At 34.7% G+C, this 144,179-nt stretch overlaps 11 protein-coding genes, 2 non-coding genes and 1 pseudogene across 16 annotated transcripts; 11 read left to right on the top strand and 3 right to left on the bottom strand.

Moving 5' to 3' along the window:
• Window positions 1-31,390: 31,390 nt before the first annotated feature.
• LOC132608897 (uncharacterized) lies at window positions 31,391-32,494 on the bottom strand. Its single transcript, XM_060322683.1, has 2 exons — window positions 32,192-32,494; window positions 31,391-31,966 (listed from the first exon to the last, which is right to left on the bottom strand). The coding sequence occupies exons 1-2, from the start codon at window positions 32,492-32,494 to the stop codon at window positions 31,391-31,393; spliced, it is 879 nt and encodes a 292-aa protein (XP_060178666.1).
• Window positions 32,495-38,909: 6,415 nt separating this feature from the next.
• LOC132621222 (GPI-anchored protein LLG2-like) lies at window positions 38,910-41,491 on the top strand. The gene is made up of 3 exons (XM_060335775.1): window positions 38,910-39,171; window positions 39,291-39,347; window positions 40,846-41,491. Exons 1-3 carry the CDS (start codon window positions 39,087-39,089, stop codon window positions 41,214-41,216), a joined length of 513 nt encoding a protein of 170 aa, XP_060191758.1. The 5' UTR covers window positions 38,910-39,086; the 3' UTR covers window positions 41,217-41,491.
• Window positions 41,492-49,308: 7,817 nt separating this feature from the next.
• On the bottom strand, window positions 49,309-50,903 carry LOC132630345 (uncharacterized). The gene is made up of 2 exons (XM_060345929.1): window positions 50,727-50,903; window positions 49,309-49,673 (listed from the first exon to the last, which is right to left on the bottom strand). Exons 1-2 carry the CDS (start codon window positions 50,814-50,816, stop codon window positions 49,539-49,541), a joined length of 225 nt encoding a protein of 74 aa, XP_060201912.1. The 5' UTR covers window positions 50,817-50,903; the 3' UTR covers window positions 49,309-49,538.
• Window positions 50,904-62,763: 11,860 nt separating this feature from the next.
• Window positions 62,764-64,736, top strand: LOC132620157 (CASP-like protein 1C1). The gene is made up of 3 exons (XM_060335077.1): window positions 62,764-63,051; window positions 63,413-63,515; window positions 64,369-64,736. The coding sequence occupies exons 1-3, from the start codon at window positions 62,870-62,872 to the stop codon at window positions 64,582-64,584; spliced, it is 501 nt and encodes a 166-aa protein (XP_060191060.1). The 5' UTR covers window positions 62,764-62,869; the 3' UTR covers window positions 64,585-64,736.
• A 433-nt stretch (window positions 64,737-65,169) lies between these two features.
• Window positions 65,170-65,250, top strand: TRNAL-AAG (transfer RNA leucine (anticodon AAG)). The gene has a single exon. It is a non-coding gene; the product is annotated as a tRNA-Leu (tRNA).
• A 12,407-nt stretch (window positions 65,251-77,657) lies between these two features.
• On the top strand, window positions 77,658-82,895 carry LOC132630336 (uncharacterized). The gene is made up of 3 exons (XM_060345922.1): window positions 77,658-78,017; window positions 80,162-80,455; window positions 81,402-82,895. Exons 1-3 carry the CDS (start codon window positions 77,865-77,867, stop codon window positions 82,626-82,628), a joined length of 1,674 nt encoding a protein of 557 aa, XP_060201905.1. The 5' UTR covers window positions 77,658-77,864; the 3' UTR covers window positions 82,629-82,895.
• Window positions 82,896-85,112: 2,217 nt separating this feature from the next.
• Window positions 85,113-87,264, top strand: LOC132619478 (major strawberry allergen Fra a 1-B-like). The gene is made up of 2 exons (XM_060334544.1): window positions 85,113-85,731; window positions 86,700-87,264. The coding sequence occupies exons 1-2, from the start codon at window positions 85,560-85,562 to the stop codon at window positions 86,981-86,983; spliced, it is 456 nt and encodes a 151-aa protein (XP_060190527.1). The 5' UTR covers window positions 85,113-85,559; the 3' UTR covers window positions 86,984-87,264.
• A 2,938-nt stretch (window positions 87,265-90,202) lies between these two features.
• On the top strand, window positions 90,203-90,984 carry LOC132630331 (uncharacterized). Its single transcript, XM_060345916.1, has one exon. The coding sequence runs from the start codon at window positions 90,311-90,313 to the stop codon at window positions 90,845-90,847; it is 537 nt and encodes a 178-aa protein (XP_060201899.1). The 5' UTR covers window positions 90,203-90,310; the 3' UTR covers window positions 90,848-90,984.
• Window positions 90,985-96,599: 5,615 nt separating this feature from the next.
• Window positions 96,600-98,274, top strand: LOC132630324 (uncharacterized; annotated as a pseudogene).
• Window positions 98,275-98,644: 370 nt separating this feature from the next.
• Window positions 98,645-99,872, top strand: LOC132618590 (uncharacterized). Its single transcript, XM_060333900.1, has one exon. It carries the CDS (start codon window positions 98,831-98,833, stop codon window positions 99,368-99,370), a length of 540 nt encoding a protein of 179 aa, XP_060189883.1. The 5' UTR covers window positions 98,645-98,830; the 3' UTR covers window positions 99,371-99,872.
• Window positions 99,873-103,860: 3,988 nt separating this feature from the next.
• LOC132630317 (uncharacterized) lies at window positions 103,861-105,122 on the top strand. The gene has a single exon (XM_060345906.1). It carries the CDS (start codon window positions 104,058-104,060, stop codon window positions 104,553-104,555), a length of 498 nt encoding a protein of 165 aa, XP_060201889.1. The 5' UTR covers window positions 103,861-104,057; the 3' UTR covers window positions 104,556-105,122.
• Window positions 105,123-116,329: 11,207 nt separating this feature from the next.
• Window positions 116,330-122,142, top strand: LOC132630309 (mannan endo-1,4-beta-mannosidase 2-like). The gene is made up of 6 exons (XM_060345902.1): window positions 116,330-116,504; window positions 117,247-117,710; window positions 118,976-119,173; window positions 120,199-120,321; window positions 120,969-121,180; window positions 121,519-122,142. The coding sequence occupies exons 2-6, from the start codon at window positions 117,318-117,320 to the stop codon at window positions 121,928-121,930; spliced, it is 1,338 nt and encodes a 445-aa protein (XP_060201885.1). The 5' UTR covers window positions 116,330-116,504; window positions 117,247-117,317; the 3' UTR covers window positions 121,931-122,142.
• Window positions 122,143-123,846: 1,704 nt separating this feature from the next.
• On the bottom strand, window positions 123,847-128,910 carry LOC132630287 (pentatricopeptide repeat-containing protein At1g11710, mitochondrial). 4 transcript variants are annotated; one of them, XM_060345881.1, is made up of 4 exons: window positions 126,054-128,910; window positions 125,841-125,936; window positions 124,212-124,289; window positions 123,847-124,110 (listed from the first exon to the last, which is right to left on the bottom strand). In XM_060345881.1, exon 1 carries the CDS (start codon window positions 128,126-128,128, stop codon window positions 126,152-126,154), a length of 1,977 nt encoding a protein of 658 aa, XP_060201864.1. In that variant the 5' UTR covers window positions 128,129-128,910; the 3' UTR covers window positions 123,847-124,110; window positions 124,212-124,289; window positions 125,841-125,936; window positions 126,054-126,151. The 4 variants fall into 4 exon arrangements, with proteins under 4 accessions (XP_060201864.1, XP_060201857.1, XP_060201871.1 ...); XM_060345874.1 differs by having other exon boundaries at window positions 124,223-124,289; XM_060345888.1 differs by lacking the exon at window positions 124,212-124,289.
• Window positions 128,911-129,531: 621 nt separating this feature from the next.
• Window positions 129,532-129,641, top strand: LOC132619481 (small nucleolar RNA snoR135). The gene has a single exon (XR_009574727.1). It is a non-coding gene; the product is annotated as a small nucleolar RNA snoR135 (small nucleolar RNA).
• The last annotated feature ends 14,538 nt before the right edge of the window (window positions 129,642-144,179 follow it).

The following is a 144,179-nucleotide window of genomic DNA, read 5'->3' as shown; positions in this document are numbered from 1 at the left end:
ATGTTCTTGTTGCCTCATAAACGGTACGCACGTTTCCACCCTTACCGTTGTAATAACCCGTTCTAACTTCATACACATGTTGAATTGGGTCATACTCGGTCATTTGGTGATGCTCACATTTTTTTCTATAATGCTCCATATTTTTTAAGGGCTTTGGCATCCATGTCCCGTCGTCGGCTAATATCGCTCTGGCCTGCCTTGTCCTAACAACAAATCGCTCCACAACCTGCTTGAAAGTCATTCTCACCATTGCTGTGACAGGTAGTCCTCGAGCATATTTCAGCAAGCCATTGAAAGACTCTGAGTTGTTTGTTGTGAGCATGCCCCATCTTTTGCCTCCATCAGCATGAAGCGTCCATTTTTCAACTTCGAGCTTCATCAACCAAACGTATGCGGGTTCACTCACTGCCCTGATCAGATCCATTTTTGCAGCCCATTTTCGTTGTTGATGCTCCATCGCAGCCCCCCACATCAATTTGTTTAGAGTGCCATTGTGAAACTTTGATTGCAAATTTGCCTTCAAGTGCCTTAAACAATAGCGATGGTAAACAAAGGGAGGCTGCCACCCCGATAAATTATCCATATTGTGCAATATGCCTTTATGACGATCAGACAGCACGCATATGCCGGTACGATCCTTAATAATATGAGTTTTCAAATGGGTCAAAAAGATCCCCCATGTGTCGTTGCTTTCGTTAGCGGCAATTGCGAAAGCAAGAGGAAATATTGACCCATTGGCATCCATTCCTATTGCAATTAGGAGCTTGATGTCGTAGGCACCATATATATGCGTACCATCTATGGATATCACTGTTCAGCAGTGAGCAAAACCATCAATGCATGGTTTGAATGTCCAAAATACGAAGTTGAAGATTTTACCCTCTATAAGCCGCCACTCTACAACAGTACCATGGTTAAAATGTTGTAGAGCTGCCATATACCTTGGCAACGATCGAAAAAAACTATGCCAATTTCCAAAGACCATCTCAAAAGCGCATCTACGCCCAAGAAATCCCTTTCTGTTGCTAATAGTTTTACTATATACGGTTTGAACGTTTCGAATACAATCTTTGATGGGGATCCTGCACAAGTTTAAACAAACAACATTTAGTAATGATCTTTTAATTGATATAAGACATATAATGTATTAGGTAGGATAAGTTACCTTGGCGTTTCGGCAACGTCTTTAAGTAACACTTGAGCAATCATGTTTGTATCTAAATTATAATGATCTGCTCGATTTTCTTCCATATCACAAGTGTGTCTTTTGCGGAATTTTGTGATATCCCACATACCATCAGGATTAACAATTCCCCGAAGCAACCACTCACAGCCTTGATACCGCCGTCTACAAACTAGCCTCCATATCTTTGTGTTTGACTGATCAACCTTAAACTCCCTCATTTCCTTAAAACAATAAATTTTGACAGCCCGTTGCAACGCCTTTTTGGATGCAAACAACATTCCCTTTGCAAGGTAGCATCGATCTTTGTTGAGATCCTTTGGTTCAATCCAGGTTTTTAGGCGACTATCATCATCTTCTCTTGTGAAGACAAATGCATCATCACGACCCTGCAGGCTGTCAAGATAAGGGATATTGTTAGAATGTCACTGAATTGGGCTTTCAGAAGTTGTGTCTTCAGCCATCGGTGGTGGTACGTGGTGATGCATTGGTTCTTGTTGGTTTTGGCTTTGAGGAATATTGTTGGTCATACCAACTTGAACATCATCATCATCGGTTACCTCTGCATTGTTAGCTATTTCATCGTCATCACTTGATGATGCCTCATAATAATTAGGAAAATCTTCATTATCAAGTGCATTCATCCTCCTACACGAAAAGTAACATATTTTAAATACCAATATCATATATATACAGATAATTTAATATCAAGGTGATGAACTTACTGTTGTTCATAAGCACTGTCATGGTGTGGAGAATGATCAACTCCACCGAACTGATAGGATTGACCAACATCCATATTTGGTACCACTGGCGAGTTTTGAGAATAGTTCCTATAAAGATTTGAAAACTGGTTATTTACCAATTCATACAACAAACACGTGCTACTACACATAATAATAATATGAAAAATTCATATTTACCAATTTTCATTGTAAGCTTGATTAAATTGCTGGCTTAGATTTTCCAGCGGCACTTGACCACTCAAAATGTCTCCATAAGAACTAAAGTCCCCATAAGTGTTACCATGAATAGGCTGGACTTGATGGACTTCTTCTCGAGGTATCTTTTCAACATACATCTCAAGAACATTAATGAATACTAAATCACGATATTCTTCCGGCGATCCCAAATAATCACTCAAAGATTCATCATCGTTGATATTGTGCATGCCATAACGCACTACACTGTTTGATATTGTTTGTGGATATCTGCCAGTTAGTGAGATTCCAAACTCAGTGGGTGTAGTTTTCATTCTTTTGTGCATGTAACTGACTAGTGTTTCATAATTTAAAGTTGTTGGAAATTTCACATGGGCTTTTGGTTTGATACTATAACGAATGGAGTAATTGTCCTCGACGATATCTCTATCCCAAAATAGTGAAACCTTAACAGTTGAAGCATTTTGAGACATTTCTTCTATGAAGTTTGATTTTTTTTTTGAATGACTTGTAAGACTTAGACTTATGAAGTTGATGAGTTTTTCACTCGTCAAGCCTTCAAGTTAAATAGACCACTCAAAATTGTAATGCGTGGTGAATTGTCAAATCAATACTTACATTGTGCATTAAAATGGTGCGCAATACAAGTCGTGTTAAAACGGTCAAATAATGCAGCAACGTATTGTCAAATCAAGCCTTTATGTGTTATAGATTCCTGAAATTATCATGCATGGGGTGTTGTCAAATCAACACTTACATTGTGCATTAAAATGGTGCGCAATACAAGTCGTGTTAAAAAGGTTAAATAATGCAGCAACGTATTGTCAAATCAAACCTTTATGTGTCATAGATTCCTGAAATTGTCATGCGTGGGGTGTTGTCAAATCAACACTTACATTGCGCATTAAAATGGTGCGCAATACAAGTCGTGTTAAAAAGGTCAAATAATGCAGCAACGTATTGTCAAATCAAGCCTTTATGTGTCATAGATTCCTGAAATTATCATGCGTGGGGTGTTGTCAAATCAATACTTACATTGCGCATTAAAATGGTGCGCAATACAAGTCGTGTTAAAAAGGTCAAATAATGCAGCAACGTATTGTCAAATCAAGTCTTTATGTGTCATAGATTTCTGAAATTATCATGCGTGGGGTGTTGTCAAATCAATACTTACATTGCGCATTAAAATGGTGCGCAATACTGATGAGTCGTGAAACTACGCGATATTCGACGCTAATTCCTTAAGCTTTTGTGACTCCTTAAGCACTTTTGTTGTTACTTTTTGTGTTTTTATGTTATTTTGTAGGAAAAGATGCCCGGAGAGCATAACGGAGCAAAACGGACCAAAATAGAGCAAAAATAGAACAAAGCAACGTTTCTGGCACCACATGCTAATAGCATGTGGTGCAGCATGTTGAACATGCTAGCAGCATCTGCTGCCAGTGAAAATGGCACCATATGCTACTCGCAGAGTGTAGCATATGGCGCAGCATGTGGTGCAGCATGTGGTGACAGAGAAAATTGTCACCACATGCTATGGTTTTGGCACCACATGCTATTAGCATGTTGAACATGCGAATAGCATGTGGTGCAGCATGTGGTGCAAGAGGGTATTTTGGTCTAGATTTTGTTCCCGTTTTTTGGAATGATATAAATACTCTTTTAGGGTTTGTAATATTTATCTTTGACAGTTTTTCATCAAGTTTGGAGACTAGTTTTTACACCACACTTTGGGGTTAAATATTTAAAGATTTGGTTGAGTATCTCTTAAACCTTTAATTCATTTCTTCAATTCCTTACTTTGTATTGTATATCTAAGTGTGTAGCTTTCTATTCCATAACTTGAATCTCGTTTATGAAAGTATTCTTGATTAAAGTTTGGTTTGAAACTCTTGTTATGCTTATGTATTGAATGATTCTTATTGCTATTGAAGTGGGTCTTTGTTGATTTAATTAATCTCGTTCTTGAATATTTCCAAAGGGATTAGCTAACCCTAGGACTCACCCATTTACTTAGATTGAGCTTGGAAAAGGAAATCTAGGTTGGGAAAGATTAATTAACAAGAATTTGGGTCATTAAACTCATCTAATAACTTGAGCTCGGAAGAGGATAGTTACTTGAGGTTAAATTGATTGTACCTAATATCACACTCTAAGGCTTGGAAAAGCTTAGAGTGAAATTCATTGATTTTGTTGGAAGACTTTCAATGATATTTTAGATATCATTATCTATCAACACAAATCCGCTCTTAGTTGTAAAATCATAAAATACGTTGGATCGTTACTTGAGTGTAATCTCCTATTATTCATGCTTGTGGCCATTGATCATTTTACTTGCTTTGTAGGTTAGTTTACATTTCCGCATTAGTTATAATCTTTCTCAAAAACCCAAAATATCATTTATCGTTTGGCTTTAGCTTAGTTGGTGAAAGTTTCGTACTTTCTTAATCGCCTAGCACATTGTTCCCTGTGGGATCGACCCCGACTCATAGTTGGGTAAATATATTGCATACGACCGTGTACACTTTCTCTTTGAGGAGTGTATTTGGACGTTATCAAATACAAGTCGTGTTAAAAAGGTCAAATAATGCGGCAATGTATTGTCAAATCAAGCCTTTGAATGATATGCACTGCGTTGGAGGTTAGAAGTCAACTGAGTCATTTCATGAATATGCACTGTGTTGGAGGTCAGAAGTAGCCGGGGTTCAACCCCCGATGAATGACAGAGAAATGACTGCCACCTTCATTGAATGCCAAGCTGGCATATTTTATGAGAAAATGATAGGCATGATGGGGCAGAAATTCACAGAAGTTGTCAGAATGGGAGAAGCCCTGGAAGAAGGAATCAAATCAGGGAAAATTCAGGATCTTACTGCTTTGCAAGCAGTAAATAAAGCTATTCAATCTGGTTCTATCAGTGGGGCCAAAAAGAAGAAAGAAGACGTCGCTTCAGTCATGAATGTCCAAGGACATAAACCAAGCCAAGCCGTCACATACTTTAACCATCCACAACAATCTTTCTACCTTTACCACTACACTGAACCCTACCAAGCTCCACTATCTCCTTACCCTTTCTACAACGCTCAAGCAAACTGCTACCAACCCCGAGCACCTCTACATCAAAACCCACGTCCATATCAATCCGTTCGAGCTCCCACTTACCAAAATCGACCACATACCGCACCTAAAGCCCGTCCAAACCCTGGCATCAAAAATACCCGTGATTACACTCGGTTCTCTGAACCTTTGGCTCAGTTGTTCGAAAGATTGAAAGCAGCAGGTGTGATACAACCGATTGAAAGAAAAATTCCTGATCTTATTCCAAGATGGTTTGATGGTTCCAAGAGTTGTGCATACCATTCTGGAGTGGCTGGGCACGACACTGAAGATTTCTATGGGCTTAAAAACAAAATTGAAGCTTTGATTAAGAAAGGAGCGATCCAGCTCACTGGAGCTAGGCCCAATGTGGACAACAACCCTTCACCTACTCACGAGAATGCTAACGTGAACATGATACTGTTGAGGAAGATAAGGATTTGAAAGGAGCCATGAAAAAGGGCATGACATCAACTTTTGTTGCTCCTGTGGAAACAATCCAAAGTCAAACACCAATGGAGATTACTACTACAACTACTCACAACACCGAGACACCGACCATCTGGGGTGCCGAACCAGGAGAAACTTTGGAGAATTGGACTTGTACTCCGTCCCTGGTTCGCCGGGAGTCTTGGTAGTTTGAACATGTAGTAAACTTTTGATAGCACGATTTTAAAATTTGAGGCTTAAATCGTGCCCTAAAACTTTTGTTGCTTTGCCTCATCTTTTGGAAGCTCAAATTGCAAAATCTATGAATGCATTTCTCATTTTCCTTAATCATCTATTGTTGTTATTTTCTACTTTATTTATCAAATCTGCCAACTCTATGATTATGACATAAAATGAACGAACGAATAACATATATCTCGAGAGATTAACAAAGAACTTAGAGGACAAGACAAGATTTCCCTTGGAAGAATTGAAATAGCTGATAGGTGATGACATAAGCCTGAAAGCTAGCAATTCAAGAAGAAATCAAAGGACGATGTTAGGTTAGACAGCCTAGTTTTCAACCTTTCCTTTAATACATTACGAACTACGCTGACCTGATTCCCGTGGTGGGATACGTAGGCAGCCCACATAGGGTTCGGTTGCATTATAACAGAAAATCCAAAAATCCTTATGTAAGGAGAACAACTTATGGCCTGATTCCCTCGGTGGGATTCATAGACTATCAACATACGGGTCGGTCATATTTAGGTAGAAATCCAACAAACCTTTTACCATTTACATAACAGAACTACGCTGACCTGATTCCCTTGGTGGGATACGTAGGCAATCCATGTCGGGTTCGGTCCCTTTATTAGAAAATTTTCAAACCATTTCTATGTACCCGCCGAATTACGCTCTGACCTGATTCCCTTAGAGGGATACGTAGGCAACCTATATAAGGTTCGGTCACACCACAACATAAGTTTAGTATACTCTCACGAGGTCAAAACTGGGCATATTTTGAAAGATTAGACAAGAGAAGAGTTGGGCATTGATAATATTAAGACTACCAGACAGGAAGTATTTTAGACAAATGACCTTTCAATTGTTTCAGAAGTGTCACAATTTGGAGTTGGCAGAAATATTTTACAACTTACATACATATATTTACATATATATCTTTCCTTACATACATACATTTACATATATATATTTCACAACTTATATACATATATTTACATTTCCTTATACATATACTTACATACCTACTTTTCAAATGAAATACTTTCTTTCAATTGTTTCAATACTGTTCATCTACCGAGACTTGAACGGATATCACAAGGTCCCAACAAACAAGACGAATGGAGCGCCAACAATATCAAGCTGCGAGTCAACACGAATCAACTTTCCCCTCCCAAACTAAGAATTCTTCTTTGAGTGCAGGCACCTAAAACCGCGAGATCAACGGTCAAGTCTATCGATCACGGCCAAAAGCATCATCTGGCTCATTATGGCCTCGCCTTAAAAGCCAAACAGCTTTATTCCCAACTTTATCTTTAATCTTATTTTATCACAATAACTTTATGACTTTATTAACAAATATACCTATTTTTGTAGGTTGTCGAGATTGAAGGCGAATTAAATCAAGATTACGTGTCATTAAGTTGGCCTGTCACGATACCTTCAACATCATCAGCCAAACGGCTATTCTATCACTTTATTCCATACTTTATCATATACTTTACCTACTTTAACGACTTTATCCTGAACTTTACAGGAATCAACATTAAGTCTCCGAAGACAACTGGAGGCATCATTTGTCTATTCAGCCTCTTCCGCATTAGCCAAACGGCAACACCATCACTTTACTTTACCAATTACTTTATCATTTATTTTACCAACTTTAACGACTTTATCCTGAACTTTACAGGGATTATCATTAAGTCTCTGAAGACAACCGGGGGCATCATTCGGCTATACAGCCTCATATACATAAGCCAGACGACTACACTATGACTTTACTCTCTACTTTATCATTCACTTTACCAACTTTAACGACTTTACCCTGAACTTTACAGGAATGATCATTAAGCCTCCGAAGACAACCGGAGACATCATCCACTTTACGACTTTACCCCGGACTTTACGGGAATCTTCATCAAGTCTCCGAAGACAACCGGAGATATCATATGGCTATACAGCCTCATTTTCATAAGCCAGACGGCTGCACTCTTACTTCACTTTCTACTTCATCAATTACCTTATCATTCGCTTTAATAGCTTTACCTTAATTTCACAGATATCATCGAGCCCCCGAAATAACCGGAGACACCGCTAGGCCGTACGACTCATCGGCAGATCATTTACCATCAAGTCCTCGAAGACAACCGAAGACATCACATGGCTACACGGCCTCATCTACATAAGCCAAACGGCTACACTTTTACTTTACTATCTACTTTATAACTTTACTTTATCATCCACTTTACCTACTTTAGCGACTTTACCTTAAAATTTCACAGACATCGCTTATCATCGAGTCCCGGAAGACAGCCGGAGGCTTTATTAATATCATTGAAGTCTCCAAATACAACTAGCGATATTATTACATCTTCAGCGTAAACATCACGCATTCATTCAAGTCCCTGAAGACAACCAGAGACAACAGTTGGCCACACGACCTCATTATAAGCCACACGACTTCATCTTCATTCTCACACTCATATTTACTTTGCATTTTCAACTTTACCTTGGATTTTATTACTGATTTTGACATGAATTTCAGTTTTGGCAGAAAGTACAATCTACAGAGACACAGCACAACGTAGAACTTTATCTTACGCAGTGAACTGGGGCAAATTTGCTGAAGAGGAATACCAAACTCACAAGCAAAGGTCACGGATCTACTCTCGAACTCGACTCCGCCTACGTCCACAAACACGTGATACGTAGGTTAATTTTTCTTTCATATCCATTGATAAAACTCTACTCAATCAACTCTTTTCACAATCTTGTATCCTTTTCTATATCCCAGTCTCACCATAATTCAGCACTAGGGCAAAAAGTGTAGCGTCGGTATCGATCCGTTTCTTTCGAACTACATACAGTTTGATTCTCATAAAACCCGAGATATGTAGGCAACTCGAGACTGGGTTCGGCCATAATTCTTTCCATCCTATAATATTTTCCACCAATTCTCCTAACCCATATTTTCTCAAGTTCTTCCAAGTCATATTTATTGGTCGGAACAAAATTGGTTACTACGTCAACTTCTTCGCCCGAAAACTCTTACATTGTCTCCGGTCGAAGAGGGGCATCTGTTGACACCCAATTTTGCCCCTCCTTTATTCCAATTAATAAGTCAATATCTTATTTTTACCCTTACTTTATTATAATTCCTACTACTATATTAATATTGTTAAGTACATCGTTACTTACTTATTATGTATAACTTAGGTAATATTTTTACTCTATTATTACCTTGCCCATATTTATATTAACGCTAATTATGAAATTTATTATTATTATTATTATTATTATTATTATTATTATTATTATTATTATTATTCTTGTTGTTGTTGTTGTTGTTGTTGTTACACAATATATTTGATCTAATTTAGAACCCCAAAATATTAATTCAGCCCAAATAATTACCCTTTATACCCGGCCAGCCCAACAACTCAAATAATTTAGCCCATACCCGCAATGACCCGACCCAAAAACCTTCACTCGGTTGAAGCCAAAAGCAAAAGAACCCAAATCCTAAACAGACGCCGCCCCCTTCATCTCGTCCTCTCTCTCTTCACTCTCTTCTCCCCCCTCCATTTGAAGAAAAACCCTACTTCCCTTTTAGCTATGACAGTTGTGTCTATGCCATTTCCATACCAAAATTGTCGCGACGCCTAAGCCTTCTGTCGTTGACAGGGAAGGCATTCCCTTTTCTCACTCCAAGACGCAACAACCTTGAAAGAACAGAGAAAAATTGGTTCGTTTTGGGCACAAATCTGCAACCAAGTCACGTGAAGATCTGTTTAGATCTCAGCGGATCTTTTTCTTTGACTGGTGTTTGAAAACCCTTGTTCAACAACCCACCCAATTTCGAATCAAGAAAACCCTATCTTGATACTATAAATACAAACATGCAAGACCAGTTTAGGAGGATTACGGAGCATTTTTTAGAGACACCCAACTATTTTCAAATCTTGTTTTCCTTTCCGGTGAACTTTAGCCGCGACAAAAGGGATTCGACTCACAACTCTAGTTTCGAATCCGTTCTCGAGTTCAAAGGGTTCGACGTTTGAGCTTTAGATCGGTGACCTAAAAGCCTCAGTTTGCTGCACTCAAGAAAGGTAACATTTCATCCTTTAGTTTTCTTTTTTTAGCCTTAATCTGTTTTGGTTGATATAGAGTATTAGCTTAACTTTGTTTTGTTGGGCCTGTTGTTGAAATCCTCTATTAATTGTGATTAACATATAAGAATGCTTAATTAATAATTAAGCAGTAATTTAGTTATGTCGCTTATGTTTGCTATTAATGATTAGCTGGTAAACATGTTTAGTCAAGTTTCTGCTTTGTCTCAGAAATAAATAATAGCTTACATATCATACGTTGGGTTGGATAAGATCACATTAATTATAACCTTCTTGCTTGAATCAGGATGTATGCTAAGTTTTGTTTCTGAGTTGAACCTCAACTAGTATGCTTAAGTTGTGTCTAATTAGTATGGTTAATTGATATACATGATTTATGGAACCTATTGGGATAGCACCTTTTCCTCCTATTAGTAGGTCTTCTTGCCCGTTATAACTCAAGTGATTGCTCGAGCCTCGGCGGGGCTGATTTCAACTGAAAACAAGTAACCTTTGTATGGGGAATTTTCTATAGTTCATAACTTAAGCTTAACATAGAAATGAGGTTATTTGCAATATCAGTGTGTAGAAAATAATAACAACCTTCCAATCCTTTCCCTTTATTTATTCTTTGTCTTGCTTCAGTCTTTGTTTGATTCCTCGATTAGGCATTGGTTTTCAATTGATCAGTTCAGAATATGTGGTTTAACATGATGGCTGTCTGAATTCTTTCTATTTGCAAATCATGAATCTGCTCCTAATTTGAAATGTAGCTAAGTGTGTTCTCCCAAACCAAATTTGGTCTAGCGATTTAGAATCTAATGTTGTTTGATGTTCATCACCCCTTTAATGGCTACTCTATTTATAGTTGCTTCCTTTTCCAGAATCTTTCTTCTTCCTTGTTCGAAAACCCAAAAATAATACCTAGTTCACTTTATGATTTTTTTTATCATTCTTTAAGCAAAATTCGTGATGATTCTGTGCTAAAGAGTTCTTCACATTCGCCTTGTTCCGCTTCCGTGAGGTTTTGATCGTGTTTATTTTTGTATGGTGTTGTATACGGTCTGGTTGTTACAGTACATGTGGTACACGACCTATATTTGGATGTTCCTGTTTACATGTCCATTAAATAGCAATGCCGGCCTTTGGTTGATCGATGACCATAAGTCTGCTGTTGAGTATTCTTAGACTATTTGATTTCTTATTGCTTAACTTTCATCTGGATGATATACGTGTAAAGCATAGAATCAATCCCTTTCTTTCTCAATTCTGTGTTCATTTTAATTGTCACATGAATCCATTCTTATTAGTCGACTGCCTATGTCTTTCCTTCGCTAATCCTTATCTCTTCTCTTTACATGTACACTCTGGAGCAAAATGGGATCTTCATAAAGACCCCACGGCCCGAGCAGTCTCATTTGGAGACTATGCCATCGCTAGATTACGGAATCCACATATCATCCCCATTTATCCCCCTTTACTCCCTCTGAAATGCATCTGGGCGAAAAGGGAAGAGGGACAGGGCGAAATCTTGAATTTCGGCGCAAGCGTGCAGCTATAACGTCTTTTTTTTCTTCCATGCTCAGTTTATACAGAGGGCATTGAAATTCTGATGAATATTACATTAACTTGCTTCGTTATGTTGGTTTAGTTGCCTTTATTTGCTTGTGTGTTACTTGATAAATAATAAGCCTAACAATCGTCTATTTAGTCATGCTAAATTCCATCTATAACTAGTAATTCAGGGAGCTTAAGTGTAATGGGGATATAGGTAAAGAAGATGAAGAAGTGTCAAAATAATGCTGTCAAGTTTTAAAATAAAGAAGAGAGTTTAGAAAAGAAACTGGGAGTTAAAATTCGGTTAGGACACATTGAAGAAGCAACTTTATGTTTAGCTACCATTTATGAAGAATTAGAAGGATTATTAGGTCCAAGGAAGAAAGAGGTCCTGTTAACAAGGGATTAAATTCCGTAACACATTTTTTAGTTTAAATCACCCATCTTATAAATTAATTTTTACAACTTACACTTAACCTAATTAAATTTTAGTCCGGTCGGATTTAACCATTATTAATGGAATTTAGAGGATGCCTAATACCTTCCATCCAGGTTAGTTGAACCTGTACCTAGAATCATTTGGTTTCGTAGACTTTACAATAATATCAACTTTAGATTATTACTTTAATTAACCTTAGGTGCCCTATTTCACCGTAAATAATTAGGTGGAGACTCCCAACTTTAATTAACCCCGGAATTATCGGGATGTTATAAACTATTTTGACTTAGGTTAAAATAGGGTATAATAGGAGTCGTCAAAGTGCAGATGTAGGCCACCCTCTAGATCACGAACCTGCCGCTCACCCTGTGGATCACGAACTGGTGGATGTGGAAATGAAGGCCAGGGCACATAATCTGAAAAAGGGTCCGGCGAATACAGAGGTGTCTGTGAAGTCGACGGTCGGGAATAGGAAGTCGATGGGATATCTGTAGTCCCGGCCGGTAAGAACTTGGCGGGATCTCTGAAGTCGACGGAGCCTCATCACCTCTGCCAGCCCTACCACCTCTATGACGGCCACCAGCTCCTCGGCCACCACGACCATCTGCTGCCCCAGGTGGGGCACCGGGAACATGGTCATGGAGACGCTCAAAGTCATGTGCCTGTCTCATACCAGTCTCGACAAGCTCAATCATCCGTGCTGCATACTCTACCGTCTCGGGGGCCTCCGTACGGGCAGTGCTCTCATAGCGCATCGTCCGAACGGTCCGTACTTGCATATGTTTGCAAATATTAACAATTGACTAAATTTGTAAAGTAGTACATAACACGATGGTTTAAGTTTAAGACTAATAAAACTTACCAGCACCTCGTACGCTCCTGCGAGAGCTACATACCCCAGGCCATCCAGACGACGCCTAGAGGGATTGCCAATAATGATGCGAGTGATCCGCATGTACCACTCCATGTACACATGGATCGGAGTGTCATATCCGACCACCACTAGGCTCGTCATCCTCACATCCCAACTCTGGACCTGCTGCTGCATATGGAGTCGCCATAACGCTCGTCCCTCGCATAGTGGTCATACTCCCAAACCGTAGCCGCAGGTATATTCTGTACATACCCAAACTGTCGTAACACGCGGTCGGGCGCGTGATACTCAACGATATCCATATGTATCAATAGACACCGCGACATCCACATATGCTGACCAGCCCTACAAAACGCCAGCAGCTCATCCAAAATATGATCATACGACGTCCATATAAAAGCCTGTAAAAAGAATTGGACTGGTTAACAGTAAAAGACTAAAATAGTAGCTATGTGGTCTAGCGTGTGGATCCAAAATATGAACATACCATCTGCGCCGTCATGCGGTCTAGCTAATCCATAAACGGGATAAGGTTGTGGTGCGTCTCCGCACGTCGGCGTACGACTCGCGACCATCTCCGCGCATATGGCATTGGCACAGTAAGATAGTCAGCGGGAGGGTGAGCTGGTATGGGCTGAAAAGGTCTCAACCTAGTCCACACCCATATCTGATATAGTCATTTAAAAACATTTTATCAGTCGTCGTTTTAAAAAAATATATTTTGTGTTTAATTACACACACTTAAATATATTACCTGAAGGAGCGAGCAAAATGCAGGGACCTCTACCCTCGTGCCCATAGAACATCGGCAGAATCCTCGATACATGTAGCCCAGCACAGCAGCGCCCCAACTATAACATCCTATCTCGGCGAGATCGTCGATATACCGAAGATACCTCAAGCTCAAATGTGAACCCGAAGTGTTCAGGAATAACATGGCCCCGAATATGATGAGTAGGTATAGACGCGTGCGTTGGTCAACATCAGCCTGAGGCGTGTCCTCTCCAATCGGATGCTGCATGTTTGTGAGGCGCAAGTGAGCGTAAAGGGCCGACAATAAAAGCCGACTCTGGCCGGAAATATGACCATCCAGAGCCGCGAAACCGGTGAGCCTAGTCAACTCATCCCGGTAAGGTGGCAGCACAGGAGGCTCCTCAATATACAATGGGCGTCCATCAACCCGTAGCCCATAAATGACCTCCACATCCGGAAGGGTAATGGTAGCCTCACCGGTGCGGAGATGAAATGTGTGCGTCTCCGGTCGCCACCTCTCAATCAATGCCGTCACTAGCGACCTATCGTGCTGTACCCGACCAACTTCGACGCACCGGTAGATACCGCCCCAGCGTAGTATATCCAGGACACGAGGATGTGGGGGGCGATTAGCTAAGATCTCCCATGCTGAGTCCCCTAACCGGGTACGGACCTGAGACTCAGGTTGCAGGCCGGATGTCCATATATGTTGCAACCTATGCTCGGGCTGAAGATACAGTAACTCTCGGTCGAAGGGCCCCGGATCAAGAGGGTGGTGATCCATCTGTTTTACGCATTTTAAATCAATCATTAACAAGTAGTATTAATTATGTAATCTTTTATCAAAAATTTTATTAAGGATTGTGGTGACCTATCTGTTTTACGTATTTTAAATCAATCATTAACAAGTAATATTAGTTATGTAATCTTGTATGGAAAATTATATTAAGGGTTTTCAATCCTAAGCTACGGGTTATGAATCCTAAACTAAGGGTTTTCAATCCTAAAATATAAAGATTAAAAATAATAAGTCAAATAATTAACAATTAGTTAGCATACAATTAGTATAAATAATTAATATAAACAATTAACTAAACTAATCAAATAATTAACAAGTTATTATCATATATTTAATAAATAAACAATTAAGTAACTAATCAAAAAAATAATAAATTATTATCATATATTTAACAAATAAACAATTAATTAACTAATGAAACAATTAACAAATTATTAACAAATAAACGATTGCCTTAGCAAAAACTAAATAAATAATTAGCCAATCTAACAATTGAAATAGCTAGTCTAACAATTAATAAATACTTAAGTCGCTAATCGAACAATTAACAAATACCAAATAAACAAGCAATAAATAATTAACTAATTAATAATGGATAAATAAATTTTTTAAAAAAATAAAGGGGGCAATCCGCACCCACTGCCCAACAACGAGCAAAAAAAATGCGCAATCCACCACAGATCCCTCCCACCATACCTAAGGTAATAATATATTTATCAATGTAATAAAAAATTTGTAGTAAAATACCTAGAATGAAGGTGTTTTTGAGTTTTTAAAATGAGCTCCGCACCACTCTATTGCAAAATTTAACCTTAGAAACTTGTTCCTACACTTCAATATACCAAGAATATTGAGTTTTGGATTGAAAAACAACAACAAAATAGCGTTTTGAGGGTTGGGGACCACCTGAAATCGTCGTTGATGGCGGGGGTGTGGTGGGGGGTGAAACGGTCGGGATCTGTGGTGGGGAAGGAGGGGTCGGTTTTATGTTGACCTCCTTCACGCACGAATTTCGTGCGTGAAAGGCCCAAGTTGCATTTTTGCAGTTTGGTCCTTTTACGAACGAAATTCGTGCGTGAAACCTACTAATGTGTTTGTTTTTGTGCTATTGGTTCAACTTTTTTTTTTTGTGCTACAAAAGTCGCGGACTCCATATATGTGGAGTTTATTTTGGGGAAACAACGCGCGCCTCCTCACACAAAAATAATTATCCGCTCATACCCCCCCATTACTTTCGTACCTCCAGAAAAATCAAAATTATTTACCCGAGATGCCCTCAAATTATGATACCAACATGGTATATAAATATACTGAGATGGTATCATGAAAGACTGCTTCAGTCCTTCTTTTTAGTCCTCCATGATACCATCATGATATATAAATATACTGAGATGATATTATGGATGATTATGTTCATTTATTCAAAAGACACACTTTTCTCGGAAAAAAAAAACTTCTATGATATCATCATCTTATGTACATATATTGTGATGTTATCATGGAAAATTCTTCAATCCTTTAATGAGACACTCTTCAGGACCATGGGTACCATCATGGTATATACATATACTTAGATGGTATCATGAGGACTAAGAGAAGCACTTATTAGTCCTTCATGATACAATCACGACATATAAATATACGGTGTTAATGTCATGGAGGAAGGATTTCGAGCGAGAGGACACGTCAGGTAAATCGTTTTGGGCGAGGGGGTACGACGGGTAATAGTTTAGGAGGGGCATGGGGCGGTTAATTATTTTGTATTTTAGGGGTATTTGGGTTAGTTTTCCCTTTAGTTTTCCCTTTATTTTTGCCCTTGCCACTACTTAATGAAAATTTCCAAACCTGTTTCGCAGGGCATAATTTCTGTAACATTTTTATCTTCGAAAACTGAACTTTTGTCTCGCTCGGCAAAAATTATGTAGGAATTAAGCTATGCGGCATAAGTTTTGTAGTATTTTTCAGATGATGTTGAATGTCGAAAGTTTTGCGTTGTCCAACATAATTTGTGTGGATGTTATGATACATATGCCGAAGTTAAACGCAAACTATACCGATCAAAATTCAAAAATATGTCGTTTTTCATATTATGTTGAGTGTTAAAAGTTTTGCCTTGTCCGGCATAATTTGTGTGTTTGTTATGATACATATGTTGAAATTAAAAGTAAATGAAATCTAAATTATGCTGTGCCAAAAATATTGAATGACAAAATTAAAGACCACCCCGAAATAGGGGCATTTGTGCGAATGACCTGTTGGGAGATGAGGACTAGGGGTAATTTTTTTTAAGAATTTTTTTTTTGTAAATTGAGGTGTATTTTAAGTATTTTTCAGTTATGACATGTGTCGCACATTAAATGAACCTGCGTAGTGTAATTTCTAAGAAGAGGCCAAGCACAAAAATAATCTTGACACAGTTTTTTGAAAAAGAATGTGTAAAGGAAAATATCGGTACAACCTCAAGGAAAATATTAAAAGTAGCTATCATTTGTATCAGAGATGTACAACACCTGATCCATTTTCTAGTAAGAACATTATATGCATGAATACAATTGATTACACCAACGGATGACGTTTAAATCTATCTCAAAATAGAAAGTGTGCATTGTCGTCGCTATATAATTTATCTAACTATGAGTTTAGGCGAATCTCACAGGAAATAATATTAGAGCAATCAAGCTAGTGAGGAATTCTCACCAAACACTTTTCAATATTTGATTTTTGATTAAATAAAGATAAAAACTAACTAGAAAGCGGACAAAGTGATCAATAACATTCACAAACTAGGAAATCAAGGGATATGGACAATAGAGAATTATTTAATGTCAAGAACGATCCATTGCATATAATTAACTACCGCTAATTAATCATAGGTTAATTAGCTTTGAAACTCAATTCCCATTAGTGTCTTTTGACTACTTATTGAGCTTAGTTAGTTCTCTTGAATCAAACTAGAGGCATTAAGAACAATTAGGTTGTTTTTTTCCCTCCCCTTAGGAGCTCTGCCCCCCTCCCCTCCCCCCACGCCTCCCTATTTTTTTTTTTGCTCCCTTGATAACTCGAATGTATAACCTTCAGGTTGAAGAGTGCTTACCATCTAAGCAACCCCTCTTGTCATTCAATTTTAGGTCACACTTAGAATTATCCTATCACTAGGTCAAACCCATTAGATGGGGTTTAAAGTCTCAAATTGTGCTAATGAATTTAGCCCAATCTCTAATATCCTCTCTCGAGTTTAATTAAGAAAAATAGGGGATGTCCTGGGGTTGATCCCTCCCTTTGGAAAGCAATAAAAGCACAAGATTAATAAGATAAATATAGACTTATTCATTAACTAGCAAGTATTTAATTAATACAAAAGCAAAAAAACCCTAATGTTGTTTCTAAATACAATACTCAAATCTAAAATTTAAAACTACACCACTAAATATTCAATACAAAATAAGAAATTGAAGAAAGGTGTAAAAAGTGCTTATTAAAGGGTTTTCTATCTTCTCTTCTAATGGTGTAATTGATGAATCCTTGCTCACAAAACTTGAAAAATAAGCCAAAGATTACAATAATTCCGTCCATGTCTTTTTTTTATAGTTCCACAATTTTTCAACCAAAATATGATAAAAACAACATCAAATTTTAAGATTTATGTTTCCGACCACTTTTTGTGCCTCAATTCAGGTTTCTCATTTTCTTCAATTTTGTGTCTTTTCTTGTTTTTTCAAATTCAAAACTCTTCTTCAAATAAAACTTAAAATATACACAATAAGTTCGATATTTCTATCCTTTAACATAACAAAAACTCAAGTAAATAGCATGTTGAAAATGATTAAATACCAACTTAATTATAACCAGTCAACCCTAAAATCAGATTGATACCTACTTAATCTAAGTGTCAGTCCGAGAAACAACAAAGTATCAATCTTTAGACAAAGGGACAACTGATCACAAAGCAATATGATAAAAGAAAAGAATTGTGTATGCGATGGGCACCCCCATTGCCACCTTCGATAGCAACAACGCCACCAAAAAAGGATGAAACGTGGACCACGAATCTAACAAAAGTGAGAGTATGACCAAAACATAGACCAGGGGTGTCTTTATTTGTATCCTAGAACATCTCTACAGTATGATATGTCGTAACCGGATATAGCCTCGGCTTCGAAGGTATCACCAAAAAGTTACCTATTATACTACAAACTTATTTGCAATCTTCTAATGAATTATAATGTCAATGCCTGGAAATTATGTCAAAAACGACCATTGGACTTCTAAACTCGAGGTATTATTCTCGTGATAATGAGATAACTATTAAGCCTTTTTTCTCACTGAGTAAAGTTTCATATCATAATATGCTTGTCACAATTGAGTAGGCAGGTTAATGTTTCTTAGAAAATTTTGGAGAAAAGACATAAAATCACCCCTAAACTTGCATCGAAAAACTCCCTTCTTATTCCTTCTTTCCCTATATTTTCTTCTTTCTCATAGCAATGGCAGCTTACAGAGTGCCGCATATTTATGACAGATTTCTTTTCTAGTTATCAAATGTCCAACACATATACTCACCCTCCTGGGAAAAAATGGTGCTACTAACTAAACCCACATCTAACTAAAACCCACCGATCAATTTGATCTTTCTTTGTTCAAGTGTAAGATCTAAGACATCAAAGAAAGAAAAGGAGAATGGCATGAAAAAAGAAAATATACGCTTTGTACTTTTGTGTTTCTGGAATTGCAGAATTTTTGGGCAGATTGAGAAAAGAAATGAGTTGAGTTGATATGCAAAAATGGCTAATTTTGTTATTGGTTTTGGTGGGGGAGATTAACGAAGAGTTTTGAATTTTTTTAGGTTTTAGAGATGGCTTCAATGGCGGCAAGGGCGAGAATGGTGTTGAAGAGTTCTGCAAATTTAACCCAATATCAATAAAAACACACATGTTCTTCAAATATGTGCAAATTTCTTTCAATTTTTAAAGATTTCCCCATAGTGTTCCTATTTATCTATGCTTTGTGAATATGTGTATTTGGATTCTTTGAGTAATCAGGTGTGATTTTATGTGGTCTATATCTAATTAATCAATTTATTTCTCTCCAACATTTAGTCCAACAATGGTGATCATGACAATGGAGTGTAAATTGAATGGAATGAGGTTGTGGCAATGGAGAAGAAGGTACTATTGGAGAAGACAATAAATAAATAGAAGAAAAATTTAAAAGTTAAAGAAACAGTAGGACCCACAAATTTCTTTTTTTGGTGAATAACTAATTGTATATTACCAAGTAAGAAACTGTACAGCTCATATCAAAAACAGGCAGCTTGGACATCAAGCCCCAAACTTGCCTCATCTGCAACTACACTATCACCTATACTATTTGTTGTCTACTTGCTAAGGATAGAAATTAAGGTTCAGCATACAACCAGCCAACTTTGGCATCCTAGCAGCTCTATAATTGTCACGACCCAGCTAGGGGCCGCGACGGGTACCCGGGGCTAACCACCGAGCACCGCTCGTTCTATTACTCGTCTTACTTATTTAGTGCTCTTCTATCAATTTCATATTTAAATCATAAGAAAATCATCTTACATTTAAAAACGTAAATACTTTCATATACATATGCCTCTCGGCCATCAAAATAATATATATATATATATATATATATACATATACATAATGGCAACCTCGTGAGACCACATAACCCACACCGTGTATCTACGATCCTCTACTGGAGTACAAGACACATAGGGACAGGACCCCGTTAGGCCCAACATATACAAATGTACACAAAAGAGTCATCATAAGCACCTCCGGAACAAAGGAGTGCTCTCAATCAGCTAACAGCTCCTACGAGTCTGGCTTAAGCTCGCCTCCCTGTCTACCTGTGGGCATGAACACAGCGTCCAAAGAAAACTGACGTCAGTACGAACATTGTACTGAGTATGTAAGACAGGAATGAAATAAAAAATAATAGAAGAATCATGAGCCATAAGAGAAGGACATGACCTGCATGTGTGTCATAGGCAAATACATTCCTTACATATATCATATTTTACATATTCATGATACATATGACGTCACATCACACATGTCATCACATATATCATGTCACGACCCAACCCCGTGGGCCGCGACCAGTGCCCTAGCTGGGCACCTATACGCACCCGATACCCGAATTAGCATATTATCAGAATAATAATATAGTAATAACATTAGTGGATGCTACAGAATTTAACAGAAGAGCAGACTTGGCACACAGAAGCCGATAAGGCTATCATAAAACAAAACATCTGAAACATATGTACAGAACCCACACAGATGTATCCACAGACCTCTACGGAACATATCATAATCATAAGACGGGACAGGGCCCCGTCATACCCTGAACAAAGTACATATCCAGATAGCGGTGACAGACTGTACCAAAAGATGGGCTCTGTAGAAGAGAGCGCCCCAAAACAGCAGAAATGGGATCCTAAACGTGCGGATCAGCAAACCTGTCGTCTGTACCTGCGCGGCATGAAAACGCAGCCCCCGAAGAAAGGGGGTCAGTACGAAATATGTACTGAATATGTAAAGCGGAATCACAGAAGTCAAATCATAATGGTTACAGAAAATGAGTACAGAATCCAGAGTGTCAAATGCATATTTCCAAAACAGACAGAATGCGTACAGAAACATATGTCATATCATATCATATCCGGTCCCTGCCACGGGACTCGGCAGACAGAATGTGGCCACCCTCCCGACGCTGGTGCCACTATACAGAAGGATCAGAAAAAGGGGCGTGGCCCCGTATCATAAAATGTCATATCAAAATGGCCATAACAGATCAGATCAGAATAGGCGGACATGGCACATCATACTCCACAGACCCATGTACGCGTATACCTGCCCCCTCACATCGGGACGTAGCAAACAATGCAGAGAATTACGCTTGACAACATATCCTGGCCCGGGCTCAGTGTGGGAAACATTGGGACATCCACGAATGGAGTAGTGAGAGACTAATGCAATTTAAAAATATCATAAGTGTTTTCAAAGACTCGATGAAGCGTAGCAAAGACAAACAAATCAAATGGAGTCGGACGAAATCATATTAAATGTATTCGGGATATCATAATAAATTACAGAAGTATAACTTTCCCGAAGTCATTCCGAGTGTCAAAATAATTTATAATATTTAACAGAATATTTAAAATAATATTCGTTAAGTGATTAGTAGGGTAATTAAAACATTTCTTTCAAAAATCGCTTAAAAAGGAAGCTTTAGCATATTAGGGGCAAAACCGTAAATAGCGGGCCCGCCTTGGGACAAACAAGACGGCGGGCTCAAATTGTGCCCTCTAAGCATATAGTATCACCTAAAAAGGTTATACAGACATTCTATGACTTTCTGAATCATTTAGAGCAAAATTGCATAATTTCAGAAAAAACGTATCAAAATGGTTCAATTCTACTGAAGGAAAAACTGAAATTTTGTCTTGCGGATTCCGAGGGCCAAGAGGTCCTTCGAGGCCCGGATCCGACCCTAACACACTAGGGGCATGCCAAGGGAAGAATTGGGTTTGCTTTACATACCTTTCACGCTCCTTAATCCTTTCCAAACTCACTTCCCGTTTCGTCGAAAAACTGCAATTGGTCAAGTTTACCAATTGCAAGCTATGAATACCAAAGTTCCAACTTAATGCATATTTGGCTACCGAAATTTCGGCAGCACTTCCCCTATACATATAGCACCCCGAGAATTCAACTCGGCTATAATTCATCAACAACAACCCAAACGACAACATCAATAGCAACAATAAACATTAAAAATACAAATATCCTTCAACTAGTCATTTTTCTCACAAGTTGACATAATCTTCAATTCAACCCAAACTTTCGAACTAACATCATGATTTCACATCCATTATCACTCAAGATCATCACAATATAGATTTAGAGACATTTCATATCATTTTCCTTAAGATATACACTCGATATACATAATATACAACTTTCCGCCAAAATCATAACTTATGCAAAACACCAAATCTTTGGCATACAACTTCATAACAAATTTCCAACTTCCAAATTCATCAATGATCATCTTAATTCACAACCAAACAACTTCGTTTCCTTAATGTCGGAAAATCATACTAAAACGACATAAGTGTTTACATTCCAATTCAATACAAACTTATATCATTCTAACTTCATTTCCATGCCAAGCATTACAACAACACTCCAATACACTAAACAAACTTAATCCATTTCATTCCCAAGCCAAATATACCACACGGCCATATGCTTATTTTTCCATATCAACTAAATTCATCCAACTTTCAATTCCCATATGCATTTCATCACAATTACAACTAGAATATAACATAAATTCAACACAACTTAGCTATACAACATATATATACACACGGCTACAAGCCATATACCAAACCCACATTGCAAACTTTCATTTTTCCATACAATCAACACATTTTTATATACTACAACACAATCAAAACTTCATAACACAATAAAAAGGTAGAAATTCTTACCTTTTCTTCAAGTTTTCTTCACTTGGAGATGTAGTCACTTTGATGATTCTAATGCTCCCCACTCCAATCCAACTATACCAAGTTACAAAGGAACCTTCACTTAGGAGGAAATCAACAAGAATTGAATTTTTAAGACAAGATTTTTGCTAGCCAATTTTTCATGGCAAACCCGAAACCCTCTATCTTCTTGCTCTATTTTTTTTTTGTTCTTGTTTATCATCTTTGTTGACTTGTCTTGATATTATCCTAACATATACTAGTTGATCACATGACTAGCACATGATCAACTAGGTGGGTTTGGGCCAAATTAAATGGCTTGGCCGGCCACCCCTACTCTCTTTGGGCCTCAATTTGTTTCACATTTTACAAGCCCAATAACTTGTGAATCATATTTTGTAATTCCCGAAACTAATTTCCAAAATTCCAAAATTACCCTTAGCCTTGTCCCACACTTTCATGACTCTATTTTTTCATGCATAACTCTTATGTTCAACAAAATATCAAATTTGACCCCATATCTCAAGAATCCATTATTTATCAATTTTTTTCCAAACGTGTGAAAACACGGGATATAACATATCATCACATCGTAATCCGCATCGTTAACCCGCGTCCGGGTAACCATCATATGCCGCCCACTAGTGGTGATCATGCCCGGCCCTCTAGGCTCGGTGTAAACATAGCAGTCTGCCTTAGCGGTGACATGCCCGGCCATCTAGGCACGGTGGAATCATATGCAGCCCGCCTTAGCGGTGACATGCCCGGCCATCTACGCACGGTGGAATCATATGCAGCCCGCCTTAGCGGTGACATGCCCGACCATCTAGGCACGGTGAAATCATATGCAGCCCATCTTAGCGGTGACATGCCCGGCCATATTGGCACGGTGGAATCACATCGTCATATAGTCAATCATAACCCATCATTATTACACACCTCATGAACATATTATAATCTTATCATAGCTTGACATTTTCATACATAACATAGGCATATTATAAGCTAGCATTATTGATCATCTTGTAGACATACCATGACTTTGCATCATTTCACATTTAGCATTAGGAGCATACGTTAGACTTTAAAGACAACCATGGCTATGTCGGGGTGACGTAAGGTCGTAAACCCCCGATTATATTATGAACATTTATGAGTACTTTGCCTCACCTTGAAGGAAATAGTGCATAAGGTGAGTGTTAACAATAATGACATCATCAGCGTTATGGGATCATCATATCCTGAACTATCAAATCTCTATACTTTAATTCATCATCATCATTAGCATGCTCGTATGTAGTTTAGTATATTTAAGGACTCATAAACTCCATCATATAAGAGGATCATGGAAAGCTTGAAAGATTCATGCCTTTGAAAGAAGGGATAAGCCTTACATACCTTTGTCGTTTACTAATCTATCGCTTGCTTGTTCTCCTTTAGTGCATACGTTCTACCTTCAAGAGAATTCGTATCGACATTAGCTAACAATTATAAGAACGACTTACTAACGCTAGAGAAAATTGGATAGCATTTCCTTCGTTTATACAACTCTTCCCATATTCTATATCAACTCTCAAACGTTCATAACAACATTCTCAATATGATAGACAACACTCATCATTCGTTTACAATATCCGTATTTCACAATTTGTCTTCAATTTCTCCATAATCATGGCCATGGTTCATTGTTGCATTTTTCTCACATAGGATACTTATTCCATGTTCTAAATGTCATTCATAACATTTTTATAATCACAAATTATCAATGATCATGGCTCAATTCAAACCTTTACTCAACAATGCTACTACTCACACTTTCATGACCCATTTCTTACATCTTTCTATAATTCAAGTGTTTCAACTCTTCCATACCCTAAATAACATGTAAATGTCATAAAACTTACCTTAGATGTTGTAGGAACAAGCCTTGAGTGGTATTACTCTTCTTGCACCAAAACACTAGTTTACTTCTCTTGAAATTTCTTAACTTGGATGAACTTTGATGAGTTTCCCACACTTAGTTTTGTTGATTTGATGAATTTGATCATCCATTTCTCATGAGTTCTTGCATATGAAATGTGTGGAAGTTTCTATAGAAGTCTTGAGTTGTGGAGAATGAAAAATGAAATAAATGAACTTGGGTCTCTTATTTAAAACTTGAAATCTGATTCTAAATGAACAGTAGTTGAAAGAGCACAGTGGTCGTAAACTCGGTTTACGGTCCGTATTCTAGAATACGGGCCGTATTGCATGGGCTTATTTAAGCATAACAGAACCAGAAAGGTAGGCTGAGGACATGGTGATTTAGGAACTCAGTTTACGGGCCGTATTTCAGTTTACGATCCGTATTATAAGTCGTATTTAACCATTCAAGTCTTTGGCAGAAAGTTGAAGTTTTGGAATGTTGAAAGACAACAAGGTAGTTTACGGGCCGTATACCACTTTACGGTCCGTCTTTCATCGACGAGACCAAAGTGCAAATCTGCAACTTTTCACATTTTCAAAACCTATAAATAGTCGTTGGGCTCATAACCTACCTCTTATTCCCATTGCCTTTGAAATCTTACTTAGGGTCATCAAACGTCATTCCCTTCTGATTAAAACATCGTATACTCATATTCTTCGTTAGTCTATTCACTGTACGAGATTGGAAGTTTCCGAGGTGTAACATTCTTCCCCCTTTTTGAAACATTCGTCCTCGAATGTTAAACACTCGGGATTCTATGAAAATTTTGCCAGATTTGCCTCACAGGGCCACGATATTTTAGCAATATATCTATGGCCACATACGACCAAAAGCATAAAAATAAAGTGTCCATACCTTATATTGTTGACGTTTCATCTTAGACCTCTCCTGGGGGTTGAAATAAATGTGGGTACTTGGATTTCATACTCTCTTCTGCCTCCCAAGTCATTTCTTCCCGGTTATTATTTCGCCACAAGACTTTAACTGAAGCTACCTCTTTATTTCGAAGTCTTCGCACTTGCCTGTCTAGAATAGCAATAGGCACTTCTTCATAGGTTAGCTTTTCTGTCACTTGCACATCATCTATCGGGACAATTTTTGTGGGATCTCCAATACACTTGCGGAGCGTCGAAACACGGAAGACTGGATGGACTGATTCAAGCTCCGAAGGCAAGTCCAATTCATAGGCGACATAACCCACCTTGCGGATAATTTTATAGGGTCCAATGTATCTAGGACTTAACTTCCCATTCTTGCCAAACCTCATCACCTCTTTCATTGGTGACACTTTCAAAAATACCCAATCGTCAACCTGAAATTCCAAGTCTCGTCGGCAGTTGTCCGCATAAGACTTTTGGCGACTTTGTGCTGTCAACAATCGATCTCGGATCACCTTAACTTTTTCTACCGCTTGCTGAATCAATTCAGGGTCTATTAGTTGTACTTCACCTACTTCAAACCATACAATTGGAGATCTACACTTCCTTCCATAAAATACTTCATACGGAGCCATTTGAATACTTGAATGATAGCTATTGTTGTATGCAAATTCAATAAGGGGTAAGTGATCATCCCAACTACCACCGAAATCCAGCACACATGCTCGTAGCATATCTTCCACGGTTTGAATAGTATGTTCGGCTTGTCCATCAATCTGTGGATGAAATGTCGTGCTAAGCTTCACTTGGGTACCTAGACATTCTTGAAAGGACTTCCAGAACTTGGTTGTAAACTGTGCTCCTCTATCTGTGATAATAGATAATGGGATACCATGAAGTCGCACAATTTCCTTGAGATACAACATCACATAATCTTCTGCTGTGTATGTAGTTCTGACTGGAAGAAAATGAGCTGCCTTTGTGAGTCTGTCCACGATCACCCATATAGAATCATACCTGCCTCGAGAACGGGGTAATCCCACGATAAAATCTATATTGATCACCTCCCATTTCCAAGTAGGAATCTCCATTGCTTGCAATAAGCCTCCTGGATTTTGATGTTCGATCTTTACCTGTTGGCAATTTGGACATTGGGCTACAAATTCTGCTATATCTCTCTTCATGCCGTCCCACCAATATATCAATTTAAGATCATGATACATCTTGTTTGCACCAGGGTGAACAGAATACCGAGAGTAATGGGCTTCTTCTAGAATTCGTTGACGCAATTCTGCCACATTTGGCACACATAGCCTGCCTCGGTACCTAAGAATCCCATCCATGGAAACTTCAAATGGAGACTTCTCTTTGTCATGAAACGTGTCTCTGGAATGGCACAATTTAGGATCTTCAGACTGACGCTCCTTCACTTTCATATTCAGGGATGAAACTGTAGGATCATTAATGCCAATCCCTGCACTACCCGAATCAATTACACGCACTCCAAGATTTGCCAATTGGTGGAGCTCGTGAACTATCTCTTTCTTTTCCGGTGGAACTTCACATAGACTGCCCATTGATCGGCGGCTAAGCGCATCGGCTACTACATTCGCCTTTCCGAGGTGGTACAAAATATTCACATCATAGTCTTTCAATAATTCTAACCACCGCCTCTGTCGCAGATTTAACTCCTTCTGTTTGAAAATATATTGAAGACTCTTGTGATCTGTGTAAATGTCAACGTACACACCATACAAGTAATGTCTCGACATTTTCAAGGCATGAATGACCACAGCCAATTCGAGATCATGAGTTGGATAGTTCTTTTCATGTTTCCGCAGTTGTCTCGAAGCATAAGCAATAACTCTACCATGCTGCATCAATACGCATCCCAACCCAACACCAGAAGCATCACAATACACGACATAACCATCTAACCCTTCCGAAAGTGTTAAGACCGGGGCTGAGGTGAATCTATCATTCAACTCTTGGAAATTTCGCTCATACGCATCATTCCATTGGAATTTAGCTGACTTCTGGGTTAGCTTCGTCAATGGGACGGAAATAGATGAGAAGCCCTCTACGAATCTTCTATAATAACCTGCCAATCCCAGAAAACTACGAACTTCTGTAGGCGTTGTAGGCCTTGGCCAAGTCTTCACAGCTTCAATCTTCTGAGTGTCAACTCGAATGCCATCGTCTGAAATAACATGGCCCAGAAATGTTACAGAATTTAGCCAAAACTCGCACTTTGAAAATTTTGCATATAATTCTCGAGCTCGAAGAATTCCAAGTACAATACGCAAGTGATCTGCATGTTCTGATTCTGTGCGAGAATACACCAGAATATCATCAATGAATATTATCACGAATAAATCCAAGAGTGGCCTGAATACATTATTCATCAAATTCATAAACAAGGCCGGAGCGTTAGTCAACCCAAACGACATCACCCGGAATTCATAGTGGCCATATCTCGTTTTGAAAGCTGTTTTGGGAATATCTTCCTCTCTAACTCTCACTTGATGATAACCCGACCTCAAGTCTATTTTAGAAAACCACTTGGCGCCCTGTATTTGATCAAATAAATCATCAATCCTTGGGAGAGGATATTTGTTCTTTATCGTCACTTTGTTCAATTGCCTGTAATCGATACACATCCGTAGAGATCCGTCTTTCTTTCTCACGAACAAGACTGGTGCTCCCCAAAGTGATGAACTGGGTCTAATAAACCCCTTCCCAAGAAAATCTTTCAACTGTGCTTATAGCTCTTTCAGTTCTGCCGGAGCTATTCGATAAGGAGGAATAGAAATAGGCTTGGTGTCCGACAACACATCAATAGCAAAATCTTGGTGTCCGACAACACATCAATAGCAAAATCAATCTCTCTTTCTGGAGGAAGACCTGGAAGTTCTTCCGGGAACACATCCGAAAATTCATTCACTATCGGAACTGATTGGAAAGTTGGCGACTTTGCCTCGGTGTCATGAACTCGGACTAGATGATAAATATAGCCCTTATCTATCATCTTCATTACCTTAAGGTAGGAAATAAACCTACCTCTTAGAGTTGCCGTATTACCTTTCCATTCAAGTACGGGCTCTCCCGGAAATTGGAATCGAACTACTTTCAATCGACAGTCAACATTAGCATAACACGAGGCCAACCAATCCATACCCATAATTACATTGAAATCTAACATTTCCAACTCAACCAAATCAGCCTTGGTCTGGCGATCACATATCACAATTACATAGTTTTTATACACCTGTCTAGCTATCATGGGATCACTAACCGGAGTGGATACCTCAAAAGGTTTGATTGGCTCAGGTTTCACCCCAATACAACTAGCAACATATGGAGTAATATAAGAGAATGTAGAACCCGGATCTATCAATGCATACACATCATGGGAAAATATAGACAATGTACCTATAACTACATCCGGGGAGGACTCAAGATCTTGCCGTCCGGCTAAAGCATATACACGGGGCTGAGTAGCACCTGAAGTAGATTCTGCCCTTCTACCTCTACCTCGACCTGCTGACATCTGAGGAGTCTGCCCTACCGGGCGCACTGAGGAAGAACCAGCTGCTGAACCCCAACTCTACCACTCATCGCGGGCAATCCCTCATCATGTGCCCAACCTGGCCACAAGTATAGCAAGCATCCGAACCCTAGCGACACTGTCCGAATGTAATTTACCGTACTGGCTGCATCGCGGTACTGCGGGTCTCCTCTGACTATAATCTTCCCTGAACTGGGAATCTGATGCCCTCGAACTCTGGCCCTGTCCTGAACGGAATGAGCAATCAAATCTCCTACCTGCGAATCGAGGAGGTGCACTCGTCACCGACTGGCCTGAGTACCTAGAATATGTCTGTCTTGATCCCCCTCTATAATCACTGCCTGCTCCCATAGATCTGGCCCTCTTGCTTTGCCTTCTGTCACTATCACGATCACTTCTTTGTGGTTGTTGTCGCCTCTCTAGATTCTAGGCATGGGCTTGTATACGGGAAATGTCCATCCCATCTTGCAATGAAGCTGTCAAACAATCTTTGAACAAATGTGGCCCCAATCCACTCACAAATCTATGTACACGATCTCCCATGTCGGCCACCATAGTCGGGGCATATCTAGCCAAAGAATTAAATTGCATGTTATACTCCCGGGCACTCATATTTCCTTGCCTCAAATTTAAAAATCTATCCGCTCTAGCTCGGCGGACCTCGGGTGGCAAATAGTGACGGATAAAAGCATCTACAAATTCTTGCCATACAGGTGGAGGCGCATTCTCTTGTCTCGATGCTATCCAATTATTATACGACAATACCGCCACATCTCAAAGTCTATAAGAGGCCAACTCCACGGATTCAGTCTCAGAGGCATGAATAATCTTTAGGGTCCTCAACATCTCATCAATAAAGCCTTGCGGATCTTCATCCAGCTTCGACTTGAAGAACTCCGGAGGATTTAAAGTCATGAAATCACGGGCTCTAGTACTGGCTCACCGATCACTTGGGCCCGCATTTTGCCACTGTGCGTGGGCGGCAACCAACTGTGTCAATAACTAAATGGCCTCGGTCACTTGTTGACCCGAAGCACCCGGTGGAGGAATTGGAGCTGGAGCTCCTCCTTGTTCCTCCACATTAGGCGGGGTAGAGGAAGTATTAGATGGAGCCTTATTATGCGATTCACCCTCTTCAATATTCATCGGAGGCTCTCTTTCTACCCGCCTCTTTGTCGTAGTCTTGCCCTTCTGGGCGGCTGTAGCTTTTCCCTTTAGCGGCATTTCTGGAATCACAACACACTATTAGGGAGGATAAAATCTTATACATGGCTCTATCGCACGATCTCATAAGAAGAAAGATGGTCATTTTTTCTAAATGCCCTGTAACTTCTTGTTTATTGATGTGGCGCGCAACACACCATAAACAAGACTCTACTAGACACGGCTCGTAGGCACTTCCTAGGACTGAACCGCTCTGATACCACTTTTGTCACGACCCAGCTAGGGGCCGCGACGGGTACCCGGGGCTAACCACCGAGCACCCCTCGTTCTATTTCTCATCATGTCTATTTCGTGCTCTTTTATCACATTTATACTCAAATCGTAAGAAAATCATATTTCATATGTATATAAAAGTATTTATGCTTCCATATGAAATATGATTTTCCTACGATTCGAGCACATATGTGATAAAAGAGCACTAAATGGGCATGATGAGAAATAGAACGAGGGGTGCTTGGTGGTTAGCCCCGGGTACCCGTCGCGGCCCCTAGCTGGGTCGTGACAATAATGCACCTCTTGAATAATGTTTCTAGTAACCTGCTCAGGTGTTCTATGTTCTTCCTTGAAAACTCTAGCATTCATCTCCTTCCACACATAGTAGACAACCCCAGCCAGTGCCATCCTGTAGACTTCTTGAGTTGGAGCCTTTCCCTTTGCATACTGAATGGCCTAGTGCACTTCATATTTCCAGCCCATAACAGGTCTTGTAATGCTTTGCCATACCAGCAACTTCTCCTAGATCTCTATGGCATATGCACACTTGAATAGCATATGGTCTATATCTTCAGTTTTCACAATGCACAAAGGTCACATAGGATCATCCAAGTTTGCCCAACAAGCAATCCTATCTTTTGTCTGGAGTCTCCTATTCAAAGCAAGATACAGTATGAATAGCCATTTAGGGAGTCCAGAGTTATTGCATAATAATCTCCTCCAAACCACTTTAGGATAGTCCCCTCTCAGAGCTTTGTAGAACCATTTGATAGAGTAGGATTCCATTCCAGCCATCATATTCTCAGAACATCCAGTTTGGTCAAACAACCATGTTGCTTTGAGTATCTTTTTGACCATCCAAGATACTTTTGCAACCTTTGTGTTCCAAATTTCTCCAGTTTTTACATAGTAGGTGTGAATCCATTTTACCCATAATGTGTCTTTTTTCCTGCAAATGTTCCAAAGCATCTTTCTAATAGCAGCCTGATTCCATGTATATATGTCTAGAATGTTCAGTCCTCCAGCTACTCTAAGCAAGCATAATCTCTCCCAAGCTATAAGTGTTTTATTGGACCCAGATACATCTCCTGTCCACAAAAAGGTTCTGCATGTAGACTTAACCAATTCAATCATTATTTTAGGTAATACAAAAGCTTGGGACCAAAACTCCTGGATAGAAAACAGGACAGATTTCACCAGTTATGCCCTTCCACAATAGGACAGAGATTTTGTAATCCAGAATTGAATTCTGGTCAGCATCTTATCAGTAAGTGGTTTACATTGAAGAATAGACAACCTCTTTGCACTAAGAGAGATGCCCAAATACCTGAAGGGTAGGTCCCCTTGGGTGAAACCCAAGCATTATAAAATAGACTGGTGCAACTCTAGTTTTACCCCTCCAAAATAAATGGAGCTTTTATCAATGTTTGCCACCAGCCCAGATGAACTAGAGAACCTCTGGAAACTTTGAAATAATAGTTGCACTGATTGCAGCTCTCCTTTGCAAAATAGTAGCAAGTCATCAGCAAAGCCTAGTTGTATAACTTGAAGCTTCTTACACCTGGGGTGGAATAGAAACTGTGGCTGATGGATCAGGTCTTTGAGAATTCTAGTCAAATATTCCATTGCAAGAACAAACAAGAAAGGAGACAAGGGATCACCCTGTCTAAGCCCTTTCTTGGCATGGAAAGGAGGCATTGGATTCCCATTTATGATGACTGAGTAAGTTATTGTGCTCATACATATCATGATCCACTTAATAAAGCATCTAGGGAACTGCAAGCACTCCAGAACTGCTCAATATAACACCATTCCACAGAATCATAGGCCTTCCGCATATCTATCTTTAGCATACATTTAGGACTAATACTCTCCCTACCATACCCCTTTACTAACTCATGACTAAGGATAATATTGTCTGTTATCAATCTCCCAGGGACAAAAGCAGATTGGCACTGATCTACTAAGCTATCCATGACTGGCTGCATTCTCATTGTCAAAATTTTAGATATCAATTTGTAAAGTAATGTGCAACAGGAAATGGGTCTAAACTCAGTGACTCTGGAAAGGTTAGCAACTTTAGGGATAAGAGTAATGGTAGTACAGTTTGTTGGTGCATACAGCTCACCTTGTTCAAAGAAGTGCAGTACTGCGCTGGTGACATCTTGACCAATTATAGGCCATGATTTCTTCAAGAAATGGGCATTAAACCCATCACAACCAGGAGCCTTTTGGTCATCAATACTCATAAGGGCCTGGTACACTTCCTCCTTTATGACAGGAACAATCAGTTGTAATTGTTGCTCTTTAGTAAGACAGTTTCCATTTTGCATTATTCATAGATCAATGGCAGGCAGCTGATCAACTGAGGTACCTAGAAGTTCTTTGTAAAAGTTCATGATCTCCTCCTCAATTTGATCTGGATGCTGCAACGGCTGGCCTTGGCTGTTAATGAGGCATTTGATAGTGTTCTGGCTTGTCTATTCTTTAATGATACAAAGAAATAAGTAGAATTCTCATCACCAAGCTGGAGCCATTTAACTCTAGATTTCTGCTTCAATATGCTCTCCTCCACTAGACTCCATTTTTCAAGATCCAGTTTGAGGGACTTTTCTGTCTGGAATAGTTCAGTTGGATGGTTATGGTCCCTCATCTATATTTAAAAATCAACAAGCAATTGCCTACATTCTTGAACTTTTTCATCCATTTTCCCCAGCTCAGTATGATTAAGCTTTTTCAGACTCTGTTTCACCATCTTCAGTTTCCACCATATAGCACCCATATACTTGTATCTTGTAAGGATGTCCCAGGTAGTTTTAACAGTAGGAAGAAACTCATCAAGAGATGCCAAGCAATTTAAGAATCTAAATGGTTTAGGCCCATGTTTGCTTCTTGTATCAAAATTGATGCTAAGGGGTGTATGATCTGAGCAGCCTGGATCCATCACCACAACCTTATTTTGGGAAAGTTGAAGCAACCATTCAGCATTCACCAATGCTATATCAATTCTACTGTAGACCTGCCTATTTGTTCATGTATACCACCTGCCCACAACCTTTAGATCAGTCATATTTGTATCCTACAAAAAATTGTTAAAATCTCTTACTTCATTTTCTTGGACAGCACTGCCAAACTGCCTATCCTCCAGGTCAGTAATAGTATTGAAATCTCCTATAGCAAGCCAGGGTCCTTGGACAGAGTTGTTATACTTGTTAGTTCATTCCACAGTGCCCTTCTATCCTCTATTATGTGCAGGCCATAGATAGCAATCATATAGAACTTAATATTGAGATTTGTCATAGTAACCAGTCCATGGACTATTTGAATGCTCATACTTACTAGATCAAGATCAAGCTTATTTGCATCCCAAATCACCCATATTTTACCTTTTGGATTAAAACTGTAGTTTGCACACTATTTCCAATTTGGAGCTAACTTGCTGATAACCAGGCTGGCTTTTTGCTCCTTCACTCTATTCTCCAGTATTGCTATGATTCCTACCTCATTATTGTTTATGAACTTCTTTACTTATTTTAGCTTATAGACTTTATTTACACCCCTAACATTCTATGATATGATCTTCATTGATTCTTAGTATTTTTTGTTGTACCCCCATCCACCTCCACCTGGTTCTCAAGGAGTAGACTAAACACATTTGCCATGTCTACACCTGCTCTCTTCTTTGGGCTAGTCAGTCCACTCTTTGCTGCTGTTCTGGCTTTGACAGTTTCCCATTATGCAGCTGGGGCAGTGGTTCCTGGTTTTGATGCTACTTTAGGATTAGGCTGAGTAACTTGTCTGGTAGTACTACCATTGGTTTTGTGCCCTTCTCTTGTTTCTTCTTTGCAGGAGGGGCACTTGGGCCTGGGTCCCATTTTTTTCCTTTTTGCTGTTTTAGTTGTTTGGAGGTGCTGGGTTCACTAACATTAATAGCAGAAGCAACATTTTGCTGGTTCCCAGGGATAGAAGCCTGAATCACACCCCCCTGCTCCCCTTGTTTTTGGTGCTACTCCTTCTTTTGTTTCCCTTGTATTTGATGACGTGTCACTGGTGGAGGATCAGGTTTCACCTCCTGCACCACAGGTCTGCATATATGCCGGACTTGAAGACAGACTTGGCAATATTCTGGCACCCAATCGTACTTTATCTTCTGCACAAAAATCTTTCCAGTATGATCTCTCACTTTGATAGTTTAGGGAAGTGTTTTGGTGACATCCATTTCCACTAGGAGCCCTGCATAGGATATCCTATCAATATTTGTAGTGCATTCATCCGCATACATTGGAACATCAAGACCACTTCCTATACGACTTAAAATTTCTTCAGTCCAGCAACTCAAGGAGAAATGATGCAATTGAACCCAAATAGGGATGGTTTGTAAAACTTCAGTATCAAAATCAAAATTTGGGGTCCATGGTTTGACAATAATAGGTTTACTTCGCAGGGTATATGGACCCGAGAACAATACCTCATCTCTATCCTCAGAAAAAGTAAACTTAATAACAAAGTAACCATCATTGTGGTAGTAGATTCGGGGCTTGGATGCAAAATTCCACTAGCTTGAAATAAATCGATCTAAAGCCCCAGTGGTAGGAGAATCACCCACTACATAGAGAATGATTGCATTTGTCTACTGGGCTACACCTTTTTCCACTTCCTCTTTATCGAGTTGGATGATTTTCTCACTGTCACAGATCATCGGAGAAACATATTTTAGAGTCATACCTCAAGCAGCAAGGTTTTGTCCGGTGAATAGCTTGGCCCATTCCTTTCTTGGTTGGTCGTGCCCTACCTCTGGTGATTCCTGATTGTCAGGAGTTGGAATATCCTTCCCATCCTCCGACGTTGATTCCACCATTAGTTGAGTTTCGATTTGTGCTGTTACTTCTGTCCATGCACTCCCCATGGTTTTGCTCTAATTTGATCCCTAAGTGGTCTCCTTTCCCACCACACTCGTGGCGGCGCTGCTACCAGAGTGACTTCCCTTCCCCACCGTCTTTCCATTTGAGTTCCTCAATGGGGGGCAATTCTCAGGTAGCTGCCCTATTAGAGTGTTAGGGTTTACATCCACTCGTTGATTGGTGTCCCCTTTCTTCCCAATAGTCTCTGGAATTTGTTGCGCGTCCTTTGTAGGTCTTCCCCTAGCCATTTTCCAGTAAAGGCGCACGTTAGCGCTACAATGCGCTGAGAGAGAAACTCAATAGATGGGTTAAAAATACTCGAATGACATTAGTAGTCTCCCCACAAATTTCATTTGTCTCAAAATAAAAAAAAATGGTATAATTAAAAAATATATATTAATATATCAAGAAAATAATATTAAGAGTATTAATTATATTGTGCCCTATAAAAAAATGACATGTGTATGATTTTTGTCATTTTAAAACCTTTTTTCTCCTCTCACTCCCTTCTTGGAAGGTGAGTGAACTCTCTCTGCCACGTCACCTCATAGGGGGATATTTAATACACTATCGACAACTATAGGAAGGTATTTAAACGCTCATAAAGTTAGGCCCCATTTTTCCATAGATACCAAAAAAAATTCACTTTTTTTTTTGGAAGTTTGGAGTTGGAGTTGTATTTGGCCATAGTTTTTGAAATTGTAGTTTTTGGTGAAATGTAGTTGTAAAAAGGTGAAAAAAGTGATTTTTTTAAAAAAAACAAGTTTTTTGAATTTTTGCTATTCCGGAATACAACTTCAAGTTGTATTCGGATTTTTCATGGCCAAACGCTGATTCCGGAAAAAAGTGGAAAAAAAAATTCGGAAAAAAGTGAATAATTTTTATGGCCAAACGGCTACTTAAATTGTTAATGTGAGTTTTCGAGACAAGTTAAGGGGTAATTTTATGTTTTCTCTAAATTTTGGGCTATTTTTCTTTGTTAGAAATTGTCTAACTTGAAGCATTAGTTAGGAAGTAATTATGGGGATCCACGCAGTAACTTGGTTGCACGTACACTTATTCAGTGAAGAAAAGTGGCCTAAAACGAAAACCTTAATGACATAACTTAAACTTATTTAATCACAGACATAGTGCCTCTCGCTTCATAACAAACAAATCTATTAACAATATTTATTTATACTGACGGTGGTTATTTTAAGTGAATGAGATTTTAGCTTTGTGTTTACAATACACTATCTTGGATCTTATGTTAAAATTTTATTTGCTAATATAAAAATTTGAATAGTTTAATATAAACTCCTAAAATATTACGCAAAGTTCGATAGAAAATTGAAAGAGTTTAAGTTTGGCGCAATGTCAATGTACTAATCTTTTTACACTATCAGATAATTTTAGAGATAAAGTTAATTATTTTAAGTTTTAAAAATTGTCATTATAATTAAAAAACATTAAAGACAATAATAATCTTAATTGTACTATAATCATATTTATTTTCTACTTTTAAATGTATTTCATTTCTCAGTCGATCTTCTTCTCTTCTTCTCTCTTTGATGTTGGCAACGTCATAGCCACGGCAAAAAAGGGCTCTGTGCTTTTTATTTCATAGATTCCTTTTAGAAACTTCAATTCATGTCGTTTTCTTGTTTCATGAAAACCTAATTCATATAGGTTGAAAGAGATCAAGATGAAGGCATAGTCCCTTATAAAATGGAGAAACTAGGGCACCCTTTTTCACCATATATATGTTCTCTCCTTTGCTATGGACAGTTCAAAAAATATTTTATATTCATGGAAAAATACCAATAGATCCTGGAAGCAAGCCCAAAAGAAATATTTTATATATATATATAAGAAAGTTAGATTTGATTAAAGATATGGAAATAGAATTGACAAAAGCAAAGTTATGATTGTTATGGACTGAAGAAGAATAGCAAAAGATGCATTAGAGTGACAGAGAACTTTGAGGGAAAACTCAGACATAAAAATGATGGATTCATTCACCATACAACTACGGTGTAAATTATTATTTTTTTTAAAAAAAAAAACCAACTTAGTCGGTCGATCGAACCGATTATTAGGTTACTTTTAATAAAATTGTGAATTTCTTTAAAAATTTATAACTTTACCAAATAATTAAGAAGGATTTTAATTTTCTAAAAATAACTCGTGCAATCTTAATTGCTTCATAACCCAAACTCGAACATGTGTCCATTAAAGAAGTAAATTTGAATACATTCATGCTTTTCGTTTATATGTTGTAACATAAGTAATGAAAACTCTTAAAAGGATGGGTATAACGTATCCAACTTAATTTATAAAGAAAGAGAAAAATGGATGTATCCCGTATGAAATAAACTATCTTGAAATTAGTAGTAATATTAACGATGAATTAACACCTCTACATTTTCGAGGAAAGAGATTGTACCATTAAACTGTCGAAGCAGCTATCTGACCCTCTTAGAGAATTTAATCTCATATATATCTATCTACTTATAATTTGATTAAAAGAAAAAATGATTTTATCTGTGCAAACAATTTACTCCTTTTTAATAGAAAAGAATAGCTAAACTAAGCTAGTTGGCTTGTCAATCTAAGGGATCATATCGACAGGCAAATCGAAGACAAACGACTATGGTCCCGACATCTTATTGATATTGATTGAGAGCCTGTTTGGCCTAGCGGTTTTGAGGCCAAAAACAATTTTTTTATAAAACAAAAATCACGTTTTTAGATATTTGAGGTGTTTGACCAATTAGTAAAACTGCTTTTAAGTAGAAACAGAAGTAGTTTTTCAATTTCTGCTTCTTGTAAAAAGCAAAATCAGAAGCAGAAAATTATTTTTTTCCAAGACAAAAATATCTCTACCATTAATACATATTTACCAAGTATATCCCTCATTAATCAATTTATTTCTAATTAAGAATTCTTTGCTTTATTTTACCTAGTATAAAGTTAGCTTTCACATTTTATATTCTACTTATTATGAGAAATTAGTCGTAATTATCTTTTTAGGTGACTGGTGAAAATTCTTTTGGATGAAAAAAATAGATCATATGGCCCTACAACGCTAATGAATAACGATACATTAAAGTCATTTTTGTCACAGAAAAAGAAGTCGTATAACTTAAATAGCATTTAATTCATTTTCATCTAATAGACCTTTGGAAGTAGAGAAATTAAAGCACATTTAAAGCCTTTACTTTCTCCGAGTCTCTCTCTTTTCTCTTAATTAGTTTCTGTTCCTTATTGATGTAACATTTTTCTCTCTAAACAAAAACAAATTTGTGAAAATGTTCAAACGTTAATTTCCTTTGTATTTGAAACAAAATTCTGGCAAAAAAATAAATAAATTAAGGATTCATAATATTTGCCAAAGAAGAAGAGAAGCCATGATGGGCTTCGAAAAATGCTTCTTCTTGTTTCTCTTCTTCCTTCTTGTTGGCTTAACTTCTTCTTCTCCATTGTACATCAAACGTAACTCCTCGATATTTTTTTTATGTTCTTGTTTTTTTAATATTCATATTACAATATTTATTAATAAAAAGAATTGATCTTTTTTTTTTAATGTTTTATTTCTTTTTGTATATGAATAGATGATGTGCTTGAGGCTCGTGTTCAAACGGGACGTGCCCTTCTTCAACAACAAGGAAGTTAGTATCAATTTAATCTCTCCTAATTATCTTATTTTTCTTCTTTTGTGGACTTTTAATTGTTATGTTAATGCAATTAATTTTATGACATGATGTATTTTCTCCTTCTTTGGTTGCTTTTTCTTTAAAACAAACATGCTCTTTATGTTCTTGATAGCTCAAAAAATTGTAACATCTAGACAAATTGAACTATAATTGGGCATGTTAAAATGGTTAGTTACCGGAAAAAATGGTTTGAATCAATAAATGGTTTGAGCCATAACGTGTCTATTGTTTGTTTAGGTCAAAATGGTTGATTAATAACCCAAATTGACCCATGAATATATGTAGGAATGGCCCTGGTAGTCAATTTTACATGTGCTATTCAAGTTATATCAGCTTTTTAAAGTGTTTAACTTGTAATCAAGTTGGCAAACTTCGAATAACGCTGTCTGCTCCACCTCCACTTCTTTTTCATGAATAATAAATAGCATAATCAAATATTAATCATACTTGCAGATGAAAAAGGGAATGAAAATTGATGTTATGGACTTTCTAGCTTTGTTCATGTGATTGACACTTTTTACTTTTCCTTTCACTACAATTTAATTTTTCGTTACTCTAATGAAGATTAATGTACACAGTACATAGTTTTGGACTTTGTATTGATTGATGTTGCTTACTTTACCTCTCAATACAATCAGTTTCTGTTTTGATCTCTATAGATGAACAAAGAAGAAACGTTTTATTAAAAGGAATAAGTCCAAAAGGAAAGCAGTTATGGTAAATAATATTGTGACGAAGATTAATGTAATTGCTAACTTCAAACCTTAATGTATGTCTAAAGTTGAATTTCATGCGAATTGATGTTCAAAACCAGACATACGGGTATGGAGTTAGGCTTGATAGTTCAAACTTCTGACATACTATTTTGAAGTTGGAACTGCCAAGCCTAACTTTAGATCTAATTGTCTGAAGTTTGAATTGCACAAGCAATGTGAAGTTTGGCTTGACAGTCCAAACTTCAGACTCGTATATTTGAAGTTGGAAAAGTCATACCTGAATTTTCAACTTCAGTCTCGTAGATCTGAAGTTGATCCTAAAGTCGCCAAATATTAATATTTGGTATTTCGAATATGCCTCCAGTCGGCTATTAGTACACTTGCCCTTGATTACATATATATTCAGCCAACTGTTTCAAGTTTGAACAAGTTGAATGAGTTATTTTCATGGACTAAATTTGACACTCCTGCTTGAAGTATCATTTGCCTCTAATCGTGTGTGTTGGCTTCTCTGTTATATAGTGTCCTGACTCATGCATGAAGCCAGGGGTGCAACAGTTCTCCTTTACCCAAAAATTTAATGTATATATAGAATTAATATTACTTTTTATGTATATATAGTAGATGTTGAATCTATTTGAATTCTTCCTTCGTTTATTTGATTATATCTTGAATCTCTTTAGTGAAAATCTTAGCTCCGCCACTTCCTGACTTCTTCTGTTTTTATTTTCTCAAAGATTGTCCCATTGATTTTGAGAGGGAAAACTACACTGTCATAACAAGCCAATGCAAAGGACCTCACTACAATTCAACAATATGTTGCAATGCATTCAAGCAATTAGCCTGCAAACATTCAACAGAGATAAATAATGTGCAAAATGGATGTGCTACAACAATGTTTAATTACATAAATCTCTATGGCAAATATCCACCTGGCCTTTTTGCAAATATGTGCAAAGAGGACAAAGAAGGCCTAAATTGCAGTAATATTGTTCAGCCTGAAGGCAAATCTGAGGAACAAAAGAGTCATTCTTCAGAAGGTGCTAACTTTTCAATGGTGCTTATGCTGATAGCCAGTGGCTTTCTAATCATAATGTTAAATATATGAATGATGAATGTTTTTTTTAATTTTTATTTTTTTGGTTCTTTTTTATGTAATACTTTCATTTACTTAAATATAACATTATAATTGGGACCTGTAATTATTTTATTAAGGTTGGTTTACAAAAATAGCCTTAGAGGTGGGTGATCTTGACCTTTTGACCTCATTTGCCCTACGGATAAAATTTTAAGTATAACAAGTTTTGTCCTTTGACCTTGCCATTATTAATGTCCTTGCGTGTAGTTTCTTGTTTATTAACACATCCTATTGTATACTATTTCTTCTTCTCCATACTGAAACTTTTCTTTTTATACATTCTTTCAATTATTTATTTCTTGGCAAGAAAAAACAAAAAGAAGAAATCAGGTCCATTTTTAGACGAGCGTATCTTATATATACTATAGTGTTAAAAGTCTCTTATCGGAGAATAAATGGTGACAATCACAACGAAAATAGCAAGAAATGAGGAAGTTGACTTTGAGAACATGTTTGTACTTGACTGTGAGACGAAAATAGCAAGAAATGAGGAAGTTGACTTTGAGAACATGTTTGTACTTGACTGTGAGACGAAAAATTGAAGAGAAATTTAAAATCCGGAAAGATTTCGAAATGGAGGAGAACGACAGAGGAAGTATATGATCTAAAAGTTCTGAATTTGGGTCTAAAAAATATGGATATTGTAGTTCGCTACAGTTTGCAAACTTAAAATTGTTAAATTAGGCTAAAGCTTGCAAATAATAAGAAGTTGTATTATTATTATTATTATTATTATTATTATTATTATTATTATTATTATTTCCATTTAATGGGCCGAGTGGCCACAGGGTGCCAATTTCTCATAATCTCTATACTAAATGGGAGTTTTTTTTTTTTTGTTCATTTAACATACACTGAAAGTGAATTTGTTTTACATTATCTATATATTTTGTTTTCTTGAGCTGAGGCCTTTCGGAAATAGCCTATCTTCCTCCCAAGGTAGATGTAAGGTCTGCGTACACTCTATTCTCCCAGACCCCATTTGTGGAATTACACCGGGTATGTTGTTGTATTATCTATATATTTTAACTTGTTAATCCTAATTTTTTTTATAGACAGGTTATATAGAAGTTAAGCTCTTTATAAATTTAACAAGAGTATGACATACGAGAAAAACAAAATCTTGCCTATCAGGTTATATTTTGACTTTGATCCAACTATTCCACCCCTGATCGATCACATAGGCAAATGGACTCTAGCTCTATAAAATTATATGAATTCAATTTAAATATGATAAAAGCCATTATTGTACGGATAATTATCAATTAAAGTAAATAAATGGAGAGATTGCTTATCCCTCTCAACCATGAATCAATGTCGACTAGGATGGGGTTGACTCGATATCCATATATATATGCAATTGTAACTTTTAAACTAAAACACCAATTCTATATCATTTTTTTGTGGTGTAGTGTACTCTACCGTCAGAAATTACTTTAGAATTACTAATTTATCATTTAAGATATATGAACAATCCAAAAGAAATTCTCTTTTTAATGACGATGATGTGGGATTAAGCTTACACACACTTTACTGGTACCTCATATCTCTCACTTTGGACAACTTCGTCCGTAAAGTTAGGAAGATAAGAAGAAATTACCATCATTTTATTTAATTACAAAAATAAAGAATATGATAATGAGGGAATAAACGTGGCAGCGCAAGGCAAGGCAGGGTAAAATTATTACAAGGGAAGCCTTGACCCGCCTCGTCCTATCCCGTTTTATTCTACTCCCATCCCTAATCACCTAATATATTTTTTTTGTCTCTATTAAAATTCAAACTCTGAAATTTCACAATTTTCGTCCTATTAATTGGCTGGACCTTGGTTGGTAGTGGTGAATCGAATGTGTTATTTATAGGTTTGCGGGAATTCAGTGACTTCTACTTATATCTTATCTATATATTAAAATATCTATTAAATATTTATAAATATTTAATGATTATTATATATTAACTCGAGATCGTTATACGACTCCATAAATTATAAATACTGAATCTGTCATTATCAGACGACGAACTTAAAAGAATATTCCCATTACAAACCAAAAAGAAGAGTAGAAAAATGTTCATTCCCCACCCAGCTCCCCTCCTCTCCCCCGGTAGAGAAAAGAAAAAGTAATTGGAAAACAGATCAGACAAGCATTCAGGACAAGTGCATGTGGGATTTTTTCTATCTTGACAATTGTGTAGAAGGACAAGTTGTCAAAAGTCAAAACGTTATACTTTTAAACAGAGGTGAAGCAATGTCGTGATTTTAGCCTTTTTGGATTACTGAGTTTTGAATTGATAGCTTGTGTAAATATTAAATGAATTTCTTAAGATAAATATAATAATTTGAACTAAAATTATTAAGTTTTGTCGGATCTATTTTCTACAAAACTACTGAGTTCTGTCATATCAGTTTCCTATACTCCACCTTTGCTCTTGCTTTTTAGGTGCATTTGATAATTCACTACTTTTTTATAGTATTTTCACCGGAGCTTTTACATTTACTTTTATTTTGAAAACATTTTTTTTGAGCCGGAGATATATCAGAAGCGACTTTTCTACCCTACAAGATAGGAATAAGGTCTGTATACACCCCGTCCTCTCCAGATTTCATCATGTGGGTGAGCGTTCAGTTTTTCGATTCGGTTTGGCTATTTCGGGTTCGAATTTTTGAAGGTGGACACCGAACACCGAACCAAACTAGTTCGGTTCGGTTCTTTCGGTTTCGGTTTTTTAAAATTCGGTTCGATTCTTTCGGTTTCGATTTTTTAAAATTCGGTTCGGTTCGGTTCGGTTTAGATTTTTTCAATTCAGTTTTTTTGATATGATATTAGAAGCGATTCCCTTGACACTAATTCATATTCTCAAAAGCAATAAAACATAAAACATAAAACTGATAAATTGAGATCAAAATCAAACAAACAGGATATACAAGAATAGAAAATTATAACCATGATATAGGATTACTAGGTGTTATATACATACCGTAAGAATAATTAAGAAAACACATAAAGGACATACATTAATCCTAAAGACACATCCTAGTTGTCTTCCTTAACATATTTGATTTTCTCAACTGAAGTAGAAAATTAGGAGTGCTTGTTACAATTGGGTTTTTTTTTGCTTTAAACTTAATGGGCCTGGACTATTTTAATTTTTTTGGGTAATGTATTAAATTTCGGTTTTGATTTTTTGAAGGTGAACACCAAACACCGAACCAAACTAGTTCGGTTCGATTTTTCGATTTTCGGTATTTATGCCCAGTCCTAGAGTCCGGAACCAAAATGGCATATTTTTGCACCTAATAACCCAAAATAGACTGCCTTTTTTTTTAATACCACAATGGATATTTCGTTGGATAACCAAAGAAATACCCACAATTAGCACTGTTCATAGCCGGAATTTTCAGTTGCATTTCGCTACACTTGTAGCGAAATGTAATAATTTTTATTTTTTTTGCATTTCGTGAATATATCAACGAAATAGAATTTTTTTGGTTTTTTTTTATTTCGTGAATAATGAACGAAAACTAATTTGTTTTGATTTTTTTTTTTGTTTGCATTTCGTGAATATATCAACGAAATATGAAAAATATTTTTTTTTATTTCATCTAAAAACGAAATTGGAAAATATATACATACATATTTTTTTTTTTGCATTTCGTTGGTAGATCAACGAAATAGGATAATATATATTTTTTTATTTCGTTGATATACCAACGAAATAGGAAATTATAATTTTTTTTTTGCATTTCGTGTATTAGAAAACGAAATAGGAATACATACATATATATATATATATATATATATATATATATATATATATATATATATTTTGTATTTCATTTATATAAAAACCAAATAGGAAAATAATTTTTTTTTTCGTTTATATACCAACGAAATGTTTTGTTCCATTTCGCAGGTATATAACGAAATCCCCCCCCCCCCCCCCCCCCTTTTTACCATTTTTCTGTTCTCCATATCGCTATAGTTTTAATTTTATTTAGAACCTGATATTTTTTTCTACGTACAATAATGTAGGCCCAATACATCAAGGATACGTAGACGTTCGGATCGTCATTTTAGGGGTTGAAAAGGTGCCCGAAGTAAGTGTCGAGAAAATTAGTCAGCTTTATTTTCAAAAATTGAAACCGTAGAAGTGAAATTGACATTCACAGCTACATTACCCCGGAATTTTTACATTGAAATTTATTGCGTATCATCATCTTATAAGTAAATAAAACTGAAAATTTCACGCCAATTTGGGGGGAAATCGAAATTGGATGGGATAAAAGGTGTTTTTTTAAAATCGGCTCGGCCAAACCGCCTTGCGGCAGTTTGTCCGCATAGATCTCGAAAAAATACGCAAGTTCAAAAAACAAAAAAAAAACGCGTAAAACGGACGTCCGAGCGCAAAGTTATGACCATCTAAAGTTTGACGACTTTACAACTAGTTTTTGTCCCTATATTTTTTAGAATTATATTTATATTCAAAATAAAGTTATGTCTTGATTAAAAAATAACACACTTAAATCAAAATCTTAAAAAATAAAACACCCTAAAGTTTTCAAACAAAACTTACTTCGGGTACCTTTTCAACATCTAAAATGACGATTCGAACGTCTACGTATCCTTGATGTATTGGGCTTACATTATTGTACGCAGAAAAAAATATCAGGTTCTATATAAAATATTGACGTTTCGGAGTCTTGATACACGACTAATCATTGGTCAAAGTATGGAAAAAACACTAAGTTTTTTCAAACAAAACTTACTTCGGGCACCTTTTCAACCTCTAAAATGACGATCTGAATGGCTACGTATCCTTGATGTATTGAGCCTACATTATTGTACACAGAAAAAATTATCAGGTTCTATATAAAATATTAACGTTTCGGAGTCTTGACAGACGACTAATCATTGGTCAAAGTATGGAAAAAACACTAAGTTTTTTCAAACAAAACTTACTTCAAGCATCTTTTCAACCCCTAAAATGGCGATCCGAACGTCTACGTATCCTTGATATATTAGGCCTACATTATTGTACGTAGAAAAAAATCTGGTTTTATATAAAATATTGACATTTCGGAGTCTTGACACACGACTAATTATTGGTCAAAGTATAGAAAATAACACTAAGTATTGCAAAAAATAAAGTTGGCCAACTTTTTTTTGTACTGTTTATATAACGCAGTATTTTACTACATTATAGAAATACAAAAAAAAAGACCTATTTCGTTGATATATTCACGAAATGCAAAAAAAAAAAATCAATTTTCGTTCATTATTCACGAAATAAAAAAAACCAAAAAATACTATTTCGTTGATATATTCACGAAATGCAAAAAAAAAAAAAAAAAAACAGTTTTCGTTCATTATTCACGAAATAAAAAAAAACCAACAAAATACTATTTCGTTGATATATTCACGAAATGCAAAAAAAAAAAAATCAGTTTTCGTTCATTATTCACGAAATATAAAAAAAATATAAATATATACTATTTCGTTGATATATTCACGAAATGCAAAAAAAAAAAATTGTTACATTTCGCTACAAGTGTAGCGAAATGCAACCGAAAATTCCAGCTATGAACAGTGCTAATTGTGGGTATTTCGTTAATTATCCAACGAAATACCCATTATGATAATTAAAAAATAACCAACGAAATACTCATTATGATAATTAAAAAAAAAAAACCTATTTTGAGCTATTAGGTGCAAAAATATGACATTTTGACTCCGAACTCCCCAATCCTATGTGAAATCATACTGGGTATACCGTTGTTGTTTGATATTTCACTCCTCGAGATGTTGTATATGTAAATCACAGCCCACATGCCATGAAAAAACAAAGCTGCTTGCAAAAATCAACCTGTCACGTCGCTCCAATTTGACTTGAATAACTAGTCACAATAATCGTTTATTACACCAAATTCAACAAACTCTGCTATGGCCTATTTCCTACTTTTGTTTTCTGGTAATTTGATCATGCCATGTGTCCCAATTATTAGATAAAGAAAAGGTAAAGGTGGAGACATGACCTTTTGGCTTTTGGTCCCTGTCAAAACGTTTACAATGAAAACGATCAACCAATTAGCTATTCCCTTAGTCCCATTTTACTCGCCCTTACCGTTTCTCTTAAGAAATTATTTATTAGAGATTTATCTTGCTAAATTATTATTATTTATTATGATTCGAAAATTTAAATTTAACTACTAGTATTATTATTTTATATATTTACTTATAATAAGGTTATATTAAAAGAAGATAATAAATCTCTCTTGATTTCTTAAAATGGACAATTAGAAAAGAAACATCTATTTTAATATAAGAACCAAGTAAACTGAAACGGAGGGAGTATGAGAAATACCATAACAATCCACCAATTGCACACGTAATTTGACGATCAATGAAGTAGGTAAGAAATTAAAAAAAAAAAAAAAAAGAGATCAAAGTTTAAATGTTAGCAAAGATAAAATATTATAGGTAACTTCTTCTCATGTGAGTAAATTTTTATAGATAGCATTATTTGGTGAAAGGCAACAAATTCCAGAAAGGCTGAAATTGTTGAAGGGTGCCCAAATTGGCTCGACATTACCGTCAAACAAAAAGGAAACCAATCCACCACCAATCAATTTCATACAACACAAAAGAAAGTAAAATCTTTAGTTCCATTTTCAACGATCAATAAAGTAGATAAAACTTTAACGGAGAGGTCTTTGACGGTCACAATGGTCCAAATGAGGATAGCATAGCAAATTTATATTGATATTTAAGTTAAATTTAATAATTTATACTGTATTTAGTTAATGTTATTCCTACTCTTTCCTTCTAAAATTCATCTTATTTTAAAATTGTACATGTAAAGATTATGAAGGTCTTTTCATATGTGTGGTCAAATTTGAACCAAATTGGTAGTTTAGCAGCTTTCAAACTTTAAAAATCAGCTCATGGAACTGCTCTTCCCAAAAATCTTAGATTTGAGTCCTGAATATGAAAAAATCTTTGATACGTAGCGCTTCTCTCAAATAGAGCTCTACGCGGCGCGAATCCGAATATATTCGGGCTCTATTACAGGTACCAGATACGGGTGAGAAATTAAAAAAAAAAAAAACTTTAAAACAATTTAGGAGATCAGAGTTTAAATATCACCAAAGATTAAAATAAAAAAATTACAGTGCCTAAGTAATTTCTTCACATACGTCTAAGCTCTCGCGGTGGAATATCAGAAACTGTAAAGTGCACGTAAATTGCCTCGACATCACCCTTATTAAAAAAACAAAAAAAAAAAACAATCCACCAATCAATTATCGACAACACATAAGAACGAAAAAACAACCTTTTTCCTTTAACCTCTTTTGTTCCTCTACCATTCCATTCAGATAAAAAAAAAAAAGTCATTAATTAGCTAATTGAGTTATATAAAACACCCATAATATTAACAGGAACCCAAAAAGAAAAAAAGTTGAATTTCAAGAAAATGGTTATCACACAATTCATTTTTTCCTCTGATAATATTTTCCTAAAAATCCGTCAAAAATTTTGTGCCCTTTTGTAACCTTATCTGTGAGCAGTGACCAGCGTCTCAATAAATCTCAATCCATCAAATTTATCTGTAAGATTGTGGTGCTGCCACTTTCCTCCAAGAATTGGAAACCGGAGTATCAAAAAGGAAAAATAACACTTTATGTCTATTTGGAGAAAATATTTACACGAAATGGCCCATATTTCTAATATCATTTGAAATAATCTTTTTATACATTATTATATTTTTATACAAGGTTGATACATTATCTTCCGTAAGTATATAATATTATATATCATGTGTATAAATATTACTGTAATTAAATACCGTGTGGATGTAATATTTTATGATGAATTATATATTATTAAAATTATCCCCCAAAAATTGTCAAAGGGCGCCCAAATTGACTTGACATTACTATTAAAGAAATGACAGTCCGGTGCACTAAGCTCCCGCTATGTGCGGGGTCCAAGAAAGGGCGGTGCACTTGACATCACTATTATACAAAAAAAAATAAAAAATCCACCAATCATTTATCGACAACACATTAGAAAGAAAAGCTCTCTTTCTTCCTTCAATTCAGATTAAACAAAAAACAGAGCTCTCAAACAGAGTCATCAATTAGCCAATTGAGTTATACAAAACACCCATAATAGGAACTCAAAAAAAAAAAAAAGATGAATTTCAAGAAAATGGGTATCACACAATTCATAATTTTCCTCTGATAATAATATTTTCCTAAAAATCCGTCAAAAAATTTCTGCCCTTTTGGTAAATTTATCTATGAGCAGTAACCAGCGTCTCAATAAATCTCAATCCATCAAATTTTGGTGCAAATTTATCTGAAGATTTTGGTGCTGCCACTTTCTTCGAAGAATTTAAATTTTCATCCTTTTTCTTCAAATTATCATCCTGAAAAAGAAAAGAAAAAACAGTTAAAATTGACACAGAGACGAGAATTTTGACGGACAAGAATAATGGGAGATTTTTTTCTGCTTTGTATTATCATAACGGACACAAGTAAGTTCCTCCTCGACTCACCGACGTGACCGATAAACTGATCCGGTCACATCCAGTCTTAATAAAATCCCAAAAAGAAAAAAAATAATAATTAAGCCTTTTCATCTCTACAACGAAAAGGGAATAAAATTCAACTGAAAAAAAAAAAAAAAAAGGAGATAGCTTTATTTCCACGCCAAAGAAATTGGGCTTGCAGATGTGAAATTTTCTCAAGAAACTCTAATTATATACATTAGTAAAAGTTATACTCATTTTTTAAACTCAAACTATATACTGTTAGTCAAAAATATGCTAATTCTAGATCAATTTTCACAAAGAAATTGGAAAGCAAAAAAAAAAAAAAAAGAGATAGCTTTCTTTCCACGCAAAAGAAATTGGATTTACAGATGGGAAAATTTCTCAAGAAAGTCTAATTATATAGTAGTAGTGAAAATTATACTTCATATTTTGACTTAAAGTATATATAATTCAGTTAAAATTGTGCTAATTCTAGATCAATTTTTCACAAAGAAACAGTTAGCACAGTTGTAATAATCCACTAGGTTAAAATTCTTGATCTGTTTCATAAAAGAGAAAATCACAAGAAAAAGAAGTCTCAGCAGAATTAAGAAAGAAAATACTCTCTGTTTCAATTTGTTTGAACCTATTTTCTTTTTAGTTCGTGTCAAAATAAATGACTTCTTTTCTAATTTACAGCCACACAAATTTTTAAGACTTATTTTGAACCGTAAATTTTAAAAGTCTTCCCTCTTTTTTAAATGTCGTGCTCAGTCAAATAGATTCATATAAATTGAAATGGAGGGAGTAGTATTTATACAAAAAATTTCATTAAATATGCACACACATCAAGGTTAAAACATTATTATTAGCACCTAAAGTCATTATACAATTTAAAACTCATAAAATTTAAATACTGACTTATAAAATTTAAGTCCTGACGTTTACCTGATGATGGGAAATTCGAACTTTGGACGAAGAAGTAGCAGTAGCAGAAGCTGCAGTTAAGGAAGCAACAAAAATTCCTGATTTCTTCATATTGTTTGGGAGGAAAATTTTGGGGGAATTTTTTGGTGAAAAGTAAATTGTTTTTTTTTTTTTTTGGGGGTTGAGAAGAGTTGGGGAAGAGGAGGGAAATTATTGGAGGAATTTATAGGCTAATATGTGGGACCCATAACACGCTGGCAATATTCAGATTTAACTACACGCAACTATTTCCCTGTTTCAAATTATTTATCATAATTAATAAAAATAGTTATCTTATTATTTGTAGTTTTATGAGTTCAAAAGACAATTAATTATTTTTTCTTATTTTATCCTTAGTATAATTTTTTTCATTAATGAAGATGATAAATAAAAAGAGTAACATTTAATAGAGAGAGATTATAAATTTGATATAAATAAGGGTGAAATTAGTCAAATATCCCTTTTAATTAATATTTTTTAAGGGGCGTGTAAAATAAAAAAGGGACAAATAATTTGAGATGGAGGGAATATTTTATTACTCCATTCGTCTCCATTTAAGTATCTTTTATTTAATTATGCACAAAATTTAAGGAATAAAAAAATTATGGTCTAAAATAACATATATATGTAATGCACTAAAATATTTTTTGAATCTTTTTTGCACATACCAAAATGAAAAGTGAAACACTTAAATTGAAACGAAAAAAATATATTCCCTTCGCGATAATTTTTGGCCCTTAAATTATAATGAATTCCTCCTCGTTTGAGTTGGGGGATATTTTTTTATTCTTTTATTTTTCTTCTATGCTAGTAGATGAACAAAAACGCCATTCACAATTTTCTTACATTTTTGTCCTTTATTCATCTACCAAACAAAATACTAACATGGGTATTTGGTAAGTCCGTGATAACTTTTTCTAGAAAGGTAAGTGCATTTTGTTTTTGTTTTTTCCCACAAACTAAGAGGAACTGAGCAAAAAAGGTTTAAATTTGCACCCGTTAATAGTATACACCTAACGTTATAAATTTGGCCAAAATATGCCCTTATTTGGTAATAGTGTAGGCTTTCTAAATGTGAACTTTTTTTACGAGAGAAATGATCAATTTATCCTGAACTATGCGAAATGGTTCAAATTTGTATGAACTTTAAAGACGGGGGTCATTATTCTGACGGCATCAATGTCGTCTTCTTCTAGTACACTTAGATAAACCTACAATGATAAGATCTTTCATTCCCCCCCCCCCCCCCCCCCCCCCGAACACCACACACCAAAGTTCAAATTAATCACTCTAAATCTCGTAACAACCTTAATAAAAACGCAACAATGATTAATTACAGCACCAAGTTGAATTTAAATATATGTGGCAAAACTCCATTGATACAACTCCAACACTAATCCTTCTCTAATCATCAATATCGATATTAGAGCTCCACACCAACCTTGCCTAATGCTAAGATAAACCTAGGTACATTGTATTTAGCTTCTAAATCATATATAGCAATATTGTGGCGGTCAAAGTGGATTATAGTGGTAGAGGGCTGTCATCGTGGTGAACTGTTGGTGGAGTAACGGAGGTAAAGAAGTGTTTTTGAGAGTTGAGAGAATCAATTGTTACGATGATGGCGAATTTAGAATTATGATGGGTGATTAGACAAAGAAAAATAAAATATACACAATTTCACAATGTTCAGGGGCATCATTTAATTGAGTTAACATATCATGACATTTCTGTAACTAGAAAGGCATATTATTAAGGAAATGAAAAGTTTAAAATATATGAAGATACTTTTTTTGTTAAATGAATAAAAAAGAAATAGTACATATAAGGTTTCGTACTCAAAGGTGTAGCCTACTGATCAATGAAGTAAGTTGAAAACTATGAGGTCTCAAATACAAATTCCAGCACAGACAAAAACACCAGATGATTTTTTCCTATGTGTGCAAGCCTTGGCGCACAAAAGTTATTTAATACATGTGTTAGTTGGAGGTAGCAGGTACCCGTGAAATTAGTTAAGGTACATATAAGCTGGCCCGGATATCATATTTATAGAAAAATGTTAAACATTTCAATTAGTGAAATATTAATAAGTAAAACGTTTAAGGGATGGTAAAAAAATAATATACAAAAATAATACTTATGATTAAACTTATTAAATATCTTTTGAAATTCACAAAATCTTAAAAAATAAATAATACTCCCTCTGTTTCAATTTGTTTGAACCTATTTCCTTTTTAGTCCGTGCCAAAATGAATGACCTCTTTCCTAATTTGAAAACAAATTCATTTTATGAATGATTTACAGCCACACAAATTTTCAAGGCTTAATTTGAACCACAAGTTTCAAAAGTCTTCTCTCTTTCTTAAATGTCGTGTCCAGTCAAATGAGTTCATATAAATTGAAACAGAGGAAGTACGAGCTAGAGAATAATCAATGAAACCCGTCTGACAAGTGAGGATTGCTCAATTGGAAGCATCTTCATCCATAATTGGTAGGTCTAAGATTCGAGTCATGCCAGAGCGGAAATGCGAAAATACTATAAGTCCTCCAAAATGGGAGGTAAAAACGAAAAAGGAAACCGTCTTTTATTGAGTTAGAGCCTGTTTGGATGGGCTTATGCCTATAAGCTGCAAACAGCTTATAAGCTAAAAAAATAAGTTGGGGTAGTCTAACTTATTTTTTTTGGCTTATAAGCTACTTTAATAAGTTAAGTCAAATGGACCCAATTATTTTTTGAGCTTATTTTAAGCACAAAATGATTTTAAGCTGGCCAGCCAAACACTCAAAAATGCTAAAAAAAGCTTATAAGCAACTTATAAGTCAATTCAAACGGGCTCTTAATAAAAATCTTTTAAAACCTTTTTCATATTTCCAAATAGATGCAACTATAGGCCGGCTAGGCAGGTTTTTTGCCCAGGCACGCGGAGACTTGGAGCTGATTGATTCTAATTTAATGCAAAACAAAACAAATCTCATACGTGTATGGATGTAATTAGTCCACAACAATTTTGCTGTGTTTCACATGTTCACTATATAGGATTTTGTGCACAATTGTTCATTTGAGTGAGACAGCATGGAAGCTGAAAACGACTCATAACAAGTTGACTGCTTCTCAAAAAAGTAAAAAAAATAAAAAATGCAAGGTGTATAAACCATTCCCTGTCAATCATGAGGCATGTTTTGCCTGTCCTTTTCAACACAGCACCGACTAGCATGTGATTGTCATTCGACGGTCCAATCCAACGTTTTGTACAACTTAATAAGCTACTACTAAACACTTTATCCAGATTAAGATGGATTGGGTTAACGGTTCTAGTACTTTTTAAAGCAATTACAAGAGAATACTACTGTATTAAGCATTATTATGGTAATAAATTATAAACCGGTCAATAAAATAGATGTATATATAACTTACATGGCCTATTTGCTAAGGAATTGTGAAAATGATCTGGGAGACCGAACTTATCATGTTCATGATCTGAAGATTGGAGGTTCGCATCTTATTTTTCCTTGATCTGTGGAATATTTTGCATTGGATAGAAAGGTGATTCCTATCCGTCTGCAAAATGAGATTATTGTTCGATCTTAATTGATTCTACCTCTTTGAAAGTTGATGACACTGATAGCACGTTGTGGACTATAGATGATAATCTCTTACAGACTATTAAATTTTAACTTAGGGTGTTTGGTATAGAAGAAAATATTTTTCAATTTTCATATTTGGCTGGCCAAATATTTTGGAAATATTTTTTTTTCCTGCAAAATGAATTCCTTAAAAATTAAAAAATGACTTGGTTGTTGGGAATAGGAAAACAACTTTCATAAATGACATTTCATGTTGATTGTCTTCTTCGCACCCCAAGGCCCCAACATCCGTGCTTCGCTAGCCCGCCCGACCCGCCTTTTATAGTGTTTGCCTAAATTATATATAAATATCCAGATAACATTTTTTGCTCAATTACTTACCAGGCACCAAAATATAAGTAAAAAATAATTTTTTTTAATTTTTAGAAAAACATTTTCCTTTATACCAAAAACACCCTTAGAGTGTGGAGGAGTCATTTGTTAATTTGTTATCAACCTAATTTGCATACGTATATTATTGATTCTTACATTAGTAAGACTTTGGATTTTATCGTCTGAACTTACGGACGTTCTTTTTATGGTGTAAGACCAAAAATGGCCTCTCTACGCTGTCGTAAACATTCTATTAAATGGAAATTAAGACATTTGGGGCAGAACATGAAAGCAACATCTAACAAGAAGTTGAGGGACCAGATGCAGATATCCTCGAGGAGATATATATATATATATCCCAAGAAACTAGCATACTGTTTATAAGCATTGAATCGAACTAAAATTTTAGAATAAAATAAAACATAGAGAACTATCTAAATATTTGTCAAACTATCTTCAACAAAGTATCCTAATTATATTGTTACAGCTTTATACAACTCTAGGCTTCCCAACAAATTATAATATGTTCAGACTACAGACTTATTTGGAAATGCTTCTAAAAATTACTTATCTTGAGAAACATTTTGGTCAAAATAGCTTTTCAAAATAAATACTTTAGAGAGAAACATTGAGGTTGTGATGGAACGGATAGAATCCTTTCATCTTTGATCAGAGATTTTGAGTTCAGACCTCTGAAATGAAAAAAATCTACATAAAAAGCGTTTCTCCCTCTACTTAACACGAGTGATCAGAAACCAATAGAAAAACTAGTCTTAGACTTGATCCCTCTCGGCATGAAATATTTTAATTGAAGAAGTTAATCTTAATCCGCCACCAATAGAAATAACCACATGGGAATAAAGCAAATGCGAATAAACTACAATTATATGTTTTCTAAGATTATTCAATTTGTAATCGAGTTAAATAGTGCGTACTGCGTACATTATCATCCGTCGTACACTACAATAATTAAACTTAATTTTATTGTTGACAAATGATTTTTTTATTGCCAAAGAATTTAATTTATTGTCACAGTATTGATTATTGTTGCAAAAAGTATTTTTAGCAACAAAAAAAAGTTATTGCATGTTGTTGCAATAACAGTCGTTGGGAAAAGTTCATGTAACAAAAAAAAAAAAATTGTTGCCAAATATTTTTTGCAACAATAATCTATCTATAACAACAAAAAAAAAAAATTATTGTCAAATATATTTTTTCTTGTAGTGTAATCACCTATTAACTTATGCAACACACAATGATAGTGTTGAACCTAGTCTTAGACACCACTAAAATTTACTGTGAAATAAATAAAATTTCTCCATTTTCTTTATTAAAGGTCTCGGTTCGAACTTTGGGAATTGAAAAAAAATATGATAAGGAGGAGGTAAATATATAAAGATTTGGAACTATTTTCTTATCCGAATCTTAATAAGGACAGAACCCTACCCTATCCTATTCTCAAATCCTTTGTTGAGCTATACCCTGCTTGCAATTCTTGTGTTTTGAAGAGGAAGAAAATCTCTCTAACCATTGCTAGCAGTCTTTTCTTAGAATTAATTATCTGAATGGATTGATCCTCCCACCATCTCGTTTGTTTTAGCAAATTATTCGAAGGTCTGCTTGTCAAGGGCTTCCCAACGACGATAGAGGAAACAACCCGTTTACTGTGGCGGGCTGCTTTTTGTTCCTATCTAACTATTCGTAAAGGTAACTTACTCATCTAGATATTTTTGCTTGCAGGTCCACTTCCTTTCCAAAACATGAAATTAAATGGATACTCAATAAAAATTCCCGGGATTTTTTTTTCTTTTAATAAATCTTATGCCGCGCAAATTCAAATTTATTGAGGCATCAGAACAGATATATAACATCAAATGAGAAACCCAAAAAAGTTAACTAGTCTTGGAGATGATCCCTCTTGTCATGAGGTATTTTAGGTTGAGATTAGTGTTAATCCACCAATAGAAATGAACCACATGGGGGTATGACACGTGCCACACCGACTCCTGTATCAAACAACTCCTTTTTATCTTATCGAATCAGATCAATAACAAATCATGCTGTGGCAGTAGTTGGGCGTGGTGATAATATTACTTTTTGGTCGGCCAAATTTACAAAGTCGCATATTATGGTGCAAAGCTGCTTTGAGACAACAGCAGTAGAGTTGACGAAGAAATCTATAGTTATTGTAACTTGTAGCCATGGACTTTCAAAGGTCCCCAACATTAAGGGGTGAAAAGGAACGTGGGGTGGGTGTGAAGGGTGGGGTGTGTACAAAAATGTTATCTCATGGATTAAACATCATTAAACATTGGAGTAGCCCTTTTTTTATTTATTTAACCATTTACGGTTTGAATTCACTGATCAAACTAATTCAGATTTGCACCATAGAAAATCCATTTGGATATTTTAACACTCTCTAATAAAGAAAATTTTACTTCTTGAATTCGATTCAAGACTTCTGGTTAGGAATGATATTTTGAATATTTATCACTCGCTACATCCCTTGGCGGTAGTTCTTATTTTATGTGGAGTGATCTTCTATAGAATATATTACTGACAATATAAACAATTTTAACACTATGACGTCACTTAAAATAGTGGTAATAACAATTTTGGTTCCTCAATTATTCGTAAGTTCTTAATTTGATCATTGCGACTACCTGACTAAATACATTTGACCTTCATTTAGTTGATGGTGCACTTTTCATCTTTCTGCTTGCGACTCTTTTTCATATCTACCGAAGTATCAATCGTTACACTATTTAATTGACTCTGTGTAATGTTAAATAAGTATGTAATTTAAAACAATGGCCATAGTAAGTGAATAGTAATCCGAAAAATAAGACAGGGCCAATTATATAGGTTAGAATATAATATATTTACGCGTATATATATATATATATAAAAAAAGTGTTTTTAAGGTTAGACTAAGCAAACGATGCAATTTCAGTGGTGGTACACGAGACTATATTATGATAATGGCGTATCTCAATCATCACATTTCTACCATTCAAACAAAAGCAATGTGTAATTTTCTGGTCAAAAGTCCTTAGGAAATATTGCAATATGGGGACCAATCAAACAAGCTTGTTATTCTTTCAAGGATAAGATATAAAGGTAATTTCTTTACTATTTCCAGTGCCTACCAAAAGGAGAATATGATGGGGCCTTTGAACATCTAGATTTATACCCAATAAATGTGTGAAAAAACAATTATATAGACAGAGATATTTATACTTGCACACAAAATATCTCGAGAAAAGTTTCAAAATCAAAACAGAAAACCTGTAGCCCATATGATAATCATTATATATTTCATATATCTATATTATTTTAAAAATGAGAACCTCAAATGTGAAAAATTGAATTATCAAAATTTTTATTAAAAGTTGAATGACAATTATACCCTTTAACCAAACACTACATCTTGCACACATGACAATTGACAAAAACATCAATAATCTCACGGACTCAGTAATTTCAAATTAATATCATAACTGGAATCTCAATAGTTTTGATATCTGCGTCAAACTGGACTCTCAACAGTCCCCATCTCTGATGCATCAAACCCCAACTCACACGATCCTCAATATCCATATCACAACTCCTCGATCATTCATGACACAAAATATGAAACAATGATAAAACACACGAAGCATGAGAAATAGAACTCAATATATGAGAATCAACATATAAATAGAATGATGCATCTTCTATTTGCAATTGCGAGACAGTACTACGAACACCAGATAAAAATCTGCAATTGCAAAGTGTTTTAATATATGCTGAAATATATCTAAGCCCCTCGAGTTCCAACCCAAATTACTTCGACAAGTCCTAAATGGATTTATGAACTTATACAATATTTCAAAACATAAGATGAAATGCTAAAACTCAAAACGAAAGGTTAAGTCATTACAGAGAGAGAGAAGCTTTTGGACCTATACAATATTTTATAGTAGGAACTAGACGGCCTATGCCCGTGCTGCGCACGGGCCCAACACTTTGATTTATAATGCATCTATGTGTATGTAGTTGTCTTTGAATAGTGATTATATATATATTTATATATATATATATATATATATATATATAGTATATATTATGTTTAAAACATGATTAATACAACATTATAGTTTGTGCTCCGTATCTAAAATTTTATTAAATTAATGTTTGCTACGAATACAAAATCGGCAAATTTATTAATATTTTTTAAAAGAGAATACTTGTTTAAAAGGAAACTACTTTCCTTTCTTTGAGATAAAACAATAGCAATATTTAAGCATACTTTCAATTTTAATTCGATTAATTTAAAGGTGTAAAATACTTATTATTTTTTATCAAATTTTGATTTGGATAATTCTAATTCAAATTATTAAATTAATTTTACATGTTTAAAACGAAACAAAGTAGAAATTGATTTTCTATTTAAACGAAGAAATACTATTTTTTAATTTTTGGTAAATATTCTCGGTTTAGCTCATTTTACTTGTCATGTTGTCTTTTGCATTAAATTCTATCTTATTTTAAAATATAAATATCTTAAGTATATTTATTTTAGTGAACATAACAACTTGATTTTGTCAATATGGGATACTATGTTGAAGACACGATTAATATAATACTGTAGTTTGTGCTCCGTATTTAAAACTTTATTATATTAGTGTTTGCTACGAATACGCATGGTGTTTAATATGGGGCCCACATTTTTTTTAACATTGTTTGTTTTTTAAATATGGGATTCACTTTTTTTTTTCAATATTGCTTGATTTTGTTAATATGGGATCCACTTTTTTTTTCCCGTGAGTTTGGATGTGGTGGGTTCCACTTTTTTTTTTTTTTTTAATACCGGATGGTGTTTAATATGGGGCCCACAATTTGGGATTCATTTTTTTTTATATACATATTGCTTGATTTTGTCAATATGGGATACTATGTTCAAAACATGATTAATATAACATTGTAGTTTGTGCTCCGTATTTAAAAATTTATTATATTAGTGTTTGCTACGAATACGCACGGTGTTTAATATGGTGCCCACAATTTCATTTTTTTTTTTAATATTGCTTGATTTTGTTAATATGGGGTTCACTTTTTTTTTCCCGTGAGTTTGGATGTGGTGGGTTCCACTTTTTTTTTTTTAATACTGGATGGTGTTTAATATGGGGCCCACATTTTTTAAAAATATTAGTTGTTGTTTAATATATATGGGGCCCACAATATATTTTTTTTCAATTTTTTTTAATGGGCCTGTTTAATATGGGGCCCATTTTTTATTTTTTTTATATATACTATGTTCAAAATACGATTGATATAACATTGTAATTTGTGCTCCGTATCTAAAACTTTATTATATTAGTGTTTGCTAAGAATACAAAGTCTGCACTTTTTTTTTGACATTGTTTATTTTTTTTAATATGGGATTCATTTTTTTTTATATATTGCTTGATTTTGTCAATATGGGATACTATGTTCAAAACACGATTAATATAACATTGTAATTTGTGCTCCGTATTTAAAACTTTATTATATTAGTGTTTGCTACGATTATGCATGGTGTTTAATATGGGGCCCACATTTTTTTAACATTGTTTTTTTTTTAATATGTGATTCACTTTTTTTTTCAATATTGTTTGATTTTGTTAATATGGGGTCCACTTTTTTTTCTTTTAAATACTGGATGGTGTTTAATATGGGGCCCACAATTTGGGATTCATTTTTTTTTTATATTGCTTGATTTTGTCAATATGAGATACTATGTTCAAAACACGATTAATATAACATTGTAGTTTGTGCTCCGTATTTAAAACTTTATTATATTAGTGTTTGCTACGAATACGCACGGTGTTTAATATGGGGCCCACAATTTTTTTTTAACATTGTTTGTTTTTTAAATATGGGATTCACTTTTTTTTTCAATATTGCTTGATTTTGTTAATATGGGGTCCACTTTTTTTTCCCGTGAGTTTGGATGTGGTGGGTTCCACTTTTTTTCTTTTTTTTTAATACTGGATGGTATTTAATATGGGGCCCACTTTTTTTTTAATATTAGTTGTCGTTAATATATATGGGGCCCACAATTATTATTTTTATAATTTTTTTTTATGGGCCTGTTTAATATGGGGCCCAATTTTTTTTTTTTATATATACTATGTTCAAAACACGATTGATATAACATTATAATTTGTGCTCCGTATCTAAAACTTTATTATATTAGTGTTTGCTAAGAATACAAAGTCTGCATTTTTTTTTTCTTTTCATATATTGCTTGATTTTGTCAATATGGGATACTATGTTCAAAACACGATTAATATAACATTGTAGTTTGTGCTCCGTATTTAAAACTTTATTATATTAGTGTTTGCTACGAATACGCATGGTGTTTAATATGGGGCCCACATTTTTTTTCTAACATTGTTTGTTTTTTAAATATGGGATTCACTTTTTGTTTTTCAATATTGCTTGATTTTGTTAATATGGGGTCCACTTTTTTTTCCCGTGGATTTGGATGTGGTGGGTTCCACTTTTTTTTTTTTTTTTTTAATACTGGATGGTGTTTAATATGAGGCCCACAATTTTTTTTAATATTAGTTGTTTAATATATAGGGCCCACAATTTTTTTTTATGGGCCTGTGTAATATGGGGGCCAAATTTATTTTTTATAGGGGTGGGAGTCCACAACGGACGACGAAAGAGGAGCATCAACCGGTGCTTCAAATATAGTAGGAATTTCAAAGCATCCTCGCTGAGGAAAAGGATAAGACTAAATTTTCAATTGCTGTTGTAGCCAACATCCCACATTGTCATTCTGCCAATTATACTTGTATTATATATGGTCACATATTTGCATCAAACATATTTAACAACACACATACGGATGAGGAACTTTTCCACATTGCCAAAATGTTCTTGGTTTTAGGAACATAACTCAAACATGTTAGTATGCGTTTCCACATGTTTTTACCCAAAATCTTGTTAGCTATAGGCTATTTAGTGATAAAATAACAACAAATTTCATAATTTTTTATTTTTATTCTTTTGTAGTGACATAATTCAACATCATTAGCTTACGAGCAATGTCAACTCATAAATGGTTTTCTTTAAAATCACCATTTTTGACCCTTCAATCAACTCAACAACTTATTTTAAGCAAAAATCTCTCTCATATTATTGTCCAATGATTCAAATGAACGACCTGAGAATCTTACAATCAGGATGAAGTCGTCAAACCATGTGTCAATTGCCAATTAATTAACCTAACAAAAGGAAATTAAAGCTAACATACTTAGATTCAGATTATTTAAAAGATAATTACATATAACTTTATTTATTAGCATTGATTAGTAATCTTAATAAATGATAAATAACATGTTAAGTTATACTTCAACGCATATAACTCAAATCCATTTTATTACCACAATTCAATTGAAGACTAGTTCCAAGTCACCATGTTTTGGTTCATCATGAGACAAAGTAAGCCTAACCTCACAATTTCATTTAATTTCCGGTCAATACCTTATTTGACGGGTGAAAGCTTTTGCCAATACGTTAAAGAAAACATATTGGATTAATAGCACTTTTCATACCTCAGTTATTGATAAATTTTGATTTCAGCCCTTGCCATATTTCACTAAGTATATTTAACCTTCATTTAATTGGAATTTACACTCTTGATCATTTTGCTTGTGAATATTTATAAATTTACCATGATTATTAACCATTTCACAACTTGATTATTCACGTATTATGTTAAGCTTACACCATTACTCCATATTTGACGGTAATATAATTCTGAAGCAAGTCTAAATAAATAGACCAAAAACACATATTTCAATTAATTGAAGGTTACATGTGCTTAGTCATATAAGTCAAGGACCAAAACTAAAATTTATCAACAACTGAAGGATTAAAAGTTTTATTATCCCAAACATACTTCTTGTGGCATTTCTCCAAACAAACGTTCAACCACCAATTTTACTTTTCCAAAATTGCATAATCGCTTGTTAATACAAGCGAACAATTCTAGAGAAAGCCTTAAAAAGCAGTTAAAAATAGGTATGACTAAAAAAATGTAGCATGCCTAATCCTTTTCTTTAAAGTTCTTGGTGATGTTTCTTGAGGGAATTCATTTCATTTTACATTTTAGATTGATAGTATAATAAAACATGATTTCATCTCTTGATCCCTCCCTATCTAAGGCCATGAGGATTTGCAGTGTTACTCTAATAAGACTTCTAGCTATTTGTGGGACAATTTCAGCAGCCATTGTAATGGTAACCAGTCATGAGAAGATCAAAGTATTTTCTGTATCATTTGAAGCTAAGTACAGCCACACTCTAGCCTTCAAGTAAGCATTTTCCAAAAGAGCTTACGTTTTGTGCGATGACAGCGTAAAACGTTTCTACATTAATATTTAAGTTAATTTTATATATAGCATATAGTTTTTCATAGCTAGTTTGATTTAGCTAATAATTAACCTGAAAAAAGAAAAAATAACTTGCTATAACTGATTAAATCTCAGTAATAGTATAAAAAAATCTGGTTAGAGTATAACTGTATATAACCTAAAGTTATCTTCTTAGAACACCCTTAATTTGTCTTACATATAGCTGATTAGCTATCATGATCATCTTGCTGTTGTGTACCTTGATAGTAAATCAATTTTTTATTCTCTAGCTTCTTTTCTCTCCTTAATCTTTTTTTGTTAGGTATTTTTTCATAGCAAACATTGTTGGAAGCGTCTACAGCATCGTAGTTCTTTTCCTACCTTCGAAGACTTCGCTATCACGATTAGTTCTAATATCTGATTTGGTAAGTAGAAGCTCTTAACTAGCTTGCCTTTTTTGGAATTCTTGGCTTAAGAACACGGACATATCTTGGATATCAGACATGTTCAATTTTATTCGTTCTGTTTATAATAAATTGTTATGATATAGTGGAGAGAGATGTGAGGAACAAGGTTGAAATGTGGATGAAAATTTGCGTCATATAAGTTTCATTAAGTATAGGACTTTATATAGGCACATAAACCAAGTAATATACTCCTCCTATAATTAAAGTACTTAGACTCTCACTAAAATTAAGAAATTGAATATTCTTCTAAATCAACTATTAGACTTTTCTTACAACTAAACAACTAATTGTTCTAAGAAACTATATCAGTAATAGATTCAACATCCAACATTATTTACACTCACTCCGGAGCTTATTGATTTTAAATCTTGGATTTTAAGAATTTCATAAAGTTACGCCAAAATGATACAGTAGCATTACTGTCTTGTATATATGAGATGCTCAGTAGTTTTGGCTCGAAACATGTATATGTGTTAAGAAATCAATTAAATGTGTACAAATATTAAATTTAACCCAATAACTCAAGTGTTAAAGGGTTCAGTGGGATCATCCCTAATCTATATTTCAAATCTTGAATCCACCTCACTTGTACATATTCAACTAATTGTATGACACTTTTTCTTTTTTGGTCTCTCTGTTATGTTTAAAATTCAAAATATCAAAACAATGTAACTCAAATATTCAATTGGTTCAACGACATCGTCTCAAATCTATGCATATTTCAAATTCTGAATCTACACCTTTGTTCGTATATAGTATTCAAATAATTATATGACACTCTCGTTTTGATCTTTCCATCATGTTTTAATAGATTGTGACGATGGTGTTAACTTCAAGCGTATCTGCAGCGTTGGCGGTTGCTCAAGTTGGAAAGAAAGGGAATTCTCATGCAGGTTGGCTACCAATTTGTGGCCAACTTCACCATTTTTGTGACCAAATTGGTGGAGCTCTTATTGCTGCCTTCATATCACTCATCCTTTATATGCTACTACTATTTCTCTCCATTTACACTCTCCTAATTAATTAATGCAATTTCATGTCCATTACAAATGGCTAATTAAGGATTGTGGTAATTAAATCTAAGTCCTAGCTAGTTAATTATGGATTATACTTGTATTCTTTCTTCCTTGCTATACATATATACTTTGGAAAGCATTAGTAAAGGTTCGTTATGTGTGACATGTTTCTTGTTTTTCTGTCATGTTTTATATCATCTTATCACCTATTTTTGTTTCATCCCACCAATAAATATCGTTTGTATATAAAGTTGTTTTCAATCCATATTCCAAGTAAATAATATTTTTATGTTGGACTAATCATATAATCAGTGTTAGGATTTTCACTAAATTAATTTAAAAGTTAAAGAAGTAAACACACGAATAAACTGAGTAGAGTGTACATACTTTAATGTTTATATACAATTTAATTTTCCGAAGGGGACTCGAAAGAATTTCTTTGCGCCCCCTAGCTAGCTCCACCCTTACCTACAACATTATGCAAACGGCCAAGAATTTAAATTGCACAAAATTATTGAAAATAACATTTGAGATTCATCTCTACTCTAATTGTTGGTGAGCGTTAGAATAAAGTAAAATGAGTTATATCATCAACGGTTGAGATGGCCGAGTTGGTCTAAGGCGCCAGATTAAGGTTCTGGTCCGAAAGGGCGTGGGTTCAAATCCCACTCTCAACATTGCCTTTTTTTTTTAAAACAAATAAAAAATTAACCATCATTTTTCGGTGTTAAGGCATCGCGCCTTTTTAAGTTTTAATATATATCACTCCTTTTTTTTCTCCACTTTGTGAGATTATATTGGGTATGTTATTGTTGTCGCTCCTTTTTAAGTTTTAGATTAGATATATATCTCCTCATTTCTATTAGGAAGTTTTAGATTAGATATATATCTCCTCATTTCTATTAGGTTCCAAAAAATTACCTAAACTATTTGCATTCTCAAGAAGTAAGTTCTGTCTTGCAAATTTAAAGAGGGCTCTAAAAGGGAATAGAAGATTTTCACCTTCAAAACTCTCACAATGCTCAACACCATTACAAATCAATATGATTTTAAAGTTTTAGACACTATTTTCACGATGAATTTTCCACTTGAACTACTGAAATTTAGTTCAAAAACTTGATTGAGGGACTTGGAAAAGAAATAAAAATTCCATGAATAAAATCCAGAGCATGCAAGCCGACGGTGAACCTAATGGTTTAGGCAGCCTTTTTTAAATCCTTATGTTTTTGCTGCTGAACTAAGAGTTAATATGTTATCCAGACTTAGCAACAATGATTGTGGTGGGATGGAAATATATGATCCTTTTATTCTTAACTAGAGGCTCGGGTTCAAGCCTCTGGATATCGAAAAAAAATTGTCAGGGAGCGTTCCATCTTAAATGGGTCTTATGCTGCGGAAATTCGAACTAGTCGGGAGCCAATACGGTTACCGACAATAAGGTGGAAAAAAAAGAAGTTAAAATGGTGACTTTGAAAATAGATGAACAAAAGGAGAGGAAGAACAAAAAATTGAAGGTGACATATTAGCTACCATCTTTATCCATCATACCGAAACCCTTGATTTTCACGTTTAACGAAAAGGTGTCGGTTGAAAAAAAAAATGAATATGTTAATTTGACTTTTGTAGGACATATGTTAATGATATTTGGAGAAAAAACTTCAAGTAATAATTAAAGTTAATTTGACAAACAAACTATCACATGAATAAAAGTTTGGCATTTGAATAATTAAATCGGTTTGAATAGCCATAAAGTTATAATAGTGGTTGATCATAATATTATTAACAGAATATTCTGAACATTTGGAAACGTAAAATAGAAAGGATGTCACACAAACACAAATTCAACAACACTTTTTCTTTTTGTCTAGAAACAAGTGTTGGATTGTGTCTGTTATCTAATTTCCATTTGAATTTAGTTACTGATTTCTCTCTCTCCTTTTTTTTTTTTTTTAAAAGTAAATACATCCACTTAAAAATAAGATATCAATTTACACCATAGTAATCCAACAGAACTCATATCAAAAGTATAATTAATGTATATAATATGTATATAATGTACGATTATACATTTGTTCTACATCGATGAAGGCTATCAACAGTTTTGATTAAGTTGATTATCTATTCAGCTTGGCTAAAAATGTTTGAAAACCCTATAGAAATTGTGAAAACAAAGTGCTACTTATAAAGGGTAACTTACAAATGACTACATATTATCAGCTTCTAACGAACTGTAGCTAGTTTTTACATAATTACTGTTCGTAGCTGGTTTTAGGCAATTCGTGTGTATTTGAATATACTGTTCAGTTGTTTCCAATCTTATTTGATGTCGCATGTATTTGAATACATGCAACCTTAATTTTCTTGAATACATTGTGTTGACACCCAATTTTGTCCCGCCTTTCTTCCAAATATTTATTTGCGTTTCTAATGTTTTTGATAGATTAAGAATAGTCATTTATACTTTACCACAATTTAATTAATACCGTCATTTTCCTCATCATTATTATTATTATTATTATTATTATTATTATTATTATTATTATTATTATTATTATTATTATCATTACCATTATTATTAAGATTTGCATTATGATCACTTTTAACATTTTCTACTTACCATCTTATGCGCACCCACATCGCATTTATTTTGTGCAATTAAACAATAGCATCTACTTACTGTTAAGCTTAGGAAAATATTATCGCACGGCTATTACGATATCATTTTACTTTTATATTAGGTAATATTTTAGCACGCGTTAATATATAATTAATTAAAATAGGTCTTTTATTTAAATTTAGAAGCCCAAAACAGTATAAGAAGAAAATATTTTTAGCCCCAAATCCGAGCCCAATCAACCCACTAATATTTTCAGATCAGTCCATAATAATTAGCCCACCATTCATTAAATCTATCCGAACCGACCCGGCCCACACCACTTTTATTCATCACCTAACCTAATTTCATCCGCGCCTCTCTCTTCTCCCTCTCTCTTTCTCGACGCAAATGGTAACTTGCAGGGGCATTTTCGCTCCCACAGACCATGCATGGTCGTTTTGGGGAGGGGAAATTAATGCTCGTCCCTCCCTCAGATCTCAATCGTCGTAAGGTGATTTTTCTTTTTCTTTTTTTGCTTTTAATCTGAAAACCTTAATGAGGTTTTGTCCATTTGTAAGCTCAAATCTTTTTCTTTTATCAGTTCCTTTCATTTTCGGGTACAAAGTTTTAATGGATTTTTGTCTCCTTCTTTCTTTTCTAATCGAGCGGTTGAGATATCCACAAAAATCTGAACGTTTGGATCTGGAGTGGAGCGTTTTTGACCAAGAAATCCCGCCCAAAAATTTCGAATCCTAGCAAACCCAAATATGGATATATATAAATACAAACCATTTTGGAACTGTAAAGGGGGTTTTTTTTTCGGAGTCGTCATCTCTTACTCTAAATTACCATCGAAACAAAAAATTCCACTAAAAAGAGTAGTTCTTTTTTTTCCTGTCGAAAACCTTCTGGATCCAAAAAGATTTTTCGAGTTCAAAGTGGTCAAGTTTTGAGCCTAGATCGGTGATCTAAAAGCCCTAGTTCGCTGCACCCAAGAAAGGTCGGTGATTCTCCCTTTCCCTTTTATTTTCTGTTCTTTATGTTTCTTTAGTTGTTACGCGTGATTAAAGTATGTTAATCATCTTAGTTTAATGGGTGAGTCTATTTGCATGTTAGTATTAGTTAGGATTTAATCATTTCTCATGATAGTTTAGTTAATCAAGTTTCTGAGTAAGTCCTGTTTGTGTAGTTGAATATGTTTATGTCTTAATTTAGTTTAGTTTAGTTTCAGTTTTATTAGTATTTATATGTTCATATGAGTTCATGTGTGGATGATTATGTCAACAGTATTTGGTTTTTAATCTACTGGTATACTCATAATTAAGGTCTGTTTTATTTAGTTATATGGTGCTTTTGGTTTAGAATACATGTCTGTTGATAGTTACGCCTCTTCAATCTGATCTCATGTTAGCCATAGCTTAGTGTTCTTAATATAAGTTGGTCTAGTTAATCTGTATGTATGTAAATGTTGTTGGTTACGGTAAATAAATACAAGTCCTATCCATGTTAAAAGAGTAACCGACTGATTCTGAGCATGTTTTGGGCTGCTATGTGCTGTGATTGATCTATCTAGATGATTTGAAGTCATGGCCATACTTTTTTAGACTACATTTTCGCATATAAACATATGTGATAGATCTGTTAATCCATTCTTATGTCTTGTATATGTCCATTATTTGAATAGGGGTTAATATTGGTTTGTTTAGATTAGAATGCGTAGTTGGATACGGATTTCTTGCTGTTGCAGATCTACTTAAACTAACCATACTTGCCTTTGACTGGTTCTAGCATGATCTAGCCTCAATAATCAGTCCTTTAAAGTTGAATCACCCTGTAGAGGTCAGCAGCCCTTGCTGTTGCTGCTTAACTAGGTTAAATGATAAGAAGAAAGGCATATGTGTGTGTATTTAGAGTATGCTTTAGTTAATACATTTTTGGGGAGATTAGTTGGTCATTATGGATTAAGCTTGAACCCTCCCCGATGTTAGCCATGCCTGGGATTCATGGAAATCCCTTGGAACATGTGCAACATCGGGAACACAGGGGCAAAATCTTTCCAATATTAACCCTCTAAACATCCTTACGAATGTATATACACGAAGTATACCCAAATATACACGATGTCTATAAACCTTGTTTGTGTGCATGTTTGGTTTCTCCATGTCATATAGCTTAGTGTTTATATGATCTGTTTTCTTTTAAGTCTCAATTAATTAGCTATGCGTTAGTGTGTTTAGTTTAGGTCTTAAGTGTTAGTTGTGCTGATGGCTAGTTTGTGATGAAATGGAATCATGTAGAGGTAGCTTAAGAATGATTAAGGTTTGTTTGTCTAAAATCTTGTAGTCTTGTATTCTTAAGCTAATTTAGCTATGAACTGGCACCTCTTTTAGCTCAATGTGGTTATCATCTTAAAACTATCCATGTTTGCCTATGTTTATGGAAGGTGATTTACAAAGTATGAATCTGTTTTGTGATGGGCGAGTCTAAGAAAGATATTTTGTGTCGGAAAATGTCCATTGTTGATGTCATTTGAGGGTATCGAAAGCATGCTAGGCTTGAACCTTGAGTTTAAATGATATCGACGTGAGGTTGACAGTCAGTTCTTTGTGTATTGGCCTCAAAATATGTACTGCCGGAAGGCCTGTGTGCTTGTTGGTTTATTTAGTCTCTAAATTGCTAGTTGTAAAATCATGTTGGCTTGGGTTATAAAACTGGTATGAATACAACATGTATACTCATGAATATGCTCCCCTGTTTAATATGAAATGTTGTGTTTAATTACAATGTATATAGGGCAGGTATATCGAATATGCGACCCGTATATACCTAGTGTATATTGGGCTGCATGTTAGGTATACCACATGTATATCATCCAGAACAATCATTGTTTGGGTCACGAGACCATTTTATTTGCAAAAAAAAATGCTTGCGTGCTTTTATATAATCTATTTGCGCTTGTCCGTGATTCATTTGATGAAGTTAGGCCGGTCTCGTGTTAAGAACTGGATTATACTATATATCTGGGCCTGCCTCTTTGCTTCACTCTTTAACGTCAGATTTGACCTCTCTCTCTTATTTGTTTGACCATGATTATTGGATTGGGTTTCGCCCTTTGGTGCTATTTGGGCTAGGTTGATTTCCTCCTATCCCTCAATTGTTTGGGCTTGCTTTCTCATCTCTTTAAGTTCTTTTTTTTCCATTGCATAAATAAATATATCCCTTGTGCATGTTGTATACATAATTCATGCGTGTTTATACTTAGTATTGAATGAGTGTCGATGTTTTCTAACCGCAATTTATATTATGTTGGTGTCGATCATAAAATCTTGCATATTATAAAATTATATCACTGTTCTATTTTTTTTTCTCTTTCTTTTGCATGATATTCGGAGTTACGAGGAGTCTCAAATGAGACTCGATTTTGCCACTAGATCAAAGCAACTTCATCGCTCCATTTTGTGTCTCGACTTCCTCCCAAACTTGTCCAAATCGAATACAAAGGAGGGGAAATAAGCAATGGATAGTCCCTCCTATCGTGATGATCGGGACTTTTTCCTATTTTTCTTGGTTCGCTGACATATTTGTTTTTAGCAGAGGCCCGTTCTAAATGCAGAATACTTCAAGTAATTAATCACATGGGGGATAGTTTAGCGATATTGGGTAGTTAGAGTTCGAGTTTACCTTCGAAATAACGCGTTTAAAGGCTTATAATTTAGTCTATTTTCGTCGGTTCGAGATTTCTTTTAATTACTCTTTTACAAGGTTAAAATGGGTTGAAGGATCCAATTAAGAATTAAGTCCGATTTCGAAATTATTCACCCACCTCAAATTATAGTCTTAACGTTATTTTATAAACCTTTTGTTTTAAGTTTTTATGGTTAATTCTATGTAAAGGCATTAAATGATCATTTCTAGTAGCGGTCGTAGATGAATCTTTTCCCAAATTTAATTTAAATCCTTACTTTCCAAACAAGGCCAATTTTCATAAAAGATGATAGTTATATTTTTAAACTACTTTTCACATAACAGTACGAAGTTAATTTGTTTATTGCCTTCTTTATCTTATTTGATCACCTATTAAATTTAAGCAGTTAAAATCAATTGATACTCAGTCATTGAATTGTTTCAAATGCATATTAGTATATTGGCTGATCCAGCATATTTTTAGTATAATATGTCTAAAATATTTTCTATAAACTATTGTCCTTTAATTTAAATAGTATCCTTATATTTCCCATTTGTAACCTTGATAATACTTGCAAACTATTTTCGTGAATATTCAAAATGCTATATATTTTCTTATCAAGTTTTTATAATATAATTAACATAAGTTTGGCCGGTTAACTGTATTTTTAACAGATCTTAAAGGATGCCTTACCCCTTCCCTTTAGGATAATTAAGAATCCTTACCTAGAATCACTAAATTGAGTAGACCGTTAATCGGAGTTTAATTTAGCTTTACTTTAGTTAATAATTAGGTGTCCTAATTCACCATTAAAATAATTAGGTGGCGACTCCTTAAATTAAACAATTGGGAATCACCAATATGTTGTACTCCGATTTGACCCGTTTAAAATGGGGTATAACAATGTGTATTCAAAATGATTGTATTCCAGTGCATTTAAATACATGACGGAGCTGTGTATTTCAGTGTATTTATATATTGATCTATCTTTTGTTTTGGCTGTATTTGAATGTAATAGAGCTCCGATCAGCAAGGTGCCCGACGAACGTCGCAAGGTTGAATGTATTCGACTGTATTTGAATGCATTTGTGTTGTCGCCAGCTAGTATTTCACTGCTATAGAGTGTATCCGGGTGTATTGAATAATGTAAATCGGCTGTATCAAAAAATGACAGGGTAAATTTGTATGCAAACAAAAAAAATTCAGATGTATTGTATTTGAAAAAATTGTATATAGATCATTCAAACAACAGATACAGTCAAATACATCTAGTTTTGCCCAAAAATACAATCAGCCAAATACATATAACTTATATTTTCACTAAAAAAAAAATGACGAATACACTCAAATATACTCAGATCTGAGATACAAGAAGGAGAAGAAGCCATTGATTCCAGCAAGACGAATACACTCAAATACATTGAAGAATCAGAGAAATCCATGTTGTTTCTCGACAGCAGCGGAGGCGGCGCAGGTACAGATAGGGTTTGTGAGCACAAAGGGAAGGACTCTGGAACTTTGAACTTAGTTTCTTCTTTCTCTCTCTGATGCGCCGCCATCGCCATCGCCTCCGCCTCCGCCGCCGTCAAAATACATGTCGGCTACCATTACAAGGTCAGCAGAAAATCTCAGATCTATACCCTCCGGCGAGCTACTGGAGCTAAATCTCGATAATCTCGATTTGTCTGAGCCGGAAAGTTTCATATCTATCATTTCAGATGAGTTACAGGACCTAGGTCTCGATTTATCTATGTCGTAAAGTTTCAAATCTATCCTTGAGCTACTGGAGCTAGATCCCGATTATTCTATGTCGTGAATTTTCAGATCTATTCTCTCCGGCGAGCTACTAGAGCTAAATCTCGATTCATACGTACCGGAGCTAGATCTCAACTCATATGTACCGGATATCTTTAGATTTGTCCTTGCCAACGAGATACCGGAGCTAGATCTCGATTCTCCGGTGCTAAAAAGTTTTAGATCTATCCTCTCTGGCGAGCTACAGGAGCTAGATCTCGATTCGTCGGTGCCAGAAAGTTTCACATCTGACAAAAGAGAGGTGAGGGAGAAGAGAGAGGGAGATGAGGGAGAACGCTTGATTCACTGGAATAACAATATGTATTTGGTATAGCTATGATATGTTAAATGAAATTCACTGTAGCTGCAAAAAGTAATTAAATTAAATAATAATTACTAATCATAAATACCTCTTAGAGTTAGCTATGCCATGTAAAATCTATATATAATATAAAGCTAGGCATAGACAAGGTGATGTGACACTTCTCTATGATCTCCATTTGTATTTATCTTTTTTCTTAAATTTTTGGCATTTCCCCTTTATATGATGTCTAGAAAATATGGGAAAACAAAATACACCTTATTTATTCATTCCTTATTATTAAGAGTATCATTAATTTCATTTATACCCACGTTTCCTTTCCCATAATATCTCATTACTTTGATCATAAATAACGTAAATAATATATATATATTAAAAAATTAGGCAAAAGAAGAGTGATGTGACACCTCTCTTTGACTAAGAACAAGTTTATTTTTTTTCTCTTGTGTTTGACCTTTTTCCTATTTTTATCATTTTTGTTCAATGTTAAAAAAACTTAAGTCACTTTTTAAATTCTCTTAACTATGTTGAATATGGCATGTTAAAAAACTGAAAAGTTATTTCATTCCCTTAATAACACATTCATTGTCTTCTTATTCCTAAACGGTTTGTCCCACTTCTCTAATTAACAAGACTACATAATGGATATTTAGTAATATTTATGTCTTTTCATATTCTTTGCAGGTAACTATTTATAATTTGCAAGATGCTGGAAATATTTGAATTGGAATGCGTAGACAAATATTTTCAAAGATAGTATATTAGTAAGTCTGCTCAATCATCTTTTTTACTCTAAGCTATGGGTCTTCTTTGATTGCTTTCGGTGTACTTCCTTTTTTGCAAAAATGTTATGTTGGTTTATTTCTGAATCTAGCTACATCTTATCTTTTCTGTTTTAAATCTTTTGTATCTAAATGTGTTTATGTGTTTTGTTATTTTCCAGGGGAGGGGACGTGTGGAAGTAAAGAGCATGACAGAGAGTTATGGTGGAATGCTTTATTATTTCCTTCTACCTTTTATTAGTTAGATCAACACAATTCTTCTATTTGAATTTGTTTTTCTATTTTATTTTTTATATGTATCTTTCCCTTATATATATTTAGTTTTTGTTAGTTATGTGTATTTGGAGAAGTTTTAGATCAATAAGGGATTTTACAATGTAGATGTTAAAAGAAGATGAGAATGCAAATTTAATATTTCTCATTATTCTTCTTCTTTTTGTATGTCGACTAAATTTCGCAAAGAAAATAATTTCATTTCACGCAATCATATCTTTTTTTTTGGCCTTTTTTCTGTTTATATTCAATGTTAAAAAAAAAAATCAAAAAGTTACTCACTTATCTCTCTTAGTTAAATTATGTTAAAGATATAATGTCAAAAAAGTTTAAAAGTCATTTCTTTAACTCTCTTAATTTCTATTGTTAAAACAAACATATATTCTTTGAAAGCTGAAATAGGAGCGGAACGCAAAAGGAAAAATAATAATATAAAAAGTCAATGTTGACAGATAAAAAGGAAGGCCTTTAGCAGAAGGAGTTGAAGGTGAAAACTTTGCAAACAATACTTTGGTTATTCGAAAGATAAAAAATAGAAATTACCATGATATAGTGTACAGTAATTTTTATTTGGGTCCGAGACTTGCAAAAGGTTTGTTTCATTTTTATTTATCTTACTTTCTTGAAAATTAGTGAATATGGAGCGGTGCAGTTTGTAAATTCATAATCACATAATATGCTTGCTTTATTCGTTGATATTCATTCGTATGAAACAAAATAATTATTATGGTTATTGGATTTGAAATTATGTCTAGATTTTACGATAAAAAGGATAAATTATTATACTTATAATTTTTATTGTGAGGATTTACAATTAAGGAAGATGCTTTGATTGAATCTAACTTAAGAGAACATTTGATCTATAAAAAATATTATTTAATATATGTGATTGTTAATTTGTATTGCCGTACTAAATCTTGAAAATAGTATGTCTGGAACTCACCGACTACATACCTTTATTATTTTTTAATTTATTTGAAGGGTAGGAAATAAGGAAGGAAATGGAAAAGAAAATAAAAAATATAAAATCAAGTGTTAATTTTACGACCGCGCAAAGCACAGATAAATTAACTAGTTTCCGATAAACTATGGGCGGCTCAAGGTCCAATCAACCAATTTTCTTGCTATAGGCCCCCAAAAAATTGTTAAGAGCCCTACCAAAATTATGTACAAATGTGCAATAAGCTATGGGCGGCTTAAGGTCCAATCAACTAAATACTTTGCTCTTTGATTGAGGCCTAAAATTTGTTAGTCGTAGTTTGTTTAATGATATATAAAATATTTCAATTTACATAAATACAAAAATCTTTGTAAAAAGGAAATAAGCGGTGACTGGAAAGACAGCTTAAAAGAACAATCACATAATTTTTCTTAACTATTTTCTCAAATTCTTTGTTTAATATTTTGATTTTATTAGCTAAGCTGACTAGTAGCAATTTTATGTAGTTTTAAATATATAATTTTATTTCAAAAATCTAATCGAATTCAAGTAAAATTAGGTACTTTGACTTTTGCTTTTCCTACCCCTTCAACTTGATGGAGAACCATAAAATGCCAATTATTCACATAGAGATCGTTAAAAAAAATGAAACAAATAAACATTAACAATTTATATAGCTAACTTAACGTGACTTAGAAGAGAACTAAGGCTACCCGTAAGGCTGTGATGTGATGAATATGATTTGTTCATTCTTATTAAAGATTTTAGGTTTAAATTTTGGGAATGAAAAATAATTCTGATAAGGAGTGTCTCCCAATTTAACGAGTTGAACGCCCTCATAAATACAAATTAGTTGGGTTTCTTACCACAAGTTTTTAATAATATGCCCTTCTGTCGTTACATGCGATTATCTCCACTATTGAAAGAAAAAAAAAATCTAGCACAAAATGAATACGAACTACTGAATAAAGAATAAAATAAAAAGTATGAAGGCTCAAGCCCTTCTTTTTTTATTACTACAGAATTACTTAAGAACAAAAAAAAATTTGTTTCTATTTATATGTTTTACTTTCTTTTATTAGTCTTTTTTTTAAAGAATAAATATTACTCTACCTGATATGTTATGTACCATACTCCCTCCGACTTAAAAAGAATGTCCATTGAGCCTTTATTTTTTGGATAAAAAAGAGAGTTCACTTATAAAAAAAAAATTAACTTATTTTTTAAAAATTTATCTTTATTAAGTGTTAAGTAACCAACTCCCAATATCTATTTAGTTAGGGATAATTTAGTCAAATAACTTACTTTTGAGTAGAAATTAGTATTTTATCAAGGGGTGCGAAAATGGCTAAGTGGACGCTCTTTTTGAACCGGGGGAGTAATGTTTAGGACATGTAACACATTACATATACTTTTAATTAATACTATAAACTTAAAAAGTTATATCCCCTCTGACTCATATTATTTGTCCACATTACTAAGAATATATGTCCCAATTACTTGTCAATTTACAAAATTGAAATATGTAAATTAACATAGAATTAATTAATTTTTTCCATCTTATCCTTAATATTAAGTGTTCTTGAAAATAATCAATATTGATTTTTTTCCGTAAAAATAATCAATATTGATTAGAGTGTAATTTATTGAAGAGAGATAAGGATAAAATAGTAAGCATACATCTTTTATTTATAATTTCTTAAAGGGTGGGTAAACAAAACAAAAAAATGGACAAGTAATAGGAAAACTATATGCACAGTCAAATTAAAATAAAAATACATAAATTAAGTAGGCGTTTGGCCATGAAAACCAAATACTCAAATTTTTCACTTTATTCGGTATTTTAAAGTTGGACTTGTGTTTGATTATAGTTTTTGCAAAGAATATTTGGCTGTTTGAATGTATTGAAAGTGAAAACAAATTTTTAAATATTTTTCAAATTCTAAATACAACTTTAAATTTCCATGGCTAGACATTAATTTTCAAATAAAGTGAAAATATTTTCCGAAAAACAAAGTGAAAAAATTTCATCACCAAACGGACCCTTAGAAATAGGCCTGTGCACGAATCGGTTCGGTTCGGTTTTGGCCATCATCGAGTTGAAATTTCGAATTTCGACTTTCTAAAATTCCCAACCAAACTCGATCCATTCTAGGTTCAATTTGATTCGTTTTTTATTATTTCGGTTCGGTTACACAAATCGATTTGTTCGGTTTATTCGAAATTTAAACAAGCAACTATTTCATTTCAGTTTTAGAGTAAACATAACAAAAAATAATGAGATCCTAAACTTGCAGCCTTATAACCAAAACATTAACCAAGAAAAAACCATAAACTTGCAAGCATAATAGCATATAAATAGCAAAACAAGAGCTTGACAACTTGTGCAAGCATACAAATCCGTCAACACCACATTACATATACCAAATTAGTCACTAGTGGCATATAAATTCGGTTTGTTCGGATCGGTTCGGTTGATAATTGAAGCAAACCGTAACCGAACCGTTAAACCGTAATATTTTACAATTGCATTTGTAAATCGAAATCGAATTGTATTATCCGAATTGTTTCGAATCGGTTCAGAAATTCGGATTGAACCGATTTGTGCATGGGCCTACTAAGAAATGCATATAACGAGCCTTCCTCATTGCCGCTGACCTAAGCAACCCCTATTCTCTCTCTCTAAACAACATACACATTTTCTATACGTTTCTCTAACTTTTTAGATAATCCTTTATCTCTCTAGATTAAATTAAATATACAATACCACTCCCTTTATTATACGTACAAAAAAAAAAAAAGACCTAGGTGCATTTTTTTTTTTCCCTTCTTTCATTTATTTGATCAGTAAAGTGAAAAAGAAACCCTAGTTTTTTTTTTTTTTTGATCTGGTGAAGGTATGGCATCTGGTGGTAGGCCAACAAGTAGTTCATCAGGTTTTGATTTTGGGTCAGATGATATTCTTAGCTCTTATGAAGATTATCCTCCTCATCAAGATGCCGTTAATGGGACCCATCACTCTGATCCTTCTATTGCTGCTAATTCTACTAAGGTTAAAAAATAAAAATAAAAAAAATTGTGTTTTTGCCAGTGGGATTAAATATTTGTATGGTGAAAGTGTTGTGTGAGTTGTTTTGCTTGATTCGTATAGGGTTTTGGAAGTTATTGAGGGTATTGCTGATTGTTTTTGATAATCGTGTTATCCGAGTCAGCTTCTGCGCACCTTGATTAATTAATTATAGAGAAAATTACACTATATGTTAACTACCAAAATTGACCCATTTTTTTTAATTCTTACAAAAAAATGACCCAAGCTTTTCTCTCTCTCGCTCTCTGCCTTCTTACATGTTTGTATATGTTGGTATAAGTGTCTATATATGTTTGTATATTGTGGGCTATTTTTTGTAATGTAAGTTTTGGGCTATTTTTTTGCAATGTAAGTGACCAACTTGTATATTTTTGAAATTTTCCCATATTAGAGAAGTACTTGTTATTTCCCACTAGCACAACTATTAGTAGCTGGTAACTTTGTTCACCAAGGCTGAGACAGATAGAAAGAATCACCAAGTATTTTTTTTGTCTCCGATTTAAACCTGAGACATCAGATGGTTATCAACCCACTTTATTGATATACCCTTAGGGTGCATGAAAGCTTGAAAAATTGCTAACGGGTATTGCTGAAAATTATTGATTTTGGATTTTACTTTTTTGGATAACCGTGGTGTTTGAGCCAGCTTGCGCACACCTCGACTCATTCTACTGGGTACCTGTTACCTCCCGCCAAGGATCAAACTTTGTATTTGTGTTAAAATGTTCACTTAATATGTAGACTTAATTTTCAAGAACCCAGTAAGTTGTGTTTTCTAGTATCCAAAACCCATAAACTCAAAATCCTAGCTCTACCTCTGCTAGCATAGGTATCGGGTAACTTTGTCTCCCAAAGCTTGGTCAGCTGGGAAGAAATCACCTAGTGTTTTTTTGTTGTCTTCGCTGGGAATTGAACTAAGACCTTATCATGGTTCTCAACTCACTTCGTGTTGATTTTGGAATTGAATTTATGGTTTAGGTGCTGCTTTTGCAATTTTGGAGATATAGTGAGCATTATGGTTCCTATATCTTTCTTTGGGCTGGAAAGAGTGCTGGTTTACTATGTTATTTTGTTCTCTGTTAATGCTGGTTTACTATGTATTAGCAGCTGCACTGACCAATTTGGCGATAAAGCTACATATATTCACCTATATGAAAATTATTACCCTGATGCAATCTGTTTAACATTCTAAGTGTGGATTAAAGTCATCAAATGGTAAAGATTGGTTCACTTGGCCTTCCATAATTTTCTGTAGTGTTTAACTATGTAACTCGACTATTAGGCTAATACCTTGGTGGAATCGAGAAGCATGACTGCCAGGCATCTGTCTGTGCTGTCTCATTAAATCTTATAATGCTAGTTTTGTGTCTGGGGGATTTATGGGTTTTTTGGGTTGGGGGGTGGATGTTAAGATATTAGTCTATATTCACTCATTTTGGAGCTACTAATCGGGGTGATGAATCAAAGCTGTAGACTAACACTAATGATGGAGGAGCTTCTTAACCTGTACTGTACATTCTCTTCTTTTCATATTAAACTCCTTCCTCTTTATTGCTGCCTCTCGTTTTGTTTATGAATAAATCAAGGACATGAGACTGCAAAACGGGTTAGTTAAAGTTTGACCTGTAAGAATTCGAGAGAAAATACTCTCTCAAGATCTGCATGTAGCAGAAAAAGGAAATCACGTACACAGTATTCTCAGTAGCTCTGGTTTGTATTGCATCTGGATTCTAGATTTGGTGTTAATATTTTGGAAAAAAGAATTCTAGAGAAAATACTGTCTCAAGATCTGCATGTAGAAGAAAAAGGAAATCATGTACACAGTACTCTTAGTATCTCTGGTTTGTATTTTATCTGGATTCTAGATTTGGTGTTAATAATTTGGAAAATGTTTGGAGTCATGGTTTTGTTGTATCTCAGTAATAGGAATTATTTGCAGCTTTTTAGTTAGGAGTCATAGACTAGTTAGAATTAGCATTCTGATTAAGAATCTTAGCATAATGCCTTTTAGATCCTTGTAGGAAGACTTTTTCTTTCTATTGCATTATATTCAATCTTACCTAACTGTGATTTGACTTCTTACTGAATTATGCTCTTGTATTGAGCAGGAGTTCCACAAAAGTAGAATGACGAGATCATCAATGTTGCCCGCTTCGACATATGGTGGTCCACCAGAAGAATCTTCCTTCAATCAAGGCATGATAATGACTGTTGAGAAGACCATGAAAAAATATGCGGACAATCTCATGCGTTTCCTAGAGGGAATAAGTTCACGCTTGTCGCAGTTGGAATTATACTGTTACAATCTTGATAAGTCCATTGGGGAAATGCGGTCTGATTTAGTTCGGGATCATAGTGAGGCAGATTCGAAACTGAAGGCTCTTGAGAAGCATGTTCAAGAGGTTTGTTCACCTTGAAATTGTGGATTGTATTGCTTACATATAATCCTATTTTATAAGTTTCTTTTAAAGATGATATGCCTTTTATGCTCTCATGATTCCAAGCCCTAGAAAGTATGATAGTCCTAGTATGTTGCTTTTTAAAAAAAAAAAAAAAATTAAATTTAGCCATCATGGCCATTTACTCAACAAAAGAAAGTTCAACAAACAAAAAGTAGTCCTAGTATGTTACTTATAATGTGATAAACCTATTATGTTCGTCAAAGTTTTAGCTAAAAGTTAAAATCCATGCAAAAATTTCTCCCCCATAACTGATGACCTTGGATGCTTATGACTCCCTTAGCCTCAAGTTTTGGTTTTTTTAACTTGCAATGAATGGCTTAATTCAGCTCAAATTTTCGTGGAACACATTCTGCCGTGACTGGAGAATTTGTATAGTTTAGTAGACTTGAGAAGTTTTCAGCTCTAACAGGTTACTTTATCTTAGAGAATTTTCTAGACTCTATTTTCTAGTTACACTTAGACAATTGGCAAAGTTTACCTCATCAGATTAAGTTAGATTCTACTTTAAGTGGGAGTCTGTGTGTGATTAGAACTAGTCTGTGTGTGATTAGAACTAACACCACATTATTGTAGAGAATCTACAATGCAGTGACGCACTAGAACACCCTTGTTGACAATCCTTTACTCCCACAGACAGCCAATCACAAGGAGTCACTGGGTGTAGTTTGCATCCGTCTTTCTCTGCAAAAACTTGCATATTTTTGCTTATTTGTGTCTGAACTTTAGATACACCGACTCATTGAGGTTCTATCTTTCTAATGCTCCTAGGCAATATGTAAGAATTTATCGTTGTCCAATTTTAAGCTGCTCTCGCAATTTTGCCCGCACGATTTGTCCAACTTTAATAGCTATTCGATGACTAATTTCTTTACTGTTATTCCTGCAGGTCCACAGGTCTGTACAGATTCTGAGAGATAAGCAAGAACTCGCTGAAACTCAGAAGGAGCTGGCTAAGCTTCAGTTTGCGCAGAAAGAAACAGCTTCAGCCAGCAATTCTCAGCAGAATGAGGACAGGAACGTTCAACCTGTGTCTGATTCCAATAAAGGTGACAACTCAACTGATGTGCATGGACAACAACTAGCACTTGCTCTACCCCATCAAGTAGCACCCCGTGCTCCTATTACTAACCGACCCGTCGAGCAGCCACAACAACCACCTCCATCATCAATTCCATCTCAAAGTTTGACGCAGTCGCAAGGCTACTATTTACCCCCAGCGCAGATGTCAAATCCACCAGCTCCAAGTCACTTGTCCCAAGGTCAATATCTGCAATCTGACCCCCAGTATCGAACTTCTCAAATGCAAGATCCTTCTAGGGTACCACCCCAGCCAGAAGCACCTCAGGGGAATCAGACCCCACAAATCCAGTCAATGCCCCAGTATCAGCAGCAATGGGCACAACAGATACCTCAACAGGTTCAATCACCCCAACAGGTTCAACAGCATCAGCAAGCACCCCAGCAGGTTCAACAGCATCAGTTTCCAACTGTGCAACAGCAAGCTAGACCCTCATCACCAGCTGTTTATCCCTCTTATCCCCCCAGTCAACCGAATCCTTCTCCTGAACCGGTCCCCACCAATAGCATGCCAATGCAACTGTCATTTTCTGCTATCTCTCAATCAGTTGCGAGCCGTCCAGAGGCAATGTCCTATGGGTATGACAGGTCTGGCAGGCCGATTCAGTCACAACCCCCAACCCAGCCTCTCAAGCCTTCATTTGGTGCTCCAGGGGATGGGTATGCAGCTAGTGGGCCCCATCCGTCCCTTTCTGCAAGAGATGGATATTTGATGTACGACAGTGAAGGCGCAAGGGGACATCCACAACAACCACCTAATTTCTCACAAAGTGGTTATCCTCCCTCCAGCTACCCTCCCCAGAATGCACAGTCCACACCCAGCCCAAATCTTATGGTTCGTCCACCACAGTTGATGCGCACGCATCCTTACAATGAATTAATTGAGAAGTTGGGAAGCATGGGCTACAGGGGAGATCATGTGGTTAATGTGATCCAGAGGCTCGAGGAGAGTGGTCAGACAGTTGATTTCAATGCTGTGCTTGATAGGCTGAATGGACATTCTTCAGGTGGTCCTCAGAGAGGATGGTCGGGTTAGGTCAGCAGCCCAATCTTTCTTATCTGAAAAAGTGAAAGACAATTTGACTCGGATACTATCTATTTTGCTTAATAAGGGTCATATAAGTAGGCAGTTGATGATGGGCATATGGCGCTATCGTGCTGTGTATTGTATATTTGCCATGCCTTACGTCTGAAGTTTTATTAGATGTAAGGCAACATGCTTTCCAATATTGTAATGTAGGAGAATTGATGAATACCTTTTTTTAAGATTGAACGTGTTCTCTCGTTCTTGTCCTTTGATTAATCTTGGTTTTATGCTTGTGAATCTATTTCTTGGAGAGAGGATGCGCCAATGGGATGAAAAGGTTCAAATTACGTCCCTGTATTATCCTTCTATCTCTTGAGGGGAAAAGGTTCAAATTTGCCCTCAACATTTGTGATATGTCGTATATACAGTCAAACAAAACTCTCTATAACAACATCGTTGGGTTCAAAAATTTTCAGTTGTTATAGAGAATGACTGTTATACACCTATAACAGCATTGTCATTTAAATAATATTTAACTGTTATAGGCAAAAAAGATGCATAAAATTTAATTTTCATTTTTAATTGCAAATTCTAAGCATAATCACACTTTGTACAACGAAGGAAAATCATTTAATGATGACCTTCCCCTAATATAAACAGATCTGGCATCTTTGCCTCTTCTTGTTCAGGGTCCTAAAATATATATATTCATATAATTTTTTTTTTGTTGTAATAGTGTATTAAATGATCAAATATTTTGTCAAAATGTCTACACTTATTATTGGTAATCATAGATATTTTATTTTTTAAAGATGATTAATTATTATATTACCAAAAAAAGAATATAGCTGTTATATTGGGGGTAAGTTTACAAAGAGCGTACTGGTATAAAGTTAGTTGTTGTTGTTATAGGTGAAATGTTGTTATAGAGAAGTAAAATATAACATAAAAAATCGGTTCCGAAAAAAATTAGCTGCTATAGAGAGGTGCTGTTATATGCGGGTGCCGTTATAGAGAGGTCTAACTGTATATCTTATTTTAACCTATCAGCTCATAGGAGTTCTCACCTCTCCCGTCTCAAATATGCACCTCCCACTAATAGTTTTCCACCAATGAAAAAAATTGGTTTGATTTGACTGATACAATGGTAAGAGTATATTTAGACATTTTTAATTGTTCAGGGACGTAATCGAACCTTTTCAATTGTTAGTATGCTTCAAATTATTGCATTCTCTACGAGTAATACATGGATGCACAACGGGAGATTAGAATGGTGAAACTGGCTATTTAACTAGTCCAATAAGCTATAACCGAGAGAGAGAACAGTGATCTTTTGAACATGTCTTTGGTAATTGGTAGTATAATGGAAGTCATTTAGAAAATAGTTTTTACGGAAGAATCAATTTTTCTTGTTTGATTATAAGAAAATATCAAAAAACCTATCTATATATTGTTAGTACTAAAGAATTTGATCGAAACACTCTCCGGTTTGCAAATACTATTATTAATCTTTGGTGGTTTATTTTTTTCAAAAAATATTCTTTACTCATCAAGTAAATAGGGAGTTTTCTGGAAAATGACTTCCAACATACCAAAACACAATTATTTGGATATTTTCGTGATTAGGTTCGCTTATGACGGTATTGGACCATAAGATTTCCCTGCCTTAGCGTCTGTCAATATTTGGTTGTTATTCTGATTTTTAAAAGAGTTTCCACTCTTCCTCTGATTATTGTGAGAATTAACACAAGAGTATAGCTCAACTAATGGTGTGTATGAATTTATAATTTGATACTATTGGATTGTGTAAACCATCTTATCTAAAAACTTAAAAAACTATTAGAAAGTGAAGGTTTTTGTTCTCTTTCTCACTCCTTTCTCTATCGTCTAGATATGAACTATTATAAAGTAAAGATTTATTTTTTCTCTTTCTCACCCCTTTTTCTATCGCTTAGATATGATTTCTGTGCTGTTAGAAAAGCAACTTGTTGGGGAATAGATTCTTAAGGGCATTTGCATATATAACAAATATTTGAGACATTCTTTATAGCTGCTGGAAGATGGATCATGTTAATTAAACACAGTGGAGGTTTAACAAATGAAAGCAGAGTACCCATTTTATGTTTTAATTACATGGGTTGCTGGCTCCATACTAGGATGATTGCCCTTAAATTCAGAATTATTCTAATAATATCCACCTTGTTGGAAACTTGTTAGAGCACTAATCTTCCGCTATATGCAAAGAAACCTGACCACATTGGTCTATTGTATGGAGCTTGCATTTCTGTAAGAGGTTGTTTCCACGGCTTGGATTTCGTAATCTTCTGGCCACATATTGACAACTCTTACTATTGCGTCAATTCTCCACTTCATAAGTCCGTCATAAATTCTAGTAATATGCACCTAATTCTAAACTTGGCAGTGCACTAACCTTCCACTACATGGTTGGTTCGATGAAAGACCTGATCACATTGGGTCTATCGTATTTAGTCACTTTTCTGCATTTCTTCAAGAGGTTGTTTTCACGGCTTAAACCTTGGAATCTTCTAACCACACATCGACAACTTTTACTTTTGTACCAAATCTTTCCTTCCTATAAAATCTTTTTCCGTGGTGTCCTGTATCACAAAAATAAAAACAATAAAGTTTTGCAATATATCTTGAGATTATAGTTGCCTATTAAATATTTAGATAAAAGCAGTTTGGAAGATTTAGAATCTGGTGCCGATCAAAGGATAAACTTGGTGGATACCAAATGTGAAGATTCTTGCCAGAAATGCTGGTAGCATGCAAAACTTTTGAGCTATTTTCTTTTCTTTTCCCAATAAGAATAAAATATGGTTTCTTAGACTAATATAAGCTTTTATCTTGTGTCTCATCTATATCTGGATTGAACCAGATAGAGAGAAAGAGAAAGAGTTGGTTAGAGATAAGAGAGAGATGAGAGGAATGAAAGGTGAAATTGTGCTCAACATCCCTGCAGAAAAAGCATGGGAAATGTACAGGGATAATGATAAAATCAGCAGGGTAAATCCACAAATGCTTTCTAAGGCTGAATATATTCAAGGAGAAGGAGAACCTGGCACTCTCAGGCGTCTCCAGCTTGGCCCGGGTAAGTCCTCAATAGAAGATTCACAATAAAAACTTACTTACACCTGGTATTTGTTCTAAGCAAATGAATGAACATATGTCTTGCACACAATCTTTTAAGTAATATGTATTTTCGGTTTAATTTGTACCAACGGCTATAGTTAAATTGTTTAATTTAGTGTAAACAACGACCATAGCTAAATATTTTTCGAGGACTCACTTTCGAAGTTTTCCACAGTTGCTTTTCATGGAAGGATCACATTGCTGTTCTTGTTGCCATCATCTGTTGCTTTGATCCTAGCAATGTATGTTCTTAGATTATTTTTTTCCATTTTAAGTGCTACATAAAAGAGGAACGAGGAAGGAAAGCAGGAAGGGGACACCGGGACAGTGAAAACCGATCTCATACATGCCTGTTGTCTGGAAGACTTCCATTAATATTACTAAACTAAGCCTTAGTTATTTACTTTGTTTACAAATTAAGTTTTACAATTAGTTACTTAATCTTGTTATTGTTTCTGCTTATTGATACCGACTCTTGCATTGTTCTTTGAGCCGAGGGTCTATAGGAAACGTAGGGGTTTGGTCTGAGTACACACTACCCTCGCCAGACCCCACTTGTCGGATTGCACTTGATTTGTTGTGGTTGCCTTGAAAAACTAGAAGTTGTCAATATACATAACATAAACTCACACACTCATACAAGTACTTAACTGATGGGCTAAGCCAACTCCTTGATGAAGATGTCACAACCACCAATACCATAGAGTAAACTTTACCTTTGTATCACAGAGAAACGGATCTAAAACTTAAAGTTTATGAGTTTTTACAGCGACATCAAGTTAGAGTCTATATAATAATAACAGGGTTCACAATCAAATATTTAGTGTAAATTTTAATGTACATATACAGAGTATGGACAAAAGTTACTTGGTTCACATGAAGCCGTAACTAACACTATAGATCCGCCTTTGCTTTGTTTTTATGCAGCATTGAGCAGCTATGTCAAACAGTCAGTAGAAAAGATAGAGAAAGTGGAAGAGGGGAGATCAGTGACATACCAAGTCACTGATGGTGATCTGAGGAAAATGTACAATCCATACAGAGTTACCTTCTCATTCATCCCTGTAAGAGGCAGCAATAAGCAATGTGTAGCAGAATGGAAAGCAGAGTATGAGCCTATTACACCTACAATTCCTGCACCAGAACAAGCAAGAGATGCTGCACTATCATTTCTCAAGTTATTTGAAAAAACAGAAATCCATGCTCTATAAAATAAGGCAGGTATTATGTATGTGATGTAAGAATAAAGAGGTCATTATGTTGCCTAATGAACAGAGGCGAATATAGGATTTGAAGTTCAAGAACTTGAGGTCATTATGTTACCTAATGAACAAAGGCGAATACAGAATTTAAAGTTTAACAACTTGTTTGGATGGTGGTATCGTATTGTTACATTAAATACAATATTTCGATTGTTACTTACATGTAGAGCCATGCTCTGTAAAACAAAACAAGTAATATGTTTTGTAAGAATAAAGAGGTGATTCTGTTACATGTACTATCCACAATAATTTCACCAATGCGAATTCAAGATTTGAAATTTTATGAATTTCTACAAGAACCTCAAGTTAATATCACGGGCAAAGGTAAATTTTTCTTATACCTTGTATTTGGATTAGGAAATTTATTAGATATAAAAAATATGTATAATTGCGAACCCGGTAACTAAAATGAGCTATGGGTTTAGTGGAAACTTAGAACTCATAAACCTCAAATTTCGGCTCTACCTCTACTTAATATACAATAATAATTGGGTTTACAGTCAAATAATTATAGATATTTAGTGAATTTTTAATGCATATATAGGGTTTTGGACAAAAGTTATTGAGTTCACGTGAACTCGTGACTATAAGCTGGCTCCGCCCCTGGTGATAAGTTCCACATTAATGGTGGATGTTTGGTTGCAATATTTATTGGATTTAAGTTGTATACAATCACTATTTGGAGAACTTTTACATTAATATATAATTCAACCATGGGATATTATTCTATCTTTTAAGTTATATTTACTGTAATTTCTAGTTATTTGTTATGCTAATTACTTCAATCATATGATTGTAAAACCAATACGTACTAGATTGGATAAAATGATTAAATATTTAAGCGAAAAAAGATTAATATAGCCCAAGATAACATTGAAAACAAAATTTATTCAGCTTAACATAAAGCCATTATGTAAACATACCGTATATTATTCGCTGCATATGTCCAAATTTTAATATAATAAACCAAAAATCCAATTACTAATACAAACAATCTTTTGACTAATTATATACGTACTAACGTTCCGCTGTTCAATCTTTTAACCAAAATGATTATATAAAATTATCACTATGATGCATCAATTTCATCATTCAATTGTATATTATACTTGATTTTTAATGTTTTGCGACTATTTGTGTTTTTCACAGAGTTGTAGATTGAAGAAGAAGGTTCCAATCGGGTTAACAGGCCTGGAACCTTTTATAATCAAACTTATTGCACTGTTTCAAATTGTGACCTCTTGACTATTAAACTGTTGCAAGAAAGCAAAAAATAATAATAAAAAAAAATCAAGAAATAATTTAATTTACTTAAAATTAACTTGAGTCAAGATGATAATTTCAATTTAGGTTAAATAATAGATGATACCCAATCTGTCAAACTGGTAAAGTTACTGCCATGTAATCAGGAGGTCACAAATTCGAGCTGTGAAAATAGCCTCTTGCAAAAATGCAAGTAAAGTTGCGTACAATAAATCCTTGTGATCCTGCTCTTCCCCGGACTACAAACATAGCTGGAGCTTAGTACATCAGATTACTTTTTTTTTACCCTATCTGCCCAACTCAAGACCTTTTTTAATTTGTTTGTACATTCTTATTGATTTACCAAAACAAAACTAATACTACTATTTTGTACTTGTTTTTTCCCTTTATCATGACCATACCTAACAAATCAATCATAAAATACTTATATTTTTCTATGTTTTGAAGTCTTTTGTGGATTAATTTGGGTTAAATATGAAGCCCAAAATGATTCAACTTTTCTATCATCAAACTTAAATTGTGCTACACTTGATATCCCGATAAATACATGCACAGTCCAACCCAGGTTAAAATGATGGGAGAATGATGTATATATACATACGAATAGGGTATATTTACAAAATATGACAATACTTTTTAGTTTATAAAACATAACGATAAATTTCTTACAAAACATATACAAAATTTTCGCTCAAAATTTTGTGTATGAAAACTATATGAAATGTGTATATCTCGCTTAATGCTTAAATATTTCGCTAAAAATTTTGTGTATGAAATATGTATATCTTGCTCAAGGCTTAAAACTTTCGCTCAAAATTTTATGTATGAAAACTGTATATCTCACTCAATGCTTAGAATTCTCACATTTTTTATGTATAAAAACTGTATAAAAATGATATGAAATATGTATATAACTGTATAGAATTTTTATAAAGCTCATGTTAAATTTTTGAAAATTTAATACAACTAGATCAACATTGTATACAACCTTCATACAATATTCGAACAATTAATACAATTTTGATTCTCGCTTCGAAATTCAGATGAAATTACTACAAACTTTTTTTCTTGCAGAGTTGTTAATGGAGACTTCGGAGGCATCTCCATTCCGTAACCACCGTGAGTGATATTATAATCAGTACAAGAGAAATAGTTGTGGACGTAGTAAAGGCAAAGACCAACAATAAGCTTCTAACAATCTGCCATTATTATAAGCCATCTCATAAACCAGCTTATTCAAAACCCTAAAAGGGCAGGCGACACCCGAAAACAACCATGAACACCATCAACACAACAGATCTGAAGCAGAGATTTGAGTAGAACGGGGAGAAGGGAGGGGAAGGGTGGGGCGGTGTTGTTCCGAATGAACTGGAGAATGGGAAAAAAGGGAAGGGAAGGTGCGCTTTTAACTTTTTCAGATTTGATATATTTTGTAATTTTATTGGTATATTTTGTAAATAAGGAAAAGTATCCTTATGTTTTGTAATATAGAGTGTTAAGTAGTATTATTAGGTTATTTTCCCTAAAATAATAGTATATATTTTTTCCTAAGCCTACATTTAATGGATTATTTGCATACATAGCCTTTTTGATCCTTTTTGATGTTACTCTTTAAATTATGTCTTCGTTAGCATATTTTGTTAAATTCCGGCTTCAATTATCTTTTTTATACACAAATGTAGTTGTTTCCAAAACAACAAAAAATGAAGTAAATTTAGCACACTTGGCTAACAGGGACAATTCGTGCAAATGCTCTACCAAAAGTAAACTCGTTTACCTCCTAATGAAAAAAAAAAAAAAAAAACAAACCCGGGTCAAATTGGCGGTAACATTTTCACAACTATCACTAAAACTCACAAACAGCGCGGCATTTTTCTGGGCGCCAATCTTCCCGCCTTACTATTTTGCCGCCATTACAATATTTTCACACACTATTTATACATCCCTAAAATCAACCACTCAAAACACATTCACAAACACATAATTTTTCATTCAGTAAAAAATAAAATTACTATGGTAGTAGCATTAGGTCCTGGAAAATTCTATGGTAGCAGTCTACCAAGACCACGATTTTACACCAACCCGGATCACGAACGGGTCGACCCACCCGTATCCGTTTTAGACCCGTTTCTATCATGGGCTGAAGAAGCTCACTGGTCTATGGGTGGTCTAAGCTTCAAACGCCTCCGTTTACAAGGCCGTATTGAAGGCAATATAAACAAACTCAGATCTGAACGCGAAAAAATTGAAAAAAAAGCTGCCAAGAAAAAGGGTTTTTCGCCTTCTCCTCCACCTGAGAAGGTGAATTTGAAGAGGAAAATGAGATTGGTTGATGACGTGGAGGTTGTAGGGAGAGTTGAGAAAAGGGGTTTGGTGAGGAAATTGGATGATGATTTTGATAGAGTTGCTACGACTAAGGGTGAGGAGGTAAATAAGGTGAAAAGTAAGGGTAAGGGTAGGAAATTAGTAAAGGGTTTGAAGAGTAGTGGATATGTGACACCAACTGCAACAAGAGTTTCTCCTAGAATGTCTAAACGTGGGTCGCCTTGAAGGTGTTTGATTATTTGTTTCAATGAATGGAATCTTTTTATAGTACAGGATTAGTGTGTTGATTTTGAAATGTAAGGTGGGATTACTGTTGTAATCTTGATAGAAATGAATGAAAGTTTTATTATTACAAGAATTAATCTATGTTTGTTGTCTTTGGTGCTTGGTTTTCATTCATATCATATATTATGTTGTTATTGGTGAGTTTTGGTTCATTTTGCAATCTTGAGCTTCAGTAGATATTTGTTGCTCTTATAGTAAAAGTCAAAAAGTAAAAATAGTTTAAAAATTGCAATTAATACAGGCAGTGGCGGAGTCAGGAATTTGGTGAACGATGTGCAATTTTTTTTCTTACTTATATTAAGAATGTGTAACATTAAATATATACTCATAATAGCTAATATTTAATCTATGTATATCGTGTAATTTTCCGGCGAAGGGTGTGCACTTGACCACTCTTCGCCTAAGGTGGCTTCACCCATGAATCCAGCTGAAAATAGACAAAAAGCTGAAGAAAATTGGATGATGATTTTGATAGAGTTGCTGTGGAGAGTGCTCCAATGAGGAGAACAAGGGAGTGGGAGAAATAGAGATTGTGTGGTTGTAGTGGTAAATAAGGTGAAAACTAAGGGTAGGATATTGGTGAAGAGTGGTGAAAGAAGAGTGTGGCAAGAACTTCTCCTAGATTGTTGAAACGTGGGTCGCCTTGAAGGTGTTTGATAAATTGTTTCAAAGAATGAAATGTCAAAGGGTACAGGATTAGTGGGTTGCCTTGAAAGTGTTTGATTTTTTGTGTCAATGAATGAAATCTTCATGGTTTAGGATTAGTGTGTTAAGACTTTGAAATGTAAGTTGGAAAATCAATGAAAGTTTTATTATTATAAGAAACAATCCATTTTTTTTTTTGAATATCTTTGGTGCTGACTTGTTATACTTATGTTATTGGTAACTTGTGGTTCATTCTGCAATCTTGGTTCTTGTAGATTGTTATGTTTGCCCCAACTGAAATGGTAATGCTTGCTTTTGTGCAGATGTGAATGAAAGTTAGTGTAGAACTGCAATTAGCACATCTAAGAAGTTGTTAAAATGTATGGAGTTGATTATATACAATTAACTTAAAAGCTGAAAGTACCAGTTTTGCTCGAATGCGCCTAGATTGAAGAAACGTGGGTCGCCTTCAAGGTGTTTAATTATTTGTCTCAATGAATGGAATGAATGAAATGTTTAGAGTACAGGATTAGTGTCTTTAGACTTTCAATGTAAGTTGTATTACTGTAGTAATCTTGGTAAAAGGAGTTAAAAGTTTTATTATTACAAGAAACAATCCAGTTTTTCAGTTTGCTTTATCTTTGAATGTCTTTTGTGCAGAATCAATCTTATATTAGATTGTTGGTAAATTACGGTTTATCCTGCAATCTTTGTCTTTGTTGACTGATGTTTTCCTTAACTGTGATACGTTAATACTTGCTGTTAATGCAAAAGTGATGTAAAGTTGATGTTAAACTGCAATTAATGCGTTTGCAAAAACAAGACACATCTAGAAGGTTAAGATGTATGGAGGTCAATTATAACAATGGACTTGGAAGCTGAAATTATCAGTTTTAATATGTTGTTAAGAGAGTTTTAATTTTAACATAACAAACAAATCTTGGAAATTGGATGATGGATCCGATAGAGTTGCTTCGGAGAGTACCCCAATGGGGAGAAGTAGAGAGGCTGTTGTTGAGGAGGTGAATAAGTTGAAAACTAAGGGTCGGAAATTAGAGTTTCTCCTAGATTGTCCAAATGTGGGTCACCTTGAATGTGTTTGATCATTTGTGTCCATGCATGAAATTTTAAGAGTACAGGATAGTGTGTTGATCTTGAAACATAAGTTGGATTACTGTAGTAAGTAATCTTGATAAAATGAATTAAAAGTTTTATTATTACAAGAAATAGTCTAGTTTATTTTTAGCTTATGTTTAAATGTTTTTGGTGCCTGGTCTTTTGTGCAAATCAATCATATAGTATTGGTAAATGGTTGTGGTTCATCCTCCTGCTATCTTTTTAGGTATATATTTTTTGCTCTATAGTAAAAGTCAGAAAGTTAATTTAGTTTTTAAACTGCAATTGATCCATATGAAAATAGACAAGAACTTCTGTTCATCAGTAAACTTCATTCATTATTTGAGGGTTCGTTAATCTGACCTCTATTTGATCAGTGCTTGCTATGTATCATGGATATTAGATTTCCTGATTTGGGGTCAGATTAGAATATGGATTTGTCAACATAAATTTCAAACATGATTCATGAACCATGGTGTTTCATGGCTTGATTGTCCAAAGAAAAGTTTGACAATTGGCTTATCAGCTCTGACGTTTCCAAGAAATGTAGTTAGATGCAATTGTAGACAATTACCCGTGAAACGTTTGACAATTGGCTTTAGGGTAGGAGAATGGTGACGAGTAGTGAGAAGAAGAGTGGATTGGTGGACTTTGCTTAGATTGTTGAAACGCGGGTCGCCTTGAAGGTGTTCGTTGAATGAAATCTTGAAGTGTTTGATAATATGTGTCAATGAATGAAATCTCCATAGTACAGGATTAATGTGTTTACCTTTAAAATGTAAGATGGAAAATGAATGAAAGTTTTATTATTATAAGAAACAATCCATTTTTTCTTCTTCTTTGCTTTATGTTATTGATATATTGTGGTTCATCCCTACCTGTAATCTTGGTCCTCAGTATATATGATTTTTTGCTCTTTAGTTATAAGTCAAAAAGTACATTTAGTTTTGAATCTGCAACTGATCCACATGCAAATAGAACTTTTGCTCATCAGTAAGCTTCATAATTTGAGGGTTCCTTAATTTGACCCTCCTTGTTTGATTGGTTGACGAATTAATCGGTATGAAAATAGGCGGAAAACGCGATTGGTTGACGAATCTGATGATGAAAATGAAGAGGTTGAAGGGAGAGTGGAGAAAAGAGGTCTGGTTAGGAAATTGGATGATGACTTTGATAGAGTTGCTTCATGGAGTGGGAGATAGAGAGGTTGTGAATAAGGTTAACACAAATAATCAATTATTAAGGGTGTGATAGATTATTTGTGTCAATGAGTGAAATACTAAGAGTACAGGATTAGTGTGTTAACTTTGAAATCGATATTTGATTTTGCCATAGTATGCAAATCTTGAGAAAATGAATGAAAGTTAAATTATTACAAGAAACAACGCATTTTTTTTGTGTTTTGCTTTACCTTTTACTGTGTTTGGTGCCTGCTCAATTGTGCAGAATTATATATTATATTATTTGTAAATACAATTCATCCTGCAATCTTTGTCTTTGCTGACTGATGTATTCCTCAAATATGATATGCTCAAATATGATGTGTTAATACTTGCTCTTGTGCAGAAGTGAAGTAAAGTTGGTGTTAAACTGCAATTAATGCACTTGCAACTACAGGACACAACCAAAATATTTGATGTATAGAGGTCAATTAGCTAGAGTCAACTTGGAAGCTGAAATTATCAGTTTTTGATCTGTTGTTTCTTATTAAGAGTAGTTTTAGTTTTAACTTAACTAGAACTACACAACAAATCTGTCAAAACACAACATAATGGTCAAGTACTTCTGTTCAGTGCTGATTTTATTATTAAAAGTTTTGCAAGTTCCATAGTTTGGCCCTCATTTTTCTTCGATAAATGTTTGAGATTTATCAAGGACTTATATGAGATACACCGAATTGAGGTTAGATTATAGTATGGTTTTGTCAACACAAATTTGAAGTATGATTCATGGTGCTTCCTGTTTTGTTTGTCCAAAGAAGGGGTTAACAGTTCACTTATCAGCAAATACTAAATTTTACAACTTGGATGCAAATATGAATGATTACCTTTGATACCGTAATTCGCTCAGTAAGTTAAAACCAACTGGTGTTTGGATAGAAAAACAATGTTAAATTGGATGTTTTGATTTCAAATATAAATCAACTAGCTCACTGGTAAGGAATCCCTGGTAAGTGACTAGTGAACATTGTTAAATTAGAAAAGGTTGCAATTTATTAGTGACTTCCACATTTGGCAAACATGAATTTGTTTTCAGAATCTAACTGTGATAGCGATTGTTTCATTTACTCTGGTGGTTAACAAACTTACTGTTCTCCAGCTGCTATTTGAGATGAAATAGGCATGGCCTTGGCTATAATTTTGGGACGGACTAAAAAGTAAAGAGTGTCATATAAATTGGGACGGAGGGAGAAACTTTCATAAGAATATTAGCACAAGCAACTTACGAGAAATCAAGAGGATATTTTATTAAACTATTACTCTAAATCAAACTTCTTGTTGATTGTAGATAAAGAAGAAGAATTTCACTCAACTTCTCCTTTATCAGGGGCAGCTTGATACCTTTCTTTGCTAGCTCCATGTGAAAACAGGGGTTGGGCAAGTCTGTCTTAATTTCTCCCTCCGTTTCTATTTAAGCATTTTAGTTTGATTAGATATCAAATTTAAGAAAATAAAAGAAGACTTTTGAATTTTATAATCTTAAATTAAAGGTGTAATGTACAAAGATGCTCTTTGAATCTTGTGGTTCTAACAAGCCCCATGGAATGTTGAACTTACAAGGTTACCAAATATATATAAAGATGCTTTTTTTAAACTAAGCTAAAAGGAAAGTAATATGTTTAAATTTTGACGGAGGGAGTAGCTTTTTGTTTTTGAACTTCACAAGCTAGAGGCAACTCATAGACCACAAAGACAATGTGAAGAGAGATTAAAAGTCTTCAACTTAATGCATACTCTTCTTTTGTTTTTTCTACCTTTTGCTTTCGGCCCTATGATGTTGGGCATGTTGCCTTCAAAGTTGGCAAAGTGAAATGGAGTGCAGCAAGGAATCTGGCAGCTTGTAAAGTAAGGCAACAACTAGAGAGGAACGACACAGATCGAGTCTAAGAAGTAAATGTTTCCAAAAGAGTGAAAATGCCACCATTTCTCTCTTACTTTTTGACCCTCTCAAAAGTAAGCGGCGGATGTACGCTTAAGTTACGGGGTGACAGAATCAGGATTTTCAACTAAGAGATTCAAAATTTGGAGAAGTGAACACACGAAGAAGTCAAAGGAGATTCAACATATACTAAATATACATAAAAATTATTTTAACCATGTATAAATAGTGTAATTTTTTGCTCAAGGGGGTTCGGTTCATTGGCGGATCCAGGATTTTCATTTAGGGGGTTTGAAAAAAAAGAAGAAGTCTTTTGCTTTTATTCAAGGTGTTCAAAAGTTAATATATACACATACACACAGAAAATTTACCCTACATATACACTGAAATTTTTTGACGAGTATATTCGGGTTTAGGGTGAACACCCTCAGCCCCTTTAAATCCTCCCCTGGTTCGGATACTATGCTTGGCTCCGTCCCTGGTACTTACGGGTACAACAAATTCAATAGTTTTGATCCGGATCTTATATTGATATTAAGAAATTTACTTATGTGCGTATCAATGATCTATTTAGACCTCAGTAAGCAAAAAAGGTTATAATTTAAAACCTCTAAACTTAAAATCTTGACTCCGCTTGTATAAAAAAAGTGAGTACTCTGCACCTTCCCCACTATACTTTTCCATCCATAAACAAACATAAAAAATTAACGCGTATCGGATGGCATGTATGTAATGTCTTTTTTATAAGTTTTTATCATTTAACTATAGCTAATTAATACTTGTGTTCTTATTATACATCAATCGATCACTTAATTACATAGGAATTAGTTAGAAAAACCTTACCCAATAACATTTGGAGAATCTTTGGGAAAAAGTTATGTGGAATATAAAAGAGTTTGTGCTGAAGAAGACATGTTTATATAATTACAAATTTTTTTTTTGAAGGCGTATAAGTATTATAGAGTCAAAAAGTTTTTGGTTCAAAACATGCCGGTACTTCTCCACTCAAATTTCTTTTTGAAAAATCTGTGAGAAAGCTTTAACTAAATTCTTTTCAATTTCTCCAAAACCAGTTTGACTTTGAATCCGTCGATCTTGACTCAAATTGAAGCTACGAGTTAATTACTATACACTAAAATTGACTCTTCAATTTCTATCAAAAGTATTTTTGTTACCACTATCAAAAGTACATTAATAAAGTCATGTTCACCAAAAATATCCCACACAAACCACATCACCAAGCAACATATAAATCAAAGAGAAAAGGGAAAGTTGGCAAAAAAGAGGAGTAAAATAGAAAGAGCAAAATCCAAATCCATTGAAATCACAGTAAATTGAAACAGCAAAAAAATCAAGAAGAATCCATGGCTGAAACTAAACAAGAACCACCACCATCATCAACCTCCTCTATGTTTCTCTTAAAACTTATGAGCAAAAGAAGAACATGGGTCTTCCTCTTTATAACAGTCTACACAATTTTACTATCACTTTCTTGGAATTTCCTCAAATCAGTTCTTTCTTTTTATGAATCAACCATGAAATTAAACTCCACTTCAGCTTCCTCAGCTTTATATGCATCTCTGGTATTAGGACTTGCTTTTGGAGTTTTGTCTATTGTAGCAGCTTTAATTGTTGTTGTTCCAGCTACACTTGTTACTTGGATTAGTATATTGGTTTTGTTAACATTTGCAGGAAAGGGAGAACGGATTTGGTTATGGAAGGGAAGAAATTGACTGGTGAGATTAGTGGATTTGTTGTTAGAGTTTTGATCAGAGAAGGGAATCTTGTTGCTGCTATTTGTGCTGTTCTTGGGTATTTTGCACTTGTTAGAAAGAACAAAGAAGAGGGTATTGATTATTGAGTTGAATAATTGTTTGCAAGATTTTCATTCAATTCATCGAGCAGCAGGTAGAATTCTTTGTAGACGATTGGTATTGTAAGTAGCAGAGTGATCTTGCTGTCATGATCCACTAAGATTCAACTCTTTGTCGCTCTGATTTATAAAAAGAAAGAAAAAAAAATCATTCAATTCTCTCTTTGTATGCTATGATCTCGATATTGACTTTTCTGTACGACACTAACAGTTTAGTCTAGCGTACGGAGAGGGGCTTTGATTGACTGAAAATAAGCACATGAAAGTCGATTGTTTTGCTTTACGTCGCCCTTTCGAGACATCCAAGGAAGGCACCGTGTGATTTTTGGGGATATGGGACTGGTTTATTCAGAAATCAGAATTCGGAAAAGCTTAAGTGTTTGAGCTAATTGGAAATTTCTTTATCTCCTTATCATGAGAAGTTGTTAGATTAGATCAAGAGTGTAAGCCTTAGTTAGAAATAGTAGTAGTTTTGTCTAACAGTAGATATCATAAATGGTTGTGCCATGTATGATGTATGTAAAATTGTCATTCAATTTTTAATTTCTTAATAAACGCGTCAAGTCAATACATGATAAGTAAAATTAGAGAAAGAAAGAGTAGTACTTTCAAGTTAAACTCATTAAGTAATTACATCGGACTCTTCATTACTATTTTCTCTGTCCCATAATAAGTGTCACTTTAGGAAAATAAAACATAAATTGATTAGTGTTTTCCAATTTTATGTTTAAATAATAAAATAATATCTAAATGATTATTGAAAAAATCACATAACAATTTAATATTGTTGGATTTTCAATGTTAAAAGATTTATTTTTTATGTATATTTTAATGAAAAGGTAAAAGTAATTTATTTTTATTATATAAAAATAATTTAATAAATTTCATATTGTATTATTAATTTTTTAATATACGTGTTTTCCGATTAAAATGACGCTGGTACGGAGGGTGTATACACTTAATTTGACGACCTACTAAAAAATGGTGACTGACCATGTGTCAGTGTTACCATTGTCAAAGTACATTAATAAAGTCATATTCACCAAAAATATCCCATTCAAACCACATCATCAAGCAACGTAGAAATCAAAGAGAAAAGGGAAAGTTGGCAAAAAAGAGTAAAATAGAAAGAGCAAAATCCAAATCCATTGAAATCACAGTAAATTGAAACAGCAAAAAATCAAGAATCCATGGCTGAAACTAAACAAGAACCACCATCATCATCAACCTCCTCTATGTTTCTCTTAAAACTTATGAGCAAAAGAAGAACATGGGTCTTCCTCTTTATAACAGTCTACACAATTTTACTATCACTTTCTTGGAATTTCCTCAAATCAGTTCTTTCTTTTTATGAATCAACCATGAAATTAAACTCCACTTCAGCTTCCTCAGCTTTATATGCATCTCTGATATTAGGACTTGCTTTTGGAGTTTTGTCTATTGTAGCAGCTTTAATTGTTGTTGTTCCAGCTACACTTGTTACTTGGATTAGTATATTGGTTTTGTTAACATTTGCAGGAAAAGAAAGAATGGATTTGGTTATGGAAGGGAAGAAATTGACTGGTGAGATTAGTGGATTTGTTGTTAGAGTTTTGATCAGAGAAGGGAATCTTGTTGCTGCTATTTGTGCTTTTCTTGGGTATTTTGCACTTGTTAGAAAGAATAAAGAAGAGGGTATTGATTACTTAGTTGAACAATTGTTGGCAAGATTTCCTTTGCAGACAATTTAAATACGCGACGGGACATTGTAAGTAACAAAGTGGTCTTGTTGTCATGATCCAGTGAGATTCAGCCCTTTATCGCTCTGATTTATAAAAAAAGAAAAGAAAAAAAAATCATTCAATTCTCTCTTTGTATGCTATGATCTCGATATTGACTTTTCTGTACGACACTAACAGTTTAGTCTAGCGTACAGAGAGGGGCTTTGATTGACTGAAAATAATCACATGAAAGTCGATTGTTTTGCTTTACGTCGCCCTTCCAAGACATCCAAGGAAGGCACCGTGTGATTTTTGGGGATATGGGATTGGTTTATTCAGAAATCAGAATTTGGAAAAGCTTAAGTGTTTGAGCTAATTGGAAATTTCTTTATCTCCTTATTATGAGAAGCTGTTAGATTAGATAAAGAGTGTAAGCCAAAGTTAGAAATAGTAGTAGTTTTGTCTAACAGTAGATATCGTAACTGGTTGTGCCATGTATGATGTATGTATAAAATGTATTTTGTTGTTGTGATGTTCTAGTGAACTTTGTTTATTATTTATAATAAAATACAGTGGAAAAGAAAATATTTTATTCGATATTTATGTTGGTAAAAGGTAACCTGTACTTATTAAATAAAAGATTTTGCACACAACTTATAACACCTCAACTCCTCCTTTTGAGTTTTTACGTCGTGTTGCATGATGTGAAACTTCATTTCGTATAGTGTTTTTGAATTTATTGGTATGATTGGGTTGGAACCCGAGGGAATGGGGAGTGTTTCGACACTACTTGAGGATAGTTGAAATTGCAGATTTTCTGATACTGGTGCCTCTGCGATCGCGCAGTACCAACCGTGTGATCGCGAAATATAGGGGGATTATTCATTGTGATCGTAGGGCCAGGGATAGCGATCGCGATGAAGAAAGTCAGGTCAACCCTGGGTCAAACTATATTGGTTTGTTGACATTTGCAAGGAAAGGGAGAAGGGATTTGGTTATGGAAGGAAAGAAATTGAGGGCTCAGATTACTAGATTTGTTGTTAGGGTTTTGATTAGACAAGGGAATCTGATGGCTGCTATTTGTGCTGTTCTTGGGTATTTTGCACTTGTTAGAAGAAATAAAGAATACGATATTGATTATTGAGGAGGAGTCTCGGTCGGGGACGGGGGCTAGGGTTAGAGGGGGTAAGTGGGGTCAGGGAGCATCTAGGTTGAGAGTAGGGTCCTGGAACATTGGGACTTTGACGGGGAAGTCTATAAATCTAGTTAAGATTCTTAAGGAGAGGAAGATTAATATAGCTTGCATCCAGGAGACCAAATGGGTAGGATCTAAAGCTAAGGATGCGGACGGGTATAAGTTATGGTTCTCGGGTAAGTCAATGTATAGGAATGGGGTAGGTATTTTAGTAGATAGTGAGCTAAGAGACCAGGCCGTAGAGGTTAGGAGGGTAAATGACCGGATGATGGCGGTTAAGTTAGTTGTGAAAAGGTTTACCTTGAACATTATTAGTGCTTACGCGCCACAAGCGGGCTTGGATGAGGAGGAGAAGAGGCGCTTCTGAAAGGATTTGGATGAAGTGGTGGGAGGTATACCGCCCACCGAGAAGTTATTCATAGGGGGAGATTTCAATGGACACATCGACTCAACCTCGGGGGGTTATGATGATGAGCATGGAGGTTTCGGCCTCGGAGTCAGGAATGGAGGAGGAGTCTCACTTCTGGATTTCGCTAAAGCCTTTGGATTGGTAGTAGCCAACTCGTGTTTCCCGAAGAGGGAGCAACACTTAGTAACCTTTCGTAGTTCGACGGCTGCGACGCAGATAGACTTTGTGCTCCTTAGAAAAAAGGATAAAGGTCTTTAGACTGTAAGGTCATTCCGGGTGAGAACCTTACGACCCAACATAAGCTTTTGGTGATGGATTTGGGGATTACGAGGAAGAAGAGGAAGAGGGTCGCGGATGACCTGCCAAGGATCAGGTGGGGGAGTCTGACTTTGTCGAGTGCCCAGGAGATGGGGGAGAAGTTGATGGCTATGGGGGCTTGGAAGAGTAGGGGGGACGCGAGCAGTATGCGGGATAAGACGGCGAGCTGCATTAGGGAAACAACTAGAGATGTCTTGGGAGTCTCGAGAGGTCGCCGTGGTAGGCGACGTGGGAACTGGTGGTGGAATGGAGAAGTCCAGGGAAAGGTGGAAGCAAAGAAAGTGGCGTACGCGAGGTTGGTAGACAACAAAGATGAGGAGGAGAAGCGGACGAATAGGGAAACGTATAATATTGCGAGAAAGGAAGCAAAGTTGGCAGTTTCGACGGCAAAAACGGCAGCTTTCGAACATCTATATGCAGAGAGGACGAATAGTTTCTTCTTTGTTTTTTATCTTTTGCTTTTGGCCCTATGATATTGGCATGCTGCCTTCAAAGTTGGCTTGTGAAATGGAGTGCAGCAAGGAATCTGGCAGGGTGTAAAGTAGGGCAACAACTAGAGAAAGGAACGACACAGGTCGAGTCTAAGAAGTAAATGTTTCCAAAAGTGTGAAAATGCCACCATTTCTCTTACATTTTGTCCCTCTCAAAAGGAAGTGGCGGATCTACACTTGAGTTACGGGTACAACAAAACTCAATAGTTTTGATTTAAATCTTATATTGCTATTAGGAAATTTACTTATATGCAGTATAAATAATCTATTTAAAATTCAGTGTGTGAAAAAAGGTTATGATCTAAAATCTATAGACTTAAAATCTTGAATCCAATCTTGAATCCGCTTCTATCAAGAGTAAGTACTCTGCACCCTCCCAATTATACTTTTTCAATCAATTATATAAGAATTAACATGACATACCTGACCCAATGACACTTGTAGGGATTTAGTAGTTCAGTTGGTTGACCACTTGAACTTTCACCTTGTTAATGAGGGTTCGAATTCCACGTTATAATCCCCTCCCCATTTCCCTCTCTGCCCCTATGTCATAATATATATATATATATATATATATATATATATATATATATATATATATATATATATATATATATATATAACACCCCGAGTGCCTTGTCCATTCGGAGAATCTTTGGGAAAAAGTTATGTGGAATAAAATTTTTGCTGAAGAAGACCATGTTTATATAATTACATTTTATTTGAAGGTGTATGAGTGCTATTGAGTCAAAAAGTTTTTGGTTCAAAGCATGCCGGTAATTCTCCACCCAAATTTCATTTTGGAAAATTTGTATGAAAACTTTAACCAAATTCTTTCCAAAAGGATTTTGACTTTGAATCGTCGATATTGACTCAAATTGAAGCTACGAGTTAATTACATAGTATAAATTTATGTTATAGTAAGCATTAATTTGTGACTTAATGAAAATGATTGCTAACTATATAATTTAGTTACTTGATAGACATACACAGATGATGTAAAAAAAAAAATTCTACATGTAATTTATCTTATTTAGCAAGCCAATTAATTATCTTACCTTGCAAGCTACAAATCTCACTTGACATGAACAGTTTTTGTAATTATTTTTAGACATATGATAGTGAAAAAAATTATATTATTAGTATTCGTAACCTAAAAGACTACTAATATTATACTATGGGTTCAACTTTTATACACAACAAAAAAACAATTAAGTGACACTAAACACTTGAAAAATAAGACATATTAGTAGATAAATCTATATCATCTCCCTGTTCACCAAAATATCCCACAAACCACGTCAAGCAACACAGCAACAGAGGATGAAAGAGAAATCCAAGATTTAGGTCAAAGTTATTGAGTTATGTAGAATGCGGACATCAAACTGTACATCTACCCTTGCTTATAAAAAAATATATATTCGATATCTTATATTTATTAAATTGATATAAACACAGGGTGCGTAGTAATTTATCTTATTATAACATGTTATCTAATAGTACTATTTTATTTTTCAAGTCAGATATCCATTTATTATGAATAATTATCTTTTAAGTGATGTGACAATTTAGAATACTTTTAACAAATTAAACTCATATGCTAATGACATATGAGTCTTCATTATTATACACTAAAATTGATGACTAAGCTAACCATGTGATATCACTGTCAAAGTACATTAATAATGTAAACAAAGTTCCACATTATCATGTTCTTAAAGCCCTATTCACCTAAAATATCCCACAAAAACACATCAAGCAACAAAGCAACAGATAAATCAAAATTATAGTTATGTGTTTGTGAATTGAATTATTGGATTCTAAAAAAATATATTTTACACATATTACATGAATTTCTTAAGATAGATTAAGATTTAGGCTAAAATTATTGAATTTTGCTGAGCTCGTACCCAAACGATACATCTATTCATGTGTATGGAAAATACAATTCTTATACCGTATGCGCGTAATTAACGTATTATTAACATGTTATCTACTTTATTAAGGTTAGAATATCTTTTTACTAGTCAAGCTCATAAAACAATTACATATGACTCTGTATTATACACTTAAATTGATGACTAACCATGTGTTATCACTGTTAAAGTACATTAATAATGTAAACAAGTTCCACATTATAATGTCCTTAAAGTATACGTTCACCAAAATATCCCACAGACCACATCATCAAGCAACAAACCAGCATCCAAATCAAAGAGAAAAGGGAAAGTTGCAAAAAAGAGCAAAATCCAAATCCATTGAAATCACAGTAAATTGAAACAGCAAAAAAATCAAGAAGAATCCATGGCTGAAACTAAACAAGAACCACCATCATCATCAACCTCCTCTATGTTTCTCTTAAAACTTATGAGCAAAAGAAGCACATGGGTCTTCCTCTTTATAACAGTCTACACAATTTTACTATCACTTTCTTGGAATTTCCTCAAATCAGTTCTTTCTTTTTATGAATCAACCATGAAATTAAACTCCACTTCAGCTTCCTCAGCTTTATATGCATCTCTGGTATTAGGACTTGCTTTTGGAGTTTTGTCTATTGTAGCAGCTTTAATTGTTGTTGTTCCAGCTACACTTGTTACTTGGATTAGTATATTGGTTTTGTTAACATTTGCAGGAAAAGGGAGAACGGATTTGGTTATGGAAGGGAAGAAATTGACTGGTGAGATTAGTGGATTTGTTGTTAGAGTTTTGATCAGAGAAGGGAATCTTGTTGCTGCTATTTGTGCTGTTCTTGCGTATTTTGCACTTGTTAGAAAGAATAAAGAGGAGGGTATTGATTATTGAGTTGAATAATTGTTTGCAAGATTTTCATTCAATTCATCGAGCGGCAGGTAGAATTTTTGCAGATGATTGGTATTGTAAGTAGCAAAGTGGTCTTGCTGTCATGATCCAGTGAGATTTAACTCTTTGTCGCTCTGATTTGTAAAAAGAAAGAAAAAAAATCATTCAATTCTCTCTTTGTATGCTATGATCTCGATATTGACTTTTCTGTACGACACTAACAGTTTAGTCAAGTGTACGGAGAGGGGCTTTGATTGACTGAAAATAATCACATGAAAGTCGATTGTTTTGCTTTACATCTCCCTGTCAAGACATCTGAGGACCGCGCGGCGTGATTATGGGAGATATGGGATTGGTTCATTCGAAAATCAGAAAATGGGAAAGTTTCAGTCTTTGAGCAAATGGGAAATTCCTTTATCTCCTTAATTATGATAAGCTGTTAGATTAGTTTAAGGGTGTATGTAAGCATAATTAGTTAGAACTGGTAAGTTTGTCTAACAGTAGAAATCATAAATGTTTCTGCAATGTATGATGTATGTGATATATAAAATGTATTTTATTGTGATGTTCTGGTGAGCTTTGTTTGTTATGTACGGATACAACAACAACCCAGTAAAATCCCACAACGTGAGGTCTGGGAGGGCAGAGTGTACGCAGACCTTATTCCTACCAAAGTAGGACGGCTGTTTCCGAAAGACCCTCGGCTTAATAAAAAGCATAACAAGCGGTCAGATAAGGCTAAGAAATTCAAAGCGATATGAAAATGTAAATAACGAAAGCAACACAGATAAAATAGAATAATCCAAGTACATAAAATAACAGATAATGGCAGAAATCAGAGCACAAGAAATTATACTGCGATAATGCGCCTACTAATAAGGAAGAATAATGAGACTATCTACTAGCCTTCTACCCTAATGTGGGTTTTTCAAACCCTCTTATCTAAGGTCATGTCCTCGCTAAGCTGTAACTGCGACATGTCCTGTCTAATCACCTCTCCCCAATATTTCTTCGGCCTATCCCTACCTCTTTTGAAACCATGTATGGCCAACCTCTCACACCTCCGCACTGAGGCATTCGTGTCTCTCCTCTTCACATGCCCAAACCATCTCAGTCTCACTTCCCGCATCTTGTCTTCCACCGAGGCCACTCCCACCTTGTCCCGAATATTCTCATTCCTAATCTTGTCATTCCTGGTGTGCCCACACATCCATCTCAACATTCTCATCTCGGCAACTTTCATAAAATTTAGTGGAAAAGAAAATATTAGGTTTTGCATTTGGGATTTTATCAATTGTAGCAGCTTTAGTTGTTCCAGCTACGCTTGTTACTTGAATTACTGTATTGGTTTTGTTAACATTTGCAGGAAAAGGAAGAAGGGATTTAGTTATGGAAGGGAAGAAATTGACTGGTGAGATTAGTGGATCTGTTGTTAAGGTTTTGATTAGAGAAGGGAATCTTGTTGCTGCTATTTGTGCTGTTCTTGGGTATTTTGCAGTTGTTAGAAGGAATAAAGAAGAGGGTATTGATGATTGAGTTAAACATATTTTCTGCAAAGAGATCGATTTTTGGGAGATTTGGTATTGGTTCATTCAAAAGTTAGAATTTGGGAAGTTTATTGGTGATATTCCTTTATCCTTAATTATTTATGACAAGCTGTTAAATTAGCTTAAGGGTGTAAAAGAATAAGTTAGAATTGGTAGCTTTGTCTAACAGTAGAAATCATATATGTTTCTTCAATGTATGATGTATGTATAAAATGTATCTTGTTGTGTTGTTCTTGTGTGCTTTGTTTGTTTTATTTTTTATGTAAATATAGTGGAAAAGAAAAGATATAATAGCTAATACTTACGTTGATGAAAGGTAATAGGTACAAACATAAACTGTAATAGTCCAACCTCGCCTTTTGAATATTTACGTGTTGTTGCATGATTTGAGACTTTATATAGGTTCATAGTAATGTTTTTGGACTTGTTGGTATGTTTGGGTTGGGACCTGAGGGGCTCGGGGATGTTTCAACACCACTTCAGGATAGTTGAAATTGTAGATTTTCTAGTGATGGTGCCTAATTCACGACCGCGGAACACAGAGATTGCTCATCGCAATCACGGGCCAGGGATCGTGACTACGAAGAGGAAAGTCAGGTCAACCCTGGGTCAAACTATATTGGTTTGTTGACATTTGCAAGGAAAGGGAAAAGGGATTTGGTTATGGAAGGGAAGGGAGACTTTTTTTCTCTTCTCTTTCAATTTTTGCTATGTTACCGCCTATTTTATTCCAAAACTACATATTTCAATGATTTTAGGCAGAACATTAGGATGCCTGCAATTATAGCCATTTCAAATATCCACTCTTTCTAGCCTTGGTATGTTTATCAAGCCTAACATATACAAAGTCGTACTGACAACTACCCTTTACGTTTACTGTAAAATATTGGTTGTTGGAACTCATTTTGCCCAAAAGCTGCAGGTTTATTCATATTTGGGGTGTTTTTTGCATACTGCAGTACATAAGTTGCAGGTTTATTCATATTTGGCTCAGTGATGTGGCAAGCCTTACTTATCGGGAAGGCAATTTATCTTTTCTCTCAATATTTGCTATTTTCTTTATTTTCCTGTTTAATAAAAGGTCAAAAGTTGCACTGCTTCTATTTTGCCTTCATTTTCCTACCTTCTAAACGAAAAGCATGTTATCCTCCCGTGTTCAGAACTGTTGTAAAGCAGAATTAGAAACTGGAAAGAAAACCAGTAAGTAGAAAATGAAAACAGCAACTGTGTGAATAAAATTAACAAATATCCGAGACCACAGAATTCACTGTGTGTCCTTAAGGAATTTAACCCCCTCACTGTACCTGAGGTTACGGATTATTTCCTCCCAGGATATAACGGATATACCTGTCGTAGGAGTGGCGGTACCTCAAACGCCTACGACTTCGGCGAACTCAAATGTGGCAACGAAACACAGTAAGACTCGATTGTTTTTTTTTTTTTTTTTTGGAGAAAGAATGCAGAATGCGTAATGCAAGATTTTTTTTTTCAGTAGTTGAAAATTGAGGCATTGCCTCAGTTTATATAGCCTTGAACATGCCTGTTCAGAATAGGCTTGGTGGCTGTTCGGAAAGGCCATGCCTTTTCCGAAAAAATAAGAACGTTGGGAATTTTTTTTTTCCTTTAAATTTTTTTCCGCGAAAATTTAATTAATTATTTATTAATTAATATTCGGCGGAAATAAAAAATAATTTCAGAAAATGAAGATTGAATTTAAATAAATTTGGTCCAAAAAGATTATCAATCAATCAGACCAAATCCGAAGCCGAGCGACGACGACGGCGCGAGAGGAGTCCCTCTTCTTGACCCTTTAAGAGCTAGAGGAAGTGTTTTCTAATATAAGCACATAACTTTCCCTTTCTATCACCAATGTGGTACAAGGCTCCTTTTTCAAAGGAACTTTGCTTTGAACTTCATTTTCCTTCCATTATCTTTTTCCCTCCATTTCTCATTCACACCAACTTAGCTAGCTTCAATCATTAACTAGCTTTAACAAAGCATCACTTCAAATATCTCGTAACACCACTGTTTCAAACTCCAGACTTAAGTTTCCAATTCATCCAAACAACTCCTCTGACAAGGAATTCAAGACAAAATATGCGTTCTTTTCCGTTATTTTTACCTCTTTGAAGTTATACAAAGATTGAGATTCTCCATGTGCTAACTGCCGGCGCAATCTTTCTCTTTTGACATTTATTTTTGCTTTTTACTTCTATAATTAAATATTTTGATGAGATTGTTAGTTTCTGCATAGACCAAGGTTCATTTAAATTCTATTGCTATTTCTGGAAAATGGCTTGGTAGAGTTAAAGAATTCATTCAAACAACGATCTACACGTTCTTGATTCATACGGCATGGAGAAACAAACAGATTAGAGGAAATCTTCATCGTGACGGGTAAATTTTATATTTGGTTTTAGAACTATACAACTTTGATATGAATTATGTTTAACGTATTATTTTTCCTTTGCATGGAATTTTTGTTCTTTATTTTTGTCATTTGTGTTATTTTGGGAGTTAATAATACTGAGATTAACGGTGAGATTTTTTTGACCAGGAAAAATTGTGAGACTTTGATATGACTTATGATTAGCATGTTATTTTTTCTCTGAATGGAATTTTGGGTTCTTTTTTTTTTTTTTTCAAAACTTTAAAAGAATCAAAAAATTCAACCCAAATTCAACTGAGAGAGTGTATTTCTAGATACAGTCTAAGATTAGGACAGTTATAAGTAATCAAAAAGTTATATTTCGCTTGAGAATTATAAATATAGGCAGTAAAATGTTCATTCCTCTATAGGATTTTCCTCTAACTGCTTTTGCGAAATCTTTACCTTGATCGATAGTGTAAGAGATGGCTCTTTGTCTAGCACAGCAGGAGCTTTGACAATGCTTTGCTCTGCTCGAGCTTCTTCATTGCTTCTCTCTACTCCTTGGCTTTCTTTCTTTTCATCGTCTTTGCAATATGTCTCTCCTCCCGATCAACTATGATTTTATCAATTTTCTTGACGACCTTAAGAGTGTTCTCAGTTACATTCCTGTCACATTTCTCCGGCCTATTACGCTTCCTCTCAAATTCAGATGTTGAGTCCTGAGTTATCATGCAGCCAATTATATGCTTTAGTCCATTTAACTTTAGGTGGATTCTTCTTCATCTTAAAGTTCTTGTGACACTTAGATCTACACAACCGAAAGATTTTTGCATCAATACGGAAAAACTAAATGCTATGGCCTGAGATAATTAATTTTGTTATTCGTGCTTTTTTTTTTGTGAGTCAATTGCTGCTTATTTGTTGATAGCAAAATATTGATATTGAAAACGTTGGATATTTTGATAAATTATTGGTAGTCGTAGCTCCTTTTAATTTTGTTATTCGTGTTTTCCTTTTTGTGAGTCAATTGCTGCTTATTTGTTGATATCAAAATATTGATATTGAAAACGTTGGATATTTTGATAAATTATTGATAGTCGTAGCTCCTTGTATATCCACTCTCTAGATACAATGATTTATCAATATTCTGTTTGTTGTAAATTAATATACTATATAGCAACCCTTGAGATCACCTTCCACCATGCTCCATGGAAGCGTTTTTGGTCATAGTTGTGCTAGAATCGTTTGTAATGGTCGATTTTGTTTGCAGTGACAGAAATGGAGCATAGAAGGATGGCTTAAAAATTCCTGGGCTTGGATGGAAAGAAGTGTTCCATCAGAATCAGAGCAACTACAAATGAGCTTCTTCTGTAGCATATTTCTATTTTTTCTACGTGTAGTAGTCAGATGTGTAATTGAAAAAGATATAAATAAGAATTAGTAATATTTGGTGAATTCTGAAGGAAAACATTTTCGTATGCACACAAATAGAGAAAACGATTCTTGTTTGAGAATGCCCACTGTGTACAACTCAAATGGAAAGCATAACTCACTTATTTTTAAACTGCTGCATTGGCAGTGTGAATTTTCTGCACATATGGAGTAAACTGCTGCATTGGCAGGGGATTAACAGAATGTCGTGGCCTGAGGAACTGAGATGCACTGAAGTCCATGCTAGAGGAAACAACTCAAGTGCAGCAATTTATAGAATTTCTATGGCTGCTCGTGTGTATCACCTTTGGATTGAGAGGGAAAGAGGTTTTCAAGCAAAGCAGATGGAGCCAAGGAGGATAGTCTAGAAAATCATTCAGGCAGAGTCTTGAGGAGTTAAACTTTTACCTTGATAGGTTTCTTTTGATAGATCAGTTGTAATAGGAGTGATAGCAGTATCCGGTTGATCTAACTGCAGCTTTGAAAATGTCAAGCTGTGGTTTTTTCCTGTACACAACGTTACTGGTAATAAAATCTTTTATTTACCAAAAAAAAAATATTGAGAAGCCAATTAAATCAAAGAACAAATATTGAGATTGGTAGAAGATAAAGTGATTAAATATTAACTTCTGTAATCATTAGTTACAAGTTCTTGAGATATGCGACGATGTCAAGTCTTCTAATCATATCTTTAGATTTACAAATTAAATTTGTTATTTTTAATATTTTTCATATTCAAATATTAGGAAAGGATCATTTCTAAGATTAATGGGGTGATTATAACCATGCGAAGCGCGGGCAAATTACCTAATTTATGCATATTTAATAAATTCTTTGTAAAAATTCATAATTTGAGCAGAAAATGTTGAGTTTATGAATGAGGTCGCTCGAAGTGTACCTAATATAATAGTTCCGTCCTGATCATTCTAGCTCTCAATCTGCTACGTGTTTGAAGTTGCAGATTGATTGAGAATAAGCTGTGACATAACCTAAGACAAGTGTTTTGATAAAATGAGAAATTTCTTTTTCAAAAAAATTCCACAAGCACGCGTAGTTTATTTGGATAGAGAAATATAATTGCAATACTATAAAAACAAAAGATTAATTCAACTTCCTTTATTCTTTTTTTCTTTTCTTTTCTATAGCAAGGAGAAATAAGTTGAGTTCCCTTCAACCAGCCCATTCTACTCTTAAAAGTCGTGCCCTGCCTTATTTGTGCCCTTCCTCCCTTTTCCCACATTTTTTTGTTTGTTTCGGATTTAATCATTGGATATATGAAACTCACTGGTAGATTAATTTGTATTTGTCTGATTTATTTGAGCTGAGTAGGCTCTTTAAAAAGGCAAGAATTATCTCCCATGAAAGTTTTTTTTTTTTTTTTTTTAATTTCAATAATTCGATCTTGAGCTCTCTTATTAAAGGAACATATTCCATTCCACCACAGCCTTTATGACATTCACATCCTTTTCGCCTTGGTACTAATATGAGATGAATTTCCTTAACGAAATTCACCAAAGTCGTAATGGTCATTCCGTTACTTTTGGTAGCAATATCAATTGACCAACTTCGTTGACTTTTCGACACTGGGCAAGCATCAGCCCTCATCTTAAGACTTTGTGAAGATTTGAATTTTTAATAAACAGTCGCCCAGGTCTAGTCAATGCAATTTTGGACTACCAGCAATTGGGCATTTGGGTCTTTAGTTTGAAGTTTGAAATGGTATTCTAGACTAAAGAAATTTATTTAATACGAATAAATTATTAATTTAGAATTCAGTAATTTAAAATATCTAAAATTCTAAACATATAAATTTTAAATTCTAGCTTCGTAGACCAATTTATGCACAACATGCAATTATTGTTTACTGTCGGTGGCCGTTATCTTTCTTGCTATTAACCAATACTAGTACTGTATGTGGCTTTACACTTTTTTCCTTTGCCAGAATTGTATGTTATTGTAAATTGACAGTAATATTCTTAGTTCATATATTTTGTTTTCAAGCAAAGAATATATCATCGGACAGTCCATATAATTATAGGTTGTTCTTTTTATTTTGGGGACCTTCTCTTAATTCCTAGAATCATTTTTTAATCCTCGATGTTTTATATTGGATCAATTAATTTAATTCATTAAAGAAGAAAATACTTTATATCAAAAAGAATTCGCACTAAAAATTCGAAGCCAAAATTTCCGACTAACAATGGATAAATTTTACCTATCCCACCACACGATTGCATTCAACTTTTGCAACTTGAACCCTTCTAGGTACTTGAAGGAAAGTTGTAGCATGTGATATTTTCATTAACTAGGGACTTGAAACTCTTGTAAATAATGCGTATTTTCTTTATGAGTTTAAGTTTTATGTATGTAATAATTTAAAATACATAAGTAGATCACTTAAAAGGTAATTATAATTTACTCAATTTAATAGCATTAATTATTGATCTGAAAATTATGAAAAATAATTTATTATCACATTAATACTGTAGAAAATCATTATACTATTAATATATAGTTAAATTCCTTTCTTTGTCCGTACTTTGTGGTCAATGCCATATTTTGGTGTAATGGTGTAATTACCTCATTTGAGATACGGATATTTAACATCTCGCCTGATTCTTTTTGGAGTCAAACATGTGATTTCCTTTTGGTGATGAAGCTTGAACTGTTATATTACAAAAATAAAAAAATCGTATAATTATCTCATTGAAAAGCTTAACTTTTAAGAAATAAAATACTTTTATTGTAATTTATTTTAAGTCTGCGACAATATTAATTGCTCATTTCCTAAATCTCAATATTTTTTTTCTGCAAACACAATTTGTAAATTTGAAGAACGGTCTCATATTTTTCAACACCCAAAAAAATAAAAAAGAGTTTTGTCATGAATTCATGATGACACAGTTATTGTTAGAGATGATGAAACTTTGAATAGCAAGTTGGAGAACCATTAAGGGTCGTTTGTTGGTAGGATAAGAATAATAATTTCGGAATAAAATGCGAAATTATTTTATTTTGTATTTGATTATGACTATTAATTAGCTTTGAAATTATTGTATCCCACTATTTACACTAAAATGATGGGATTTACTATTCCATCTATAAAGTAGAATAGCTAATCCCATGAAATATCCAAAAATATCTTTATCTATCTCATCCTGCATACCAAAGAATACCTAACTATATAAGCTTTTTCTATTAAAGAAAGATGAAGGAATTATTTTATTTGTTATTATTAATTATACCCTGTTTATATGTTATATGAAAGTCTGGCCCACAAATCTTATGATTTCCAAGCAATAATTATGAACTTATTTGATACTTTTGAGTTGGACAAAACAAAACATACCATTAACTATGATCAATCCATTTGAACCAGTGATCTAGGTGGACTATACTTTTCAATATTGTCAAGTTGAAAAGAAAGCATTTCATGAGGTTTCAATTTCAATTTTCGATGGAAGTAAAAATACTAGATAATTTTCTTTCATCTATCCAAATCTTGATAGATCGAAGGTAGCAAGTAAGTGGCTCGTAAAATTAATTGCGGTGCGTGGATACCGACTAGGATACCACGATTATTAAAAAAATTGATAGTTATATTTACATTCTAGTTAAGTAGACGTGAAAAGGCATAAATATCACTTAAATCTTTTTTTTCTCTAAATAGAATATTGTGAAACCATTAAAAAAGTTTTATTCTTTTGTGGAAAAAATAGAATTGAACTGACTTCAAGACTAGCACAAAACCAGGACTACAATAAGGCATGATTGATGGCAGACGGATCACTGACGGTAACTTCACATTTTGTCGATACTCACCTACTATACCAAGTACCAATGTTAAATATTTTTCTTTTCCAGAGTGTTTTCCTTTTAACCCCACCAAATAGTGGTTTTATTAAGTGAGAAATAGAGTATAAGAAAATAAAGAGTGAAGGTAGTTCAAAATAAAAAATAGAAAAAATCATATCGTGAAGAATTTCTTATTTTTCGTCAACTAGTTTGAAAATAGGCTATCCGTTCACTTTTACTTATAGTGTTATATTAAAAATACATTTTCACTTCTGCTTGTTACTTTTTAGCTTATCAAAGAGAAAAACATTTGTTTTTTTTCACGTTTTACATTAGCATTAATTACTTATTTCCTACTCTCTTTATCCCAATTTATGTGATATACTTTTCTTTTTAATTCGTCCAAAAAAGTGATACATTTTCTTATTTGACGACAATTTAAACTTTAAACTTTACCTCGCTTAACGAGATGATTCATAACTACACAAATATATTTGGCTTGTTTTAGACCACAAGATTCAAAAGTCTTTCTTTATTTCTTAAACTCTGTGCCCAATTAAACTTTATCATATAAATTGAGACAGAGAGAGTAAGATCTAAGACTAAATATCAATAAATGGATATTGCGGTAAACTACCCAAGTCAATCATTGTTCCTCAAGGGAACGTGCAAAGTTCAAACTAGACAAGTAAAAGTGAACGGAGTGAGTAATAAATAATTACTTCTTTTCTCAACCGAAAAAATCTATCAATGATGAGTATAAGAATGATGGTACGACGTAATTATAGACTGACAGAACATATGATGAGGATTAAACATAAGCTGGAATCTTAGAAGCCATTTTTATCGTTTAAACCTATTAAAGGTAGATCAAATTAATGATATGCTAAATACAAACTTAAAAATTCACTACAATCAAGTACAATGATCATCTTAAGGTTTGAAATGCACATGACCAAAGAGAATCCTCATTAATTAAAAATATACAAGGAGGCAAATAAAAATATGGAAATTAATACTACTACTGTATATAGATGCAAGGCATATGTCAGTGATGGTCAAGTTGGTGTAGGTAAACTTGTTCCTCAAGCTTTTTAATCAAGATTTCAAATCTAATTAACAAACAATATTTAGACCAACATTCTACCCACTCTCATCTTCATGTTTAGTATAATTTCTCCTGATGTCTTGAGAGGCTGTTTTTTTTTTTTTGGATTACATGTTAGGTGTGCTTTCTTACATCTGTTCGCAATTGGTCTTAGTTCTATTTCATTTCTCCATTTGATTTTCTCTGTCCAAGACGGATTCATAATTTGAACATTGTGAGTTCAAGATTTCGAGCTCGAGATTTATCACAATCCCTCTAATTTATTGGATGTTTTTAGTAAATATTTTAACACATATGCAATGTCTTAATCAAAGTTATTAGAGATGAGGGCTAGCTCATTCGGTAAACTGCATCCCTTCTACAATTAAGGTAAAAATTCAAACTCCATTAATAGCATAATATCATTCCTTTTCCCTTTCCCCCTTCCACGATGTAATAAAAGAAATTAAAGTGGAATTTAGATGAGACCACTGCTCTCCGTAAATAGAGGCAAATACAACACTTAAAAATTATAACTGTCAGTGTACATATTATTCATACAAAAGAAAGAGAAGAATATGAGATAATCATAACAGATGCGTTGGAAGGAACTCAAGGTTGAGCTACATGTTTTAGTTTACATACATGACATTATATAAAATAAAAATAAAAAATTAAACTATCATATCATCCAAAAGAAAAATACATCAGGGGAATGTTTGGGTGTGGGGGGACAATATTGTAGGTAAAGCTATACTCGCATTTGATATTTATATCAAATCAATTGATACATGATATGTATGTATACATAATTTTTAAAATTTAATCATGATTAACTAATATGCATTTTCACTCTAACTAAATCACTTAATTATATCATGTTCAAATGGTTTGGTGTAAAGTCGGTGCAGTTAAGTATTTACCATCATCATATATTGCCATTTATGAAACTTATTTTTTTTTCCGACCTTTTGGGGGTGCGCTTTGAGCAAATCCCGCTCCAGTGTACTTGCGCGTAAATCACACAGGAGATGTAAATCATACTAGGCAAGCCCCGTGTGACGAGCTCGATCGAGAAACACATGCAGGTGGTATTGAACTCAGGACCCCTGATTTGAGAGGTAGCGGCAGAGCTAGAATTTTCACTAACAAGATTCAATCTATGAAAAAGTAAATACACGAAGAAGCCAAACAGATTCAACATCTATTATATATACATAAAAAATAATTTTAATCATGAATAAACAATAATTTTTCGTTAAAAGGGTTCGGTCAGTCATACGTGACTCCGCCCTATTGGGAGATCTCCTGCTCAACAAACACGGCCACCACCAAAGTGATCATTTTTTTCATTTTAAAAGAAATTATTTTCCGAAAATATCTCTTTGAAATCAGTACAAAGAAATTAATCAATTATGTCTAGATTCTTGATCCACTATACCCATAAATCATGTACGTAACGCCCATCATAGCAGGATCACTGAAACAAAATCAAGTTAACACCCCCCCCCCCTCCCCCGCCACCCACCCCCCCTCCCGGACACCCCAACACACACACACACACGTGTGATGCAGTTTGATGTTGGGCATCTTTGATTTTCCTAATTGATGACTTTTGTCTCTGCTTCAACTAATCCTTGTATCACTTTTTCTCACAAGGGGTCTTCTTGAAAACAAAAAATCACAAGTCCCACAGATTGGGGAAGCTAAGGAGATCCCAGGTACAATTTTTTTTTTTTTTTTTTTTAAAACAATCTTGGTATTCTTTGTTACACTTGATTTCTCATTTTTACAGCATAATAAAGTTTCAATCTTGATTTATTGGTTTCATCATTTTCTCACATTTATAGCATAAAGCTTCAATCTTGGTATTCTGTATTACACTAATTTTTTCATATTTAGTGCATAAAGTTTCAATCTTGGTTTATGGGTTGCATCACTTGCATAGTTATAACATAAAGTCTCAATCTTGGTTTATGTATTTCATCCTTTGCTCATATTTATAACATAAAGTTTCAATCTTGGTTTATGGTTCCAGAATTTGCTCATACTTGTTACATACTTCCTCCATCCCATATTACTAGTCCACTTTTTTTTTTTTTTTTTTTTTTTTTTTTTTTTTAAGTCAAACTATATAAATTTTGACCAACATTTTGAGATATGTATTTTTTCGAGAAGGATTGCAACTTGTAATAATTTTCATGTAGTTTTTGAATAGGTAAATTATAATTTTAAAATATTGAATTGATCTAATCCAATTAAGTTCTGAAGATTAGTCAACTTGACTCTTGAAAAGCGAAACAGGACGACTAATATGGTACAGAGAGAGTAAAGTTTCAATCTTTGTTTATGGGTTTATCACTTTCTCACACTTAAAACATAAAGTTTCAATCTTGATTTATGGTTTTCAGCATTTTCTCATATTTATAACATAAAGTTTCAATCTTGATTTATGTGTTTCAGCATTTTCTCAAGTTGGATCTCCAAAGAGCCTTCTCCAAGCAAGTTGGTACTTATTTTAACCATTTCTTGAAATGGTTAATTCACCTATGAGCAGAAAGCTAGCAAGAAATGGTGGCCTGTTTTATCCAGTCATTGGGTTTTCACTATTTGTCACTTTTCTCTATTTGGCATTTGGAGACTTGTGGTGGGGTTTCAATTCCAACAGAGAAAACATAAAGCTAAGTTTTGTGGAGAGAAATGGGACACAGTTCTTTGTGGATGGTAAAGCTTTTTACATAAATGGTTGGAATTCTTACTGGTTAATGGACCATGCTGTTGATTATAGTAATAGGCCAAAGATTAAAGGGATTTTACAAGCTGGTGCTAAGATGGGCCTCACTGTATGTAGAACTTGGGCTTTTAATGATGGTGGATACAATGCTCTGCAGATTTCCCCTGGTAGATTTGATGAAAGAGTGTTTAGAGTAAGTAAAACTTGTTATTAGTACAATTTCTGTACTTATTACTATGCCTTTTACTTTTGGTAGATTTGATGAAAGAGTGTTTAGAGTAATTATAACTTGTTGTTCAGTACAATTTCTATAATTATCATTATGTCTTTTACTTTGGTAGATTTGGTGGAAGAGTGTTTAGAGTAAGTAATACTTGTTGTTAGTACACTTTCTGTAACTATTAATGCGTCTTTTACTTTGGTAGATTTGATGAAAGAGTGTTTATAGTAAGTAAAACCTGTTATTAGTAAAATTTGTGTAATTATTACTATGTCTTTTACTTTGGGGGATTTGATGAAAGAGTGTTTAGAGTAGTAGATAACTTGCTGTTAGTACAATTTGATGTTATATTATTATGTCTTTTACTTTGTTAGTTTCCCTTTTATAGCAATCTTTCCATAATTATTAGTCCTTCTCAAAACCAATATATTGAATTGTACCCTATTTGTATGTGTTATAAAGGAAGTTTAGTTATAGGACATATAAATTTTTGTCAAGTACATAAATTTGAAGTTATCTAATCTAGTGTTGATATCATTTAAGGAGAAAAAAGGGTAGTCCGGCGTATGAAGCATCAATGCGGGTTCTGGGGAAGGACCACATCAGAGGTTGTGATGTAGGGTGTCTACCCTGAGTAATCATCATTGGCTGATTCTTTAAGGGCAGCCTGGTGCATCCAGGGTTCTTGCGGTGTCTGGTGAAGGGCCACATCCCAAGGGGGTGTGATGTGTCAGCCTACGCAATCACCGATGTCTGATTCTTTAATATTTTAAATTAGGCATACTGCTACTAGGTATTATGCGGCATACGAATCATCTGCATTTATATCTTCGTCTGGCAGTGTTCACATTGAATTTATCCTATTTGTATAAAGGAAGTTTAGTTATAGGACTTAAATTTTTTTCAAGTACATAATTTTTTTCAAGTACATAAATTTGAATATATATATATATATATATATATATATATATATATATATATATATATATATATATATATTTTTTTTTTTTTTTTTTTTAATTTTTATTTTTTAAAAGCCTGGTGCACGAAGCATCTTGCGTCCATGCGGGGTGCAGGGAAGTAACGTAGGCAGTCTATGATGACGCAACCATCAGTGGCTGATTCTTTAATATCTTAAATTAGGCATACTAGTACTAGGTATTATTTGGTGTATGAATCTTCTGCGTTTATTTCTTCCTCTGGAAGTTTTCACTTGATGCAGATATGTTTTGTTGCAGGCATTGGATCATGTTATTGCAGAAGCCAGAAAGAACGGTATTAGGCTGATGCTTAGCTTGGTTAACAATCTGCACGCATTCGGCGGGAAGACTGAGTATGTAAAGTGGGCAGAGAAAGAAGGTGTTGCTTTAAGCTCTTCCAACGATTCATTCTTCTATGACCCTACAATCCGTCGTTATTTCAAAAATTACGTCAAGGTAATTTCCTAGGAAAGAATTTTCTTCAGGATGAACTTGTGTGTTGCGCCTACATCTGTGTTACCAAATATAGCATTGTTCTAATTGTAGAGGGAGCAAGAGTGATTAGCATGATGGTCGACTTACAAGTATACTAAGTGAAGGTATCAATGGAAATGAATCACATGATAATGACCTAAATTAGTGCCTCCATTCTGGGATGAACATGAAATCAGGAGATGTATATCTGAGGTGATTGAAAATCAAGAATATACGATGAAAAGGAAAAAAAAATTAATTAAAGAAGAGGAAATAGAAGATATGCTTTTGCTTTGTTGGACGTTGAAGGATGCGTAGAAGGAAGATTGACATATTACTAATATTTATGCAGCATAGCTTTATAACATAAAAAAGGGTGTGGCGTATTAGTCAATGAAGTGGGCTGAGAACCATGAGGTCTCAATTCAATTTTCAGTGGAGACAAAAACACTAGCTGATCTTTTTCCATCTCTCCAAGCCTTGATGGACAGAGTTATCCCGTACCTGTGCCGGTGGGCGGTAGCAGGTGCCCGGTGGAATTAGTCAAGGTGCGTTAAGCTGGGTAGGACACCATTGTTATAAATAGGACACCATAGTTATAATTTATAAACAAACAAAAAGTCTTGTTATTTTCTGGGATGACGGTGAATTAAGGTGATGATGAAGTGGTGAGGTTATGGGGATTAAGGAAGGTTTTGATCTCTTTTTCTTTCTGGATTCCTAGGCTGAATGGCCATTAATGTACCAGAAAGGGTATATTATGAATGGAATGAGTTTCATTGGCGCTTTCCGATTCTATTTTCTGCTAGCTTTTTGTGTCTACATAATTACTCAGTTGTTTTAATAAATTGCCCCTTGTAACATAATATAAGGAGAGAAAGTATACCTTTCGCGTTAAGACATAATTTCTGCTCTTTTTTCTGCAGTCACATGCTACATCTTCGTATTGATGCTAAAATTACATTTTCATTGTAAACTTCTGAATTGTACTTTTTTCATACTTCCAGACGGTGCTAACTAGGAGAAACGTGTACACTGGGATCGAGTACAGGGATGATCCGACTATCTTCGCGTGGGAGTTAATAAACGAGCCTCGCTGCATGACAGATCCTTCTGGTGACACACTTCAAGTAAGTTTTAGACTCTTATCTCATTTTGATGTTACAGTGCTTAACAGAAAAAATGGTCCTTCATCCGGGTAGCTACTCCTTTCCATTATTCTGTACTCTGAAATTTAGGCCGTCACTTTATATTTTAAGAAAGTTGTAGAATTTTTTGAAACTGGTAACTTTTAAGATAGTTGTAGAATTGTTAGTCGTAAGAGACCAATTGTTAAGTTGTAGAATGAGAAATATACACCAGGATGGAGTACAGACAAGACATTTCTTCTTTATACTCCCTCCATCCCAATTTATGTGAAGGTGTTCAACTGGGCACGAAGTTTAAGAATGAAAGCAAGACTTTTAAAACTTGTGGTCTAAAATAAGCCGCTGATATTTGTGTGGCTATAAATCATCTCATTAAGGATAAAATGAAAAGTTTAAAGTTAAATTGCTACTAAATATAGAAAAGTGTCAATTCTTTTTGGGACTGACCAAAACGGAAAAAGTGTCGCATAAAATGGGGCGGAAAGAGTATCAATTTGAAGGTAACTGAGTACTCGATATTTTCGACTGTGCCTTTTTTGTTTACGTTACTTACTAATTGTGACAAAGGAAACTCTTTGCTTTCTTAACTCTTCCTGGATATGAATTAATTGTGTCAGAAAATTTTGCAGGACTGGATAGAAGAAATGTCAACATTTGTGAAGTCAATTGATAGGAAACATCTGCTTACGGTAGGCCTAGAAGGATTCTACGGTCGTAGAAGTCCCAAGAGATCAACTGCCAATCCAGAATTTTGGGCTGCTGATCTTGGATCGGATTTCATCCGTAACTCCATGCTCTCGACGATTGATTTCGCCTCTGTACATGTATATCCAGACCATTGGTGAGCTTCTTATCATACTCAACTTTCTTAAGTGAACAAACAGGAGAAGATAATTTTTTTTCATGCAGTGGCAGTGGTTTAATAACTACTTCTTCCCTCCCAATTTATGTGATGGTGTTTGACTAGGCACGAAGTTTAAGAATGAAGGAAGACTTTTGAAATTTGTGGTTTAAAATAAGCCATAGATAGTTGAGTGGCTATATATCATCTCTGTAAAATGAGAAGTTTAAAGTTAAATTGTTTTGTTATTAAATATAGAAATGAAATCTTTTTGGAACCGACTAAAAAGGTAATAGTGTCCAAGCAGTTTTCCTGATTGATATCCTTTCATTCTGTAGGTTTCACGATAAAAATTTCGAAGAAAAATTAAAATTTGCAGCAAAATGGATGCTTTCTCACATTGAAGACGGTGACAAGGAACTCCGGAAACCAATCATGTTCACTGAATTCGGTTTGTCAAATGAGAACGAGGACTTTGAACACGCTCAACGAGACAGATTCTACAAAATGGTTCTTGATTTCATATACAAGTCTGCTAAAAGAAACAGGTCGGGTGCAGGATCGTTTTTCTGGCAGTTTTTGGTTGAAGGGATGGAACTTTATAACGATGATTTCGGAATTATTCCGTGGGAGAGGCCTTCGACATATCAGCTAATTACTGAGCAGTCGTGTAGGTTGGCTAGAGAACACGGGGTACTGCCTACACAAATAGAACATTTGAAGGATTTTTGTGCGTCGACGAGGTTATAGACTATATCAAGCAAGATCTTGATTTAAAAAAATAGATTAATGTATCAGCTGGAAAAAGGAAAGAGTTTATGTGTACAATGAAAAATCTGGTGTGCTTTTTTTCTTGTTTGAAATTTGTTTTAGAGGGAGGAGCTGCAGGGTAGTTTTACACCATGTATATCTTCATAGATGTACACAAATTTGCATAAAAGTAGAGCAGATCATTTTCTATCTTTCTTTTTTGATCACTTACAGAATATTTAGGGGTCATTTGGTTAAGAAACAAGTTATAAGGAGATTGTAATACATGAAGGGCAATTTGCAGGATTATCCTTCGCCTGGGGTGGTCTTTAAATTTTATCCTTCAGGCAGAATTTACACCTCACAGGCAGTATTTCTGCCCATGCAAATTTGCAAAATTGTGTCTAGCAATATTTTTTTTTTACCTGAGCTGGGGTTCGAACCCACAATCTCGGGGTGTTAGGCGAGGGGTATAAATTAAAGATTATCAATTTGAAGGGCAAAAATTAAAGACCACCCCAAATGAAGGGCAATCCGCGCAAAAAAAAAAAAAAAAAGATACGTGAATAGTAATGCAGGATTATAATGCAGATACTTTTTTATCCAAACGTTTTGTTCTTTGCACTAAAACTGGAATATATTTTAATTTTTAATATGAGTTTATTTTATAAACTTAATAAAACAAAAGGAACGTTGATAAGAGATTTGAAAAAAAGAAAAAGAAAAAAGATAAAGGGTCACTTTGTCTTTTAGTGGTTAATCCATATGTTGTTATTCCATATTACCTTAGGTATAAAATAATGAATAATTTACCAATTGTTGTGTTGAAATTATACCGCAATTTTTTTTTAATTTTTTTTTTGAAAAAGACATTCTGATCAATTATTAATCAATTCAAAGTTGAGTACATCATGAATCAAAGATGGGGATCTAGTAACCACTCCATAGCATCAGACATAAAACCCGAAGCCCGAGCTAACAGATAGGCACACTAGTTCGCTAATTTTTTTACAAAATACAAAGAAATAGAACATGAATAATAACATCAAAATAAGAGTTGTTGCCGCAAGATTTCTCCAACACTTGTTTAACCAAAAGGCTGTCAATCTCCATAATAATAGGTGTTGATGTAAAGTAATTCTTTAGCCAGCTTAGTGCTTCTCGAACACCCAAAGCCTCGGCCATGAGTGAGTCATGTGGCCTATCTAACCGAATTATACCGCAATTAATTAGCTATGATGGATTCAAAAAAAACCAACCAAACACTATATAAAATAAAACCAAATCTAGGATTACATGGAGGTCGACGATTCAGGTAGAAGGTCAATCAGTATCCGAGTGTTGTCGTACTTCACGTGGGATTGGCAGGGGGCTAGCCGCTTCTCGTTATTGGTAGTAGTATTTAGTAATCGTGTAGTTTTTTTTTCTTCAATGGTTATTACTGTCTACAGCTTCATGTGTTTTGTATCGTACATTCTATCCTCTCCAGATTCTACTTGTGAAGTTACATTGGGTATGTTATTATTTTATCCAATCCATCAGACCAAACAACTCTTTAGTAGATGGATTGTTTCTTTAAAAAAAAAAAAAGAAGGGATTTTACGAACAGGTGAAGTGGGATGGTGATTAGTCTCTTTTCAATTGCTACTATATGGAACCATTTCTTTTCAATATATATAGAAACCAAAAAAGAATTCGATTTAAATCAATTTGCAATATAAAAGGATCAAATGACAATAAGTTCACAAGAAACTTTGTCAACAACAGTTAATTAACATTTTCATTTTCCTTTAGGGTATTAACCAGAAATGGTTCTTCATTAAATTAACTTGAAATATTTTTTCCGAGGGTAACGGAAATCTTATAAGCATATCCTCATATAGATGTTCAATGGAAAGAAGAAAACAAAACAAAAGAGAAAAAAAAGAAGCTGTTATTCACTATCAGTCAGTTTGATGCCTTCACAAAATGAAAAAAAGATCAAGATGGCAGAAGGGGTGATCAATTGAACACCCTTCATCGAAAAATCAAACTATACATATAGAAAATTATACTGTGTATATATGTCAAAATTACTTTCTATACATATGAATAAAAATTGTGCAAGGCACTTGTATAAGCAGCTCCGATATTTTCCGCACCTTTCCACCTAAAGAAAAGAAGGGTGAGTTCAAGTTGACCTGCCAAGGAAAACTGAGCTTAGATATCAAGGCATCAATTCAGATATGCAAGTATTATAAAAATCTGGTGACAATATACTACTTTCTCATTATATCCAGACCTATTTGATACCTGTGCTGGTGCGAGGTAGCAAGTACGTGGTGGAATAGTCAAAGTGCGCAAGTTGGCCCGAACAACACTGTTTTAATAAACAAAGTGTCTCATTATAAGAACCTCGTAGAAATTTAATAAGTCATAATATTTTGACGATCAACTGCAAGAGTTGTTATTCATGTTCATAAAATCGTGCAACAACTTTCAGCAATTCTAATCAATTGGTATTGTTCCACTACACAACTTGCCATCAAAGCACCAACCAGAAAAGAGTCAAATGGAATCATAGAACTAAAATGACCTCCCAGCCTCTGCAATAGCTTGTAACATATACACAGACTCATTATCAAGAAAACTATTTTCACATAAAGATATTGACGTAATGCCACTGTATGTAATGTAACTTCAGCAAGTGCAACAATCAAGGCACTACAGTAGATTGTTAACTTAATAATTTGCAGAATTATGTTTCTGGCAAATACATAAAAACAGTCAGCTGAATCCTTAACTACTAGACAATGAAAACTTTGGTAAGTATATATAATGTATTACTAGTTTAACAGGAAAAGGTGATACTCCCCTGTTCCCTTCATCCCAGAAAGCATTCGAAAAGCCACAAGAATCTTGTAATGCAATGATTCAGGATTCACATTTGAAGCTGAGCATGAAATTCAATGCATCAGCATTAAGCTCCTACAAGTGATCTATCAAACAATGAAATGTGTGTAAAGATACTAAAACTGAAAGCATCTACAAGGTGTGCTTAAATGATTTAAGTTAAATCCACTAGAAATGTTCTGAAGAAAACTGCAGAGTTGCTTCAGGATATGTGCTTCAACAACAACTGATCCTTCAGGACCTAAAACAGTCAAACATGGTAAGACTTTATCCCCCGCCCCCCCCGCCCCCCCTCCCCCAAAACCCCCGCGCGCCCCTCCCATTTATTAGATCACCCATTTTAGCCCAACCCATTTCAGTCCATCTAAAAATTGGATTGATATGTAGCCCAAATTGACCAATAGAAACCTTGTCAGAATATTTTCAAAAAGATATTTCTTTTATTTGATATGTTATATATGTTATCGCAAAGGTAGGGGAAAGGTTTGCGTACATTTTACCCTCTTTAGACCCCACTTGTGGGATCACACTGGGTATGTTGTTGTTGTTGTACTTATAAAAAAACAAACAAGGAAATTAAAACTTAGTAAGAATTAGGCGGGTTGGGTTATGATCCACATTTTAGCCTATATTTCGGCCCAAGTAAGTTTTGAGCGGGTCAATGACCCGCACATTTATTAACTCAGCCCATTTTGACCCACCAAAATCCAGCTCAACCTGCCCATTTGACACCCCTAGTAAGACTTCAGCAGCATGTTTCCGTCCATCACACCCGGACTGTAACATCTCAGGAACTCAGGTTGTTGAGAATCTAAAATTAATCATTCATTCTCTCGCAACTGGAATGTTACAAATTCCCATCAGCAGCTAACAACAACCCTAAATCACAATCATCAAAAGGCATCTCAGTTTAGAAATTAAAGAGCTTGAGCTCCTCAATTAGTCGTGGGAAAAAAATAAGCGATGTATTTGTTGTTTCAATCAAAGAACAGAAAGTGAAAACCCATGAGAAACTCACCAAAATGTAAAGTCAACAGGTGACATGCATTGCAAGGAAGCTGCCCCAGCACAGAGCTGGATTTGAACCATCTTAACTAGCACATCTTTTTAGTTCCTATTACAAAATAAATTTTGGATTAGAGAAAGGAAAGGAAGTAGAGATTTGTATATACAATCCCAATATCCAATTACAAACAAAACACAAAAGGAATATAGAAGGGAAACGTTTCACCTCAAGAGAAACTATAATTCCATTTGTTTGCGTTTGGATAGGAGTTACAGGTCTACAAGATCCAAAATATTTGGCTTTGCTCTTCATAATAACATAGCTCAATCAAGACCAAAACCTATTTGTTTTATACGCGGATCAACAATGGTTCTATAAGTTTCACTGTCCGGAATTACACCTCGAAGCACCATAAAGTCATGGAGCTCAACAGCCTCCTCGGCACTGCTCTCCTTATTCATACTCGTTAGAAGTGTCGTATAAGTTACGCAATCTGGAAAAATACCCTGTGTGATCATGACACTTATAAGTTCTTTCGCATGTTGAATCAGCCCCAACTTGCACATGAAATTAATCAAAATATTGTACGTAACTTCATTAACAAATATCCTCTCTTTTCTCATTTTCATGAACAAATTCAATGCCTTAGTGATCTCCCCGCTAATGCAATACCCGTTCAACAATGTGTTGTAAGTGATCACATCATATAAAGATGTTCCCTTTAGTTCCTCTACCAAAACTTCTGCGACATCTACAGATACTTCTTTGCATAAACCATCCAAAATAGAATTGTAAATCACTAAGTTGGGATTTTTCTTCACCTTTATAATATCATCATATACCTCAACAGCTCTGTTAACGTCGCCTTCTTTGCAGTATCCGTCGATCATTGTACCATATGTGACTATGTCCGGGATTAAACCACGAACAAACATGCTGCACACGAGTTGATGTGCCGCTAATATATTCTGGCTTTTGCAAAGATAATCAATGAGTATATTGTGTGAAAAAGCATCTCCCATTAGGTTCTTTTCCACAATACACTTGTGATAAATAAGAGCTTCATTTATACGACCGTTCCTACATAGTCCTTTCTCTAGAATCGAATGGGTGAATTTGTCCGGAGATATATACTTTTCAATCATGTCGGATAGTAAACACGAAGCCCCATCAACATCTCCTTCGACGTAAAGCCGGTGGATTACCGTATTGTAAACCACTGAATTAGGCATCAACCCTTTCTCGACCATAGCATCGCAAATCCTAAATGCCTCGTCCATCATTCCGTTTCTCGAGTACCCGTCGACCAAAGTTGCATATGTTCTTACATTCGGCTCCAAACCCGTCTCGATCATTTCATCTAGAAGTTTCTCTCCAATTTCTACATCCCCTAACTTGCAGTATGCGTTCACGAGACAATTATAGGTAACTATATTTGGAATCACACGTCCCCCAGACATGATCCAAATGTTCCTAACAATCTTCAATGCCACGTCCATTTCACCGATTCTACAAGCACCATCTACGAGCATGTTGAGACTAACGACATTGGGTATTATCCCACCCTTCAACATCTTATAATATACACTAATAGCTTCTAATAAATTACGTTCTTTACAAAGGGCGTAAATAATTAAATTAAAGGTATACACATTCTCAGAGTACCCATACGAAACAACCATTTCCTTGTAAAAGAACCAAAAGCGACGACATACATCGTCGTCTGCTTTAACTAGATGATTCAAAAAATTATTCCATGCATGAACCGAAACAAAATAACCCTCCGTACTCAACTTCGTTATCACACTATATGCACCATCACTTGCTCCTAACTCTGTACAAGCCCTAACCAATGTATCAAAAACTGCATCACAAGTAAAACTCACATCATAAGTATCCAACAAGACTTCCAAAATCTCCAAAGGGGAATACCCTCTTCTTATCATTAACTCTTTCATCAAGAACAAAGCATCATCATAATTTTTACAATTCACCATGGTATGAATTACAATGCAACAAGTTTCCAGACAATTCAACACACTTTTACTTGCTGAAATTCTCTGGTATAGCTCTAAAACTACTTTAGGAGAGCTACGAAACTCGCGAAACACACGAGGAAGAACAGAGTTTGTTAGACTTGATGACAGTTGGTCCAAGAATTTCCATTTTCTTTCCCTCAAATTCACACAAATTGCTTTGAATAAGATTTCTTTTGTATTTGGGGTTGTGAATTGCTTACCCAAATGAAGAGCTCTAACAAAAAGATTTCTCCTTTTCAACCCAAACAAGCTTAACACCATTGACTAACCAAGACACTCTTGTAAAATACTCTGATTTTGCAAATTTTGAAGAAAAAATCCACAACCCAAGTTGCAAAAATTCTCCTTTGAAACACAAACAAGCTTAACACCATTGACTAAACAATGCCCACTTGTAAAATGGCTTGATATTACCAATTTTGATGAAAAAATCCACTACCCAAGTTGCAAAAAATCTCCTTTGAAACATAAACAAGCTTAACACCATTGACTAACCAAGACCCTCTTGTGAAATACTCTGATTTTACAAATTTTGAAGAAAACATCCACAACCCAAGTTGCAAAAATTCTCCTTTGAAACACAAACAAGCTTAACACCATTGACTAAACAATTCCCACTTGTAAAATGGCCTGATGTTACCAATTTTGATGAAAAAATCCACTACCCAAGTTGCAAAAAATCTCCTTTGAAACACAAACAAGCTTAACACCATTGACTAAACAATTCCCACTTGTAAAATGGCCTGATGTTACCAATTTTGATGAAAAAATCCACTACCCAAGTTGCAAAAAATCTCCTTTGAGATGTAAAGAAGCTTAACACCATTGACTAACCAATAATCACTTCAGAAAAATTCAGTTTTTTGAAGATTTTGAAGCAAAATCAAGAACCCAAGTTGTAAAAATTCTCCTTTATAGCACAAACAAGCTTAACACTATTGACTAACCAATACCCACTTCAGAAATAGACTGTTTTTGGAAAATTTGAAGCAAAATCAAGAACCCAATTGAAATAAATAAATAAATAAATAAAGTACAAGGATACAAACCTTAATATTGCCCGCGAACCAGAGCCTTTAGCAGAAGGGTATTTTTGGAAAAGAAAAAAAGGTCTAAAACCCTAAACCCTTTTTTTTTCTCTGCCTATATAATGCATACTTATTAGCCTTGATGTTTACAGAAAAAGCTTTGTATGTCTCATAGAGGGCGTTAAAACCCTAAAACCCTAAAACCCTTTTTCCTTAGTAGAATTACATCCCAATACCAGGGCCAATAAGTGTATAATGTATACTAAAATATACATATATTATACATATTTATGCATACCTATACACTTGTTAATGTATTCTTTGATAAAATAGATGGCCGAATGGTACATTTCCATAAGTTTCCCTTACATTTTCTTGTTGTTTTTCATCTTTTTTTTTTGGTTTTTTTTTGTTCTTGATTTATGCTACTATATGTTGTTTGATTATCGTGTATTATTATGTGGTAAGTACTGCTTCTTTGTTTTTCAGACAGATTTTTCATGCTTTTTACAGTACTTTTTTTTCGTATTTTATATTGCTTTTTTGTCCTTATGCCTGGGATCTATCGGAAACCGGTGTAAGACCCTATTATGGGTATGTTTTTTTTTTTTTTAATCTTTTTTGTTTGTTTGTTGAAATGCAGAGACTGTGTGTATTCTCTGCTATATTGATTTTTTTGAGGAAAATGGGCAGTTGTGTTTCATCAATTTCAATTGGAAATTTCAACAATCATTTTCCCCACATCTTTTGTTACAAACATGTTTTTTTTTTTAATAGTTTGATGAATTGTATATTGTCTATACACATGTTTTTTTTTTTTTTGCAAAAGTGCTTATTTTTTGCAATAAGTGTGTATTTTAAAAAAAAATGATTTTTGAAAGAAAATAAGTGTTTTTGGGAGTGGCAGAAGTTATTTTTCAAAAGCTAAAAAAATAATTTTTTCCCAAAAATAATTTTTTGAAAAATACTTTTGAGAAAATAAATAAAGATAAATTAAGCAACACTTTTTAAAAGTTTGTCCAAACATTAATTGTTGATCGAAATTATTTTTAAATTTATTGGCTAAACATAAACTGTTTTTCGTCAAAAATATTTTTTTGAAAATATTTTTCAAAATAAACTGATTTTAAGAGTTTGACCAAACTGACTATTAGTGTGATTTTAAATGGAAAAAAATGCACCAAATCGATAAAAGATATATATATATATATATATATATATATATATATATACATAAATATGATTTCTTATAGATATTTTTACAAAGTTTAATTTAATGTACGTCTTTTCTTATAATTTTATTTGAAATTTTAACTTTGGACTTGAGCACTGGATGCACGTGGTCCAACAAATCCAATTGCTATATTTTTAGAGTGGACAGTCTAGGTTGGGCCTTTGGACTTGTTATAATTACAAATGTAGTTTTGCAGTCAAAAAACATGTAGCACAACATGTCGAGTGTAATTTCATAAGTAAGATCGGGAAAGGTTAAATTGTACACAAACTTGTCGAGTGTAATTTCATAAGTAAAATCGGAAAAGGTTAAATTGTACACAAACCTTTCTGATTTTTGTGAGGCTGTTTCTGGTAGACCTTCGTGTAAAAGAAATTTAAAAGAAGACAATATTTCTATATGCCTGTATTTTATAATATGAAGTTTGTTTCTCCTAATAGATTTCCCCGTCGGTTTTGTCTTTCTAATATGCCCTTTTATGACATTCTACCTATTACATGTGGATTTGGTTCATGTATACATAAGATGTGTGGAACTAAGATTGGTTTGGTTAGAATATCTTAAAAATGACGTAATTGGTTTTATACATGGCAATCCAATCATCAAGCTAAAATTTGCAATTGAATCCGATTCAACCTCAAAAATTAATACATGAGGAATTGAAGTAAATCATATAAGGAGATTACAACAATTTATTTTCTCGACCAATGTGGTATACTTAATACTCTTAGGACTAAAGAGAATGAGTTCGACTTTAATACAATATGACTAATTGAACATCGAATCTAATTTAACTCAAAAAATTAATTTGAGGATTGACCAAAATAAAATAATAATTCATTTTCACAATCATTGTGGGCACTCAACTAAATTCACTAATAAATCTTCTTGTCTTACTTCGATTAAATAACTAGCCCATATACTCTTAAATTGACAACTAGAAAAGATTCAACCAGAAAACCTAAATAGTCTTCTCTTTCAGATCAACTTGCCTGGCTTGTCAATACTAGGCTAGTTGAAGATTTAAGAAAAACAATTTGGTACGCATTAACAGATTAGGTCAAATTAAATTCAAGAAAAATTGGAGGGACATTGAAATTTGCAAAACTAATATTTGAACTCTTGATCAGTGACAGATTTAGGATTTTCATTGAAGGAGGTCGAAAAATAAAAATAGTGTCTGAGGTTTGAAAATTCAAAAGCACTCATTTTTTTAAAAAACTATTTTTTTTGCTTCTGCTTCAAATTGAAAAACAACTTCTGTTACTATTCAAACATACTTGTTTTTTGATCAAAAACTTGACCAAATACCTTCATTCTCTAAAATAATTTTTTTTTAAAAAATTAAATAAAAAGGGCTGTTTTTAGCCTTCTAAAAGCTCGGCCAGATAGACTATGACATATACATGGCAAATCCGCCTCAATCTATACATCATGTATATCTAAGTCTGGAATGTCTTCCCAGAAGTTCGAATTAGTAATATTTTTATCCCATAGCAATGCATCAAGATCATCAGGAATAGGTCCTGGAATCTCGTATTCTGAAAGTGATTTAGAGTACCAAATGTTACACTTTTGATTACTACCCTTTGAATCTACTTTTCTGTTCTCCCTCTTATAGCCAATCCAACTAGTTGATGAATTAAACTTTTGATCTTTCTTTACAATTCCTTTTACAATTGTTTTTGTCCTTGATTTCCTAGGAATTGATGTAAGCGAAAACCCTAGAGGTTCATGAGTAATAGCTTCATCTTCTTTCGTCACTTTCTTGCGCAATTTTTCTCGAGATTTTTGACACTTCATCATGAATATACTAAACAAAATATTAAAACTTCAATTGATATGATTATTAATGAGCAAGTGGTCTTGGACTCCTCCTTATAAACATGATAATCCTAACATTAGATGGACAAAGATTGTTTCATTAACTTCCAAATTCCTTTTACTTAGGAAAAGAAAAGGTCGGAGATTTTTCTTTGGAATATGGCAATCCTTGTAAGATTAGTTGAATATTACAATATTAGGCAATAAATAAATCTACAATATATAAAAGTTTTTTTTCATAAATAAAAGTACTCTTTCCTGAGATAAATAATAAAAAAAGGTACTTTTTGAGGAGTAAAAAATTACTTTTGTTGGAGACTAAAATCTTCGAATTTTCTACTCCAGTTTTGAGATTAAAATTTTCGTAACTTTCTACTCATTTTATTACTCAATTTGAAGATATAAAACTTCATCGAGTATATATATGGTGAAGAATTGCCGAAACAATGAAAAGCGCATAAGGATGATAAAGTGTATGTCTTCAATTGCTTAGGGAGGTTAGTCACTATTTACCCAAATAATTCCTACCCGTACTTTAGCCGACATTACAACCATTAAAGTCCTAACTTGATCCTATGCTTAATATGCTTTTGTTAATAGAGTATGACATTAAGGGCAAGCTTATGGTACGTCGTATGCGCATGTGATATTTTTTTTGTTGAGAGTGAGCGTAATTCTTTCTATTCATTGCCCTTGCTCTGTGTTCATTGAAAAAAATTTCTTTTGGGAAACTCTCTTTGAAGTGAAGGCACATAATTGGTAGGATATTGGTGACATATTTGATTCCTTTGCTAGGCGGCAGGACTGTTTTTGCCTATATTCATATGAACGAGTCAGTTTTGGAGGTTAGGATGTTTTGATGAAGTTGTTGGCATGTGTGCAAATTGATATTGTGCTCGAGATCATTGCTCGTAAATGTTTAAACTGTCGTAGTGACCTTATTCTGATGCAGACATGTTTAATTTGATAACGTTTAGGAATCGTAAGTGAAATTGGGTTTGTTAAATGATTGTTCGAGGACGAACAAAAATTTATGTGTGGGGGTGGTGATGCTAGGTGTATTTATACGCCTAACCGCTATAATTTACCCACATTTTACCTTGTTTAGAGAACGAACTAATGTTAAATACACATAACTAATGATTAATCTTGCATTACGAACTAATACATGTGTGTTTGTTGCAATTAGGTACTTTACGAGGAAAACATAGTGATTTGGAGGAAAATGGAATTGCATGCGAAATTTGCTAAGGAAGAAATGGCAAGTTGACCTTGCTGAGTTACGCTCAAAGCAAGACCTCATCAAGCTTTAATGCTCGCCCAGCGAGCATAGCTGGTCAAAATGGAAACTTGCGATGATTTTTGCTAAGAGTAAATTAGAGCACGTACCTCGCTGAGCTCAAGCCAAGGGGAGCACGTACCTCGCTGAGCTCACTTATCAAGGTGGTAGGACTAAATGAGCGAAGTGAAATTTTTTCGAAGTATGTAATGGACCATGGACCTTGCCGAGCTTTGCTCAAAGCGAGGTCCCCCCTCGCCTTAAAGTTCGCTCGGTGAGCTTGGCAGATAAAAAATGCATTTTTGCTAAGTTTTGGACCCGTTTTTTATGGGCCTTGGAGGGTTATTTATCAACACTATAAATAGAGCCCTTGGTCCTTTTTGAGAGAGAGGGACGTATTATTTCTTAGAGAGCAAGGAGTAAGCCTTATCATCATAGGGTTATCTCTTTTACCTTCATTATTTCATTTTTTCTTCATTCAAACATGAAATTCCATTGTTGTAATCCGAAAATGAGCGGCTAAATTCCCTTGTTATGGGGTTGTGGCCAAAGTATGATTGTTGTCGTATGAACTTGAGTTGATGTTTATTATATTTATCATATGAGTTATTTACTTAATCTTGTGCTCGACTATTTTACTGCTTCGCGACCAGTAAGATATATATTTTATTCTTAGATCGAACTCGAGAGAGGAATACTAAGATAAAACGAAGATTAAGTAGAGCAGGATCTTAACCCTGGGCATCGGGGAGCGCTCTAGGATAGAGGTATACCTAGTTCGCCCTATTTGGTTGATATACAAGAAATTAAATGCATCTGTGAATGTTCATGACCATAGAGATATAGGTGTGAAAGTGATACGAACAGGTGACTAGAGAACTCGAGAGATTTGTAGTCATAATATCAACTCTGTCAATCAGTAACTCGATAAAGAACAAAATTCAATGAAAGTGAATGCGCAACATGATTATGAAAGTGTCGTAACCCTGGAATGTTCTTCTCTCTGTGATAAATTCAAGTCTTAAACAAACGTTCGTGACAAATTGTTAACATAAAATAGTTAGTTATTTACTTTTTTGAATTAGTTTATAAAACAAACAAATATTCTTTTTCTTACTTCCATAATTAGTAGTAATAGCGAATTCTCATTGTATCGTTGATCATAAGTCTCTGTGGGTATGATATTCGACTTTTACAAATCACTATATTACTTGGCGATCATGTATACTTGCGTGTGCGTTGGGAGCAACAATATACAACTGTTATACTATTATACAGTGTATATACAACAACCCCGTCATAAAAAACATATTTAAAGAAAGAAAATAAGATAGAGTGGAAGAGAGATGGGACATGGTAGTCATCAATCGGTGCTAGTTTCTGGCAATGGGCCACAGTTGTTGAACCACCTTGACTTATTCGTGTATTTACTTTTTCATATTTATAACCCCCTAGGTGAAGATCCTGGCTCCGCCACTGAGTGTAAAGAATCAAATAAAAACACATGTGTATTTGTTAATTATACCATCTTCAGATTCACGAGCTCTCATTTTATGGGATATTTATTTCCGTTTAATCTGTAAGCTTCCTATTTTATTCTTAATAGTACGGCCATATTTTATAGCCACATAGTAAAAATAACTTGTTTAAGACCATAAGTTTCAAAATATTTATTTGTCTTTTTTTATAAACTTTACACCCAGTCAAACATATCCCTAAAATAAAGTACAATTTTTTTGGCTCAATTTTTGGTTACGTGTGCAATCTTATATTTTGCAAATTTTTATCGTTGTAGGTATGTGTGAGTGCAGCCACGGAAAGATTGATTTTACACAGACATATTAACATTTTTCATTGTATCCAACAGTATTTTGTTGAATTATTTTACCATAGATAAAAGCTCAATATATTAAATGAAGACATAATTGGATAAACTCATCCGACAAGCTACACATATTTTATTACAAGTATATGGTGATTGTGAGAAAGTAAAACAATCAAAGTGATCGGGTCGTGCTAAAATTAAAGGTCGCTCTTTTTCGGAAAATGCAAACCATAAAAGTTTGTGCATTCGGTTTGAAGATATAAAAACTTCAGCAATTTATTAATCTTGTTTGTGTTTTTCAAATATAAATGGGACACCAAACTGCAAATGTGACTGCTAATGGTACTGGCACAACAACCGCTGCCATTGGCTCTACGACTTGGAAGCATTCAGACTTCTTGTGCAAGAATTACTTAGTGGTTTGCGGAGAGGAAGATTCGCACTAATTCAACATTAATATCAGGAGCAAATGATGTTGAGACTTCTCTGTTACACCTTGTAAATTTGCGTCGGTTAAAGAAGACCTTTAAAAGTGTTAAGTAAGTATTGAAAGGTTTCAGGGTCAGGTGAATCAAAGGAATTAAGTTTGTTAAAAATCAGGAAAAACCTGGCAGAATTTTGGACAGGATTTTAGTCCAACTTTAGGGAGGTATATCTTCTAGCATATGAGGCTTTATGGAATCCATAGCCTATGTAAATTCAAGTTTAGAGAGTCTTTTTTCCAATGCAACTGACAGATCGCAAATCTGAGTACGGGATAATGTACGACCCGTACAAAAAAAAAAAACGTCGCGTACCTCATTTTTCAAAAGTTGACAGAATGTTGGATTTTTGAGGTTCCAAGTATGTGATAAAAGTACGGGATTCCCGTGCACGGAGGGCGTACATTTGAGGCTGTGAAAATGTTTTTAAGTGTTTAAAAAGGTCCAAGCTCCTTTTTCCTTCATATTTCATTCCCAACAGACCCTAGAGACCTTTAGAAACCCTCTCCCTAAGTTCATATACTAATCAAGACCAAACCTAAGAGAATTAAGAGATTCAAGTGATAGAAAACTCACCAGGGTTAGTAGAGTTCAAGTATCTCTTTGGTGTTGAGGATTTGAGGTTTCATCCTAGTGAAGTAATTTGATCCAAGCTTGTTCTTGTGTGATTAAGCTAAGGTTTCATCTCTATTACATGTTCTTGAGGTTGTTTGATTGTTAGACAACTCGATTGAAGGAAGAAAGTGAAAAAGGAAGTTCAAATATGGATTAGAGACCATGTTGAGTTTATGGATTGTTTTGATCATGATGATTGTAGTTGTCATGTTGTTAAGATTTTGCTAGAAGGGTATGTAGGGAAGAGGCGCATAAATACCGTATACGAAGTGTATATTGGACTGTTTGAGGTGTAACTTGTAATACTTATTAAATTAAGTATAAGGGGCTTGTATGAGCTTCTTGTTGTTGTTGGCTGTTGTGTATGTTGTTGTAGCGAAGGAATAAGGGGAAATGCTGCTCGTTTCATTTTAGAATCGAATTATCATTTGATATACTTGATATACTAGCGCCATCTAAGTTCGTATATGTATTCCCTTGTTATAGGATTAGCGCTCTAGTTGTGATAAGCTCGTCGTTGGATTGCTTGGACGACTTGAGGTATGTTAAGGCTAACATTCCTTCTTTTGGAAAAATTCTTATGAACAAAACGTAAATGTAACGTTACTCCATAATGATCCTATTCTTAGTAGCTAGGGATGCTCCATGTTGGTTCCTGTTCAAGAATGTTGTTTTCAGTAAGTCTTTCTCTAGATTCAGTATGATTCATAGAGTCACTTGTTGATGAAAATGCTATCTCATAATGATGTTCGGAGGTGTAACGACCTTGTGTCACTCTGACAGATTCAAAATGTACTCTTATCATGTTTATGCATTGTATTTCATTCATATATATATATATATATATATATATATATATATATATATATGTGTGTGTGTGTGTACAGACCTATGACCTCTCAGGCATTATATACGCGTATATTATGTATTATATATATGGATAGGGTATGGGGAAGGTGACGGCGTTATATACGCACTACCACCTAATCAGCTGGTCATATGATGATGATGATGCCCACAGAAGCCGATATGATACGATGGGATGCCCACAAAGGCTTGACAGGCGTTATATACGCATATATATGTATGACCCGTATGCATGCATGCACAGTATTTATGTACATCATTGGTCCATAGAGGCAGATTATAGATACAAATTGCAGTTATTTCATTCTATGGTCTCTTATGTCTTGATGTGCCGTGAAATTACGACACATTCGACGCCAACTGCTTAGTCTTTTGTAACCCCAAGTACTTTTGATGTCGTTTCTCATGTTTTTGTGTTAATTTGTAGAATAACATGTGCTGGAAGCGACTTGAGGCAAAATGAAGCAAAAACCAGCTGAAATGAACCAGAACATCACCTGCGAATCGCATGTACTGCATGCGAGTCGCAGGTGCTGCAGCATCTATTGACAGAGATGGCTAAAAAGGAAGACAGTGGTGCAACACATGCTAGAACCACATGCGAGTCGCACCTGATGCGGCAGATGTTGCACCACAGTTGATTGAAGATGCAGTACCTACGAAGATTTGGTGCAACCTGCGACTCGCAGGCTGCACATGCGACACCAAGTGCGATTCGCACCAGATGCGCAGGGGTATTTTTGTATGGAAATTGTTCCTGTTTTGGACATTTTATAAATAGATTTTCTAGGGTTTTGGACTCATTATTCTACAGATTTTTAAGTTGTCTTTTTGTGGAGCTCATTTATTATTGGTTGGTGAAGCTTTTAGGAGATTCTTTAGCTTTTGTCATCTTCTCCATTCAATACTTTGTAAGCTTTATGAATACACTTTACATTATTGCTTTACCTTTAATGTATATTAGTAGCTAATCTCTTTAGCTAAGGTTGTGGGATCAAATGTGTTAGTTATGTGATTGGGTTTCATAGTCATACCTCATTAGTATGCTAATGGTGTTTTCTATTAACTCTTCAAACATTAATGTCTTGTGATGGTGTACAATATTACTTGTGCCTTAATACCATTACTTTGCTTGGAAAAGAAAGTAGAGGTTAGGAAAAGAGTTAATAGCAACAATTTGGGTCATTAAATCCATCTAATAGCTAGAGCTAGGAATAGGAAAGCTAGTTGAGGCTAAATAGGTGTTCTCTTATAAAACATTCTAGGGCTTGGAAAAGCCTAGGATAAAATTTGCTAATTTGGTTGGAAAACTTTTAGCAAGACTCGCGTAACCCTTGGCTTAATGCATCTAGGCATATGAATAAGTTGAATTGATACCCAAGCGCATTACTTTGCATTGGAACCACAACCTTGGTCCCATTCACCAATAGTTTACATCTCTTAACCATTCTTAGTCTTTAATGAACAAATAACAACCAACCTACTATTATATTCCCCTCTCCCTTGAAATATAGACTAATAGTCGGGCGTTACACTTGACTAGTATATTTCCTCATTGTATTCTTTGTGGGATTCGACCCCAACCTCGTTGGGTTCTATATTTGACAACGACCGCTTACTCCTGATATTAGAGGTGCAATTTGAGCGTATCAAATTTTACACAATTGATAGCGTCCAAATCCACTCCTCAAAGAGAAAGTGTACACGATCGTCGCAATATAATTTACCCAACTATGAGTCGGGGTCGATCCCACAGGGAACAATATACTAGGCGATTTAAACAAGTAAGGAATTATCACTAACTAAGCTAAGCCAAACACTTTTTCAATAGTTGGTTTTTGATTTAAAAACTAATGAAGATAAAACTAACTAGAAAGCGGGTAAAATGATCAATGGCCACAAGTTTGGATACAAAGGAAATTACACTCAAGTAACAATCCAATGTATTTCATGATTTTACAACTAAGAGCAGGTTTATGTTAATAGATAATGGTTTCTACAATCTCATTGAAAGTCTTCCAACCAAATCAATGATTTCACTCTAAGCTTTTCCAAGCCTTAGAGTGTGATATCAAGCTCAACCAATTGAATCTCAAGTAACTTTCCTATTCCTAGCTTAAGTTATTAGATGGGTTTAATGACCCAAATTCTTGTTAATTAATCTTTCCCAACCAAGATTTCCTCTTCCGAGCTCAATCAAAGTAAATGGGCGAGTCTTAGGGTTAGCTAATCCCTTAAGAAACATTAAAGAACAAGATTAATTAAATAAACAAAGACCCACTTCAATAGCAATAAAAATCATTCAATACATAAGCAAAACAAGAGTTTCATCCAATACTTTAATCATAGAATATTTCCATAAACAAGATTCAAGCGAAGAAATTAAATACTACACACTTAGATATACAATACAAAGCAAGGAATTGAAGAAATGAATTAAAGGTTTAAGAAATGCTCAACCAGATCTTCAAATCTTCAACCCCAAAGTGTGGTGTAGGAACCTAGTCTCCAAAACTTGTATGAAATTGGCCAAATATCATGGTTTACAAACCCTAAACGAGTATTTATAACATTCCAAAATGGGAACAAATTGTGGATAAAAATGCCCTGCGTGCAGCACATGCTGCAGCAAGTGCTACTCGCAGGCACAATATGCTGCAACAAGTGCTACTCGCAGGTGCTGCATGCACAACATGCTGCAGCAAGTGTTGCTCGCATGCACAACATGCTGCAGCAAGTGCTGCCAGAAAGTGGTGCTTGTTCTATTTTGCTCCGTTATGCTCTCCGGGCATCTTATCCTACAAAATGACATAAATACACAAAAAGTAACAACAAAAGTGCTTGAAGAGTTACAAAAGCTTAAGAAATTAGCATCGAATATCCCGTAATTTCACGACACATCAACACCCCTAATTTAAAGTCTTTGCTTGTCCTCAAGCAAATCAAAACAAAAATCTCAATTAGGATCCACTTTAAGCACAAAAACATGACTTTGGTTGGTACCAACAATTAGGCTACAAGCATGTGAAACTTCAACCAAATAATTTCCTCATTTCAAAATACAATTTCAAGAATGCAATAGAGATTTAAAACCATCAAGCAACAACACTCAAGCCTCAATAAGTGACTCAAAACCACTAGCTTACTAGATATGCTCAGTTGACTCAACTTGGAATTTTTTAACATTGCCAATCTATCGTAATTCATATGCCCTAATAAGAAAGAAAGTCCCAAAATCACTCTCTTCACAACAACAACGCAAGGGACAAATACACAAAGTCACTCACATTCTACAAAGAAATTCTAGTGCTAACAAATATCACACCATAAGCTTGCCCTTATTTTCATTCATCACTAACTCAAGAGCATTCGGTTGGAGATCACATAGGGAATTTTTAAGCTTGTAATGTAGGCTTAGGGAAGGGTAGGATAAGTATTTGGGATACAAATGACTACACCCTCCTTGAGCACTACACAATACCTTTTTTTTCCGCTTTCCTCTTCATTTCAAAACATCACTCCTTCCTTTGCATACTAGGTTCCCCAATTATTCTAACTTCTTTTTGTGCAACCATTTTCTTGATTTCTAATGTTTTTGTTCTTTTCCGATTCCTTTTTCACAAAGATACATTTTTTTGCACAAAAAGTTTGCAACCTTTTTGTATTTTTCAAATTTTCTTCCTTTCTTTTGACTTTTTCACAACACCAACCTTCACCACTTTTCAAGAAACACTAACACCCCCAACTTAGACTTTTGGCCTCAAATTCACAATTTCATGTTCAAGGAGGGAAAGGTTAAAAAAAAAAGAGAATTTCATCAAGACGGTTAAAGGCTTGTAAGGTGGCAATCAAAGAAAAGGTCATAGGCTCAAATGAGGTTACTAGTGATATTATTTATGCAATGGTAGGCTAGAAAGGCTAAAGAGGCTTTTTAAAAAATCACAAAGATAGCCCAAGGTCATCCCTCCAACCAACATAATCAAACAACATTGAAAGACTAATCGGGAAAGTTCTAGATGATAAAAGTAAACACAAGAATTATTCAACAAACACTCACCACACATGGCATATGAACTAGTCAAGATGGATCAATTTCACTTCCTAAGCAAGAACAACTAGAGCAATATATCATAATCCAAAGTAAACACAACCAGTAGGTACGGAGTCACCAAATGAGCCAAAAAGTTGTCACAAAGATCATTCTTTCCTATGCACCTTGCTTTTTAACTAACGCAAAATAATTTGGAGGGGTATTCGCATTTCAATATTTCACATGCAAGAGACTAACTCTATTAGTACCAAACAAGCCAAGAGTTTCCACATTTTTCCTCAAAGGAGCACCTACACCTAAACTACAAGACTAATGAAAGAAGCTAAGAAAGAAAATAAAATAATAAGAGTAACTAATCCACAACATGTCAAAAGAACGAAATTTTCAAAAATTTGAACAAGTTCCAAAATATACTGTGCTACCACATGCCACCCCCAACTACAAACATTGCAGTGTCCTCACTGCACATAATCAAAACAAAACATAAAATAGTGGTGAGGGCAATAATTATTTTTTTTTACTGTCACGACCTGCGAACAGTACCTGCGACTCGCAGGCATGACTTGCGATTCGCAGGTGATGTTACCTGATTTTTTTTTTTTACTGTCAGCACCTGCGACTCACAGGCATGACCTGCGAATCACAGATGATGTCACATGATTTCTTTTTGGGCAACTGGAACTATATTTCAGCAGCAGCTACTGGTTTGTGGTTGCTCTGAAAACCCAACCTGCTCAAAACAATTCCAAAAATTCTAAAACTTTGCAGATTAGTCAAAAGCAATAAAATAAACTATTCAAAAAAATAAAATTTCAAAAATGAGTTAAAATTTTGAAAACGATGGGTTGCCTCCCACCAAACGCTTAAGTTAACGTCGCAGCAGTTACCTTTACCACTTTTCCCTCCACTTGGAGGATATGAATTTTCACCCCAACTTTGAATCAAGATTATGATGACGCTCATAGGGCGGTGGTAGAAAAGCAAAGAGGCCAACTCTCAGGTGTCACATTTTGAACTTCTTGGCCGGTAAGTGGGGCATGTCATTTTGTCTTCTTGGCATAGCAAACTTCAAAATGAAAACGCTTTGATCTTCATCTCCAAAATTCTCCATAGGCTTGGTTGGTTCAACTTCTATATCATTCACCAAGCACAACGTTGAAAAATGGCTAGAATGAGGTCCAACGTGCTCAAATTCCAAATTTGCATGAATTTTGACATCGTCACCCAAAAATGAACTAGAGTCTTCAAAAATTATTTTATGAACTTTTTTATGCAACTCTAGTATCATTTCTTCAACTTCGGCACCATTCACTATTTTTGGGTTGGTAGGCTGGCAATTTACCATTAGCTCATGAAAATCAATCTTGACCTCTTCTTCATTGGAAACCAACTCAAAACTACAATCCAAGGCTCTTTGATATGGAACATCACATGCCTCAATCTTTGCATTCAATTCAGCCTCCAATTTTTGGATAGCAATTTCAAGTAGCTCCACTTCTTGACTTTGCACAACATGCATTTTTAGAAATTATTCCATCATCCGTGAAATGCCTTCACGGTGATCCCCATAAGCTTCAAGTTGTTGAGCTTGATTTATTAGCCAATCTTGGCTCAAAATTTCCATCTTGTCAAGTTTTTCTTCATTGTGAGAGTCGTCAAACTCTTGTAAAAATCCATTCATGGTGAGATATACCTTTTGGATAGTTTCATCATTTCCATGTTGAACTTCTTCCCACAATTTGGTCAAGACTTGCCCATAGTTTTTATTCCTCCCCATTATGCTTTTCAAAATTTTCTCAACTTCTTCTTTTTGAGAATTGGAGATTTCTTCATCAATATTTTGCTCTTCTTCAAGTTGAACCACTCCCTCACTCTCACAACTTTCGTTGTGGTCACAAGAATTGTCGGGCTCATCTTTCAAATTTGAAATCTCTTCTTCAACCAATTCATTTTGAGGAGTAAACACTTTCATGACAATTGAGGAATTCGCATCCTCAAATAAATCATTCATTCTTTTCATAGCTTCTCCATTTTCTAAAATGGATTGTTGGACGAGCTTTCGCTCTTTCTCCATTTTAGCTTCTCAATCTAAGTATGTTTGGAGCATTGCCATGATGCCTTCAAATCCGGCACTTTGTCCTTCACTTGCCATGTCATTGTCCCTGTCAAACTCAAAAGCACAACTAGAATTTTCGTAAGAACAACTTGGGGGAGGGGAAGCAAAATAATTGGGACAATCACCCCAATGTCCACCTTGACCACCACATATATTACAAATATTCCCATTACAGGATTGAGACGGTGCACATATCTCTCTCCCAGGAGCATTTTCACAATCTTGCCAAAAGTGGGGTCCTCCACAATATGGACATGGGTCATCAAAATATGGATTGCATCCATCAAACCCATTTTCATTCCAAGATGCCATAGAGACAAAAGTAAAAATAAAATAAAAACTAAACACAAAACACACAAAAAAAAAATCACAAACACATTTTCACAAATATTCACAAGGGAAGAAAATAAATACTACACACTTAGATATACAATACAAAGCAAGGAATTGAAGAAATGAATTAAAGGTTTAAGAAATGCTCAACCAGATCTTCAAATCTTCAACCCCAAAGTGTGGTGTAGGAACTTAGTCTCCAAAAATTGTATGAAATTGGCCAAAGATCATGGTTTACAAACCCTAAACGAGTATTTATAACATTCCAAAACGGGAACAAATTGCTAGCATGTGCTGCCAGAAAGTGCTGTTTGTTCTATTTTTGCTCTATTTTGCTCCGTTTTGCTCCGTTATGCTCTCCGGGCATCTTATCCTACAAAATGACATAAATACACAAAAAGTAACAACAAAAGTGCTTGAAGAGTTACAAAAGCTTAAAAAATTAGCATCGAATATCCCGTAATTTCACGGCACATCATGTTTCTTTCATGTTACTTTCACGCCTTACATACTCAGTATCTTGTTCGTACTGACATCCCTTTCCCGGGGACACTGCGTTTCATGCCCGCAGGGTCAGGTAGACAGGTTGACAATCCGCCCCTGTAGACTGCTGTTCAGCTGATATTGGAGCACTCCTTTTGTTTCGCAGTTGCAGTCT

The sequence above is a fragment of the Lycium barbarum genome, chromosome 1 (assembly GCF_019175385.1).
Source record: "Lycium barbarum isolate Lr01 chromosome 1, ASM1917538v2, whole genome shotgun sequence".
NCBI classification, from domain to species: Eukaryota; Viridiplantae; Streptophyta; class Magnoliopsida; order Solanales; family Solanaceae; genus Lycium; species Lycium barbarum.
This window is presented reverse-complemented; position numbering and strand designations above follow the sequence as displayed.

Bases quoted from the DNA above. Each gene is read 5' to 3' on its own strand.
- LOC132630345 (XM_060345929.1), bottom strand. From the start codon at position 50,816: ATGAAGAAATCAGGAATTTTTGTTGCTTCCTTAACTGCAGCTTCTGCT. The intron at 49,674-50,726 runs GTAAACGTCAGG...TTTCTTTTTCAG, and splicing joins TTCGAATTTCCCATCATCAG to GATGATAATTTGAAGAAAAA.
- LOC132630309 (XM_060345902.1), top strand. From the start codon at position 117,318: ATGGTTAATTCACCTATGAGCAGAAAGCTAGCAAGAAATGGTGGCCTG. The intron at 117,711-118,975 runs GTAAGTAAAACT...GTTTTGTTGCAG, and splicing joins TTGATGAAAGAGTGTTTAGA to GCATTGGATCATGTTATTGC. The intron at 121,181-121,518 runs GTGAGCTTCTTA...TTCATTCTGTAG, and splicing joins CATGTATATCCAGACCATTG to GTTTCACGATAAAAATTTCG.
- LOC132630317 (XM_060345906.1), top strand. From the start codon at position 104,058: ATGGCTGAAACTAAACAAGAACCACCATCATCATCAACCTCCTCTATG.
- LOC132621222 (XM_060335775.1), top strand. From the start codon at position 39,087: ATGATGGGCTTCGAAAAATGCTTCTTCTTGTTTCTCTTCTTCCTTCTT. The intron at 39,172-39,290 runs GTAACTCCTCGA...GTATATGAATAG, and splicing joins TTCTCCATTGTACATCAAAC to ATGATGTGCTTGAGGCTCGT. The intron at 39,348-40,845 runs GTTAGTATCAAT...ATTTTCTCAAAG, and splicing joins CCTTCTTCAACAACAAGGAA to ATTGTCCCATTGATTTTGAG.
- LOC132619478 (XM_060334544.1), top strand. From the start codon at position 85,560: ATGAGAGGAATGAAAGGTGAAATTGTGCTCAACATCCCTGCAGAAAAA. The intron at 85,732-86,699 runs GTAAGTCCTCAA...GTTTTTATGCAG, and splicing joins GCGTCTCCAGCTTGGCCCGG to CATTGAGCAGCTATGTCAAA.
- LOC132608897 (XM_060322683.1), bottom strand. From the start codon at position 32,494: ATGCCTCCTTTCCATGCCAAGAAAGGGCTTAGACAGGGTGATCCCTTG. The intron at 31,967-32,191 runs GTAAAACTAGAG...TTTTCTATCCAG, and splicing joins GCTCCATTTATTTTGGAGGG to GAGTTTTGGTCCCAAGCTTT.
- LOC132630331 (XM_060345916.1), top strand. From the start codon at position 90,311: ATGGTAGTAGCATTAGGTCCTGGAAAATTCTATGGTAGCAGTCTACCA.
- LOC132630336 (XM_060345922.1), top strand. From the start codon at position 77,865: ATGGCATCTGGTGGTAGGCCAACAAGTAGTTCATCAGGTTTTGATTTT. The intron at 78,018-80,161 runs GTTAAAAAATAA...TGTATTGAGCAG, and splicing joins TTGCTGCTAATTCTACTAAG to GAGTTCCACAAAAGTAGAAT. The intron at 80,456-81,401 runs GTTTGTTCACCT...TTATTCCTGCAG, and splicing joins TTGAGAAGCATGTTCAAGAG to GTCCACAGGTCTGTACAGAT.
- LOC132618590 (XM_060333900.1), top strand. From the start codon at position 98,831: ATGGCTGAAACTAAACAAGAACCACCATCATCATCAACCTCCTCTATG.
- LOC132620157 (XM_060335077.1), top strand. From the start codon at position 62,870: ATGATTTCATCTCTTGATCCCTCCCTATCTAAGGCCATGAGGATTTGC. The intron at 63,052-63,412 runs GTAAGCATTTTC...TTTTTTTGTTAG, and splicing joins AGCCACACTCTAGCCTTCAA to GTATTTTTTCATAGCAAACA. The intron at 63,516-64,368 runs GTAAGTAGAAGC...ATGTTTTAATAG, and splicing joins TAGTTCTAATATCTGATTTG to ATTGTGACGATGGTGTTAAC.
- LOC132630287 (XM_060345881.1), bottom strand. From the start codon at position 128,128: ATGGTGTTAAGCTTGTTTGGGTTGAAAAGGAGAAATCTTTTTGTTAGA.